The following is a 144179-nucleotide window of genomic DNA, read 5'->3' as shown; positions in this document are numbered from 1 at the left end:
CTTAGAAAGTGAGTGTGAGCAGGGTTTTGAGGAGAGGAAAGAAATACATTATATAAATATTATTAAACAATATTTCATAGAGGACATTGTTTAAAATATGCAGCTACTTCACCCAATAGCATGCATGACTTGCTTTTGAGAGTCAGCCCAAGTGTGGTGTGTGGGCAAATGTGCCTCGTTTCAAGCACTGAGGAGTGGAATGAGTCCTCACTGCTTTTTGTTCAACTCTTAATTTCTGAGATCTGGATAGGCTCTCCTGAAGACAGCCAGGTCTGAGGGATTCCCACTGAAGTGCCTCATGGCACATAAAAGGGATGATGCTTGCCATGGAGCGTGGAACAACATTCCAGGAAGGATTAAGAAGAAAACCCACCTCTCCAGTTGAAAGCCAGGGGCAAGGGAGTGGGAGCCCAGCCCTAGTGCTAAGAAACAGAAACAGGGAATTTCTGGCAATGGTTATTAGCGATTAAACTAATGATCCCAGCAATTAAACTAATGACTGAAGACAGTTGAATGGCCAGAAAAAGAAAAGGAAAAAACTAAAAAACCAAAAACAGGCCTAGAGAAGAAGACCCCACCATTCCTCTGTTCCCGAAACTGTCCCAAGGCCCAAGTATTTGTACTAACAGAAAGTGAACTGCTTTGAACGCACTGCACATCATCCACTGCTCCCCTCTGATGGTCCTAAAAGGCACTGGACGAGGGCAGTCCACCAGTGAGAACCCAAGGCAGCCAGATGGGCTAACCAAGGAATTCATTCCACTGCCACCAAGGACATCACGGATGGATGCACGTGAGAACCCGGGGTCCCGTAATTTACCAACAACAGAAAGCATGAGCTCTGGACTGATCACCAATGACGGCTCTTCTTTTATTTTTGAGTGGGAGGTTTCTACTGTGGCCGTTCCACTTGTACTGCCACCATTCTGTACTAGATATGTAAGCAGTGTTTGTCTTTAAACAGTCCAGAGGTTGCAAGATGGTGAGAGATCAAAGGTAGACAAGAGCAAGGCTGAACTGGAAGAGGCATGGAATTCACCCTGAAGTCATGTGCTCTGATCCTGAATCATAATCTTCATTAAAAACTCTTCGGGATGCAGAACATGACTTTAGGGTCCCCTGTGTAGGAAAGGGGCGTATACCACATAGAAATGATACCTACATGGTTTAGGTAGGTTATCTGAGGTAGGGGATCTTTAAATGTATGAGAGAGAGAGGAAAAAAAAAAAGGTGTCTGTGTATGGCAGGGAGAGGGTCTCATAGTTTGCCCAGCACAGACACATTGCCCCAGCACTGGGAATTGCCCTATCTGCACACTAATCCCACTGGCATCCATGAGGCTGGAGCAACAGGGCTCCTGAAAGCCATACTTGGACAAGATGACCACTCCCTCAAACCATACCCGATGGGACCCAGCATATACACCTGTTTCAAATTGAGCCAAAGAAGTTGGAAATGCATTCGAAAGATCCCAACTTCCATGTGGGTTCCTCCTGAATGGAGGAAACAAAGCCTCAGGATTTGACTGTGGCCATGCTTTCCAATGTGACGAATGAGAAGTGGTGGAAACCATTCTACAGAGAGGAGTGTTCAAGCATGAAAGAGCAGCAGAGGCCAGCAAAGAGAGACATGAGACAGGCTTCTAAATTCAAGCCACAGGTTATATCCCTGCCCTTGGATTTCAGGAGACAGTCCCTTACTTTTAAAACAAAGCCCCCCTCTTGGTGGAAGCTAGCTCAAATCAGTTTCTGTAATTTGCAACCAGTGGAGTCCTAAGGAATTAAGAGATTCATCCCAGGATTTGAGACATTCCCTTTTTTGGGGGGTATGGAAAACCTTTGTTTCGAGACTTTTCTGTGTACAGGAGCAATCTAGTGATTGTAAACACAGTCTACATGAAGAGATCAAATGAACCATTAATTAGATCCTCCCATTCCAATCATCTTTATCCAATCTATTTCCATCCTGCAATTAGAATTTCCTCATATAGTTACCCGCTGTAGAAGCAGGTCTTAGTTTTCCCTCCACCTGTCTCTGATGTGGGACTCACATCAGGAGAGGGTGGGATTCAAGTGGCCAGGAGTAGACAGCCCCAATCCCAAGCGGCCCTGCGCTTAGTTCAGGTCTTGATCAGTGTCCTGAACAAGTCCAAGTTCACTGGCTTCTGAGTCAGATCACCGGAGTGGCACTTCTCACAGGAAGCAGCCCCAGGGAAGGCGGGCAGGCTCCCATCCACAGGAAGGATTCAGTCTCTCGGAGGCTTATCCCAAGCAGTATTTGGAGGGAAATACGTTCAAGAGTGTTAAGGTGCGATTCTTCCCCGACCCCCTCCCCATCCTTAGAGTTCAGAGACCAATTCAAACAAGAAAAATGTGCAGAATTCCTGTACCTTGTCTGATGAGGTCCTCGTTCCCTTTATTGCTCCGCGTGGCAGAAAACCTGCTTGGCTTTCCTCAAGTGATGGGATGAACCTTTGTCCACAATCTGTTTGTTCCTTTTAAAAAATCATCTTAAGGGGCGCCTGGGTGGCTCAGTCAGTTGAGTGTCTGCCTTCGGCTCAGGTCATGATCTCCAGGTCCTGGGATGGAGCCCCATGTGTGTGTGGGGTGGGGGGGGGGGGGGAGGGGTGTCCCTGCTCAGCAAGGAGTCTGCTTCTCTTTCTCTCTCTCTCTCTCCCTCTCTGCCCCTCTCCCCACACGTTTTCTCTCTCTCTCAAATAAATAAAATCTTTTAAAATAAATAAAAATCATCTTGATTTAGTAATTGTGCACTTAAGGAATTAGTGAAGTTTAATTGCTGAAGAAGAGAGAATTTTCTCCCCAATCGTTTTGATTTGGTTATCATGAATTTGAGGAATTGATGGGAGTATCAATGCTGACATGGTAAGGAATGACCTTCCCTTGGTCCAAAGTAGAGATGAGTTAAATATGAGTCAAAATTAATCTAGGGAATAAATATGAGATATTTTTAAACATTGCCTATAAATATTATGATGTGGAGATTTAAGTACAAATGTGTACGAACCTTCAAAATTATTTCCATCTATTTACTTGATAAATACTGACTCAAGAAATTGCTGTGCTGAATTCAATCAATTATCTCTAGGTCATCTGGTGACAGTTTAATTATCCTTGTGTGGCTTTGGCTTTTAAGTGCAAACATTATAGTCCTTCTCCCATACCTGGTCTGCTACTCCAAGCATATGGTACAATGTATGATTTACTAGAAAGCTGCTCGCAAGGAGGTTTGTAGAACGAAAATCTCTTCTGCTCCTGCTGCTAAAACATATTTTGTAGATTTAAAATATATTCATGGAACCAAGTCTTCTGAGTTTTCGTCTTCTATGATGGGATTTCGCAATGTGCCAGGGATTTTTTTTTATGTTGCTCATTTTAGTCAACCTTTTTATGTCTCCTAAGTTCTCAATGGAATGACACCCTGCCCATCTGTTCTTCTGTCTAGCTCCTCTGTAAGTCCCCTGCTATGTTGCCAAGGCAACACTACCTGCTATGACATCAATCATAACAAATGGTTTTCCCTTCACAAGACTTCAGATATCAAATGTAACACTTGGCTTTCTAAACCATGGCTTCTTATCCATAGGGTTAAGGTTTCTTTGTTAGGGGATACCAAGAGTCATCTTCCCAGAATTTCCTTAGCCAGGAGCTTCCTTCCATAGTTAGGAAAACCATAGCTCTAAGCCTGTACTCTTCGTTCGCCCTGGCTGACTCAGTCTCTCACAGAAGCATCTAGAATTGCTGCAGGTAGGAAACCCCACTGACTTATACCAGTGGTTTTCAAACTTCACTGTGACTCAGAATGCCCCAGGCAGCATGAGAACAATGCCATGGCTGGACTCTACCTTTCCTTGATTCTGATTCAATAACTATGGAGTGGAATCTAGGCTTCTTTTCCACAAGCCTCTGGGTAGATGTACAACAGAGTTGAAGTAACAATGACCTACATTTTCTTATTTAGGCACCCCAAGAACAGCCAGTTCGTGTTTTTAGACTCATGGGACTTGGGTTACCTATGTCAGGATTAATGGGATATTTTAAAATTCAGATTCCCGGGCCCCACTTCCTAAATCCGAATCTGAGCATGGGAGCAGATATCCGTATACCAAGCATGACAGGGCAATCGTAATGACACTGGAGAGACCAGCCAGACCTGGATCCCAATCCCAACTCCGCCCCCTAAGTGACCATTTTTTTTTTAAGATTTTATTTACTTATCTGACAGAGATCACAGGTAGACAGAGAGGCAAGCAGAGAGAGAGGAGGAAACAGGCTCCCTGCTGAGCAGAGAGCCCGATGCGGGGCTCGATCCCAGGACCCTGGGATCATGACCTGAGCCGAAGGCAGAGGCTTTAACCCACTGAGCCACCCAGGCACCCCCCTAAGTGACCATTTTTAAAGAACGTCTCCGTATCTGTTTCATCTGTGAAAATGAGGTTGATAATATCTCCCTCATAATGGACAACCAGGGGTTTATTCTTCCCATCAAAAAAGTCAGGCTGCAAAATTCCAACACAGTTCGAGAGACAGAAACAACATAGAGAGCCACAGAAGTGAAAATGTAATTTCGATCATTTCAAGAATCTATTGGCCCCAAAAGCATTTCTGTATCTCATTAAAATCTAGATGCCGGAGAATGTGTTGCACCTGTATAATTCCAGAAGGGAAAGAGGTAAAGAACTTCTGCCTTGGAGAAAAGTGCTTGGACAAATTTTCTTCCTCTCTGGGTCACTCCACCAGCAGGGTGTTTTCTCTGACTTGAGAGGAAGAACAGTTTCTACCAGACTCATGTTGTTTGAGCTTAGGTAAGTTAGAATCTTTCTCCAGCTGTCACAGAGCTTCCAGGTTTCCAAGACCCTTTCAAAATGGTATTGTAACGATGCATCCATAATCAAGAATGACACTTACTCCTTGGAGATTTGCGCTGACCATCCCAAAGATCTGGAATACAAAAGTCAAGGCTATGGCCCAGTTTCTCTGGAGTGAGGGTAGAAGCGAAGCATAATATTCTGAGTCCCCTATAAGTTTCCTATTTCAGCCTGGTAGAAGGCTGCTGTTCATTTCTAAATGACCCTCTGAAAATAACAACTCGGAGGAAAAAAAGACTCTTCCAAAGCGGCAGGGGTGACCTTAACACCCACAACCCTCACACAGATCCACTTCCTCGACTTGAGGTGTATGAGGAACAGAGAGCCTGGTGTTGAGAGTAACACTAGGAAGACAATTAAATAATTGGAAAATAAAACCTTTGGGGAAGGGCTAAAGGAAATAAGATATTTAGCCTGGAGAAGAGAAGGCTGAGGAATGACCTAATTATAGGCTTCAAGTACATGAAGAATTAATCTACAGCAGATGGTGACCAGCTGTTTTCAATTCCCATTGAATACAGTACAACAGAAAATTGGCTTAGAGGGTAATATAAAGGATTTAGGGTAGATAAAAGAAGGAATTTACTGGTTTTCGAGGGTCATGGAGGTTAAGAGGAGATAGGCTCTGTTACTTAGGGAGATGACAGCCACTCCTTCTCTGAGGTTTCCTGGTTTGGATTGGTTTGTTGCAGTGCACTGAGGGGGAAGGAAAGCTTTCTTCTGTGGTGCTGAGGGCCAGCCCTGTGCAATGGCTGTTCATCGCACCTGTACGCTCTATTCATACAGCTTCTCACGGCTGTCTTGGTGTTTTCCAGAAGTCATCGTGATCACACCCAGCGGCATTCCTCAAGTACCATGTGTTTGCCAGGCATGGTGGAAGGAAACGACACAGTTTCCCCTTTGTCCTCTTCCAAGCTTTCTTTGCCATTTGACGAGTCTCAATTTATTGAGGACCATCTGAGGGCCAGGCCCTGTCTCAGACATGGGGGGAATATCCAGACGAACACGACAGGGTGGTTCTCAGCAATGGGGGGGACTGCGTGTGTCCGTGTGCGTGTGAGTGGGGTGGGGAGGAGCAAGGGTGGTGTGTCATAATCAGTTGAGGAACTTAGAAAACTTAGAAAACACACCTGCCCCCTTCCTCCAGAGACTCTGGTATGTCTTTGGTGGCATATCATTCTGACACATTCTGCCAAATCATAACGATCACCTGCAAGTTAAGAACTCCTGTTTATTTTACCTCAAAATGTAATATGAAATATATTTTTATTTAAAAAATTTTAATTCCAGTATCGTTAACATACAGTGTTATATTACTTGCAGGGGTACAACATAGTGATTCAGCAGTTTTATTTTTTAAGGTTTTATTTATTTGAGACAGAGAGAGAGTGAGCGAGAGAGCATGAGCAGGGGGAGGGGCAGAGGGGGAGGGAGAAGCAGGCTCTCCACTGAGCAGGGAGCCTGATGCAGGGCTCGATCCCAGGACCTGGAGATAATGACCTTAGCTAAAGGCAGGCGTTTAACCCACTGAGCCACCAAAGTGGGTCATGATTTTAAAGCAAAGGCTCCCCAGGTAGTAGGAGAGTGTCATTGCTGCAGGTCAGGTGAGTGCTCAGTGCTCACTCATCATGATAAATGTAATCTGAATCCCCTTCACCTGTGTTACCATCCCCCCCCCCCCCCGGCAACTAGCAGTTTCTTTTCTATAACTATGAGTCTGTTTTTTAATTTGTCTCTCTCTCTTTTTTAAAAAGATTTTATTTATTTATTTGACAGACAGAGATTACAAGTAGACAGGCAGGCAGAAAGAGAGAGGAAGGGAAGCAGACAGCCCGATGCGGGGCTCGATCCCAGGACCCTGGAATCATGACCTGAGCTGAAGGCAGAGGCTTTAACCCACTGAGCCACCCAGGCGCCCCTGTCTCTCTTTTTGTCTTTATTCATTTTGGTTCTTAAATTTCACATAGGAGTGACATCACACAGTGTTTGCCTTTCTCTAACTCATTTCACTTAGCGTTATAGTCTCTGGATCCATCCATGTTGTTGAAAATGGCAAGATTGCCTTCTTTTCTATGGCTGAGTAATATTCCATTGTGTATATAGGCCACATCTTCTTCATCCGTCTATTGATGGACATTTAGGCTGCTTCCCTAGGCTATTGTAATTAGTGCTGCAATAAACAGGGGTGCATGTATCCTTTCTAATTAGGAAGGAAATACATTTGAAACTGATCTGGGGTACACTTACATACACACACACTCACACAATGTATTCATACACATGGACATCATTGAAAAAGGATTTCATGGAACAGTAATTTACTACTACAACTCTGTTCTATTCTATTCTATTCTTTTTTTAAAAAATATTGGTCAACTCCAACAAATTGATTTTACAACTTCCTAATAGGTCATGATCCAAAGTTTGAAAAACACTGCTGTGGGGAAAGAGGGTAGCTCTGCTCCAGGGCTGAGAGATAAGAATTCATATTTTTATGCTTCAATCAGAGGACAAAAAATAGCGTGTGGGTCTAGGCTAGGAGAAATAGGCCAAGGGTCCCTCAATTTCTCTAAGCCTTAAATAAAAAGAGTTCATATGTGTTCTAGCCCAAATCACCAAAGTAGAAGAGTGTGGGGACAAAAGTCCCAATGTGCAGTAAAGCACCCCAGGAAAAAGTTTGCAGGGATTGTCTTCTGTGCTCCATGGATCCTTTTGGGGCACTTGACTAACAAAGGTTATGAAGACTTGAGGTCCTACAGATAGGGCTATTTGACGTCAAGAAGACACCAATGTAGCAGAACCTTAGTGGCCGGAAGAAGGGAATATTTGGTTCTGGTACCAGCTGGGTCTCTAATCATCAGTTCAGTTGGTCCCAGAAGGTCACTTAATGTCTCATGAGGCAAAGCAGCAGAGTCCGTGGTAATGATCGCGGGCACAGTCAGCACGGCTGGCTGCTGCTCCTCACGGGGCATCTCCCTCATTGTGGAGGAGGGGGCCACTGCGGGTCCAGCAGTCATCTGACCTGCAGCAATGACACTGTCCTACTACCTGGGGAGTCTTCGCTTTAAAATCATAACCCACCTTGGTGGCTCAGTGGGCTAAGTATCTACCTTCAACTCAGCTCATGATCCCAGGGTCCTGGGCTCGAGCCGGGTGTCCAGCTCCCTGCTCAGTGGAGAGCCTGCTTCTCCTTCTCCCTTTGCCTCTCCCCAGCTCATGCTCTCTCATTCACTCTCTCTCTATCTCAAATAAATAAAAAAAATCTTAAAAAAATAAAATAAAATCACGACCTAAGTCTGAGCATAGAGCTTTTTGAGATGGTTATTGATTGGTTATCAATCAATGAGTTACAAATGAAGAATAAGAGCTTCAATTTCTTTATTTATACAATGGAGATAATCTTACCTATAGTAACAGGAGAAGATTCTGGATCAGGGCTGGGCCAGGCAGTCACACAATGGTCAGCATGTGTGATGTCGAGAGTCCCAGCTTTGGCTCACTCTACCTGCCTGGGTGACACCAAGTGGGTCAGAGGTGGGTAGGTCAGAAAAGAATATGGCTGTGGAGGCTGGGCAGTACAATAGGGGAAAGATATAAATATAAAGACACACACATACATACATGTTCATGTATTCAGATGGGCTCATACATTTGGACAAATCTCTTCAGAGAGCTCACAGGTTAGTAAAGGGAGACCGAGGTGGAATGAACAGCTGAAACACAGCATCTTGCAGGCCATGATGGAAATATGACCATCTGACTCTCTACTTACCTCCCTCCCATATGCTCTCCCACTTCCTCTAGTGCTGATCCTCAATCCGGGGCCACAGTGCATCTTCCCTCCACAGGGACATAGAAATGTATTGCATAATTTTGGTTGTCAGATGTCTTAGCCTATTAGGGCTGCTATAACAAAATATCACAGATTTGGTAATAGAAAATGGTAACAATGGAAATTCTTCTCTCACAGTTCTGGAAATGGGAAGTCCGGGATTTGGGTGCCAGCATGGTCCATTCCTCTCTCGGTTGCAGAATTCTTTCTGCATCCCCAAATGGTGAAAGGAGCTGGGGAGCTCTGTAGCGTTACATTCTGGTGGAGGAGGTAGAAAACAGACCAATAAACAAATAGGTAAACAAGGTAACAGCAGATGGTGGGAAGTGCCACAAGAAAAATAGAGAGAGGGGTGACTATTTTAGATGGGAAGGTCAGAGGAAACGTCTCTGCAAACATTTAAATAAAGACATATTAAGTAAGAGGGTGAACCATGTACAAATCCGTGCAGGCAAAAGGAATGACAGGTGCAAAGTCGCTGAGTGTAGAGTGTGCTTGGCAACTTGCAGGAACAAGGAGGAGGCTGGAACAGGAGGCATAAGGAGAAGAGGGACAGGCAGTGAACATGGAATGTTAGCCAGTGGTTGATGATGTAGGACCTTGTAGGTCACAATAAAGACCTTGAGTTTTATATTAAATATGATGGAAAGTCATTAGAAGACTTTGAGCTGAGAATGATATGACATGACTTTTTTTTTTAAGCTTTTATTTATTTATTTGACAGACAGAGATCACAAGGAGGCAGAGAGGCAGGCAGAGAGAGAGGAGGAAGCAGACTCCCCACGGAGCAGTGAGCCCGACGCGTGGCTCGATCCCAGGACCCCGGGATCACAACCTGAGCCGAAGGCAGAGGCTTTAACCCACTGAGCCACCCAGGCACCCCTGACCTGACATATTTTTAAAGGATAAGTTTATGGAAAAGAAACTGAGACACAAGAGTGAAATGAGAAACCAGATTTGAAATGCCAAAGAACATCTAGTTGGCAGAGTGCATACCACGTGCCTGCACCACACAGCTTCCAGGGTTGGAGAGAGCAAGAACATGGCTTCCAAAGTGGCGGGCCCAGTTTTTGACTCTACCAAATCTCCAATGATGGCAGAATCCCCTGCAAACAGGAATGGGAGTCAGAGGCTGGAATGACAGGTGTCCACAACACAGAGGACTCAAAAGACTTGGTGAGGAGATGGGGCAGGAGAGAGAGAGTAGGGGGACAGCCAGGACTCTGGCATAGGGAGCTGGGTAGATGATGCCATTGTATGTCTTCATCAAGGTAAGAAACACAGAAGGGATAATGTTTTGAGGGGAAAGGCATGACGTTCCATTTCACTCATGTGACGTGTGTCCTGAAGGAAGTAGATGATCTCCATCTAGAGCTCAGAAGTACAGCCTAATTGAGAGATAACAGATGTGGTAGAATCACTGATATGTAGGTGATTGTTACAGCTATAACAGTGAAGGAGACCTGTTTCAAAAGGGCAGAGAAGAAGGAGAGAAGAGTTTGGAGCTCAGATGCTAGAAAACACCAAGATTTAAGGGCAAAGAAAGAGGAGCAGGCAAAGGCAATGAAAAGAAACAGAAAAATAGGAGAAGACCTAGGAGAAGAAAAAGAACCACGGCCTGGTCGATAGTATCAAATGTTATAGGGAGACCCAGGAAGTCACTACTGCTCCCTGCATTTCCTGTAATGGACAATTTGTGTGCTGTGTTCATGATACACGTCAAACATGGAACTTGAGCTGTCCTCTTCCCATTGAGGCATGGGCAGGTTGCACTGCCAGCGCACATGTGAGCGTGTGCAGAGTACCACCCCCCAGTGAAGCTCACCCAAGCCATTGGTGTCCAGTTTTCGGGGGGGCTCCCTCACATACTGCCCACGTGGTTGACCTTTAGTCCAGTGCTTCTTAGTGGTCAAGCTATTAACTTTAGTCCCCAGTCCTCTCTAGAGACAAAACTGATAAGACATGGCCTGACACCCCAACTAAATCATACTATTGACCCTCTGGTGGCCTAAGCCCCCAGGAAAACAAAGACACTCCAATCAAGTAGGACCATCTTAGGGTCTAGAGATCGTCTTCCAGTAGCTGAGGGTAAAGGCCCAAACTCTCTTTGGGTAAAGCCAATTCTTCATGATACACCAGGTACTATGTTGATAAAGCATGGAAGAAAAAGAAGGACAGGAGCTTATGCAGAAGAAAGTTTTGAATAATTGTCATAGGGAATAAAAAGAGAGTCAAAGTCAAAGATTACCGTGTACTAATGGGCCGTTGCTAGTAGAGATCACTTGGCTTGGGTAGGAACAGGTAATTCAGACTAGGTATTTCTCAGAATACAGCCAACAGGGACACCTGGGTGGCTCAATGGGTTAAACCTCTGCCTTCAGCTCGGGTCATGTTCTCAGGGTCCGGGGATCGAGCCCCACATCAGGTTCTCTGCTCAGCGGGGAGCCTGCTTCCCCCACTCTCTTTGCCTGCCTCTCTACCTACTTGTGATCTCTCTCTCTCTCTGTCAAATAAATAAATAAAATCTTAAAAAGAAAAAAGAATACAGCCAACAAATTGTGTATTGCATTTGCATAAACGATGACATAAGTGACATCCCATGGAGAAGACACAGCAGTGCTGGTGCCTCTAGGTGACTCATATAACAGGAAACCCCCTAAGCCATAAGCCGTTGGTGCACCTGTTTCATAAGAAACATTTTGCCTGCTGTCACCGTCAGGTGTAGCCAATTTAGGTGACCCTCCTAAATCATACCAACAGAGATTGAGTCACGTCAACAAACAAACAAACTTACCATGAACACCACATGTTCTAGACTCTGCTTACAAAGATGAAAACTATAGGATACCTACCCTCAAATTGTTCACAGTCTGGCTAGGAAAATAATACCTGGGCAATTTGGGGTTTCTAAAGAAAGGTCTAACTACGAAAAGTGGAAAAATTCCCTATGAATGAAGCATATCTATGATAAGGTTCACGAAGACCTTCCCAAGACTATCTTATCCACCACCATATAGCCAGCAGCTAGCAAAAACTGGCACATACCAGGCGTGAGACCTGCCATTCGTGAAGTGGCTAAATGAGTGTGTGAAACACTATTAAACAGTTAAATATACACACACAGGGAAAATGCAAGTGACAAAGAGGTATAATTTCTTTACCCTGAGTGGTTACACAAGAGTCTGTTCTAATATGGGGTCAGATCGCTTTCCTTCCCAGCCCAATGTTTCACCCTCTGATTTACACCTGAGTTCCACATTAGTCTATTTCGGCTCTATTATCATTGCACAAGTTTGTTCCAGGCAACAGATGCTGAACCCGAAACTTCACTGGAGTAAGAGCATCTGAATAAAGCCCCTCGATCTATAAATCTCATTTGCAAACACTTTATGTAGCTGATGTGAGAGAGGCTCTAAGATACCCTACTCTTTAAGGAAGTAAAGGATTTTTTCAGATTGCAGATAGCCCAAGTCTGTTCTGAGTGTGCAGAAATCCTTTCCTCTACGAAACAGAGGATCACAGGGGAAGAGAGGGAAAAATAAAACAAGATGAAACCAGAGAGGGAGACAAACCATGAAAGACTCTTAATCGTAGGAAACAAACTGAGGGTTGCTGGAGGGGACGGGGATGGGGTTACTGGGCGATGGACATTAAGGAGGATGTGCGATGTAGTGATTACTGGGTATTATATAAGACTAATGAATCACAGACCTGTACCTCTGAAACTAATAGCACTTTAAAAGTTAATTAATTAAATTAAAATTTAAAAAATTAAGAAAAAAAGATCCTTTCTTTTATGGGTGCAGCATACTTCAACATTGATTTGTAATCAGACAGATTTGGTCCAAGTCTTAAATCTGCCACTAAAATAAGAAAGACTCTGGAGATGTTGTTAGTATTTAAAAAAACAAAAAAAATATCAAATAGGGGAGCCTGGATGGCTCAGGAGTTAAGCAGCTGCCTTTGGCTCAGGTCTTGACCCTAGCTAGGGTCCTGGGATGGTGCCCTACATTGGGCTCCTTGCTCAGCCAGGAGCCTGTTTCTCCCTCTCCCTCTACTTGCTGTTCCACCTGCTTGTGCTCTTTCTCTCTGCCAAAGAAATAAATAAGTTATTTTTTAAAAGACATTTGTTAAAAAAAAAAAAAAAGTTTAGATGTTAAGATTTCATGTCCAAGCAAGCTTCTCTAAAAAGTAAGTGGTCCAGGGGTGCCTGGGTGGCTCGGTCATTAAGCGTCTGCCTTCGGCTCAGGTCAGGATCCCAGCGTCCTGAGATCAAGTCCCACATCAGGCTCCCTGCTCGGCGGGAAGCCTGCTTCTCCCTCTCCCATTCCCCCTGCTTGTGTTCCCTCTCTCTCTGTCAAATAAATAAATAAAATCTTTAAAAATATATAAAAATAAAAATATATGAAATAATAATATGGTATCTATCTTAGGCTTACATCCTGCCTCCAGTTAAAGCTAGAAGAAAAGTGGGGAAAGGCCACCAGGCCCACTAAAACAAAGAGGAGATTTTTTTTTTTAAGCCAAAAACCTGACGTATTTGTTTCATTAAAACTACTGAAGAGCTGTGCATGCAACAAGGTATAAAATAATCCCATTCCAGAGTAGGGCGAGCATTTCTAGGTGAGCAGCGATGAGCTGCTTTTATTCTTGGGGGTGTTCGTCTGGTCCACATGCAGATGAACCTGCGAGGGACAGTGGGGGGTGCTGCTGGGACAGGGAGACCCTAGCTAAACTTCGATAATCTCACGTGAAGCTGTGTTGGATTAGAATCTGGAAAAACCTCAAACTAAGATAGTCTTTTTCACTTTTTATTAATGTGAAAAGACAGCCTCCCGCATGGGAGAAAATATTTGCAAATTATATATCCCATCAGAGACTAGTATCAGGTTTGTATACAGAACTCTTATAGCTTGACAATAAAAAAGACAAACAATCTGACTAAAATATGAGCAAATGATCTAAACAGACATTTCTCCAGAGAAGATATACAGAGGCTCACAAACATACTAAAAGATGTTCAACATCATTAGTTATTAGGGAAATGTAAATCAAAACCACAATGAGATACTACTTAACTCCCATTAGGATGTCTATTAATCAAGATGACAGATAACTAGATAATTACAAGTGTTGCAAAGCACGTGGAGAAATTGCTGGTGAGAATTTAAGATGGTGCAGCTATTTTGGAAATTCCTCAAAAAGTTAAACATGGGGGCGCCTGGGTGGCTCAGTGGGTTAAAGCCTCTGCCTTTGGCTCAGGTCATGATCCCAGGGTCCTGGGATCGAGCCCCGCGTCGGGCTCTCTGCTCTGTGGGGAGTCTGCTTCCTTATCTCTCTTTCTGCCTGCCTCTCTGCCTACTTGTGATTTCTCTCTCTCTGTCAAATAGATAAAATCTTAAAAAAAAAAAAAAAGTTAAACATGAAGTCAGCAATATGACCCAGCAGTTCCATTCCTAGATATATACCCAAGATAACTGACAACATGTGTTTGCACAAAAACTAATACACGACTGTTCCTAGCAGCATTACTCATTGTGGCCCCAAAGCAGAAGCAATCCAACTGTCCATCATCCAGTGAATCAGTAAATAAAATGTGCTACAGTCATACAATGAACGTATTATGCAGCCAGAAGAAAGGATGAAGTTCTGCTTTGGATTTCAACAAAATTTAAAACGTCTTATCAAGAGACGCCATGAAGAAAATGAAATGATAAGCCACTTAGGGGAAAAAAATATTTTATATATACACACATGTAGAGACTCATATCTAGAAAATATGCTATATAAAGAACTCCTGCAAATCCAATAAAAATAAATCAACCAGTAAGATCATGCACAAAAAAGTCTACGATAGACCTTGACAAAAGAAGATATCTGAATGACCAATAAACATAGACAAAGGTGCTCAACAACATTAGTCATAGGGAAATGCAAATTAAAGCTGCCATCAGAAATTATTATGCACTTACCTGAAAGGCTGAAATTAAAAAGACTGATAATGCCAAGGGTTAGCTAGGATGCCGAGGAATTGGAACTATCACACATTGTTGATGAGACTATAAAATCATATGACCACTTTGGAAAATTCAAAGTTTCAAATAAAGTCAAAAAGTCAACATCCTATCTCAGGAGCTTATTGGTAAAGCTGAGTGAGATGATGATGTAAACACTTGGTTCCTAGTACATTTTCTTTTTTTTTTTTTTTTTAATATTTTATTTACTTTTTTGACAGAGAGAGATCACAAGTAAGCAGAGAGGCAGGCAGAGAGAGAGAGAAGCAGGCTCCCCGCTGAGCAGAGAGCCCCATTCGGGGCGGATCCCGGGACCCTGAGATCATGACCTGAGCTGAAGGCAGTGGCTTAACCCACTGAGCCACCCAGGCACCCCCCTAGTACATTTTCAATAACATTTACAGTGGTAGTAACACTATCTTACATTTGTAAATATCTCCTCCAATGAAAATTGAAACTCAACCGACCACCCACTGTGTTGTTTAACTACTTCCTGACCACCCGGGCTAGGTTACACCTGCAGAGTGGGAAATCGAAGGTACTAAGTCTACCTAAGCTTGGGCAGGTGATTATGGAAACTAGAACATCTAAATAAACAGAACCCATACAGTGCCTAAAGCCCGTGAGTCAATTCCATGTATAAAGAAGAATACACAGTTTTCTGTGAATTTTGATGCGGTTGTTGTGGTAGATATCAAGCTCTAACTTCTAGAGTGTCTTTATTGCCAAGAATTGTACCTAACGGATATCTGCTCCCTGGAGGTGGAATGAGAGCGTGAAAGTCAGTGATATTTGTTCCAAATGTTACTTGCTTTAAAAAAAAAGTCATACTCACATTTTGATGCATACAGATGTTCCCCCATTTCAAAACTTCTGCATTAAAATGTTCATGTTTTCATTCTGATCTCCTACTCTTGAGGTGCTGATGAGTTCTAATGGATTCTTTTTTTTTTTTTTTTTTTTTTTGACAAAGAAAGAGAGATCACAAGTAGGCAGAGAGAGAGGGGGAAGCAGGCTCCCTGCTGAGCAGAGAGCCTGCAGGGCTCAATCCCAGGATTGATCCTGAGATCATGACCTGAGTGGAAGGCAGACGCTTAACCCACTGAGACACCCAGGCGCCCTGATCTCTAATCGATTCTATAAAGATAAGCAAGCTCGGTCCCTGCCACCAAGATGCCTAAGCAAGAATGTATAGGCGGATACATAATTATTCTCCCTGAGAATGAAACTCAGAGGACCAATTACCACATACGATCCCAGAGAGCCCCATCAGCTCAATACATCTCAAGTTCACCATGCACACATGCAAGTTTCCTGGGACCACTGCAAAGGGGAAAAGTCACTATCCTGCCTTGTCCCAGAAGTCTTTGATGTCACCAAGAAGGAGAATAGTGCAATTTCTAAAAGATTCTTTCAAAAACCCCAGAGGTTTCAAAGAATCTATGAGCTCCCTGAAGCTGTATGGAAAAGAATTTTTTATATCTTTAGGTGCACTTTGCAGGGAAGGAAATCTAGAACTTTCATTAGACTGTCATATGGCTCTGGGACTTGAAACAGATTTCCTGTAAATTTGTTCTAATTATAATTTCAGTTTATCTATGACCTCCCATTACTGACTTAATTGAGAGTTGCCTGTAACATTAAAGGCAAAAATTGTTAAAATCACAGAGATGAACAAGCTACGTTAAGCAGCTGACACGGCTCCATCGGCTGCAACTATGGCTTCAGGATTCCTTGAAGTCTCCGAGTGCCTCGACAGAGTCTTGACGGATCAGTTTGAAATTGAGCTGGCAATGCCAAGTTTAATTGGCTTTACTCCTAATTAAGCATCTTAACAGTCATAATTAGATTTTACCTTACTTAGTAAATGGCCTAAACTGTTTCTTAACTATGTGCTTTGAGCTATTCAACTCTGTGCCTCAATTTCCTCACTTATAGAATAGGAATAGTAATCAAATCCACCACCAAAGTTAATTGAATGAATTTATATTCATACAACACTTAAGACTCACGCCTGGCACAAAGGATGTGACGTAGAAGTCGTGAATAAATAAGTACTTTGGCTTTATTTTTGAGGCCTGTGGATTTATTCTAGTCTGCATTGTTAAATATGTGTTGTTGAGGGCGCCTGAGTGGCTCAGTTGGTTGAGTAACTGCCTTCGGCTCAGGTCATGATCCCGTACTTCCAGGATCAAGTCCCGCATCGGGCTCCCAGATCCTTGGGGAGTCTGCTTCTCCCTCTGACCTTCTCCTCTTCCATGCTCTCTCTCACTCATTCTCTCTCAAATAAATAAATAAAATCTTTAAAAAAAAATATGTGTTGTTGAAGTTCTGGACAAACCCTCAGCAGCTGACTTCATATTAAAGCTTAGATGTGGGGTACCTGGGTGGCTCAGTTGGTTAAGCGACTGCCTTGGGCTCGGATCATGATCCCAGGGTCCTAGGATCGAGCCCCATGTCGGGATCCTTGCTCAGTGGGGAGCCTGCTTCTCCCTCTCCCTCTACCTGTTATTTTACCTGCTTGTGCTCTCTCTCTCTGTGTCAAATAAATAAAAATTATTTTAAAAAAGACTTTTGTTTAAAAAAAAAAAAAAGCTTAGATGTTAAAGATTTCGTGTCCAAGGAATCTTCTCTAAAAAGTAAGTGGTCCAGGGGCACCTGAGTGGCTGGGTCGTTAAGCGTCTGCCTTCAGTTCAGGTCACGGTCCCAGGGTCCTGGAATCGAGTCCTGCATCCGGATTCCTGCTCAGTGGGAAGCCTGCTTCTCCCTCTCCCACTCCCCCTGCTTGTGTTCCCTCTCTCACTGTCTCTCTCTCTGTCCAATAAATAAATAAAAGCTTAAAAAAAAAAAGTAAGCAGTCTATCCACTTCTCAGATAGTCTAAATTATGTCCCTGAGCCAGATTCAGCTTCCACTGAGATTTACACTTTGTCACGCTGTCTTGACACTTAATAGAAGTTCTTTTACTGAATTCTGCTTGTCCTATGTTCCTACCTCACCTCGCCAGGGACCCTTTAAGAAACAGTTATTCAGATTCTCCCTATGTGTTGATTAGGGACATTAGTGGGTTGTTGTTTGTCCTTGGAGACAGTGTTGGCAACCACCACCACCACACACACAGTCCCCCACCAGCCCTTCACCAGCCTGGTACGTCTCCCAGTGCCTTCCATCCCCAGCTGCTGTGCTTGGCCACACCCTTCTCCAGAAAACTGCTCGCAGCTAAGAGGAGCCTTTTAGGGGTCTGTCTGGGAGCTGGCCCTTGGGGACCACGGAGAGGTATGGAATCAATGTGGCCCTTCAGAGTAGTCTCAAGGAGGGCTGAGAAAGCGTGCCCTCATGCCCTGCCATCCAGCAGTCACCAGATCCATACCGCCGTGGCAGGGAGCAAGCTATTAGGGAAGGCAGTTCTCCTCAGCTGGGGAGGTTCCTGAAGGGGCTGACAGCACAGGGCTGGCCGAGGACAGCACAAAATCCCTTCTTCCTGAAAGGGGACTAGAGCAGCAAGCACAGGGACACACAAGCAGTTGGCGGGGCAGGGTGGGGGGTGCAGTGTGGAGGGGGAGCGTGTGTGTGACACAGCTTTGTCCCAGGCCCCACAAATTGAATCATCATTTCATTAACGTTAGCATCTATCAGTAAGAATGCCTAGTTAAAATTACAAAGTTGACTGGAAGAAAGTTTTATCCTCTTGGCTCCAAGTATCCTCTTGGCTCCAAGTGTTAGCTGGGCTCTGCTTGGGGACGATTTTTGTGGTTGTATTCTGTGCAAATTCTGAGTTAGTCAGGGATGGCAGCAGTCCGGAACGTGGCTAGCAATTTCAAGGAGATCAAGATGAGTCAAGAGTGTCTGCCACTTGGAGGTAAGAGCTGGCCCTTAGGGTGTGCGCGTCCCACCAAGTCCTTTTAGCTGCAATGTCTCTACCTCAACCAATGCAGTGTTTCCACAGAAAATGAGCTCAATATTTTTCTGTAACTCACAGACCTTATGATTTCAAGGGAAGACGATCAGATAGCCTCACAGTATGGGGGTGAAGGTGGGAGGGATGATACCATAAGTCAGTGATGGAACAGCCACACCAAGGTAAAAAATAAGAATGTCTTTCCTTCACCTTCCAGACTTGTCATTACCTATGAATCACAACAGTGAGCAGTGAAAGATTATTAATCACAAGAAAAATTTTTAATAGAGGCAGCTGGTAGGAGACAGGACTCAGAAAAATTGAACTTGTATGAGTAGGGAATGAACAACATTATCACTGGAAATATAATATATTTGAAGCAGGGAATGGTCAGAACCATAAGTGGGAAAAGTATTTGGTTGACGAGCAGGCAAAGACATATAGTGGATAATTATGAAGACTTTCGGAGTTCATGCATGAATCTCTAACTGAGGACGTGTTTGGGAATGGATTGCACATTAGAGGGAAGAAATGATTCACTACGTGACTTACAAATCTATAAACCTGTGACTTTGCCAATATTCAGAATGCATTTTTGTTTAAGACAAAGTTTCTAATATCAGAAGTTTTTTGCTTGATTGGTTGGTTTGGTTTTTGTTCTTCTTTTTCTTTAATCAGAAAAAACCTAGGATCAGGCATCTGGGTGGCTCCGTCGGTTAAGCATCTGCCTTGGGCTCAGGTCATGGTCCTAGGGTCCTGGGATCGAGTCTCACGCTGAGCAAGGAGCCTGCTTCTCCTCTCCCTCTGCTGCTCCCCCTGCGTGTGCTCTCTCCCTGTCAAATAAAATAATAAAAAGAAAGAAAGAGAAAAGAAAAATCCTAAGATCTTTATTTTCAAGTTGTCCTAAGTTCTCTTCTAATTGTCCGTGACTATGCATATAACTTTGCCCAATCAATTGAGAGGTATAAATTCAAGGAATGGAAAATCCTTAATATCAATTTTTGAGTGTATGCTGTAGAATCAGGATAGTTCAGAAGTAGAGAAGACTCTGTAGTTCAGAGGAATTTGGAGTCAGACAGACCTACAGTCAATTCTCAGTTCTGCCACTTACCAGTTGTGTGGCTTTAGATGTTTCCTTAATCTGAGGTTATTTACCCATTGGTAAAGTGGATATAACAAGAGTACCTACCACATAGGGTTATCACGGATATTCAGTGAGGCAATGTGGGCCAAATGGCTAGCACAGAGCCCGGAAAACAGTATCCATCCACCAAAGAGGGACTGCCACTACCATTCTGCTGTCATCATTGCTGTTACGTTGGTGTTATTCTGGTACTAAGTCTACAATTGGTGACCTCCTGAAGAAAAGGAGCATTCTGACCCATGCTTCAAGAAGAACATGTGTTTTAACCTTTCAGAGAAATCGTACCATCAAGGAAAAGGAATTAAAACAAGATTAGTTAAGAATCCTCCTTTTCCTGGGGAGCCTTCGTGGCACAGTTGGCTAATCATCCAACTCGTGGTTTCAGCGCGGGTCCTGATCTCGGGACTGTGGGATCGAACCCTTTGCGGGGCTCCTCGCTCAGCATGGAGTCTGCTTGAGATTCCCTCTCCCTCTGACCCTCCCGCTTGTGCTCATGTTCTCTCTCTCCCTCTCAAAATAAATGATCTCTTAAAAAAAAAGAACCCTGCTTTTTCTTTTCTTGACTTTTTTACATTAGTAAAAGGCGACTTGAGTGCAGGATTCTTCCTTAAAGCCCAGGATAGGTTCAAAAAGTGCAACTGCCACCCAGGGTTTCTGATTAAATGTCAGTAATGGGACAGCCTGGTTCTCACATAGCATGTGTGGGAGGCAAAGGGAGTCCATTCTGTCTCAGTTGCCGAATCTTGTGGTGTGGAGGCACACGGTGGCGTCACCACCAGCTGGACACTACCCCCTGACTCCTGTTAACCACGGTTTCTCCTTTCATGCTGTATGGATTAATGAAGGAGATCTGTGTTACTTTTGCAGGTTGAGATGCTCTTCCCCTCCATTCTTTTAGGACTTCAAACCTTTTGACATCAGCACAAGATGGATTATTGGTACTAAAATGAGAGTATGGGGAACGCCTGGGTGACTCAGTTGGTTAAGCATCTGCCTTTGGCTCAGGTGATGATCACAAGGTCCTGGAATCAAGTCCCGAGTCAGGCTCCCTGCTCAGCAGGGACCCTGCTTCCTCCTCTGTCTGCTGCTCCCCCTGCTTGTAGTCTCTCTCTCTCTCTCTCTGTCTGATAAATAAATAAATAAATAACAATAGATAAATGACAATAAACAAATAAAATCTTAAAATAAATAAATAAAATGTGTATTGGTAGCAAATGATTTTTAGAGGGGCTCATGACAGTCCCAGTATAATCTGCATGCCAATCTGTCATCAGTTGTTATTTTTACCATTTCTTTTCAGCAAATCCCGAAGCTGCCTGTACTCCAAGATGGTTAATGTGACTTGTCCAAGGTAAATTAATAAGTAAGTGGTTGAGCCAGTAGACTCATGTAATTGAACTCCTCAAACAATGTTCTTTTTTCCCTCCAGCTTTTTTTTTTTAAAGATTTTATTTATTTATTTGACAGACAGAGATCACAAGTAGGCAGAAAGGCAGGCAGAGAGAGAGGAGGAAACAGGCTCCCTGCTGAGTGGAGAGCCCAATGCGGGGCTCGATCCCAGGACCCTGGGATCATGACCTGAGCCGAAGGCAGAGGCTTTAACCCACTGAACCACCCAGGTGCCCCTCCCTCCAGCTTTATTGAGGCATAAATCACAAATAAAATTGTAAGATATTTAAAGTGTATATCATGATGATTTGATGTAGTATCCATTGTGAAAAGATTCTGCCCATCTAGTTAATATATCCATCACAATATATCTGGATATATATATATATATATATATATATATACATATATATATATATATATATATTTGTGTGTGTAAGAACATTTGAGTTCTACTTTCTTAGCAAATTCCAATTAAACAATATGGTGCTATCAATTGCAGCCACCATGTTGTACAACAGATCCTCAGACCGTATGTAGAGCAATGTTCTCTTTACCATAATTAATGCATTTGTTTATTTATTCAACAAGCACAAACACACCTCCATACTATACTCCAGGCTCCAGGCTGGGTACTCAGAATATAAAAGTGAAAAATTAGTTCCCAATATAGTAAGAAATTATTTGCCATTTATTTACATGTGCTGCACATGTAAATAAATGAAATAAAATATTTCAGGTGCTAGGATCAAAGTAAGACTGGGAAAAAATTTCTTTTACCTGGGAATATATTAGTTAAACATACCACAAATACTAAAAAAAACAAAAACAAAAACCCAACCCAATGTACCTAAGTAGCTACAAAGAGCTGAGTAACACTAAAGCCTATCTTCAAAGGGAAGTATTGCATTAAAGTAGAGTGGCAATACACAGGGAGGGCTTTTATATTATCCTGGGAATTTAGCCTTTACTTTGTAGGGGTAGTAGGAGAAATTAAAGAGATTAATCATCATCAGCTTTGCATTTCAGAAAATGGATCTGGAAGTAGTGGAGGTTGGATCGGTTGGGTGGGGCGTGGGTGGGTGGTGGTGGGGGAGAGACAATGGGTGGAATTGATTCCAACTACTGAGGCTCCAGAGGATGTGGTGGTTGAGATCATGGAGCTGGCAGTCGGGTGGAAGGTAGAGAAGATGTGAAAGATAGTAAGGTAGTGGAGAAGTGGGAGGAAGGGGATCAGTAAGGCGCCCAACTCTCTTCTTTGAAGGAATGGATAGATGTTGTTATCTTTCGCTGAAAGAAAAACTGAAGATATTAGAGGAGAAATGGTGAGATCAGTTGCCCAAGGAACAAGCAAGGTGAAACGTTTCGCATTAACCTTCACAGGTGGGATGGGAAGGAAAGGACAGGGAAGGGAGTCAGGGAAAGAACCCTCATGGGCAACAACACAAAGAGCCAGGAAGAGCAATTAAGATCCAAGGCAGAGAAGGATGAGACAGCTGGCCACAGAGATGCCAGGAGAACTGTAGGAATGGTGCCACAGAAGACTAAAAAAAAAAAAAAAAATGCTGAAATGGTCAACAATGTTAAATGACACAGAGAAATCAAGAAGATACAAGGAAATAAAAAGTGAAAAGAACTTGCTAGATTTGAGAAACAAGATCCTTGCTGACATAACATTTTTGGTGATACAGAGGAGGCAGAAACTTGATCACAGTTAAATGGGGAAGGAATCATTAAAAAGCAAAAGCAAAGATTCCAACCAGAATTGGTGATGCTAGAGGGGGTGTTCATATAATTAGAAGTATAAATAAGATCAATTTTTATGTCAAAAGTTTTCAGTATGATCACACCATTTCATCAAGCTATTCTACTTCTTTGAAATTATACAGAGGAGACAACCTATGAAAGGGGAGAAGATATTTTCAAATGACATATCAGATAATGGGTTAGTATCCAAAATCTATAAAGAACTTATCAAACTCAACACCCAAAAACCAAGAAATCCAGTCAAGAAATGGGCAGAATGAACAGACATTTCTCCAAAGAGTACATACAAATGGTCAAGAGACACATGAAAAAATGCTCCACATCACTTGGTATCAGAGAATTATAAATTAAAACCACAGTGAGATATCACCTCACACCAGTCAGAATGACTAAAATTAATAAATCAGGCAATAACAGAAATTGGTGAGAATGTGGAGAAAGAGGAATGCAAGCTGGAGCAGCTACTCTGGAAAACAATATGGAAATTTCTCAAAAAGTTAAAAATAGAACTACCCTATGACCCAGCAATTACACTACTAGGTATTTGTCCAAAGGATACAAATATAGTGATTCAAAGGGGTACATGCATCCCAATGTTTATAGCAGAAATGTCCACAACAGCCAAACTGTAGAAAGAGTCCAGATGTCTGCTGACAGATGAATGGATAAAGAAGATGTGGTGTATAGTATATATATAAAATGGAATATTACTCAGCCATCAAAAAGAATGAAATCTTGCCATTTGCAACAACATGGATGGAATTAAGGGTATTATGCTAAGCAAAATAAGTCATTCAGAGAAAGATAAATATCATGATTTCACTCATATATGGAATTTAAGAAACAAAGCAGATGAACAGAGAGGAAAGAAAAATAAAATAAGTTGAAAACAGAGTGGGAGGCAAACCATAAAAGACTTTTAACTCTAGGAAGCAAACTGAGGGTTAATGGAGAGGAGGTGGATGAAGGATGAGGTAAATGGGTGATGGACATTAAGGAGGGCACTTGATGTAATGAGCATTGGGGATTATATGCAACTGATAAATCACTAAATTCTACCCCTGAGGGGTGTCTGGGTGGCTCAGTTGTTAAGCATCTGCCTTTGGCTCAGGTCATGATCCCAAGGTCCTGGGATGGAGCGCCATATCAGGCTGCCTGCTCAGGAGGAAGCCTGCTTCTACCTTTCCCTCTTCTGCTCCCCCTGCTTGTGTTCCCTCTCTTCCTGTCTCTCTCCGTCAAATAAATAAAATCTTTTAAAATAACAAATAAAATAATAAATAAATAAATTCTATCCCTGAAACTAATAATACAGTATTTAAATTGAACTTAAATTAAAAAAATTTAATTATATGGAAGAAATGAAAATTTATCTATGTTAAGATTCAACTGTAAGGTATTATTCATCTGAATGTGGTTTTCAATGTTTTTTTTTAAAGAATTTGAATGTATAATAATAGGGTATTGAGTAATGTATGTCCTATCTAGATCAAATTTACAGTGAAGATAATGATAGTGAAGCTTTAGGACCCTCAAATAATGAATATTTGAATAATTTTATAGTCTCTTCTTTAAATAGGGCTCTCCAAATTGTATGCTTTAAGCTCTTCCAAACCCAAATCTCCTCTGGGTATATTCATATAGTTATAAAAATAAATTTGCATTCAATAAGACAAACAATTACCCACCCCCCCCAAAATGGACAAATGATTTGAATGGACATTCCATCACAGAGGAAATATTGGTAGTCAAGGAAATGCAAAATACAACCACAATAAGATAACACTGTCACCTACTAGAATGGATGAAAATTCTTTTTAATGCTGATGAGGATGCAGAGGAAATAGATCCCTCCAACCTTCCTGGTGGGATGCAAAATGGTAGCACTACTTTGTAAAAACGATTTGACAACTTCTTACACAATTAAATATATACTTACCATACGACTCAGTAACTTCAGTCCTCAGAATTTATCTAAAATGAGTGAAGATGTGGGTTCACACAAAGACCTGTACGAGAATGTTTATAGATAGAAGTTTTAGGAACGATCACCTAGAACTAGAAACAACTCAAATGTCCATTACCTGGTGAACAGATAAATAATCTGTCCTCTACCCATGCAATGGAATACTACTCAACAATAAATAGGAACTAGTGATGCATTCAACAGCGTAAATGAATCTCAAAGGCCTAATTGTAAGTGAAAGAAGCCATGTACATAAAAGGCAATGTACTGTATGACTCCATTCCAGAAGACATTTTGGAAAAGATCAAACTATAGGAATAGAAATCAGATCTATAGTTGTCAGGGACTGGGGCTGGGAAAGAAAATTTGGGGATGACAGAAATGTTCTGTTTCTTGGTTTTGTGGGGCTTACATGACTGTATATAATTTTCAAAATCATCAAAATAAGCACTTAAAAAGGGTAAGTTCTACTGCATGTAAATGATACCTCAATAAATCTGACCTAAAAGATTGAAGTTATAGGAAAATATTTAATGACATGAAATGGTGGTCATGTAGTGTTAATAAGCAAAGAAACCAGATTATAAAATAAGCTGTGTAAATTTTTATAAATCAAACATTTTATGCATAGAGATAATACATAATACATTGAACAGAAGAACATGTACCAACATTTCAACTATAGTTGCTTTTGAGGTATTGACTAATGGGTGAATTTTAATTTTACATTTTTAGTCACATGTATTTTCTAAATTTCCTTTAATAAGTACATAACTCGTGTAATTTTTTAAAAAGTGGATTTTTGTTGATGGTGATAGGTTAAGGTTTTTAAGAAAAATATTAGGAGGGGGCATTCAGACACCTATTTAGGGAGAAAGTTATCAGAAAGGACCGTAGTTCAAGGATAGGATTTTTTGTTTTGTTTTGCTTTTTCTTTTAAGGTGAGTCTTTTCCTATCAGGGAAGAGTGAGAACAAGTCTAGACACCTTGTGCCATCAAGCACTGACGTGAGTCTCCCTAAGAGACACGGTCATGGAATAGTGTTGGGAGCAAAGCCCGATTATGCTCAAAAGCCTTGATGACTCACCTCTTTTTCTGAATAAAACCACCTTAGTATTTCATTCAGTCTTTTTCCCTGGTACCCATCTGTACATACCTTGTGCCCTAGCAAAGGGCTAACCCACCATTCCCAGCCACAGCCTGAAGTTTCCTGATCCATGCTTCTGTCTGGAATGCTTACTCCTTTCTTCCCTCCAGTGGAAAGCAATAGTTAATTGCCTGCTCACTACAACAAGCCTATTCCTCATTGACACTCTCCCCTATGTATACTAACTATCTTGTCAATTGTCTGTGATTCCTGTCTCCCTCATTGATCTTAACTCCTCAGGCTCTATATCCTCCACAGCATGGAACACAGTGCCTTATGTATTTTTTTAAAATATTTTATTTAGGGGCACCTGGGTGGCTCAGTGGTTTAAGGCTCTGCCTTGGGCTCAGGTCATGGTCTCAGGATCCTGGGACTGAGCCCCACATCAAGGGTGGGGGGGTGTCTCTGCTCAGCAGGGAGCCTGCTTCCCCCTCTCTCTCTGCCTGCCTCTCTGCCTACTTGTGAGCTCTGTCAAATAAATAAATAACATCTTTAAAAAATATTTTTTATTTACTTATTTGAGAGAAAGAGAGAGATCACAAACAGAGGGGAGGGGTAGAGGGATAAGCAGACTCCCCATTGACTGCTGAGCAGGGAGCCACGTTGATGACCCATATCAGAGCAAAAGTCCTTACACCTTGAATCTAATAAGTGATATGATACAGAAAAGTTTTTCTAACATAAAACTCAAGTATTAATATAACAAAGTTAACAAAAATTGTTATGCAAATAAAACAAAATTAGGATTTATTGAAACAATGTATGTAGTCAATTCCTTTTTCTTTTTTAAACAAACAGATCTCTTAGATCTTTATCTATTTTCAAGTATGTTTTTCAGGGACAATTACGAGCTTATTTTTATGATGGAGTCATGTCCACATGGTCTGCAAAAGAGGATCCAGCTGGACATTGTTTTTATAGGAGTGGGTGCTATAGATCATGAATTGGTCAATTAGGTGGTTCATTTCTTAACTGTAAAAGTGAAATTATGACAAAATGCAGTTAATAAAAATATGCCAATCATATCTATACTTCTTATAGTTGAATGAGTGACCTGGAAGTCACTGAATTCATATTCTACTCATGGAAACCATTCTTGTTCATACACCTAGTCAGCCTTCCCCTATCTTTTGGACATTTGGGGGTTCGAATACCTGGGTCATTCTGGAAATGTAGAAGTTGCCATAAATGTGTTACAGTTGGCTAGAAGCAGGAGACTCTCTCAGGAAAACAAAACAAGGAAGGCCCAACTAGCTTTAGGATAAAACCCATGGTTCTGCCCATGGGTGGGTAGGAGCCCTACTAAGGTCACAAAGCCTGTTCAGACCACAGGTGTTGTAAAGGTTTCTTACAATATGAATCAGAGTATTTATAGATTTGGGGGATCACCAGTCTGAAGGTGGTGATTGAAGTCATAAGAGTAGATATGATCATCAACGGTAAATGAGTAGAGAAAGGAAGGGGAACAGGATGTTCAAGTGATAGAAGGGGAAAGAAGATTGCATTGGAAAAGGTCAGAGAAAACTAGTCAGAGATCTAAGAAAAACCAGGGGGCATGTCATATCTTTCTAAACCCATGAAGGATAGTTGGAAGAAAGGTAGGCAGGGAAATGGGGCCTGGCCCAAAGAGGAAACCACCCTTAAAAGAATTTTACACCATGGAAGGAGCCCCACCCACCCTTTCCCATGTGGTAGATAGATGACAAAAACCTGATTGGATGATGGGCACCTGGAGGGTTAATCATATAAAAACAACCCACCAACAAGCCCATAAAAACCCCTAGACATAGAAACTCTGGTGGCAAACCTCTTGGGTCCCCTCACTCCTTGGGAACTTTGTACTATCGCTCAATAAACTTGGCTTTGCTGCCCATCACTCTTCATCTGGTCTACCTCTTTATTCTTTGAAGTGGTGTGACCAAGAACCAGAGGCACCCAAAGAAAAGAAATCCTGTAACAGAACCAAGATGCAAGAAGTCTGACTTTCCTGAGATCACCACACTGTGAGAAAGCCCAAGCTAGCTAAAGAGAAAAATGCCCAGCCAGCCTCAACTGCTTCAGCCAGCTCCGTCCAGGCCCCATCTGCCCAAGCCACAGCTGCCTTCTCACTGCACCTGCATGGGAGATCTTGGGTGAGAACTAATCAGCTGAGCTCAGTCAACTTGCAAAACTCAAGATTATGATTTTTATTTTGTTTTTAAAGATGTATTTGTTGATTTGGGAGAGAGAAAGAGAGAGAGAGCACACGAGGGAGAGGGAGAAGCAGACTCCTGGCTGAGCAAGGATCCCGATGTGGGGCTTGATTCCAGGACCCTGGGATCGTGACCCGACCCAAAGGCAGATGCTTAACTGACTGAGACCCCCAGGTGCCTCAATTTTCAAATTATTTTAAATAACGGGATAGTATGATGGTTCATTATACAGTGTTTCATTTCAACTCCATCTGGGTGTACTGCAATTCAACTCCAATACCATCCGTCCAGAGGTAGCACAGATCCCACAGGTTGAGGACAAAGTCCTCGACAAGACAGCCCTCACTTTAGATGCCAGTTGCAAAGCTTAAGAGGTCCCCAGGCCACGATCACTTCTGACTAACCGTATACAAATTCACAGGTTCTCATGACCCCCTCAGGTCCACTAGTCCACAAGAGTGACTCACAGCGCTCAGGAAAGTGCTCTATTCATTATTACAGTTTTATTAACATGGAGATACATAGGACAAGGTCTGGGAGGGCCCCAAATGCACAGTTTGTATGCCCTGGCCCCATGGGATGAAGGTCCATCACCCTCCTGGTACATCAATATGTCTGCCAACCAGCAAACCCCTCCAAACCTCTGTGTGCAGAGGTTTTTGGGGGGTTTCATTACATAGGTATGGTTGATTAAATCATTGGCCACGTGCCTGAACTCAATCTCCAGCCCCCCTCCCTAGAGGTGACTAAAGGTCCTAACCCTCTAATCCTTTGGTTGCCTTTCTGGTGACAAGCCTCTCCATCCAGAAGCTCTCTAGGACACCCACCAGGACTCATTTCTTTAGCAGAACAAAGACACTCCTGTCACACAGGAAATTCCAAGGATTTGTGAAGCCCTACATCTGGTACCTGAGACAAGACCCACATTGGTTATTATACGACACACAGCCAGAGATCACTAGAGCTGAAGTCAAGCAAATTAAGAACTGAAACATAGCCACTGGATTTGGCAATGTCCACCCACATTAAATAGAATTACGGGCTAAAGGGATGGAGCCGATAGAGAGGCAAGACCTAGCTATTAGTTACCTGCAGGCCAAGCTGTCCTAACACAATGTAGTGATGAGACCTGTATGTATAACCAAATCATACACATGTGTGTATATATGAACCAAGAATATTTTAGAAGCTACAGAATGGGAAAACACAGGGACACAAGAAAAAATTGCCAGGAGAGTCAGAGTATTTACATTTTATCTTGAAGGCTCAGGAGGATTTCATCAGATAGAGAAGTCAGGGAAGCATGATGTGGATAATCTGGGAAGTGCAAAAATACTGAGTAGTTATAGAAGATGGAATATTCTGGAATCAGTGAGAAGTTCAGTGTTGTTGAAGCATTGTCCAGAAGCAAGGGAGTCAGAGATGGGAGGCTGAGAGTGGGAGAGGAGTGACCAATAGCAGAAGCTTGTAAATGTAGTTTAAGGCCTGATTCTGACAGGTTTAGTAGACCATGATAAGGGATTTAGACTCTCACACAGGTAACACATAGCAGTCATAGACTTTTTTTATTGTGATAAAATGTACCCACCATAAAATTTCCCATTTTTAACCTGGTGTCAGATTTTAAACACAGGAGTCACATACTCAAATCTGGTAAGCTATCAAATGTATCTCAAGATAATAATATTATTAAAACAAATAATAATAGAGTATTTTTTTTAATAAATACACTGAAGGAAAACTTAAAATGAACAGCTCAGAGGTGTGTGTGGTAGACGTGGGAGGGTATACTGACAAGAGCCCCTCAAGGAAGGATGGGCTGCCCAGCCTTGGGTTGTAGAGACATCAGACAGCCTCCAGTTGGCAGCCATTTTGGGGCTGGCCTCAGCTGCCCAGAGCCACAGTGCCCGGGAACATGCCCTTCCTGGGTATGTTATTCTTCAGAGAAAAACAACCAATAGAAGAGCTATATATCCCTCTTTTTTGTTCTGAGGGATGATGCCCACTCACACTGAGGAGGGCAGTCTGCTTCACTCCCTCTACCAATTCAAATACTAATCTCATTCGGAAACACTCCCACAGATACACCCAGAAATAATGTTTAGACAAACACCTGGGCACGCCATGTCCCAGTCAAGTTAACACAAAATTATCCATCACACCAGGGCTGGCTGCTTCCCGTGCCTGTGTGAGGCAGAATGCAAGGCCCTGCCTTCTGCCTAAAGGTGACCTGTTATGGAGGTTTGTTCCAGGGCTCCTGTGGGGGACCCTGGAAGCCCGCAATCCAGCACAACCTCTCTATTTGCGTAATACCGCTTCCCCCCTTCCTTTCATGAGCATTGATCCCTAGTAAATATCTTGTACTCCAAACAAGGTCTCTGTGTCTTCCCCCAAATACATATCTTCTCCACGTCTGCCTGACCTGTGGCAGTAGGGCTCTGGTGAAAACACAAGGAGTTTTCTTTAAATATGTTACTTATTTGATAGATAGAGCACACAAGCAGGGGGAGGGGCAGAGGGAGAGGGAGAAGCAGACTCCTGACTGAGCAGGGACTCCAATGAGGGGCTCGATTCTAGGACCCTGGGGTCATTACCTGAGCTGAAGGCAGACGCTTAACCAACTGAGCCACCCAGGCATCCCTGAAAACGTATGAATTTTGGCAACAGACCCACCTGGGTTCAAAGACAGCTCTCCTACATATTAGCTGTGTGATTTTGGAAAGGTGATTCAACCTCAGTGTTCCCATCTGGAAATGTGGATGAAACCTACCCACCTTGCAGGGTTGTCATACAGATTAGAAATCACCTATGTGATGTCTGTGGTACATGGAAGGAACTCAGTAAAGGGAGCTCATGTTGTTTAGCAGAGGACGTCATTGGGTGTCTATCAGGGACATGTAGGGATTTCCCTTGGAGCCATTCTTCCCTTCAGAGGGAAAATCCAGCAAGAGGTTCCTGAGATAATCCCCCAGCAGAATCCAATGCCCAGGAACAAGGCTGGTGCCTGCCAACAATGAGATGTTAGCAGGGACAGTGCATCAGAATCCAAGGATCCCATATTAAGTTCTCCAGATAGCTTTTAAAATCCCTCCCACTGGACTAGAGGTGAGAGAGGAGCACTCCTGTCCTCTCAGCCATGATGGGGAAGGAGCACAAGGACACCTGCCTCTCTCCAGAATGGTATGGAGGTGGGTGATCAACTAGCAATGGTCAGGTTGCTTTTGGACCAGTCTCCTTGGCAAGTCCTGCATGGTGACACTATGGTTAAGTTCTCAGTCACCTGAGCTTTTTCAAAACCTTTCAAGTGCAAAAATAGAACATAAAATTAAATTAAGAGATAAAAATTAAAGTACTTTTAAGGGTCTGTTTCATGATGATTAGCAAAAATAAAATAAAATAAAATAAATCCCTGTTTTCCTGGTCTTGGAGTTTGTTGAGAGAGAGAAAACGAGAACACATACAAATATATCATCATAAACAATGATGAGTGCTATGAAGGAGAGATTCACTGGATGGGGTAGCCCCTGAGGAATCATGCCTCCTGGTATTTTTCCCGTGAGCAGTATCCCCTTCCATGCTGACATGATTTGGCCTTGTGACTGACTTTGACTGTTGGGAAATTACAGATTTTATTTATTTATTTGTCAGAGAGAGAGAGAGAGACAGCGCACAAAGCAGGGGAAGCAGAGGTAGAGGGAGAAGCAGGCTCCCCACTGAGCAGGGAGCCCAATGCAGGACCCGATCCGAGGACCCTGGGATCATGACCTGAGCTGAAGGCAGACGCTTAACCCATTGACTGTGCAGGCGTCCCAGACTACTGGGACATTACAAACACAGAGCCAGCAGAGGCTTGATGTGTCTGCACAATGGGACTAGATCCCTTGGAATGCACTTTCTTAGAGGCCAGTTGCCATTCTGTGAAGAAGCTCTCGAACTAGTCACTTTCTCCACCTGGGGCATCCCCCAAGGTCCCGGCCGACAACCCAGCGGAACTCTCAGTCAGTGGCCAACATGATGTGCCTATCTCCTGACCATTCAGCTGTCTCGTCACCTCAGTCAAGACCACGTGAATCAGAAGACCCACCTGAACCCAAGAATCATGGGAAAGAATACTGTTAGTAATTACACCATTGAATTTCGGGGTGGTCGGTAACCCAACAGTCGACAACAAAAACAAAGGTTCTGAAAACAAAAACAAAAGGTCCTATCTAGTCTGCAAAATTGGGAGGCCTTCCAGAAAAATTGATGCTTTACATGGACTCTGAAAGAGAAGTATTATCCACCAGACAGAGAGAACAGAATGTACCAAGTCCTGTGTTTGAAAGGCAAGAAGATGCGCTAGAATGAGGGGCATTACGCATCTTTACCTAATTATGGAACATATAGAAAGGCAAACATATGTGTGCATACATATTTTATTTATTATATATAGCAATAGTATATTTAAGAGGGAAATGAAAGCCCAAAGCTAAAACTGATATGTCTATTCTAGCTTATTAATACAGATTTGCTATTATGAACCATCTGTGACATGAGTACATCGTACAGGGACCATCTGTAATGTTCCTGATCTAATGGTTTCAATGACAGCTCATGCTTTCATTAGCAGATATTAGTGCCTCAAAAAACATTTGTTGGAAACAGCAAAGTGCTGATCCCTTCAGATACTATCAAGTGGGTATACTATAAACTAATGCACGAAAGTCCAGGAAGAAAGGAAACACGTGTTGAATCCCTTCTGTGGCCCAGGACATTTGAGACTCTTTGCATCCATTCTCACATTAATCCACTCAGTAATCTATGGGGTAGTTATTATTCTATTTTTTTTCTTATTCAAGAAAATAAGGCTTTTTTTTTTTTTAAAGATTTTATTTATTTGACAGACAGAGATCACAAGTAGGCAGAGAGGCAGGCAGAGAGAGAGGAGGAAGCAGGTTCCCTGCCGAGCAGAGAGCCCGATGCGGGGCTCGATCCCAGGACCCCGGGACCATGACCCAAGCCGAAGGCAGAGGCTTTAACCCACTGAGCCACCCAGGCGCCCCCAAAATAAGGCTTTTAAAGACTCATTAACTTGCCCAAGATCTTACAGCCACAAAGAGGTAGAGTCAGGATTTGAACCCCAGGCCCTCTGCTTCTGAGATCTGTGATACTTAGAGTAGTTTTCTTGGTTGACCACGTTGCACCTGCTTATCCCCTCCTTCCAGATTCTTGTTCAGATAGCCATTTCCTTTTGGGGTGTTTTCCAGCCCCACCAAGCTGTTCTGCAATACCCAGCAGACATCAACGGGATGTCCTAAAAATTTCACTTGATTTGGTCACTATCTACTCAGAGATACCATCAGATCTTACAGTTTGAGGACTCAGACCCACCATACTGCCCCCACTTTAGATGCTAATTGCAAGATCCAGGGTGACCTTCCTCCAGGAACTCTACTGCCTCCAGGTTAATGCTAGAAGCAAAAGGCAACCTTAGCTTGACATTAGCCCAAACTCCAGGATCCTGTAAGTCTCCTTTAACATATAAAAATCCCTTTGAGGGGCACCTGGGTGGCTCAGTGGGTTAAAGCCTCTGCCTTTGGCTCAGGTCATAATCCCAGGGTCCTGGGATCGAGCCCCGCATTGGGCTCTCTGCTCAACGGGGAGCCTGCTTCCTCCTCTCTCTCTGCCTGCCTCTCTGCCTACTTGTGATCTCTGTCAAATAAATAAATAAAATCTTAAAAAAATTTTTTAAATGCCTTTGGAAACTTCCTTTATCTCTATCCTTCCCCACCCCCTGCAAGATACATGTTAGCAATCCTCCTCCAAACACATGGTCCACTGATAAACATCTGAAGGGTCTCCTAAGTTTTTTGTTTGTTTTGTTTTTCCTAAGTTTTTACTAGACAGTAGTAAATGACCCCTCAAGGTCCTAGAAACCTTGCTTCCAAATTCCTTAGAGACTTATGCTATCCGTAACCCCCTCCCAACTTGAAAATATATACTCAGTCACTCCTGACAACCCCAGTGCATCTCTTTCTGCCCGTGGGTCCTGCCCTGTGCTTTAACAAAACCACCTTTTTTGCACCAAAGATGTCCCAAGAATTCTTTCTTTTTTTTTTTTTTTAAAGATTTTATTTATTTATTTGACAGAGAGAAATCACAAGTAGGCAGAGAGGCAGGCAGAGAAAGAGGAGGAAGCAGGCTCCCCGCTAAGCAGAAAGCCCGACGCGGGGCTCGAACCCAGGACCTGGGATCATGACCCAAGCCGAAGGCAGCGGCTCAACCCACTGAGCCACCCAGGCGCCCCCCAAGAATTCTTTCTTGACCATTAGCTCCTGGATCCCAACCTTTCACATCAGTTAGCATCATCGGGTGTGATAAAAGGGGCTCCTTATTTAAAAAAAAAAAAAAAAAAAGACACTCCTACTGCTCAGGAACTTCCAAGGGTTTTAGGAGTTCTAGGTCAGGAAGCAGGCACAAGACCAAATACATGTTTTATTGTACTGCACCTACTTGTGAAGCCAGTGAAATTCAAGGGTGGACCCCTTTGTTTACAGCAGTATTTCTTAGCCCCGGCCACAAGTGGTATTTCAGGCTGATCAGTTCTTTACTCCGCAGGACTTTGCCATTCATCTTAACATGTTTTTCATCTCGGCTTCCACTGGAAATCATTCTAACAACTCAAAATAACTAACACGCACCTGCATGTCAGTGTTCTTACTTGAGAATGTCTGTGTCATGGTGAGTGCAGTGCCTTCTGCCGGTGACGGTTCAGGAACTTACTTACCCTGCAGTTGGTAAACCAAGCATGGGACAGAATTTCCCCCCACAGGGAAATGTCCAGGAATGGGAATGCAATTTGGGCCAGTGGGATGCAGGGGAGGTTTGCTAGCGAGTCCTCAGAAAAGAGCCCACCCGGAGGAAACAGCTTGTTTGCCTGGGAACCTTCCAGGTACGGTAGTGCACCCCAGCCTTCCTCAGCCACCGTGCCACCAGCCTGCAGATGAAGCCAAATCCTGGAGGCGAGCGGAGCTGAAAAGCTCTTAGAAAGTCAGCGGGGCTACAACTGATCACTCACTCATCTCCCGACTTTAAGTCACCTTGATTCCTGAAGCTAAGGAAGTTAAATAATAAATCCCAAATGCTGGGCTTTCTGTTGTTTACAGAGGTCAACCTCCTGCCTGATAAATCCTTTTGAGGCTTTGAGTTCCTACTCTTCTACCTAAAGTAGAGAACATGTCCCTGCAGGCTAGCGGCAGCAAAGGTCAGGACAAAGGTGTAGATTTCAGTTTGGAATCTTTCCTTTCTGGTCGCTACTCCAGCTTTCTTTCTGCTCTGTCTTCCCCGTCGCTCCATCCTCCATAGAAGCAGTGTTCCAGTTTCAGTCCAGGGTGGATTCCTCTGCTTGCCTTCTGGGTCTCCATGCCTCCTGCTTCTTCACATGTATGTCTCCATCATGTGATTTCCCTCTCTTGACTGTCCAGCTTCTCCCTTTCTACGGCTCTTTGCGCAAAGCACACTCTCTGTGCCCAGACCTCTTTCCTAGTAACCCAGCCCTCCCTCAGACTAGCATTAGTCTTTTTACACCCTCGGACTAGCATTAGTCTTTTTACACGCTGCCTCATATTTGCACTCCCGCCCCCCACTCACCCTTAAACTACTGTTATCTGATTTATGCCCCCAACTGCTCTAATGAAACTGCACTGTTTGCTGATGATCTCCTAAATGATAAACCCAATAAACATTTCCATCTTTATAATTTCTAACCTTTCCGCAAAGGGTATTAATCAGTTTCTCCTTCAAAAATTCTGTCTTCTTTTGGTGTCTGTCCTACCATCCTCTGATACATAGTTTCCTAATATGGGGTCCATGAGCCATGTGGATATGGAGAAACTGCATCTTTATTTGTATTAACTCTAGTTGAAATATACCTTTCTTCCATTATGATTGTTGTTAACAAACCATGGTGGTCTCGGTAGCCCTTGCAGCTTTTCACTAATAGAAATAGAGATGTTTTCATTATACAATATAATAGGCACAAATGTCTTGTTATATTATTTATGCTCATCCCCGCTGCCACACTATGGGCATTATTAGACCATAAAAAGATGTTAGATCTTTTCAATTAATGTATTAATAAGGAAGCTCAAAGATTCTCTAACACAAGTTTAGGGACTATTTGGTAATAATTCCAGTATCATTTAATTTTTTATAATCCACTTTATTTTGTACCTCTTTATTTTTTAAGATTTATTTCTTTTAGAGAGAGAGAGAGAAAGAGAGAGAGTGAGTGGCGGAGAGGCTGAGAGAGGGAGAGAGAGAGAAGCAGACTTCCCACTGAATGTGAAGCCCCACGCAGAGTTCAGTCTCACAATCCTGAGAATCATGACCTGAGCTGAAATCAAGAGTCAGATGCTCAACGTACTGAGCCACCCAGGGGCCCCTATTTTGTACCTTTAAAACCATTATTTTGAAACAGCATCCATGAAATTTACCAAACTGCTAAAAGGGGGCAATTACAAAAATGAGGAAGGAGGAGAAGTAGGAGGAGGAAAAAGAAAGAGAAGAAGGAGGAGGAGGAGGAGGAAGAAGGAGAAGAAGAAGAGGGAGAAGGAGTAGGAAGGAGGAGGAGCAGGAGTAGAAGAAGGAGGAGGAGGAAGAGGGAAGAAGAAGGAGGAGGAGAAGAGGAAGAAGAAAAGGAAGAAGAAAAAGAAGAAGATAAAGAAGGGGAAAGGGAAGAAGAGGAAAGAAAACACTGTATGTTTCCTGCCTAATTTTAAAACATTTCTTTAACTGTTTCTCTATTCAATTTTGAAGCTCATGTACAAAGCCACTATCCCATTTTTTTTTTAGGCTCAAAACCATCTGGGACTGCCATCATAGTCAATGGATTTTAAGAAACGGAAGTGTAGATGGAATCGAAGACTTGGCTATATCACATGGTTGGTAATTAATGAGGCTGAGGGCTTAATATACTGCAAAATAAAGTTATGGGAGTGACCTAAAAATCCAGATTGGATCCCAGGGCCATGGCCTGATTATAATTTGATTGACTCTGTTAAAGTGTCTGAAGTGACTATATCAGAAGGGAGGTGGTCAGCCTCTAAGGCTCAAAAAGGAAGATCTTAGAGATAAAAATTGGCCTTCTTTATTGAAATACTACTCAGAGGAGTTTTCACTCATCAGAGTGTTTGATACTTGGTTAAGGCCATTGGGCCAAGGTTATAAATGCCATCAAAGGCCAAACAGATACGTCATGCAGGTCCAAGGGAGACACAATCAGAAGATGAAATGAGAGAGCGAATGAACTGATAAGCCAGATGTTCTTCAGTGGAAAGCTGATCCCAAAAGTGAGATGGATATCTCATATCCTCCTAGTTTAAAGTTATTAAATATTTCCATACACTTTATTCATTGTCCAGGATAAGCAAAAACTAATTGCATGGATTTTACATAGTTGTGTTTCTGGGACAGTGATTTCTCATTGCAATTTGACTTTCTGCATTTAAAAACCAGACCCATAAACTAGGTTAATGGGAGTCCATTCCTGAAAGATGGATTCACTCTTGGTATGCAGAGAAATCAGGCTTCTAATCCTGATTTACTATATATACCATCCTGTAAGTTCTCTTGGGAGACCCAATATATCCCTTCTTCGTGAGCAGAAAGCGTCCATCACCTCCTTGTGGAGGACAAATCTGTTTCTCTTAGGTGTTACGTGCTGATGACTTCTAAATTTGTGTGTGGAGGTCAGAACTCTCCTTAGACCCATATATCCAGCTTCTGGCCCTGCCACTTATAAGCTGCCATGACATGAGAAATTACTTAATCTCTTTAAGCCTCCACCTCTTTCTCTTTAAAATAACAATTTAAAAAAAAAACTGTATCAGATTTGTTGTGAAGATTGGGTGACTTGGCATGGTTTATCACACATTTTCAATGGTATTAAGCTGATAGGGAATTTTTAACAATAATTGTCAGAGACTTGGTAGATAAATAAGTAGATGATACAAATACATAATCTGCAATAGAGGAATTCCAAATGTCTGTCGAGCACTTGAACAAATATTTGTCCCCAACGATAATACCAGCTCTTTGGTATTTCTCTCTCTGGCTCAGACCACGCCTCACAAGCTCCAGGCTCAGATGTCCAGTTGCTTGTCAGACAAGTCTACTTGGATGCCTGTTGGTATTTCAATTCTATATGCCCAAAACAGATGTCTGATTCTGTCCCCTCTTTCCCACACACCAGGTCTTCTACCTCAATTCATTGTATTACCCTGTTCATTGGGCAAGATACCTAGGAACTGTGCTTAATTTTTCTCCTGCCCTGTCCTTCCATATACACTGTGTCAGCAAGCTGGGGCTAGCTAGACTTGGCCTCTTTGGTGGTGCCCGGGCCTACCTGGATGCCAGAGAAGAGTCACCTGGTCAAGTTCCTCAGGGAGCTAGGATGGGCATCCGTCTTTTCTCTTTCCTCACAAAAATCCATTCCCTTCAGAAGTTCACCTCTCAAAGCTACACCACCTGAGCAGAAGAGAGGGGAAAAAGAGCAAGTTCTAGGGACACTGATCTGCCTGGAAACCCACCTAGTAACTTGGGATGACCAACTGGAAGCAGGCCCCCTTTCACGGGCTGGGTTGCAGCTTTCCTCCTAATCCAAACCCTCTCTTCTGCTCTCAGTCACTCTACTCTGGCCTTGGGAACAGGCTTCTTACACATCTTCTTGTCATAGTGTCTGGTCCTCTGCTGGTTAGCAAACTTTCCTATGAGGTCAAAAAGAACATTCTTTTTGATGATCTCTGCACTTCAGTATTTGGGATTTTGTTTGTTGGTTGTGTTTTTTTTTTTTTTTTTAAAGTTTTTTTTTTTTTTTTTGTGAGAGAGAGAGAGAGAGAGAGAGAGAGAGAGAAGGGTGGGGGGAGGGGCAGAGGGAGAAGCAGACACCCTGCTGAACAGGGCTCCATCCCAGGACCCTGGGATCCTGGCCTGAGCTGCAGGCAGACTTTAACCAACTGAGCCATCCAAGGGTCCCTGTGCTTCAGGATTTGTAATGTGCAAGGTGTTCTCAGGTAGAGGGATCAGGGCAGGGCCCCTCTCCTCTGAATCCAAGACAGGTACTGAGACTACTTATTACCTCTTTTCCAAAATTTACTTCTTCTTTGTAATAAACAACTGGTGTGTTCTATAAGACTCTTTCTTATAATTTAATTCTCCATGACAGGATACTTTTGATCAATTCTATCATTCATCTTTATTACTTTTATTGTACAATCTGTTAATTTTTTATGAATGCTTTGTTTTTAATAAATAAAAACCTGTAGGTTTCTAATAAATAAATTAGGAGTCTGTAATTTTGTATTAGTTGTAGTCAAAACATTGCAGTTAAAATTGTATATCAGAGCTGTGTCAAATTTTTTAATAAATTTTCATTTTATTTATGCCGGAATTTTTCTTTTAGGTCTTTTTTTTTTTTTTTTTTTTTTTTTTTTTATTTTGACAGAGATCACAAGTAGGCAGAGAGGCAGGCAGAGAGAGAGAGGAGGAAGCAGGCTCCCTGCGGAGCAGAGAGCCCTATGCGGGGCCCGATCCCAGAACCCTGGGATCATGACCTGAGCCGAAGGCAGAGGCTTTAACCCACTGAGCCACCCAGGCGCCCCTCTTTTAGGTCTTTGAAGAGATATATTCTGAGTTGAAAATGTGGGATGTCTGGACTCTTGATCTCAGGGATGTGAATTCAAGCCTACTTTGAATACATTGGGTGTGAAGCCTACTTTAATTAATTTAATCAATTAATTAATTTTTTAAAAAAGCTTTATAAGATATGTACCTTCCACTATCCCACATATGTCCAGTACTAGGCATAGTAAGTGTGGTAGGCAGAAATAAGATAGCCCCCAAGGCCTCCACTCCATTCTATACACAAACCTTCTCCCAGTTCTTCATTAGAATATATTTTTTTAAAGATTTTATTTATTTATTTGACAGACAGAGATCACAAGCAGGCAGAGAGGCATGCAGAGAGAGAGGAAGGGAAGCAGTCTCCCTGCTGAGCAGAGAGCCCAATGCAGGGCTCCATCCCAGGACCCTGGTATCATGACCTGAGCCGAAGGCAGAGGCTTTAACCCACTGAGCCACCCAGGCACCCCTCTTCATTAATGTCCCAAGTCAGTTGCCTTCAAGATAGGACAATTATCCTGGGTGGGCCAGACCCAATCATTTGAGTCCTTAAAAGGAACTTGCCCTTCCTGACAAAAATAAATTCAAAACAGGAGGAACTAAAAATGAAAAGCAGGGACGCTTGGGTAGCTCAGTTGGCTAAGTGTCTGCTTTCAGCTCAGGTCACAATCTCAGAGTCCTGGGATTGAGCCCATATTGAGCACAGACCACATAGGGCTCCCTGCTCAGCGGGGAGTCTGCTTCTCCCTCTCCCTCTGCTCCTCCCCTCTACTTGTGCTCTTTCTCTCTATTAAATAAATAAATAATCTTTAAAAAGAAACAAAAAAAAAAAAAAAGAAAGAAAGAAAGAAAGAAAGAAAAGCAGATTCTCTATTATTGGCTTGGACGATGGAGTCAGCCTTGTGGCAAGGGATGTAGGCAGCCTCTAGGTATTAAGAGCAGTGCCTGGATAAGAGCCAGCAAGGAAATAGGGATGTCAATCCTACAACAGTAAGAAACTTAATTCTGCCCTACCATGTAATCTGGGAAAGGGACACCAGATGAGAATGCAACTAAGCTGACATATTGATTTTAGCCTTATGAGACCTTGAGTAGAGAACACATCCACACCATGTTTAGACTTCTGCCCTGCACAACTATAACATAATTAATAGGTATATTTTTTTGCCATTAAGATTTATCTGTTTGTTTGCTTATTACTCAGTAATAGAAAACGAATCCAGTAGAACTTGTTTATACTGAGGTCTGACCTCCACACCATTTGATGTGGTATGAATCAGCCCAGTAGGGATAGCAATGTTCCTGGAAACCATTTTTACAATGGATATCTTACAATAATTCAGCTATACACACAAGTGATTGAATAAGTATATCCCATGAGGCCAAATGTGTCCCATTTCAACTCTCCCTTAATCGGAGCCAAAAAATAATAATAATTGTAGATACTCTAGTGCCCCCCCAACACAAAGGCAAATGTGATAAATAGGAACTGAGTGGAGAGCTGACAACCTCATTTACAGAATAAGGTTTAAATGTCTTACTTTTGCTAATTTTACTCCTCCCCCCCACAAAAGAAATTTAACCCTGTGGACATATTTGCCTTGGAAGGTTTTCACACAAGTAAGGGACCCTGAATTTCAGTTTTATCAGCTTCATGGTAAATCTCTTTCTCTTTCTTAGTACCTGGCATAAGAATGGCAGGTCTCAAATAATTCAAATAGCCATATTAAATTAATCATTAAATAGTTGCCTACTTCAGTGACTTCACAATTTTTAAGTGACTAAATGTTAATTGAGTTATGTCTGTCTATGGAGTCCACTTCCTATTTCTTGTATCCTGGCTCACTCATAATGAGACATATTATATATATTGACTTCCTCATCTCTGCTTGTTTCCAAGAAAGAAAAGGTAAGTAATTCAGTTTGGGAGTTTCAATTAGTAATTAGTTATCAGCCTGTTCTATAGGTAAACAGAATGGCTTATCTCTGGGTTCTGACGAGACAATCTTGTACTTCATGTTGGGATTTAATGTCCTTGGGGTGGGGGGGAAGTGAAAGGATAACCTTCCAGAATTGCAGTCACTTGATTCATGGAGAGGACCCCTCTAGTTACAAAGAGAGTTCTGATTATAATCAATTTTTCAAAGGAAAAAGTTAAAGAAAGTATAGTATAACAATGCCAAATAATCTGCTCTTGCTAGAAGACACTTTTGTGTAATTTGTGTCAAATGTAGTTTCAAGAAAGTGTAAATACTAATTTACAAGGAGTAAAAAAATGCTCTCCATTAAGTTTAGTAAACTTCAAAATATGATTTCAAAATTGATGGAAGCTTGCAGTTCTTCTAATGAAGATTACTAACCTATAGTATCAGAAAAGACTACTTTCAGGGAATAAGATGATGGTCAAATTTCTACTTGTCTGTATCTGAAACTTGCTAAACTAAAGGCCTTCCCTACCCCCACTTAATCTAGATTTTTTAAAACCTGAAACTTAAAATGCATAATCAACTGCTAATATTTGGATACAAGAGGTTTTGTAGGTAAAAAATATTGAGCTCCCATAAAATTATTCAAAGAAGTTAATGAGAAGATGAAAATAATTTATCCTGTTGAAACACATTAATCATTAAGGATTTGGGATAGGAAGCAAAGAGCAACTTTAAAAAATCCTATTTGGGAACTACTTTGTCATCATATTGTGTCCTCAAAACAACTGCTCTGAAATGCAATTTTTTACTTTTTTTAAAAGATTTTATTTATGTATTTGAGAGAGAGCGCATGAGGCAGGGAGGGTCAGAGGGAGAAGCAGACTCCCCATTCAGCAGGGAGCCCAATGTGGGACTCAATCTCTGAACTCTGGGATCATGACTTGACCGGAAGGCAGACACTTAATGACTGAGCCAGCCAGGCACCCCCTCATCTCAATTTTGAAGAACATATCTATTCTTTGAATCACTTTTATTTTGAAAAATTAGAAAGTATGGAAAATATACTTATGTGTTCTCCAGATTACAAGTGAAATAATGATTCTGTGGTGGTCATTTTCCCCTCTTTCACTCTGTATGTTAAAAATTCTGATAGTGAGATTATTCAAAGCAGAGATAAAGAGTGCATTGGAGGGAAGAGGGATAACCAAGGGGTGAAATGTGATCTCACAATGCCCTGTACCACTTATTTTCTAAGATCTCTTCTCATTCAAAAGACATTCATTCTCTGGGGTGCCTGGGTGGCTCGGTGGATTAAGCCTCTGCCTTCGGCTCAGGTCATGGTCTCAGGGTCCTGGGATCGAGCCCCGCATCGGGCTCCCTGCTCAGTGGGGAGCCTGCTTCCCTCCTCTCTCTCTGCCTGCCTCTCTGCCTACTTGTGATCTCTCTCTCTCTCTGTCAAATAAATGAATAAAATCTTAAAAAAAAAAAGAAAAGAAAACACCAAAGCGGGGTGCCTGGCTGGCTCAGTGGGTTAAGGCTTCTGCCTTTAGCTCAGGTCATGAGCTGAGGGTCCTGGGATTGAGCCCCATATCGGGCTCTCTGCTCAGCAGGGAGCCTGCCCCGCCCCCCAGCCTGCCTCTCTGCCTACTGGTGATCTCTGTCTGTCAAATAAATAAAAAAAAAAAAAAGAAAAAAAAAAGAAAGAAAGAAAGAAATAAAGAAAGAAAACAACAAAGAAAAAAAAAAAAGACATTCATTCTCATTCAAAAGACAGAAGGTTTTCTGTGTCTCTATCTCCCACTGGGACACAGCCTGCTTATTATTTCCTCAAAAATGGAGAGAAAATGGATTTCTCTTTATCAAAATTTGAAGACCTTCAGGGATCGAGATTAAAATAAATTGAGGCACTCTTGGGACAGAAAGTGGTTTTGTCTTCAGCCATTGTGAGATATACGTCTCATGCATCACCATTCTCTTTCCAGCTCCAACTTGGCCAAAACAAGGAATGCCTACCAGTTAACACAAGGCCTATAACACATTAGAGATAAATGGATAGTAGGGTCAGAAGCAATTGCACGTTCCAGTTTCCGCTGACAAAAAAAAAACTAATGCTGCAGATAATAAAATACTGCTGATGTTCTACTATGCTACAGGAGTTAGTCTTTTATTTACTTAGATACATTTGCAAAAAAATCATTCACCTGCAATTTGGCATCCACGCTTGCTCCTGGTAATGACATGCTTTTCAGAGTGCTCTCACGTCCACCTCCCAGGAATTTTATTATGTAAGCAACCAGAATTATTATCTCTATAGAACAGATGGGACAAAAAGTTTCAAAAGGATTTTCTTGAAATCAGCTAGATAGTGGCAGGGAAGACTGTAATGCGGGCCTCCTGGAATTCAACACCAGGCCTTTCTCTAGACCACTTCCCCTGATGAAAACACTAGGCAAATGTAAAGGACTTAGAAAAGTAGTTAATTAGAGGTCCTGGGTGGCTCAGTCCGTTAAGCGTCTGCCTTTGCCTCAGGTCATGATCCTGTGGTCTTGGGATAGAGCCCTGCTCAGCGAGGAGTCGGCTTCTCTCTCCTTTTGCCCCTCCCCCTGCTTGGGATCTCTCTTGCTCGCTTGCTCTCTCTCAAATAAATAAAATCTTAAAAAAAATAAAAAGGAAAAGTAGTTAATTAAGACCACTATCCTGGGTTTTAAGTCACTTTAAAGGTGTTTAAAATTAATTATTAATTCAAGGTATTTTATGTAATTACAATTTTTAATCTATTATTTTATAACATGAGCTTATTGTTCCAATATTCACTGTTTCATCTTTGCACTTATGTAGGTCTCTTATACAGATCATCAGTCCATTGGTAAAAAGAATAGCCTACATATAAAGGAAAGTTTCTTCAGACACCTACATGCACATTGACTAAGGTTATGAATTTGTAATCATTAAATTTATACTCTTTAAGTAAGCTTTGGAAGGATAAGCAGAATGAAGTGGAAAAGAGAAAACAGTCATTTCTGGCTTTGACAAGTGGTCAAAAATGGGCCACAAACAGAAAATAAAATGGAATATTAAGTGTGTTACCCAGCCAGAATATACATGGCCGATGAGGTGGATAAGGTGAGCAAAAGAACAAATGGGAGGGCTGTTGGAATGCCTGAAAGGAATTGGTTAAAGCAATAACTATGAAAGATGATGCCCTTTAAGGCTCAACTTAAATGGCTCTCCCTCTGTAAAAATCTACTCTCATTTTCCAGAACAAAATTCTGTCCTTTAAAATGACACATAACTTCTTCTGCGGACTTCATCAGACCAAAGCTACCCATGACTGAGCATAAAGAGACTCTACTTTAAGACACCTGGGTGGCTCCATGGGTTAAGCCTCTGCCTTCGGCTCAGGTCATGATCCCAGAGTTCTGGGATCGAGCCCTGAGCCTCGCATTGGGCTCTCTGCTCGGCGGGGAGCCTGCTTCCCCCCCTCTCTCTCTGCCTGCCTCTCTGCCTATTTGTGATCTCTGTCTGTTAAATAAATAAAATCTTTAAAAAAAAAAAAAGAGACACCGTCTCTCTTGGGCTCATTCTTAGTGGCAGGTTGGAGGTGGAGAACAGGGAAAGGATGAAAGGAAGGAGGAAATAATTCTGATGTTTATGTAATGTCTACTATGAGATTAACATTTTGCTGGACACTTTGTGTCATCTCCTGAGACAACTAAGGTTTAGAGCGTTTAGTAATTTATCCATCAATTTATCAACTGATAAGTACTAGAGTCAAGATTTGAACCCAGCTTTTTCTTTCTCTAACACTGGTACTGAGCTGATTAAGTATTTGCTGGAAAATTAGTTTCATTGTGGCATTTACAAATGCCTGAAAGAAAACATTTCACAGTGGTTCTTAATGATTTCTGGGTCACAGCCCTGTGCAAGAATCTCTCCCATAAAATTACATATATGCAAACACACACAACATTTTCCATACTATTTCTGGAGGATCCCAGAGCCCCCAGAGCGCATTCAAGGACTAGCTAAGGAACCACGGAAACTAAAAATCCTGTGGGTTACACTATTTCCCTCTCCCACCCCATCCACCTCACTGCTTCCCTCTTTCCACAGTCTGAGAGCAGTCAAAACCAGAGAAAATGTAAACACATGAAACGTCTGATTGGGAACAGTAAATGCAAAACTCCAGTTTAATGCTGTATTTTAAAATGTCGTGGGGAACTTCAATGTGGAGACCTTAGAGAATGTATTCTAACAATCTTTAAACTTCACAGTTTTGACCTTCAGACCAAATATGATGTAAGACTGAGAGATGAGGTTATCAGAATTCATCCCCAAGGGAATGAAATAGCTGAAAATCAAACTGAATGGAAAATCCCAGGAAGTATACTACCATTTAGGGGAAAAGAGGTTTATTTCCGTCATTTTGCCCGAGGAGTTTTTCTTAAAAAAATGTTCTTGGATTTGGGGGACTAAATCAAATGCTTGAAATGAAGTTTGTATGATTTTTATTTATGCACTGAATTGTTTCAAAGAGGGTTTGAGATAGCATATAGGCATAGAAAAAAATAGCAAATATTATGAATTAAATGTAGGAAGAAAGTAAAGGTAGAGACATAAAATAAACCCAGGAATGGAGCTGATTTTAAAACATGAACTCTTGGGGAGCCTGGGTGGCTCAGTGGGTTAAGCATCCGCCTTTGGCTCAGGTCATGATCCCGGAGTTCTAGGATGGAGCCCCATGTCAGGCTCCCTCTCAGCAGGGAGTCTGCTTTTCCCTTTGCCCCTCCCCTGCTTGTGCTCTCTTTCTCAAATAAGTAAATAAAATATTTAAAAAAAAAATAGGAACTCAAAGTAATTTTAAATAATTATTCAGTACTAAGAGTTATATTATTAAGTATATGTTTTCCATAAGTTATAAAATGTCTTCACATACAATATCTTAATTGATCCTAAATTGACTTTGTCACAGAGGCAGTTATTATCTACACTTTCCAGACGAGGAAAATGAGGCTCAAATGATGTAACATGGAGTCTTTGCTCTTTTCATTAGATTACACTGGTAGGTAGCAAGCGATCATTACAACACCTCTGCATCTCAGGAATGGAGGGATGCCACACAGTTCTGTGCAAGAACAACAAACATTTGACTCCTGGGAACCGGTATCGTTGTGAGAAGATTACTGATACTTTACGGGTAGCTTCAGATCTGGAGGTTGGAGACACATAGAATTACACTTCAGACTTGGGAATAGCCCTTTAAGGTAACACTTAACTCCCTTCAGGTTACAGAGGAGTACACTGAAGCTCTGAGAAGCCAAATGATCTAGCACAATCGATCAGTTAATGGTAGTGCCACAACTGGGGGCCAGCCCTCCTAAGGTTTTGTTTTGTTTTACTCTATAGTTCTACATCCATTTCTATGATTTTTTTTTTTTTTTACATGCCCAATTCTGATTTTCTTTCTCTTCAGTTTCCCCTGTATCCACCCGGCTAAGTACTATATGCATACAGACATGGCTACAAGACCCTGCAGGACCTGGCACTAGTGACTTCTCCAGCGACTCACCCCCTCTAACAGTCTGGGAACACTCCTGACTCAAAAGGGTGCTCAGCTTGTGTGTGTCACCCTGAGAGAGCTCTCCTGCTGAGACTATGAGCAAAGGCCATACCTCTGAGAGTAGAAAACGACTGAGGGGACGCTGTAGATGTCCATCACTCACGAAAGACCTGAGTGAAGGCACTTGGATGGGAATGACAAAATGGCCTCTGGAACCTGGAGGCCATGGGCAGGGACCTCCCTTCGCCCAAAGTAAAGATGAGTGAATGCAATTCCAGGTAACTTCTCACGTCAAATCCCTGTGTGCTATCCCTGAAACCTCAGTAGAATCCCACCCCCCCCAACACACACATACAAAATACTCCAGAAACAACCAGTGAGTTCATACTTGGCAAGGCCATTCAAACTATGTACTAACCAACAGTAGCCATCTTGGCATCAAGGTGTCAGTATAATTACATAATGAGAGACATCAAAAGGGAAAGAATATTGGGCCAGAGGAACCAGGGTCACTAAATCCCGGTGACTCTTCCCCAGCAAAGACTGTCCTTCCATTGCCAACACTAAAGGATATGGGTTAGTAAATGAGCTTCCTCAAGCAACTTTAAATTCCATCAGCAGAGCCACGAACTTTGCACACCCTGCTCCCTTGCCTGAACTTCATTTCCCATTCCCAAACTTTTGTCCTTTCGACAAACTCTTACTCATCATTCATATTCCTGGTTCAAACATCATTTTTCTCCAGATAACCTATCCTAAAACTTTAACAAACTCTACTACCTCCTCTTCCAAAACTGTGCTCCTTTAGAACAGGTTCTGCCTTCGGTTGCAACGTCTAGCAATGCAGAAACATAATAGGTACTTAATAAATGTTAGTAGAATGAAAAAAAGAGTTACTTCGTTTTTCCTTTAAACATATTTTTTCAATAGGTAATTCATGAACACTGCAAAAAAAAAAAGTTCAAACTGCACATGAAAAATTCTGGGAGAAGTAGATCTTTCCTCCATTCCCATCCACTCTCCCCTTGGTTCCAGTCGTGTTTCCTTCCAGGCTGACTACACACATAAGGGTATTTCGGTGCACCCCTGTCATTTTTTGAAAATAAAATTATAAAATATACATATTACCTATATAACAATAAAATACGATTTACAAATACATGAACATGTTTAGCATAATATAATTAATTACAGTAGTATATTGAGCATAACAACATAATTGTTATATATCTATATATAAGTAATACATGTGATATAAATATGTATGTCTGCATCGATTTCTGTGCCTTGTTTTTGCTTGTCAGGCTTTTTTTAAAAGAGCCGTGTAATATTCCACCATAGGGCATACCATAATTTACTTCACACTGTCTGATTTACGGCTTGCAATTTACAAGTAAATCCATTTTCCCTCTCAAAACCCGGTCCCCAAACACAGAAATACCACCGCCCTTCAACCCACCGCCGAGCGGCTCCCGCATTTTCAAACACCTTTTCATAAGCCCAGGGCTGGGCCTTGCACCGAACGCGACGTCCGCCTTCCCACACGTGTCCCGCGTCCCCACTGCAAGGCGGAAAAACGCGGCGCCCATGCGCGTCGCGGCGACGGAACCGAACCTTCCACTTCCCTCCCCTCCCCCAGCGTCTCCCGGCCGCCGGCGTCGCCCGCTCAAACGTGCCGGAACAACCGGCGCCCGGCCTCGGCCGGCTCAGGGTGGACGGGGCGCGGCCGGGGCGCGGCCGGCTCGGCGCTGGGCGGAGCTCCGGCGGGGCGGGGCGGGGCTCTGGCTGGGCGGGGCTCCGGCCAGCGTGCGGAGCTCCTCCCCTTTCCTCCGGAGGCGCCGGCGGCCGCAGCACTTCCGGGTCGGCGCGGAGGCGGGGCGGAGGCGCCGCGGCGGCTGTTATTGTTCGACTGAGCTCGGCCGGGAGCTGTCTCCATCGGCTCTGCGGGTGTCAGTTTGTCCGGCTTCCTCTCGGCCCGTCACTCCCGGCGGCTGACGGCGACGGCTGCGGCGGGCGGGGCCTGGCGTTTCGAGGCCGAGCGGCGCCGGGGTGAGGGGCGCGGAGGAGGAGGAGGAGCAGTAGCAGGAGGAGGAGCCGTGTGCCCTGGCACCGAGCGGCCGCGGCCATGGCGTACGCCTATCTCTTCAAGTACATCATCATCGGCGACACAGGTGAGGGCCCGGGGTGCGGCCAAGCGGGCGTCGGCGGCCTCCCGGCCCGGGCTGAGCGGCAAACGGCGTCTGGCAGGGGCGCGGGCGCCAACGCCGCCCGGCGCCTCCCTCCCTGCCGCGCCGCTCCATTTCCGCAGTGCTGGAGCTGGTGACGTGGGCACTGCGAGCGGCCGCGGCCTGGCCAGGCCCTGTCCGCGGCCCCCGCCCCGGGCAGCCCTGCAGCTGGGGGCCGCGGCAGCCGTTTGCGACTTAAGATCTAGGAACTGTGTGACAGGAGGGGCGGCCCAGCCGAGGGCCGTCAGGGTCTGACTTAGATGATTGCACCCCCTCGCCGGTCCCCTCACCTTGGGCCTCTTCGCAGCCCTCGAGAAAGAAAAAGGCAGGCAGAGGAGAGCAGAAGGTGATGGGAGAAGGGTTTTGCGTTTCCTGATCAGTCACTGCCACCTTTTCCATCCTACACGCATCTGTCAGAAGCTGGGCAAGGTGCTCCTGGTGTGGGACGGCCAGTTGAGGAGGAGAGAAGGGAACCTTTAAAAAAAGATGTTTTTTTAACACCCTCAAATCCCGAGTCACAATAAGTCCTGTCCTGTCGCTCGGCGGCTGGGGAGTCCCTTTCGAGGTCATTAAGGCGTGAAAGGTCTGTCGATTTTGCCACGTGTAAACTGGGGTTATTTGGTAGTAATGGGAGGCCGTTCAGTGCTCTGGGTGTGTGCTTGCGTATGTGTGCCTGTGCGTGTTGGAGGCACTGTGATTTCCTGGATATATCAGAGTCAGGGTCGCAACTGCCCATTTTCAGGTGACCTCATGTACTTTTGAAGCAGAAAGAAATTCAGCTGTTCTCGCTTGAAGTAACATCTGAGTGTATTTCGCCGATAAGTAAACAAACTTGTAAAATATACTTAATACCTGTGATTTTGGCATTATTTTGAATCTAATAATAAAACTAAGGCTCGTTCAGGTGTTACAACTATTTATATACCAGAGTCTGATTTCAGTGAGGACTCTTGCACAACTTTGGGCCCTTTTCACAACTTTGGAAACATAAGCAGCAGCTTGTGGTTGCACTAGTGATGTAGCAAATTCAGTAAGTAACACAAGAAGCATGTTGATTGCAGCCTAAAAAACTTGCTGTCCCAAACCTGTCTTTTTAGCAAGGTTTTTTTTTGATGTGTGTCTGTGCAGAGTCTGAATGGTTTTCTGTGTAGTGTCTTGGGTAGAGGAATGCTTTGCAAATGTTTAGTAGCAAATTTTTATACTTTTTACAGAAAGCTGCGGCATGTTTTGAAGGAGAAAGAATTGGATTGAAAGCCTATTGGAAAATTTTTATTTAGGCTGTAAACCTGAGCTGGAGAGGAAATTTATGTTAATTATGATATGAATGTGTTTGAGAAGTAAAAAGAGGAGTGAATATAGACATATAGAAGTGGTGAAGGTGCAAATTATCCTTTGCAGGTTGCATTCTTTCAGCTTACTAATTGAGCATCTACTGTGGGTAGAGTAGTGGAGCTACAAATAGTAGAAAGCTGGTGCTGGTGCTTTTGGAACTTGCCCTCATTCAAAAACAACTCCCAGGCAGTTTAAAGGGAACACTCTCCCCACTCTAGCCAACCTAGTTTTGCTGTCAGATTAGTCTTCCTGAAACCTGGCTGTTAGGAGACTGTTCCTTTGCTCACATTCTTTGGTTTGACCTTCCAGGAACTCCAGTATTTTAGCCTCTGTTTTCTTTGGTAGCCTTCTTTCCCACTACTCCCTGCCTTCTGGCAGTGAGGCCTGGTGGCTGATTTCTGTGCTTTTTCCTGGTTCCTACAGTTCCCTCTGCCTCAAGTGCCTTCTCAGTGGAAAGTCTACCAATCCTTCAAAGTCTAACCCAGGTCTTCCATAATGCTCTCAGAGTCAACATATATTAAGCTCTTTTGATGTGTCAGGCTTTTTCTGGTATCCTGGCTGGCAGTGACTACTACTCCTTTATCTGGGTGCATCACACTTTGTATTTTTCTGTTATTAATGCCAGACTGTTTTATAGGTACTTGTGTAGGCATCTGTATTTGATTATGTGCCTCTGGAGGGCAGAAAAGCTGTTTAGTATAGCTTTGTATTTCAGGAAGAGCCTAGTAGAAGGTCTTGTATATTTAGTTAAATTATTGAAAGAATAGCCAAACAAGCCACTATGTTCATGTTAATATACATTAATAACTGTAGGAGGTTTTTAGCCTGCTTCTGCCACTTTTTTTTTTTAAGATTTTATTTATTTATTTGACAGAGAGAGACACAGAGAGAGAGGGAACACAAGCAGGAGGAGTGGGAGAGGAAGAAGCAGGCTTCCTGCCGAGCAGGGAGCCCAGTGTGGGCCTCGATCCCAGGACGCTGAGATCATGACCTGAGCTGACGGCAGACGCTTAACGACTGAGCCACCCAGGCGCCCTGGATTCTGCCACTTTTTTAACTAACTTTGGCCAAAATCATTTACCATGTCTCCTTAGTTCAAAATATATGCACAGTTGTAAGTTACACTTAATGTGGCCCTCCCCACAAAAAGATATTAAATCAGTAATGTGATATCTATCCTGATGTCTTCAAAATTCATAGTATGAAAAACATATATCTTAGAATGAAGGAAATTGCTACTTTTCCTGTTTCTCACTTTCCCTATTTTATAATAAGTTTTCATTTTTAATTTTTACTTTTCTCTCAATAATGAGATAAAATGGAGACAAATGTGAAAGTACCATGCACACCTTGTTTTTTGGAGTTTCCACTTCATAGAAGAGATTTTTTAAAACTTTTTCCATGATCATGATGATACCGTTGAAATGCTTGTTTTCTTAACTCTGGAGCCAGGTGCAGTTAAAATGTAGCTTTAATATTTTTCATTGGTAGTGTCTTGTTCCTGAAAAATCATTTAGGTAAATGTGTCATTTAAATCTAGATATAGATGGAAATTGGTTTTTAACTAGCCTGGCCTAATAGCATAACCAGATAATTATCAAATAGGGAAAGAGAAAAATTATAATAAGCCTATAATTGTTGCTTCTAAAATTCTAGCAACTGCCTACCATTTTAACCTGATCACTAACCGTCCTTGCCCTTTTTGCCACTCAGGTAGGCAAACAGATGCTCAAACCCAGTTGTATTCTATCTGAAGTGACCCTCTTGCTTTGCCCCCCACCCAAAAAAGATGAAAAGAAAGGTTAGGTCAAAACTTTTTCACCTGACCAACTCTTGCTTATCCATTCTTTTAAGATTGTTCATAAACCCCACTACTCCCTATTGCATCGTTCTCATCCCCTCCACTCTTCCTTCATTCTTTGTTCGCCCTTCTCCCCACTCGCACATGCTTTTTTTTTTTTTTCTTCTTTTTCTTAAAATCTTTTGAGGACAAGTGCTACATAAGAAAATAAAAAATAATAAAATAATAAAAAAATAATAGCTAAGTAGCTGGGCCCTTGGAAGACGTGCTGCAAGACTTTATTTGGAAGGTGATAGTTGAGCTGAAATTAGAAGGATGCATAGGGATTTGCCAGGTGGGCATGGGGGAAATGTCTGGTAGGTAGTTGGAAGTACATGTTTGCTGCTTGATCAATCTCACATATACTTCTTACTGGTGATTTTAGAAAATTAAAAATAGAGCCATAGTGTGAGCCATTTTATTGAAGACTGTGAAAGAGAGGGAAAGAGTGAGAAGTAAAGAGCTGACTGCAAGATCAGGTTGGCAGGAATATGAGGGGCTGGAGTGTGTATGTGTGTGAAGGTAGGGCAGACTTGAAGTTGAAAGGTCAAAAACATGCGGCATAGAGGCAAAATCCTAAAGGCCTTGGGGAATGGTGGCATTAGATTTTGTAGAGCTTTAGAGCTGTGACAGAAGGAAGACCTATCCTGTGGGAGACTCAAACTTGAGTTTCTTTAGATTCTCATGAGTCACCTAGAGTGGTTTTTCTTTTTTGTAAATAAAGATTCAGTGGTCCAAACCCCAGAGATTTTGATTTGCTAGGTCTGAGGTGGAGCTCCTTGTCGCAAAACCTGAGGCCAGAAACACCATTGTATTTCATTATATGAACAAGTTTGTTAGATTATCTTCAGAAAACAAACAGGGGAAAAACAAACTAAGAAATTTGAAGGTAGAAGAATGCCACTTATTTTATGATGAAATATAACATGCATATAAAAAGCATATGTATGTATATATTGTGTATGTACAGTTTAATAGTTTTAAAGAACAGTAATGAATTATTATACACCCATGCTAAAGGAACATGGATCCTCATCACCTACGTCTTCGTTTCCCAGGCTTCCACCAGCATGAATTCTGTATTAATCCTTCCATTGCTTTTCTTTGTAGTTGTGGAACTTTTTCATCTTTGTATTGTTTTATTTTGTCTGTTTTTATATGTGTTAGTTTTATTCAGTGAGAGAGCTAAAACATGTCTGAAACATACCTTTTAACATCATCTAGAATTTAGACAGTTTATTCTTTTTCTATTTTTAAAGATTGTATTTATTTATTTATTTATTTATTAGAGAGGGAGAGAGAGAGAGAGAGAAAATGAATATCTTATGCTCAGTCCCAGGACCCTGAGATCATGACCTGAGCCAAAATCAAGAGTCAAGACGCTTAACCAGCTGTGTCACCCAGGTGCCCTTAGACAGTTATTCTGGTCTACTTAAATTGTTGCTTTCAAGATTTTTGAGTATCCCTTTCCTTTTTTCTTTCCCTCGTAACCAGTTTGTTTGCTGCTTGCTTCCCCTAACATTTATAATGCTACTGGGACTTCCGTTGAATCCTAGAGGTCATGGTGCTGTTTTTCTCGTCCTTTTTCCTTTCATCTCCTGGTGATCTTGCCTCCTCCTTATCTCAAATAATGCCCCTCTCTTCTTCCTCAGTGCTCTTGTCCCTTTTGTTCTCATTCTGTTCCTGCTCCACCATGAAATGAATTTTCTCTTCTCTCTGATCCTTCTCCCCCACTCTATCTCTACAGCTCACTGCCTTTTGCAGTAGCCAGTAATTTTGCTGGTTTTTTGAGCAGATTCTAATTTTGCCAGCTTAGCTGTTTTTCCCTCTCATTTTGGCCCAGCTGTGCTTGCTCCATTTTGTTATTCTTTGCTTATCCTGAACTGCTAGGCTGTGTCCTTTGCTATAAAAGATACAGCCGAATACTGACCTACCTTGTCCTCTTTTCTAACTTTGCTTTCTATGTGAAAATTTCCCATTTGGTTCATCAACCTCATTTCTTTGCAAGTTTTAGAATACATTCTAGCTGCTGTTCTTCACTTGAAAATAAAAGACACCTGGCAAAAAGATACTAGATTCCCTTTGCTATCATTCACTTGTAGTCACCTCCCTTTTAATTCCTACTGAACTTCTCAATGCAAGCAACTTGGGTCTTATCCTGAAGATGCTGTTTAAGAAGACCTGCAGTGAGTCCTGGACATCTATATTTTTAAAAAGCACTATTATTTACTTATTTATTTATTTATTTTTGAAGATTTTATTTATTAGAGAGAACACAAGCAGGAGGAGAGGCAGAGGGAGAGGGAGAAGCAGGCTTCCCACTGAGCAGGGAACCCAATGTCCGGCTCTGTCCTAGGACCCTGGGATCATGACCTAAGGCAGATGCTTAACCGACTGAGCCACCCAGGGCCCTTAAAAGCACTATTTTTTAGTGGTAGTACTGTGGCATTCCTCTGCAGGTCTGTCATGGGCCTTTTGTGTATATTTTTCTAGAATTTATCTTTTTTTTTCCTATTGTCAGATTTTCTGCTTTCTGAAATTTTAAGTTAATCCATAAAGTATATCCAGGCTGAATTTATGTGGAACTCTTCATCACATGAGTTTTTGGTACCATCTGTGTAGTAGATTCTTAGGAACCATTCTTCACACTTCTTATAGTTTGTATACAATATCAAAAGGTTTTCTTTTTTTATTGCTTCAAAAGATATGTGAGGTTACCATTTTATAGATAAACAGCGTCATTTGGGGCGTTACTTTTCTAAGTTTTTACTCTTCACAGCTATGATGTAGCTCTCTAAATTGCTCCTAGTTTGCTCTTCAGAATGTACCTATTTTCAGGTGTAGCCGACAGTGTGTGTGTGTGTCTGGTCAAATCTGAGGGAGAAAGGAAGGACATGAGTATTGATGGATGCATGCCACAGTGAAACTCTTGGAGCAGGAGAGAGCCTGGTGCAGAGTTTGTGCTTCAGAACATGGGAATGTGTGCTAAGTAGCCTCCACTGGGTGGGCTACATGCATTGGCCAGTTTGGTTCTTTTTGTTTCAAAAAGGATTTAAGGACATTTATATAAAATTTTGTGATCGTTTTATTAATTCAGATGGGAGAAAGAAGGTACATTAGTTTTGTGTTGCTGTCATAACAAACCACTGTACTCTAAAGCAGCTAAGAGAACACAAATTTAATATCTTACAGTGTGAAAGAAAGTTCTGTATAAGTTGGTAGTACATAACAGCATATTTCGGAAGTCTGCCATGTTTCTTAGTGGGCTAACATCCAGGTTTCAGCGGGACCAGGTTCCCTTTTTGAGGGATTCAGGTTGCTTTTTCAGGTTGTTGGTAGAATATACTTTCTTGCAACTGTGCGGCTAAGCTCTTCATTTTCTTGCTGTCATCTGAGGGCTGCTCTCAGCTTCTAGAGCCCACCACATACCCAGTTCCTTGGCTTCTGGTCTCCTTCCTCCATTTTCAAGGACAGCAGCAGCCAGCCAGCCAAGTCCTCTTCCTGGGTCATCCCATCTCTCTGACCAAAGTTGGAAATGTTCTCTGTGTATAAAGACTTGTGTGATTAAATTGGACTTATCTGGATAATCTAGGATAATCTCATCTCAAAGTCTGTAATTTTAATCACATCTGCAAAGTGCCTTTTGCCGTGTAGAGTAACATAGTCACAGGTTCTAGGGAATAGGGTATAATTTCTTGAGTGGCATCCTTCTGCCTACCACTGAGGGTAAAGGAGAAACAGTAAGTTGAAGTCAGAAGCAGCATTAATACTTGATTTTTTGTGTGCACGTTTTTGAAGTGGGCATTGTATTAAGCTATGCAAAGAGAGAACCCTGCTTATTTACTTTAATTATAGTATGCATTATTTTTTTAAAAGCATGTATGCGTATACTTAATTATTCCTGATTATGGGTCTTGAAAGGCATTTTTCCTCTGATTTCCTCTTTAAAAGACTACAGTGTGGTGTAGTGAAGAATGTAAATATACAGCTAGTATATTTATATATTTATAGGGCCTTTTCTACTGGTACAGGTCATCCAATCTGAACAGTAATATCCATGATGAAGGCTCCATTTTACAGGTGAGGAAAGAGAAGCTGTCACATCCCAGAGCTAGTAACTGACTAAACTGGAGTTTGGAATTTGAACCCACGTCTTTCTGACTCCAAAGTCCATACTCTCCCATATCATAGGTATTTCTGGATTCCCACAAATTCCATTCAGACCTCTTTTGTTGGCTTACCAACAACTGCTTGGTTTGTTGAGTTGTGGGAGTACATAGTCCCTCAGTCCCCTTTACTAAAAGATACCACATCCACTTATACAAAATGGGGATAAAGGATAAAATAACAGTGAAGTCCTCTATAAAACAAGAATAAAGTCCTTTCTCTGCTCCTTACCAGCTGTATGAGCTTAGGCAGCATCTTTCCTCTGCCTTGGTGTCCTCATCTATAAAATGGAATGAATAAATGAGATAAGATAAGTAATAGTGACTTGAGTGAGAAATGGTTACTGTTTCATCTTAACTTTATATGCTGCTTCTTGAAATGTTACCATAATTTCCTGAGGTCCATTGAAAGACTAACACAAACTTGACCAGTGCTGTGTAGGTTTGAGTAATGCTGTTCATAGCAAAAATAGTCTTTTGTCCCCTGTGAATCCTAACATGTTGATCTTCCCCGCCACCATCCCTGGTTAGCTTGCTAGTTGGTGGCCAGCTGATACTTTGAGACATCTACTATCCTTGATCTAATTGTTTCTTTCTAACTGTATTGTGTTTTCTTGCACTTACTATATTTTTCCTGTATTTGTTTGCATGTAGCAGAAACTTTTTATGGAAGGCTCCTTATCTTCTCAACATTGTTTTAACAGGATCCAAAGTTGTTCAAGATTCATTCTATTCCAGGTGTATTTACATATATTTAGCACCTTTGCTTAATCTAGTCTACATGATCATTCAGGTCCACTCATGATTCAGAAAGACTGTCCTTAGGGTTTTGTTCTAGAAGGACCTGTTTGATAATAAAAGAACAGAAACCTACTCCTACTAATCTACTAGCTCAGGAAAAGAAGTTTTGATAATGATTTAAAGAGTGCCCATAGGAAACTAAGAAAAATTGTAAACAAGTGTTAGGGAACTGGTTACTCTGAAATGTTTTCCTCTCATGGCTTCTCTTTCAATCCTTGAGATAATTAGGGATATGTGTTTTTTTGCTTTTTTGTTTTTGTTTACAAAGATTTTATTTATTTTAGAGAGAAAGCATGTGCATGCGTGCGTGCACTTGCACGCAGGAGAGCACAAGCAGGGGAGAGGGGGAGAAGATGAAGGAGAAGCCGACTCCTGTGGCGCTCTATTCCAGGGGCCTGGGATCATGACCTGAGCTGAAGGCAGACGCTTAACTGACAGAGCCACCCAGGTGCTTCATGTGTTTTTTGTTTGTTTGTTTTTTAAGATTTTATTTTAAATAATCTTTGTACCCACTGTGGGTCTCAAACTCACAAGCCTGAGATCAGAAGTTATATGCTCTACCAACTGGGCCTGCCAGGCACCCCTTGTGTTTTTTGTTTTAAACATGGTTTTTTTTTTTCCTTTTGAACAATGTTTTTATTATTGATTTCTGACTTTATTCACATAGGTAAGAGCATGTAGACTATGTTGATTATTTAGTTTTTTAAGCTAATTTTGTAGCCAGTTACTTGGTCAGCGAGTGTACATATTCCGTGTGTGCTTGAAAGGTGTACTGTTGGTTCAGGGTTGGTTCGGGTTTCCATACATGTTCATGAGATGAGATTTACTATCTGTATATTCTTGATAGTCCCTTGAGTTTTGGGGTAGGATGTTAGTATCTATTATGACATGGTTTTGTTTTGTTTTTAGTTTTGTCAGAGTGGTTTTTTTTCCCTCCAGTAAATTTGAGGGCTGATTTGTAAGGTATTTCTGGGGCTCAGGTCTTCACAGCTTACTGAAGAGTTACTCTTTGTCATTAAGTTACGCTCCACTTTTTACATACTGTGGAGTTGTTTGTGTTTTACATATTATTTTTTTTGGTAGTGCAGTTTTGGGTACTGAAGTGTTTGATATTAATTTTGAGTCTTATATTTTGGTTTATATTTGCCTAGTATAGACTTTTTCATCATTCTCTTTTCTTTGGAAAAGAAAGAAGGGTTTATTTTGTTGTGCTTTGTTTAGGAAACAAATATTACAGATACAGTTGAAGCCCTTTGTAAACTCTTCACTGTTCTTTGTCGCTAGAGGTAACCACTCTCCTGAATTTGGTGTTTATTATTTCTATGAAAGTTTCCAAATGATTACTACATATGTTTGTGTGTATTTGTAAACAGTGTATAATCGTTTATGTATTTTTTCAACTTTATATTAATGAAATTTTACTGTACATGCTCTCAAACTTTTTTGTTCATTATTATTTTGGGAAATTTATTGGTATTAATATATTTTGTTCTATTTTATTGGTATTAATTGCTAGGTTAGTTTAATTTTAACTACATTCTGTTGGTTTAATTTAATTATATCCTATTGTTTGACTATACCACACAATTTTCCCACTCTTTCCCCTAAGGAAATTTTAGGCTGAGTTGTGTGTCATCTTATAAAAGACAGTATGGGGCACCTGGGTGGCTCAGCAGCTATCTTCGGCTCAGGTCATGATCCCAGGGTCCTGGGGTGGAGCCCTGCATCTGCTTCCTGCTCAGCGGGGAGCCTGCTTCTCCCTCTGGGGTTCACCCCACTTGTATTCTCTCTCTGTCAAATAAATAAAATTAAAAAAAAAAAAGAAAAAAATAGTATACTATGTGGATTTTTTGGTGTGCGCCTCCTTGAACATATATGCTGAGTTCTGGAGCCACACTTTGAAGTGGAATTGTGGGTGTAAGGTGTGCACATCTTTTGTTTTATCTGTGAATCTGTGAATTGAAAACATTCTTTAGAGTAATCAGTTAAATCTCACTCTTATTCTTTCAGCCCTACTGTCATCTTTTTTTTTTTAAAGCTTGTGTTTTTGTAAAGCCCATTGCTGTATTATTAAAAGATTCAGTCTGAGAGGCTTTTACTAGGAAAATTGAATCATTGATGTATGTATGTATGTATGTATGTTTTTTTAAGTGGAGCCCATCGCAGGACCCTAAGATCAAGAGCTAAGCCAAAGATCAGGAGTTGGACACTTAACTTCCTGAGCCACCTAGGCACCCCAATCCTTGATGAATTTGAATTAATTTATACTATCAGGTCCCACACTTGTTCAGTCACATGGGCAGGGATCAAGACACAGATCATAAGCATGTCCATTTGCCATGATCTTTTGGATAAGGCAGGCACTGTGTCCTGTTATGTCCTAACTATGTCCTACATAGGAAGCAATATGGTGGTCAGATTTCCCAAGCATGTATAATGTCACCTATTATATTCCTATATATGTAATGTCACCTATATATTCTTTTTAGGACGATGTAGAAAGAGTCTGATGGAAAGAGGATACCTGTCACTAATTCCTATTTGTGCAAATGAACAATTAACTAAAATTTCTGAGTTTCCTGTTTGTGAAATGAATAAAGTACCTGCCAGGTGTACCCTGTAGGCTTGTTCACAAGTGCTGTGGGGTTTTGTTTTTTTGTTTTGTTTTTTTCCCCCAAACTTTATAGCTGTCTTTGAAATTCAAGTGTCAGTAATTTGTTTCCCTTCATTTATTTACAGTTGATATGTCAGTGTAAGTGGTGTATTCACGCTTGTTCTGCGGCCCCCAGTGTTGTTAATGCCGATAAATGATTCCTTTAGCATTTGTCCCCCTTAGCAATAATTACTGTGCATCTAGGAGGGAAATAGAGTTGATCCTTGAATAGTGTGGAGACTAGGGGCACCAACCTCCACACAGTCAAATCCACATAATCCACTCCTCAAAAATGTAACTACTTATTTGTACTGTTGATCAGAAGCCTTACCAATAATATAAACAGCCAATTTACAAATATTTTTTATGTTGTATGTGTGATATACTGTATTCTTTTTTTATTTTTTAAAGATTTTATTTATTTATTTATTTATTTGTCAGAGAGAGAGAGAGAGCACACAAGCAGGCAGAGTGGCAGGCAGAGGTAGAGAGAGAAGTAGGCTCCCTGCGGAGCAAGGAGCCCAATGCGGGACTTGATCCCAGGACCCTGGGATCATGACCTGGGCTCAAGGCAGTGGCTTAACCAACTGAGCCACCCAGGTGTCCCTATATACTGTATTCTTAAGATCAAGTAAGCTAAAAATAAAATGTTATTAAGAAAACCATAGGAAAGAGAAAATACATTTACAGTACTCTTTATTGAAAAAAATCCACATATGGACTTAAGCAGTTCAAACCCATTTTGTTCAAAGGTAGACTGTAATATGTTATTCTAAGTCCTCTCTGGTCATTTTAGCCTAGACAGCACTCTTGAAAATTTTCCAAGAGCCTAGTATTTGTAATTACAATATCTTGATTAGTTCACGGGCTCCTCTGCTTGTTACCTTGGTGAAGTTCAAATGTCTTCAGCTTCAGTTTTCTCATCTAGAAAAAGACAGCAGGAATGCCTGGCTTGTATCTACCCTACAGGATTTTTGTTATTTGAAGTAAAAAAAAGTGTGCAGGTGCCTTTTAAGCTGCAAAGTGCTTTATTAATAGTAATATCTTAGAGATAATTTTTCTAATTGGTTGAGCATCCTAAAATTAAGTTAGTGGGGGAGGTCTTGTCTATAGAAAAAGTGATTCATTGTGCTGACTTCAAACTGTAATTACTTGAGTTGAAGGAAATAAGATCACGTGTTAATATGCAAAATGGTGATTCTTTGATCCTGAAATTTTCTTTGGACTCCCTAAAGGAAAGTCATTTCCTATCTCAGATATCCTCACAGGCCTCTTGAGATTAAGAATAATATCAAGTAGGAGGTGCTCTTTTTCAGTAGTCTTCAAGAAAGGGATGTTAAGATCAATAGTTATTTCCTTGATTTCTTCCGTACCCACTCTTGGTACCTTGAGATACCTTAGATGAGTTCTCTTGATTTTGAACTCCTTTGGAAAGAGGCAGTTTTTTTTAGGTTTACAGAAGTCTTCAGTGTAATGAATCGATTGATCAAAGGCTATCTTTTTATCTCCTTGCATAAAGTATTATTAGTTCAGTTTAGTCTTAACTATTTCAAAGGTCAAAGTAAAAGTACACATTTCCAAAATTACTTATACTCAAAGCTTTACTTAACTGGATATAAAAATTAATAAATACGGAAATGAGTTATTAATTATAAATTAAAGCAGTAATCGTATATGTGGTGAATTGATTCACCTGTCTTTATTTATTTATTTTTTTTTAAAGATTTTATTTATTTATTTGACAGAGAGAGATCACAAGTAGACAGAGAGGCAGGCAGAGAGAGAGAGAGAGAGGGAAGCAGGCTCCCTGCTGAGCAGAGAGCCCGATGCGGGACTCGATCCCAGGACCCTGAGATCATGACCTGAGCCGAAGGCAGCGGCTTAACCCACTGAGCCACCCAGGCGCCCCATGATTCACCTGTCTTTAAAGTAAAAGTATGTGTTACACTTTTTCAATAATATAACCTTTGGTATAAGGTGAAGAAATTCTACTGGTTTCACTGCTAGGTGGATTTTTAAGTGGCTGAATAACTGGATCCATGAAGGGCTGCCCTTGTAGGCAAGCTGGAAGGAGCATGCTGCTGCATTCAGTCCTGGTTTTTTTACGTTTTATATTTGTAACAACTTGGATAAAATCCAGTTTGGTTGAAAGAGCTAATGTGTGGATTAGAATCCAAAATGACCTTGACAGGCAGAACGATTGACTAAAGTTAGCAAAATGGAAATTAATGAAATTAAAGCCTTATATTTACTGAAAAAACAACCATACAGGGGCACCTGAGTGTCTCAGTCAGTTGAGCATGTGACTCTTGATTTTTGGCCCAGGTCACGATCTCATGGTCATGGAATCGGGGCCTGCATTGGGCTAAGTGTGAATTCTGCTTGGGATGCTCTCTCTCTCCTGAAATAAATATATAAAATCTTTAAAAAAATAAAAATAAAAACAACCATACAAATACAAGATGGAGGTCAGCTGGTAAATAGCACTTGTCTAAACACTTAAACTTTTACATGACTTGGTTCGGTATGAGTCACAGGATTGATAGCCAACAAAGGAATAAATGTGATGCTGGATTAGTAAAAGTATAATGTACAGACAAGGCAGATGATAATTCTACTCTATAACTCAATTATGGAAATTTGTTTTAGAGGGATACCTACACATTGGAGTCTGCTCAGAAGACCAGTCAAGATAGTATGAAAGCTGTATCAACCACGATATTGTAGGAACAACTAACGGAAACATTTTTTTAAAGATTTTTATTTATTTGAGAGAGCAGGGGTTGGGGAGGAGAAGGTGCACAGGAGCAGGAGGGAGGGACAGAGGGAGAGGGAGAAGTGAACTCTCCACTGACCAGGGAGCCCCATTCAAGACTCTGTCCCAGGACCCTGGGATCATGACCTGAGCCAAAGGCAGATACTTAAGCAACTTAGTCACCCAGGCTTGGGAAACATTTTTGTTTGTAACTGCCCCCCCACACACAAATAATGGAAACATTTTAATCTAAAAAAAGAGAAGATCTAAAGGAGCATGTAATAATGACTTTTAATACTTGGGTATTTAAATAAAAGAGACTTAAGCCTACCCTTTGTGGCTTTTCATGGGCAGAACCAGGACCGTGAGTAAAGGAGATAGATTTGGACTCCCTATGAAATGGAAAGAGGTGGGGAGCACCTGGCTGGCTCAGCTGGAAGAGCATGCAACTCTTGGTCTCAGAGTTGTGAGTTCAAGGCCCACACTGGATATAGAGATTACTTAAAAATAAAAACAAAAAAGTTTTTTAAAAAAAGATGAAAAGAGCTTGTTAAATGGTGAGTTGGTTTGTTACTGGAATTGTTCAGATAGAGGTTTGATTGATACATATTAGGGCTTGGAGGATGGAATTTATGTGAAGATTAGAGGATTGGATTCATTTTCATTTTTTTGGTTTTGTTTTTTGGGTTTTTTAGAGAGAGTGTGGTTGCACACACATGTGTTAGGGGATGAGGAGGAGAGGGAGAGAGAAAACCCCAAGTAGGCTCTTTGCCCAGTGTGAGGCATGGTACAGGGCTCAATCCCACAATCCTAAGATCACTACCTGAGCTGAAATCAAGAGTTGGACACTCAGCCGAGCCATCCGGTGCCTCTCATTTGTTTTTATTTATTTTTTAAAATTAATTAATTAATTTATTTGACGGAGATCACAAGTAGGCAGAGAGGCAGGCAGAGAGAGAGGAAGGGAAGCAGGCTCCCTGCTGAGCAGAGAGCCAGATGCAGGGGCGATCCCAGGACCCTGGGATCATGACTTGAGCCAAAGGCAGAGGCTTTAACCCACTGAGCCACCCAGGCGCCCCTGTTTTTATTTATTTTTTATTAAATTTGAGAAAGAGAGCGAGAGCACAGAAGGAGGGGGAAAGAGAATCCCAAGCACACCCCATGCTGAGCACAGAGCCCCCACTCAAGGCTCGATCCCATGACTCTGAGATCAAGCCAAAACCCAAGAGTCAGACAGTGAACCACCTGTGCCACCCAGGCCTCCCCAACCTCGTTTTTGTTTTTAAGGACATTTAAGATACTATGTGGGCAGTCCTTGTGCTAGAGTTAGAAAAATGAATAGAACTATCTTATCCTACTGGGAAGACAAATTTGCCACAGTAGTTATAAGATAATGTAATGCACTAGGCACAAAGTACTGAAGGAACATGGAGAGGATTCATTCTAATTGCAGTGAATGGCTCATAACATACTCAGATTTTCAGCAAACATTTATTGAGCACCAATGTGTGCTGAGTGCTGTGCTTTGGCTTTCATATATGTTCTCACAGTAATCTTCGGTACCTACTGGCTCCATTTTACAAATTATACATCAGGTATGATACCATCAGACATGGTCTCGTTTGTTTGAATAATTCCCTCACCTAACAACCCTCTAGAATCAGTTTTTACTTTTGCCCCTACTTTTTATATTTGTTATGTGGAGAACAGAGAATTGAACTGAGCTCCTTGCAGTCAGGTTGTACAGGGTGTAGCAGGATAGGGTTTTTGTCAGCATTCTGTGGCAATTTAAGACTAAAGGAGATCTGGGGACCGTACTGTGAAGAGCACTGTGTGGCACTGTGTTGGTTTGCTTATCCTCTGGATAGCTTCACAGAAGCCTTGTTCCCCATCTCTCAGTGGTATAAATTTCTACCCTTCACTCAGATTTCTGGCAGGAATTAGTGATCCCTTTCCACTTTTTAATCTTGTTTTCTTTTTTGGCCTTTTCCCCCCCCATTCTTTCCAGCTTCAGGTTTCCTTTCTTGGAGAATTTACCTTAGAAATGGAAAAACCATGTTGGATTTGAGCGTGGATATGTGAATTTTTGGCCTTAGCTATGAGTAAATCTTGTTCAAAAGTACTACTGATTAGTATTCTTGAGCGGCTTTTAGGAGTTTTAAAAAAAGGAAATCAAAATCTTCTCATAGCACATTGTTTTACTCACAGGCTCTCATAATTTTCTCCGCAGACCGACATTTAATATAACTATTTTTGGTTACACAAGAAGTTTTGCTAATTATTTAAAAGCCACTTCAATATGGAGGTTGTTAGACAAGGCCCATTAAAATATTGCTTATGTAGTGTTTGATGCAAAAATAGATCCTTTGAAAAACTTCTCTGTGTATTTTTTTTTTAATTTTATTTTTTATAAACATATAATATATTTTTTTCCCCAGGGGTACAGGTCTGTGAATCGCCAGGTTTACACACTTCACAGCACTCATCATAGCACATACCCTCCCCAATGTCCATAATCCCACCCCCACCAACCCCCCTCCCCCCATTAACCCTCAGTTTGTTTTGTGAGATTAAGAGTCACTTATGGTTTGTCTCCCTCCCAATCCCATCTTGTTTCATTTACTCTTCTCCTACCCCCTTAACCCCCCATGTTGCATCTCCTCTCCCTCATATCAGGGAGATCATATGATAGTTGTCTTTCTCCGATTGACTTATTTCGCTAAGCATGATACCCTCTAGTTCCATCCACGTCGTCGCAAATGGCAAGATTTCATTTCTTTTGATGGCTGCATAGTATTCCATTGTGCTCTGTGTATTTTTTAATTGTCTATCCATTAAATTCTATCCATCTGTAAGCTTGTGTGTATGGGTGTGTCCCAGTTTTACCAGTAGGATTATTTTTTGTTGGTCTATCCATTAAATTCTATCCATCTGTAAGCTTGTGTGTATGGGTTTGTCCCAGTTTTACCAGTAGGATTATACATTCAGTACTGTTCTACACCTTTTTTTTTTTTTTTTCTCCTGAGGGTACATCTTAGGTGTCTTAACATATCACATATATAAATCTATCATTCTTTCTAAACACCTGCATAGCTCAACCATAATTTATTCAGTTCCTGATTCTGTTATTCCTGCTCTGTGGTAGGTAGCAAACAGCAGAAACCTATTCTCTAATGAAATAATAACCACTACTGTGGTTAATTTAAGCAGATTTCATTAGAAAGATTGAATGTTCATAGATTGATAGGAAAGCAATATAATCCGGCCTGAAAATAGCAAAACCAAGGAAGGCAAGGCATAGTCAGATTCCTGCTGTCAGTATATCCTGCTGAAGAAGATACTGGGGACATATCAGTGGTCTCTCATCTCCACTGTAGCCGCCATGGATTCTCTGTGGTCCCTGATATTGGAGCATTCTTTCAAGATTCCAGATTCTGGACAAGAGCATCTGATTGGCTGAGTCTAGATTACATGTTTATACAGCTGCCGGGGAGTTCAAAGAAAAGTGCTCTGATGCTAGGTTGCCAGAAATAACAAATGTTCATCTAGACCTGTTGATGAATATTGTTATACACAGTATAACACAATTCTTGCGGGCTTGTGTAAGAAGTAAAATCTGTGGCCGACTAGGATTTATATTCGTATTTTGATAGATACTGCCAAATCACCTTTTATTAAAAATAGTGGACTTAGAAAGAATATCTGATTTTGAGTGTGGTATATATTTTGTGTACTTAATTCAACAGGCTAATCTCAACATTGTCTGTGTTGACTGATGCCTAGTCTGTGTTTAGGAATTTAGCAGTTCTGTTTAGTTGCTATTACCATGTGCTTTCATGTGCTCTTGCTGGTTTCATGTAGCAACTGCATGAAATAGTTCCTTTTGCTTCTAGTCTTTAACTTTGATATCATTTATATCATGGCATACTACTTAGAGATCATGTACAGTAAATTTATTTTATAAGTATCATGTACATTCACATCACAAAGCACCTTCTTCCTTCCAGAACATCATGGAAAAGTATCCTCTACAAGCTCCTTCATTGAAATATGATTTTGAGATGCTGCAGTTCTTATTTGGAATCTTTGCTTATGAAAGGATTAGGAAAATGGTCAGATTGAAGTGTAATATACCTGATCTATTAACTGAAACTTGTTGGGATAAAGTTAGTGTCAAGGAAATTATGTTTATTTTTTTAAACCTTTTTCCCTTATTACATTTCTGTCCTGTCAGTCATTTAGTTACAGAGTTTTCCCTTCTTTCTCTTAGTATTACTACTAGTAATACCTGAAAAGTGAGATAACATTATTTTTAGTTAGGAAAGATATTGGTTGCAGTCTGTCGAAAAGAATAAATTAAGGAGGTTGGGTGGTAGAGTGGAAAAATACGATTTACGGGGCACCTGGGTGGCTCAGTCAGTTGGGCATCAGACTCTTGATTTTGGCTTAGGGTATCATCTGAGGGTTGTGAAATTGAGCCTCATATTGGTCTCTGTGCTTAGCACAGCTCTTCCCCTGTTCCCCTCTTCCCCTCTGCTCCTCCCCTCACATTTTTTCTCTCTCTCTCAAATAAATAAATATTATTTATTTATCATTCCTGCTTTACTAACTTCACAGGCTTAGTATCATGGTTGGATAAGATTGCATGCAAGGAAGGAGCATAGTCAGACCTGCAGACTGTCAAAAGCCATGCAGATATTTTAAATAAGACAAAAGTATATTAGCATAACTTGATTACAGGAGTCCTTCGATGCAACAAGAAAGAAAGGAAGACTATCGGTATTGAAGTGAGTCCTTTGGGTATTTGGCAGGTGGCATGTAGCCCAGCTGTTCCAAGCCAGGTAATTGCCAAAGGTGCTAAGTGGAAACCAGGATAACTATGTTTTGGACTTTACTGTGGGGCACCTATCTTCAGTATTTTCAGTTATTTATGTTATACCAACTGTGCAGGGGCTTCACATTAGTTATAATTGAAAAAGTAAACTGAAGAGGATTGGCCACTGAAACCGTCATTTTTGTTGGCTGTATGTAAGGGCACTGGTTATTGAACTTCAGCACCCGTCAGCAACACCTGGACAGCTTGGTAACACAGATTGCAGGGCTTCACCCCGGTTTCTGATTCAGTAAGATGGGGCTGATCATTTGCATTCTAATAAGTTTCCAGGTAATGCGTAAGCTTCTGGTGTGAGAACCATATTTTGAGAATCTGTGCTTTAGGGAAACCATGTAATTTATCATATTAGCTGATCCATTATTTATTAGGGAAACACGAGTTACTGAGCCTTCCCTGGCAAACCAGGGTGTAGGGTTTATCCCAGTTTCACCTAATGGGAGAATCTTTTTACAGAGAGGTTTCTGGAATAGAATTATCACCTGCTGGTTGACTCATGATACCTAAGTTGTATTTATTTATTTGTGTAGGTATGTACATTAAATTCCCAAAAGATGATTCAGTCAGATTTTCCCCTTGATCTCTGTCCTTTTAAATGTTAATTAAAAGAGAATGTAAGTATTCTGGATTCTTCAGCTGACTTATTTTGCCACGAATGATAGCAAAAGTATTGTAGATGAGTTCTTTCAGTGGATGTGTGGTTGGATTAGACACTAGAGAGTAATTTCCAAGTTTGTTTTTGTCAGTCATGGTAAGAGGTATTTGATTGCTCAGGGTTCAGATATGTGTGTAAGTGCATATATCTCTTTAAAATAGAAGTTTCCAAATAGTACTTATGCTTGTATAGTATATACAGTCTCATATTTGCCATTTTCTAGGTCTTTTTTTATGCTGGTTGTGATCCACTAAATTGATTTCATGACATAACTGGTTACAGTCTACTGGTTAAAGAACAGCACAGAGGACCTTATGGTTCAGCAAATTGTGGTACTCTTAAAATTCTGAGAGGTAGTTGTACTTCAGTGTTCTTCATTCTGATGCTTCTCAAACACTCCAGCCATTTACCAACATTAAAACAGGTAGAGGGGGGAAGCCCCATGAGTTGGGAAGAAGAAAGGAAAGGTGTGTTATTTTTAGCACATGGTGCTATCTTACTTCCTGTTAGATTTAGTATTTGATCATTTATTCCCTATGGAAAGTAGCAAATGCTTCATTTTATTTTACAATTTTTTAAAATTTAAATTGTATCTGGCTTTGTAGTTTTTGAAAATACTGCACTAAAAAGCAAAAACAAACAAAAAAACACCTAGTAGGCCTTCTCTGAGAAAATCTATACTTGGCTCATATTCAGAAGCCCTCCACTTTACCAACTTAAATTTGGTTTGTCTTAGTGAAGGATCTGTTAACCATACTGGTTGGATCAGTCAGAGTTGAGCTAGGAGACTGAAACCACACGGGAATTTGCACAGGGAAAGTCTAATGTAAAGAATCATTAACTATATCATGGGATTAGAGTAACAGGGAATTGGCTCAGAGGTAAGGAGAACTCTAAAGAGTACAATAACAGCAGATAGAAGACCCAGGCAGAGCATGGAAGGAAGGAGCCAATCTGGCATCCAGGCCTTCTTGGAGGGGCACGGCTGAGGCCCACTGAGGGGCTGTGATGGGTTGGAAAGCTGCTGTCTGTGTGCTGTGGGAAGCCTTCCATGGGGAGGAGCTGTGTAGGGACCTTCATGGGAAGCAGCCTGAAGGAGTGCTGGGGGAAGTTGGCTGCGGAGAGGTGCGGAGTGCTGCCTTCTGCTGATGACACGTGCTGTCACGCCAGCTGGCTGGGAGAAATGTTCTAGTGTCTCCAGCAGGGCAATGAAGGTTTGGAGCTGGGAGGTGCTTGATTGATAACTCATGTACACACTAAGAAGCTGAACTTTTCAGAGGAAAATTACACTTAAGTTAGGGGCTGATGATAGAGATGGAATTCTGATTCAGCACAGTCAGGTTTTCATTCTCCAAACATCTGAAAAATTCACTGTTGAGGGGCGCCTGGGTGGCTCAGTGGGTTGGGCCGCTGCCTTCGGCTCAGGTCATGATCTCAGGGTCCTGGGATCGAGTCCCGCATCGGGCTCTCTGCTCGGCAGGGAGCCTGCTTCCTCCTCTCTCTCTGCCTGCCTCTCTCCCTACTTGTGATCTCTCTGTCAAATAAATAAATAAAATCTTTAAAAAAAAAAAAAAGAAAAATTCACTGTTGAGTAAAAAATTTTGACTTATTATTTTTTGAGAAATTGATTTTTTTAAATGTAGATTAGAGTTTGTCGCATCATGGAAATGACTAGTCTCACTTTGTGACCTTTTCAGTGAGCATGCGGTATATTAATCTAGTATTCACTGAGCATCTGTCTTCTAAACTGGGCCACAGTGCAAGGTAGTTTTCAAAATACAAAAAGGTGAATGTTACTGCCCCTGAAGGAGGAAGGTGGATGTGTAAACTGATAATGAAAGTATAACGTGATAAGTGGTTAATAAAGTATGTATAGAGTACTGTGGCCTTAGCATGGGATAAAGTGTCAGCCTGCCTTTCAGCGCTGGGGAAGGAAAAAGAAGCACAGTCATGTGATCTGCGCGCTAGCTCCTGTATTCCTCAAAATAGCCTTATGAATAAAGTGGGTGGTATGATTACCATTATACAAAGAAGCAAACAAGGGCTGGAGACCTGAAACAGCTGTTCCTTCCAGTGTCACACACAGGATCCTAATCTAGTCCAGAAAATTTGTTATCTCTTAAATTAGTGGTGTACTTTGAAATTCAGAAGGCTTCACAATTTAAGTTTTTAAATGTAAAGCACGGGACTACTACTGTGAAGGATTTAAAAAGTGAAGTAAATATGCCCCTGCCTTTAAGGGGTGTATACTCCAGCAGTGCTGATTGAATGTGATAAAGGCTCTGATGGAGGTACTAGAGAAAGCTTGGAATTTCATGAGAAGTTGCAGAATGCAGAATGCCTGTCCTCCTCCATGGAAACCTTAGGTAGGGTAAGATGACATTTGAAAGAAAAAAATTTGAGCATTGAAAGAAAAGAGAAAAAAAAAAGATGGCATTTGAGCTGGTCCTTTAAAAATGGGTAGAGTTTAGACAAGTAGAAATGGTAAATAAACAAAATGTAAAAATAGGAGGGGAAAAGTTGTCATTTATCATGTATCTTTCAAGTGCCACACCTTGTAGTTCCTCAGTATAAACCATCCAATTTATAGTATAGTTTCCTATTAGACAATTACTAGATATAAGACTGGAAAGATAAATTCATTAAACATATTGGACTTAGGTTGTGATACAGTGTGGTTGAATTTGAACTTTAATCTGTAGGCAGTAGAAAAGGTAGACTTTTTTAAAAGAAAAGAGTACCAGACTGGAGTTATGATTACAGTAGGAACTAAATATACATGTGTATATATTCAGATTATAATATAGTGGCAGAGACATTCTGGACGTTACATGCAATCCTTTCTTTCTGTCTTTTCTCATCCATCCATGGTGCAGCCATATGTAGGACAGATTCGGAAGCTGGAGCATATATAGTTAGGTGGTTATTACAGCGGTCCAAGTGGGAGGTAATAAAGGTCTTATGTAGGGCAGTGGTAGTGAAAATGAAGAAGTGGTTACTGGTGAGAATTGGAATTAACAGGGATTAGAGAAGGACATTGTAGGGAGTGAAAAAATTAAAGATGAAGGTAATTTTTCCATTTCAGAAGACTACTTCAGATACAGGATATTTTTCATTTATTTTTAAATATAAAGTAGTAAGTACACATAATAATGTTAAAGCACTTTGAAAGGGCAGAAGATTGGCTATGGGCAACAGGACATGGTGGTGAAAGATGACGACATAGAAAAAAGAAACAGATCAGTGGTTAAAATTTTGGTAAGGTCCACTTGGCAAAGCAGTGGGCTATGCATAGTGGTGTCCTTTGGAAGAGTGTAGTGTGGAAAGAGAAGGAGACGGTTACTTTGCAGTGGAGAAACCTATCAAACTACCTCAGGCAAGTGACCAAGGTTAATGTCAACAGTAATCAGTCATGTGGATGGTATGTACTCTTGTAATGATAGTGAGTACCTTTGTAGAGGTAGAGATAATATATCTCTGTGGTCTTCCTGGCAAACATCAGTAACTCTAGTCAGTCATGGGGGAAAAGTGTGACAGATCCCAATTTGAGGGTATACTCTGCAATGCCTTCACCATACTCCTCAAAGCTGTTACGGTTTTCAAAACAGGGAGAATCTTGAGAAACTATCATAGCATAGAGGAGCTTAAGGAGACAGTATCACCAGATGTTGTATGAGTCTTCTATGGGATCCTGGGACAGAAAAAGGACAGTAGGTGAAAAACAAGGGAAAAAACTCAAAACTTGGGGAGAGGTAAAAGCAAAGAGTTTTCATAGAGTGCAGGGCAAAGATTGGCTATGAAGATAAGGCTTCTTCACTCACTATTATGTGTCCATCATAGGTCCTCAGGAAATAGTGGCTGCATAAATAGTAGGGTTGGAGCTCTTCCTCAGCCTGGTTTTTTAAAATGAATTGTGCTCCTCAGTTAAGCCTCACTTCATCTTCTGGCCTTGAGCTCAGCCATACCCAGGGCAAGTGAGGTCGTCATAGGTCATCAGTGTTCTTCCTCCCCAGCCTTTACGGCAGAGGATATTGTTTTTTCCCCTGAAACCTGGCAGTTATATTGTTTATTTTATACACACAGCAAGAAAGTCTTCATATTTTAAAATCAGAAGAATACCTAACTCACTTTGTGAAGGTAGGTATGTATTACGGAAGCTTCCTAGTGGTTATGGCACTTGAGTTAGGTTGCAAAGATAAGTAGCTGTTAGCTAAGTGGAACAAAGTCACCGAGTATTGGGGAAAGAACATTTAAAGTATGCTAGACAAATGTGTGCAAACTGCCAGATATGTAAGAAATACTGGCATTATCTGCTTTAGTCATTTTCATTTTTGGTATAATCCCAGAAGTGTTTAAAGTATTTAGGGTACTTTAATATTGTAAAACCAAAGATACAGAAATGGGAGTAGATGATTTGCTTCAAGGGAAGTATGGCTGTATCCCAACAACTTCCTATTTCCTTTCACTTTATCAATTCTTTTCTTTCTTTAAAGCTTTGTTTATTTATTTATTTGAGAGAGAGAAAGCGCACGCCAGCGTGAGCCATAAGCACAGGCGAGCATGTGTGTGCATGCTAGTGGAGGGAGGGGCAGAGGGGAAGGAGAGATGCAGACTCCCTGCTGAGCACGGATTTCCCCATGCCGGACTTGATCCAGCCACCCTAAGATCATGATGTGAGCTGAAATCAAGAGTCTGACACTCAGCCAACTGAGCCATCCAGGTGTCTCTCACTTTATTGATTCTTTAGCAACTCTTTCAGCCTTGTCAGCGTAATTGTTTCCATACCTTCCATTTTCAGGGAAAAGATATCTTGCGTTTTGAAAGGTACATCTTCTTGGAAACTTTCTTTAATTTCTTTGTTTTTATTACTAATTTATTTATACTAGTGTCTGGACTATAGGAAGTACTCCATAAATTTTTTTTAATTTTTTTTTTTTTTTAAGATTTCACCTATTCATTTGACAGAGATCACAAGTAGGCAGAGAGGCAGGCAGAGAGAGAGGGGGAAGCAGGCTCCCCGCTGAGCAGAGAGCCCGATGTGGGGCTCGATCTCAGGACCCTGAGATCATCACCTGAGCCGAAGGCAGACGCTTAACCCACTGAGCCACCCAGGTGCCCCTCCATAAATATTTTTTTGAGTGACTGTCTCTTAACCTTTCCTCCTAGCCTTCACTGACAGATTTCTCAAATAAATGTTCTATATCCCCTGTTTTCTCTTCCCTTACTGCTCTTAATATTTCTGGTGTTTGAGGCACTTACAGATTATAGTAGGAATTATTACAGATGATGTCAACAAGCCTGGAAGACTAACAACAGAAAAGTCCCAGGGGGAGGAATGAACGATGACTCTTGATACGTGTATTGGTTTCCTAGGGCTGCTGTAACAGATTATCACAAACTTGTTTTAGGGCTTAAAACAACGGAAATCTCTTCTCTTGTAGCTCTGGAGGCCAGAAGTCCAGAATCTGGGTATCTGCAGGGCTGCTGTCCCTCTGAAGCTTCCAGGGAAAATCCTTCCTTGCCTCTTGTAGCTTTTGGTGGCGGCCTAACTCAGTCTCTGCCTCTGTCTTTGCATAGCCTGTCACCTGTATCTGTCTTTGTCTCCCCCTGCCTTTCTCTTATGAGTACATTTGTCATGGGATTTAGGCCCCAGACAAAATCCAGACTGAAATTATCTCAGAATATATATCTTAATTATATCTGCAAAGATCCTTTTCCTATATAAGATCCCTGATTCTAGGGGTTAGTACTTGGACATACCTCTTCAGGGGCCACTCTTCTGCCTACTACAATAAGGAACCAGATCAGTATCTAATTGAATTAGTTGAGAGGATTGCTGTCTTAGGGAGGACAATGTATGGAGAGCCAATAGGATAAGAACAACTCTGAAATCATTTTATTTGAAAGAATATCATAGATTTGTGAATATTTTCTTCAGTTAATTTTAGAAGATAATGTGTTTAAAATTTTGAACTCAAGATTGGATGGGTTCGGTGGGAGATTTGCTCCTTAGCTGTATTTATCTTGAAGAATCCTCAACATTTTTATTAAAACTTTTGAATTTGTAAGACTTGAAAATTTTACATTTGAGCCTTATGATAGAACTTTGAAGTAGGAATACTATATTTTCTTTTTCCCATTTTACACATGGAGAAATGGAGCATAGTTTCTATATCTAATTTGTCCAAGTTCACAGGTTATGAAATGATACAGATGGACTTGAACACTGGTGTTTCAACTGTAAAGCTTGTATTCTAATATACCATGCTGAGTTTATTAATTTCCTGTTTAAAAAGAGCAGACTTTATTGTTTTTTCTTTACGTGTCTTTCAATTTGGAATGTTAGTGCAAAGAAGAGTAAGATTTTCTATTTGACTAAATAAGCTACTGATATTTCAGCCAGCTCACCACATCTCTGAATGATTTGTGTTGGAGGTCTTGTCATTTTTTTGGTATGAGTTTAAAACATACAGTTCTAAAAAAAAAAACCCAACAACAAAAACAAAAAATAGTAGGCAGATCGGTAAAACAAGCTAGTTCTTTGAAAAGATCAGCAAAATCGATAAACCTTTGCCAGACTCCTCAGAAGAAAGGCCTTGAATAAACAAAATCATAAAAATAAAATACACAGGGGTGCCTGGGTGGCTCAGCGGTTGAAGCCTCTGCCTTCAGCTCGGGTTATGATCTCGGGGTCCTGGGATCGAGCCCCGCATCGGGCTCTCTGCTCTGCGGGGAGCCTGCTTCCTCCTCTCTCTCTACCTGCCTCTCTGCCTACTTGTGATCTCTGTCTGTTAAATGAATGAATAAATAAATAAATAAATCTTTAAAAAAAAATAAAATAAAATACACAGTTCTTCAGCGGGTTACTTTTAGTCATGAGATAGGCCATTCATTCATGGAACTTTTGTTACATTTTGTTTTTGAGAGCCAAGTGTGGTAGATGAAAATATGCAGCCATGATTTCAGAATGGTAGTTGGACAAAACTTATCTTCAGTGGTTAGGAATTGGCTCTGGTACTTTTCATACCTTTGCTTTTTTTAATTTTAAATCCATGTGTGTTAATGATTTTTAAAAATAGAGCCATTACCAGTTTTTAAAAATGACGTTGAAATTGGTGGAAGTCAGTTTAGGCGTAAGCAAATGAACCTCCGTAGAATACTTGGCACTAGGCTATTGTTTCTTATGGAGAAGGACACACTGCCTAAAAATCACTGGAGGTCTTATTAATTTAATTTTTGTGTCCAAGCAAAGAGTTCCTGAATTAGAAGCTCTGGGGTAGGCTGTAGGAATTCAGTTTAATGAATATTACTTGTAATTGTTTGGCACTCACATGGTACTTAGGTACTCACTTCTCACCACAGTACAGTCCTACTGAGTGGATGGCAATGTGGACCCAAAGTAAAAGAAAAAGTTAAGGTGACATCATCGTAGGAACTCTAACGGTGGTATTATTAAGTATATTAATTTGTATTGAAGAATTAATAGCCAAAGCAGTCTTGAGAAAGAAAAAAGCTGGAGGTTTCACCATGCTTCCCTATTTCAAATTATATTACAAAGCCATAGTAATCTAAACAGTATAGTATTGGCATAAAAACAGAGACAAGGATCAATAGAACAGAATAGAGAGCCCAGATAAACCGTGCATACATGTTAAATTCACTTATAGCAAAGGAGCCAAGCATATTCAGTGGGGAAAGGGCAGTCTCTTTAATAAATGTCGTTAGGAAAACTAGACAGCCACATACAAAAGCATGAAACTGGACCACTAACTTACATCATACATAAAAATTAACTCAGAATGTATTAAAGACCTCATTGTAAGACCCGAAACCATAAAACTTACAGAAGGAAACACGGGCAATAAGTTCCTGGACATTGGTCTTGGTGATGATTTTTGAATCTGACACCAAAAGCAAAGCAGTGAAAGCAAAAATAAATGAGTGGGACTGCATCAAACTCAAAAGCTTCTACATAGCAGGGGCGCCTGGGTGGCTCAGTGGGTTAAGGCCTCTGCCTTCAGCTCAGGTCATGATCCCAGGATCCTGGGATCGGCCCCTGCATTGGGCTCTCTGCTTGGCAGCAAGCCTGCTTCCCTCCCTCACTCTCTGCCTGCCTCTCTGCCTACTTGTGATCTCTGTCTGTCAAATAAATAATAAGTAAAACCTTTAAAAAACAAAACAAAACAAAAAAACCCACAAAAGCTTCTACATAGCAGAAAACCCATGGAGGTCAGTGTTTCATCCAAGCCCACCCAGGTAGTGCTTTTAACAACTACATAATGCTGACAATTCAGTTAGAACCTCTGGGGTTGAGACCTGATACAGATTTGGTAATTTTTTTGGTAAAGATCAAAAACTTCTAGTGGGTAGAAAGTGGGAGCTACTTTACACAGAATGGTCAGGGAAGGAAGGCATCTGTGGTGGTGAGAAACCAGCCATGGGAGTCTGTCTGCATGGAAAGAGGGAAGAGAGGATGCTTGAAGGCCTTGCAGGTTCCAGATATAGAATGAAAACCAGTGATAGAAGGATTGGGAGAGGCCACTTTTGTTTTTTGTTTTTTTCTGTTTAATTCTGCTATTATATAAAACAAATGTGTTTTTTAAAACAAACCTTTCTTTTTTGCTGGTTCCTCTCTTTCTGTGGCTCTAAGTATTATCTTATGCTGACAGTTCTAAGTTACATCTCCAACCCCAGTATCTTTCCTGAAGTCTAAACTCATATATTCTGTTGCCTACCCAGCCTTACCACTGGGATGTCTAATAAACATCTCAAAATAACTAAACTGGAATTGATAGTCCTTCCTACTCCACTTATAATTTTCCCCCGTCTTCATTGATTCTGTCATTTGATCTGGCAGAAATATTGGAGCCATTCTTAATGCAGTTCTCCTTCTCTCAAAACCCACATCCACACTATCAACAAATTCTCTTGGCTGTGCTTCAGAATGTATATAGAAATCAGTCACTTCAAACCCCCTCCATTGCTCCTGCCCTTGTCCAAGACACCATTTCTTGCCTCATTGAGAAAGCCTCCTTAACCAGTCCCTGCTTTTCTCATCTGCTTATACTTAACAGGTCGTTCTCAGTGTTGCAGCCACAATGATTGTTTTAGAATTTAGGTGAAATTATATGACTCTTCTGATCAAAACCCTGCAGTGAATTGCCCATTTTATCGCAAGTAAATTTTAAAATTCCCATGGAGTCAGCGTGATCAGACCCTATGATGCCTGCCACCTCACCTCTTAGGGGCAGGGCCATTCCTTGGTTTCTGAGCTGTAGCCATATTTGGCTTCACGACAGTTTCTCCAACACATCCCATTTACAGCTTTTCCTCTAGCCATTTCCTTAGCCCAAAGTGCTCTTCTCTCAGTAAGCCACTTGTCTGTTTCCTCACCTCCTCAAGTCTTGACTTAAATCTCACCTTCCGAGTGAGAGACCACCTCATTTAAGCACCACTCTCTTTCCTTCCCTCCAGTATTCCAGGGCTCATGTATTAGCTCAGCTTTTTCTCTGGGCCATAACACATAACGCTCTGCACTGCCACGTCCTCTTCATCCCTCCATCCGTCCACATTCCCCACCTCCCCAGTATATACACATACATACAGACATGCTCACAGACATTTAAAAAAAAAAAAAAAAAAAAAGTTTTTTTCATAGTCTCTTCTCACTCCAGAAGGACAGAGGCCTTTATCTTATTGTTTACTGATATTCCAGTTGTTTAGCCTTAGAACACAGTACATGCTCAAATATTTCTAGAAAGTTTGAATTTTGGCATGCATTAGAAGTACATGTGATTAAACTAAAAATGAATAAAATGTGCTTCCTGCCTTTAGGGAGCCTGAATTATATATAGACATAGTAATAAGTGATAGTAGTATCCATAGTAGTAACAAACATTTGTTGAATTCTCTACTGAATTTTATTATGTGCCAGATACTGTTTTAAGCACTTAATGTGTGAACTCATTTAATAATCCCAATAACATCTGAGGTAGGTATTATTAGCCTACTTTTTACAGATTAGGAAGATGAGGCCCTGAGAAGATAACTAATTTGAGGTTCTGTTGATAGTGATTGGCAAGGCTGGGATTGGAACTCAAGGAGTATGGTGTGGCTTTGGAGTCAGAAATTATAACCACTGTGTTATGCTGTTCTTAAGCATTAAATGAGCTGACATGTAAATCGCTTAGAACAATATCTGGCATGAGAGAAGCTTTATATAAGTTTATCTGTTGGGAATCATAAATTTTAAATATTTCAAGGTTCTTGACTGTATAATACAGTTACAAAAACATGAAAATATTCATTGGCCACTTTAAGTATTCTTCATTCAATTATCTTTTCTAAGTGTCTCCCCTCAGGTGACTATCATTCTCTATGAAAATGAAGGATGAATCCATTCCCAGTCCCACAAAATATAGAGGGTTTCATCAACTATGTAAAAATGTTGGAGTACTGCTTGAATTCCATATAATGCCATTGATGAATGGGGATCTGATATTTACACTAATAAATAGCTGAAGAAGAGGAAAGATATGGAGCATGCTTTTAAAGAACTATCTGAATATTAAGAATTAAGAGAGGTTCTTGGGAAAATTGTGAAAAAAACCTTGGAGATTTTTGCAAAGTTTATACTTTAAAAAGGACAAGTATTAAATTAAAGATGTCTGCAAAGGATGCAAATTACCCAGAACCTCTAACTTGAAAGATACTTTGATTACCTGAAGGAAGAATATGGAGTCTTTAAAATGAAGAACCAAACAGCACGCCTTTTCTATACTCAACTAGCAGAATAAATGGTATTAATTTATCAGACTAAATGGTATTAATATCACTAAAGCAATACATATTCTGTTGTGAGGTAAGGAAGTTTTTTAGGCTCTTATATCACTTACATGATTGCCAGTCTGTTAGATGATTCTTGAGGTTTCTCAGTAATAAAAATCTGTGATTTCTAATTAACCATAATTTTTTCTATATCCCATGGGGAAATTTTTTATGTTAAAAATAAAAATGAAGAAAAGACACAGAGAAATCTTAAATGCATGTTACTGAGCGAAAGAACTCAATCTGAAAAGGCTACATACTGTTGATTCCAGCTAAATGATGTTCTGGAAAAGGCAAAACTATGGAGACAGTAAAAAGATTAGCATTTGCCAGGGACTGAGGGTGAGAGAGGGACTAATAAGCAGAGCATTGGGAATTTTTAGATCAGTGGAACTATTCTATAAGATACCATAGTAGTAAATACATTATACATGTGTCAAAACCCATAGAATAGACAACACCAAGAGTGAGCCCTTATGTAAACTATGGACTTTGAGAGTGATAATTATGTGTAGGTTCATGAATTATAGCGAGTCTTATGGCTCTGGTGTAGATAGTGATGGTGGAAGAGGCTGTGTTCCCGTGGGGCAGGGCGTCTATGGGAACTTGTACTTTCTGCTCATGCTCAGTTTTGCTGTGAACCTGAAACTGCTCTTGAAAATAGAAAGGGGTGGGGGGGATGTACTGCCTGGGTGGCTCAGTCAGTTAAGTGTCTGCCTCTTGATTTCAGGTCAGGTCATGATCTCAGGGTTGGGGAGCCTGCTGAAGGCTGTCTCTCCCTCTCCTTCGGCCCTCCCCTCTCCCCCTGCCCCAACTCTGGAAAAAACAACAACAACAAACCCTTGGGGCTGGCTGTCTGTAGAGCCTGTGGCTCTTGATCTTGGGGTCATGAGTTCATACCCCACATTGAGGGGTAGACTGTATTTTAAAAACATTTTTTTAATCTTATAAAAATACCTAAAGGTTCATATCTCAGATGTTTGCTAATTTTTACTTTCACACTTAAAAAATAATAATTTTCCTTTCTAGCCTACATCTGAAAGGCAATTCAGAGGAGCTAGAAATCTGATAAAATGAGTTTGGCTTTACACCTTTTGTAATGTAAAAAAAGAAATCATGGATAAAAGAAAAGAGAAGAAAACTAAGGTCAGATGTTTTGAAATTCCAGTTTATTTTTAGTTAAAACATTTAGAAAACTTTGAACAAATAAAGTATTTCCCAAAGCATAACCATATACACACATATTTCTTTGATTTGTTTACTGGGCATTTTGACAGTCTTTGTAACATTTGACACTAGGGCCAGTCATTCAGCGAAATCATTAATTGCCGTATCTCTGCCATAAGACAGCAAGATAGTCATCATCTTCTCTCATGGAGGTTATAATCTAGTAGAAGACCTTGAACAGCTTAGTTTAAGTGTCACTTCAGAAAGACCTTCTCCAGCCCTTCAGTCTAAATTAATCTTGTCACTCGTCCTCATAGTACTCTCTTCTTTCAAATGGCAGTTATTATAATTATTTCAAATTACAGTTCATATGGATTGTCACTGGTAATGTTTAATTTTTCTACCTATACCCGACTATAAGGAAGGAAGCACTCCACGTGATTGTATAGCATTCAGTAAAGACTGATAGCATTCAGTAAAGCCTTTTGAGTGCAAGAGTAGACAAAGTGCAGGATGCTCTTGAGTAAGCAGACTTGGTCTAGTGTGAAGATAAGGGCCTAAGAATGAGTAGGAAGATGATAATCGAGTTCAATAACCAGTTCTCACATGGTGAGTAGGGTGAGTACAGAAAAATCTATCTTTAATTAGGACTGTGGAAGTTATTCATGACCTTAATGAAGTGAAATTTGGTGGTAGAGTGAAGGGATGCAGTTCAGATTAGAGTTGATCCTGGGGACGCCTGGGTGGCTCAGTGGGTTAAGCATCTGCCTTTGGCTCTGGTCATGATTCCGGGGTCCTGGGATCAGGCTTCCTGCTCAGTGGGAAGTGTGCTTCTCCCTCTGCCCCTCCCCTTTCCCCTCCGTCTGCTCAAGCTCTCTCTCTCAAATAAATAAATAAACCTTAAGTTAAAAAGAAAAAAAAAGATCAGAGTTGATCCTGAAATGAATTAGCCAGAAGATAGAGCAAAGTAGATCACACACATTTAACTGCCAGTTTGTAGGAAAAGTAAGATGAATTACAAAAAGAGATAACTTTGTTTTTAATATTTTCACTACTACACAAAAACAAAGTGCATGAACTTAACCTTAATTGCTAGAGTACTATGGTAGTAGGGGCTACTAAGGGGACCTGCTTGGTTGTCTCCTAAGAGTACCTGCTAGTTTTGTCTTTCAGATTAAAATGTCAAATGACTAACAAAGGATGAAAAGCTGTTTTGGATTGGTTAACACCTTCCACTTAAATCATCAATCCCATAATTTCCCATGAAATCAGAGCTCTGAGAATTTGTGGTAGATTGTTTATAGAGCACCAAAAACCCCAGCTGCATCTTTTCTGTGTGCTTTTGTAAAGTGTTTCTTAATTTTGGGGAGTTTTGTCTCATAATTTTTTTTTTTTAACTTTCAGGTGTTGGTAAATCATGCTTATTGCTACAGTTTACAGACAAGAGGTTTCAGCCAGTGCATGACCTGACTATCGGTAAGTTTTATGCAAGAGATGAGAAACATTCAGAAGTTTTGGGCAGTAGAAATAGAATGTGCTAAAGGGAGTCCATTCTATTAATGATGAATCAAAAAGAATCTGTGAAACTAGATCTGTTGCTGCACAGTTTCATCCCATCACTTTTTGAAAATGTATAAGTATGGTAAAAATATTATCCAACTTTGTAAAAGTTGTCAGAAGACAACAGGAAGATATAAATATTTAAGATTGTGGTTGTATTTAATAATGAAACAAATGATTGCAGGACAGTATAGAATACGGGTATGATCAGAGACTGGACCAGCTTGCCAGAGTTCAAATCAAGGCTGTGCCACTGACTAGCTGGATGAAGCCACATTACCACTCCATGCGTCAGTTTCTTTTATCTCTAAAATGAGAATAATAGCGGTACCAATCTCACAAAGTTATTGTGAGCAATCAGTGAGTTAATAAATATGAAGCATTAGAACAGTGCATGGCAACATGGTGAATGCTGTATGTTTACCTATAATTATTAATTGAGAAAAACTGCCAGCAGTCATTTTTAGTGTCCTAAGTTGCAAAGAATAAATGAGACAGTTACCAGTAACTGTTAGACTGAAATCTACTTTAATTTTATAACTGATAGTTGGGTGTATCTTCTCAGCTGGTGACTGCTTATTTTCTACAGCTCTCTTTAAATTATCCTTAAAAGCAAGTTGGTTCTTGTGTCCTGTGTATTTTTAGAATACCAAATCAAACACAGAGTTTGTTAATCAAATTATTTAGATGACTTAATAGTTTTCAGCCAAGCCACATGTACTTTGTGGATGTATGGAAATCTTTTTCCAAGTGGCTGCTATCCCTGAGAATATTCAGATTCCATTTTAATTTTGGTAGTTGTAAGGATATACAATAACGAAGGGTAAAACAGGTACTATTGTTTCATGCTGGCCCTTATTTCATTTCATAGTTTACCCTCAGTGAGCCCAGTTTTGTGTAGGATCTGCTCTTTGCCCAGATGGTCTAAACCTGGGTAGCTCTCTCTTAAGCCTGACTCAGTCCTGACTAGCCACACAGTTGCTTTTAGTATAGGGGACTAACCAAAAGTATGTCCCCTTCCGTGAAGCTTTCATATACATTTCTGAGGGTTGTGGTACACCTGATGGAGAGGATGGCCCTAAGCCTGCTGTCAGAAATCGGCAAGGCCTGTGGCTGTGGAGAGAGAGAAGGAGATGGACCAAAGGGAGTTGTTTGCAACTCTAACTCCCGCAGGTGTACCAGCTGGCTCCCCTCTGGGTTTACTGGTGTGTGGTTGTGGGAGGTCGGAGGCTAAAAGCAAAGGGAAGCCAAGTATCTTCTTTCCTCTGTCTGCTTGGGTTAACTGTGTGTCCTCCAAGACTCTAGCCCCAGCCTCTGGTCGTGACAGGCCCACTGATGATGTGGCTCATAAGGTCTGCCAACCCCAGTTTCTCTGTTCCCCCAGCTTTGGGATGGTAGCACTTCCCAGCAGGTGCTAATCTCTCGGCTTCTTCACCATCCCTTCTTTGAGCTTCTTAGCTCTTTCTTTCCTGTAACTAACTCCCTACATTAAATTCCCTTGATTTTAAAACTTTAATATGGTTTGTGTTTTTCTGGTTGGACCTTGGCTGCTACACCTTATGACACCATCACAGCAATTTATTTTTCAGGTTATTAACGTGTATTTATTTTAAACGAACATTGGAAAGTTTGCCAAAATAGGTGTAAGACATTATCTCGATTCCGCTGCATACTTTAACTTTGCCTGAGGAGTAGAAGAGGGTGAAAAAGCTAAGGTCAGGTCATGACTAAGAAGTATTAAACAGTCAAACAGAGGAAGTAAAAGACAAGGATGAGTCGATGAAATACTCCTCACCCTTTGACTACTGTCTCAGTGAGAATTGTTAATGTAGGAATCAAAGAAGCAGTGAAGCAGTTTACAGAGAGCTTCCTGGATCCAGTTACACTGAAGCTCAGGACTAGAGCCTTGCTACTCAGGTGTGTTCACGCACTATTACACTGACCAGCAGCATCAGTATTCTCTGTGAGCTTGTTCAAGAGTTTACTGAGTCAGAGGGGCGCCTGGGTGGTTCAGTGGGTTAAGCCTCTGCCTTCGGCTCAGGTCATGGTCTCAGGGTCCTGGGATCGAGCCCCACCTCGGGCTCTCTGCTCAGCAGAGAGCCTGCTTCCCCTTCCTCTCTCTCTCTGCCTGCCTCTCTGCCTACTTGTGATCTGTCTGTCAAATAACTAAATAAAATCTTTAAAAAAAAAAAAAAAAAGAGTTTACTGAGTCAGATTCTGCATTTGAACAGGATCTCCAAGTGATTCATCTGAAAATTTGGAGAAGCATTGGAGCAGTGGCTTTTAGATACTGATTACCCATCTAGGAATTTGTTTTGTATTGTTGACTTATGTATGCATATATGTGAGCTCACCCTCCCTCCCGCACACGTCCTGGCCTCTCAGTTGCTTTACTTCCTCTCCTCCTGGGATCTTACTTCCCCCTCTTCCTCAGCTACTCACTCCCATAGTCACACCCAGGACCTGGTTGTTACCAATGCCTGGAAGCACTCCAGAATCTCAGTTTCGTGCATCTGGCCTTTTGACTGTTCTCCTTTCCTTCTAACTTACACCCTCTAGTTGCTCTCCCTAATGATTTATTTGCCCCATCGGTCCTATAATCCATTGATCCTGCTATCTTTCTACTCTGACCCCTCTGGTAGTCCTGCTTCCTTCCTTACCCAGCTTTAATTCTAGCCATTGTAATTATGTCATTATAATCACTCCCACATGTACCCTCAATCTCCCACCCACTCCTTTGCTCCATCACACGCTTATGGCTAACCCATAGGTTAAATCTGGCTACTTATTCTATCCTGCTTGGAGAAAAACACAGAGCCATGCTAACTAATCTTACAGTAATTTCTTGGACACTAACTTCTAACTGCTTGACAGTTACACCTTATTTCCAGTCCACTCATTTTCCACTGTGCTGTACAACTGTGTTATACCGTCTTGCTCTTTAAGCATGCACCACCTTCCCTATCTTCACTCTCAGATAATAACCTTCGTCTATTTCAGAAAATAGAGGCAAGCAGAAGAGCCATTTTTACAGGTCTCCATCACCACATAGACTCACCAACCCTCACCACCACCTACCATGAACTCATAAACTCCTCCTTTTCCTTGCTACCTGGATGAACCAGGAGTCGCTAGCCAAGGCCTGTGCAAGAACACGGCTTCAGCAGTTTTTTGTTCTCCCGGGTGTCATTCATTTATCCCTTTTTGATTGTCATTTTTCATGACTGTTATCTTTTTCAGCTTTCAGTCCTTTTGTTTGCTTTTAGCAAAAGTCCTCAGAAAGAATTGTTTGTATTTTCTGTCTCTGGTTTTTCTCCTCCCCTCATTCTTTTTTGAATTTACTCCAGCTAATCTCTCTCCTCCCCATGTGCACATCTCCAGCTGCTTCTTCAACATCTCCTTTCTCTTAGATGCCTGATAGGCATCTCAAACTTAATGTGATCCAAATTGCTCCTGATTTTTTTCCTCCTAATCTTCACAAGTGTACCTGTATGCACACACAGACACCCTCATACCCATCCTCTTGCCTAGATTTTTCTCCTTAACTTTTTATACAAGTGATTATAAATGAATATTGTCTGCCACTACTATAAAAGTAAAGTTCATGATAGCAGATCTGTTTTGTTCATTGCTGTATCTCCAGGGCCTGGTACATATAAAGACTATAAATGTTTTCTAAATTTAGAATATACTATCTGGGGAGAAAGCTTCAGAAAGTAACATTTAACATTACAGTGCTTGATACATGCATTTGTCTAATGCTGTTTAATTACATTGTGTAGAAATAATGCTAATTACAACCCACTAATTCCCATTGTATTTATTTGGCTACCTAGTAATGGACAACTTGACAAACACTGATCTGGGGGCCAGACCATTTATATGTTGATGCCACCTTCCTGCCTATCTCCCCCAAGTCTTTAAACTAGTCATCCTATAAGAAATGACTGCGAGGAGTCATTGGGGGAAGAGGTGGTAGAATCAAAGCATTATTTCTTGTACCTGACTTCCCATAAATCAGTTGAAAACACACCTCTTTTATTTGGGGTTCAGTTTTCAGAGATCATTCGAGTTACCTAAAATAACATTGCCAAGAACTAGGAAGGTAGCTTAGAGGACCTGTGAACATCTAATTTAGAGCTCACAAAGTCTGTGTTATCTGAATAATAAATGTAAATGTATTTTCTTGACAGGGTGTGGTTATTATGAAAACATTGTTAAAAATCCAGAGAAAGTTAAATTCCCTTTATGACTTGTCTTTGGCCTTCATCATCCACTGTTGTGTATGTCACCTTCTAGAGTTTTAAAATATCCATAAACACACGGAGCTGTTCTGATTTGTACTCTCTCTGTGGCAGTACTGAACAGAGTACCTGGTTCTGCTCATCCTTGCCCTTCACTGCTGCTTCTGAGTTTTTACTCTTTGTGAAATAGAGAAAAGAGGTTTTTTTTTACTTTCCAGTTCCTGAATTTTTCGTGAGGCTGAGCATTTTTCTGTATGTTTTAGAACTGCTTCTATATCTTTTCTCTTTGAATTAACCTGTTTTTATCTTTGCCTCTTCTAATATTAGTTTGTTTTTTGTTTTATCAGTCAGATCCTTTGATGTTTTTCTTATGACTTTCAGGCCTCACTAAGGAAGACTCCCCAATACAAAAGTTACATAATATTCTCTTAATTATTCTTCGAATACTATAAATTTGTACCCTATCTGGTATATGGCCATGTATATGATTTTCTTTAATCTGTGTGTGGCATGTGTCCCCACACCATTAATTGAATAAGCCGTCTTTCTTTCCTGTTTGAACAGGAACCTTTACCATGTGCTAAGTCTCCATATGTAAGCAAGCCCATTCAGGGCCTCTCAGATCTATTATGTTTATGTTTGGGGGGTTTTTGTTTGGGGTTTTTTTCCTCCTCTATTTCATGAGAAAATATCACATGGGTATTTATAGTAATTGTAGCCTACTTAATATGTGATTGGCATTTTTTCCTATTCTAAGTTTTCTTAATCATTCTTGTGAATTCATTCTTCCAAATGAAATGTAGTCTCAGTTTGCCAAATGCAAAATATTTAGTGAAGCTTTTAAAGTTTGAGAAGAATTTTATTAAATTTATTGGTTAACTTGGAGACAATTTATGTTTTTAGTATATTAAAATCACCTATTTATATACACATGTGTTTGCATTTTTTCCAACCTTTTAAGTGCCCTTCAGTAAAGTTTAACGAATTTCTTCATACAGACCTTGTGCTTTCTTTAAGTTTATTTTGGCATATTATAGATTTTGTTACTGTTGTGGATAAGGTTTTTTTTTTTTTTTCACCATTATTTTTGTTTACTTAGTTTGCATGCTCTGGATAGACTGGTCTTATCTGTAAGTCATAATTTTTTCTTTGGCTACAATTTGTACCTTTTAGTTTTGTTTTTGTAATTTGTGACCTAAATCTCTAGAATAATTTACAAGTTGAGGACGTTATAATCATTTTCTCTGTAATTTGAATTCCTCTGGTGGTTTACCTTTGAGTATGGCATATGCTGCTGTTCACTTTTCGTAGAAAATTAGGGAAATCACTCTTTAATATCTAGTTTTCCCCTTGTTTCTAGAATTAGGGGAATAGAGCCTTCTTCCCACAAGTCTCTGTTTTGAACATCCGTAACATCTACATCCCAGAACATGTCCCTGTGTTCTGTTGGTCTACCTCTGCTCTCTGCTTTGGCACCCCGTGATCACCTGGCCCTAATAAGTGGCCCTTTCTCGACAGGCTGTCATCAGTAGTTTATATGTGAATGGTGGTTTAGAAATTTTGGTGTATAGTATAGAATAATAATAATAATAGCTCATACATACTGAACACTTACAGTATGTCAAACACTGTTGTATTTTGTGTATAACCCCTTTAATCTTGAAAAAAATCTTAGGAGATGAGTATCATTAATACCATTTTACAGGTAAGAAAACTATGACACAGAAGCAATTTAACAGTTTGCCAAAGGTTGCACAGTTAGTAGGTGTCGATCACTGAATGCTCAATAAATTGTTATTCTGCAAAGTTTCAAGTTCTTACTATGTAAGGATGATAATGATCTAGAGAGAGTTAAAAAAGTATATGTATTTACATTCAGAGTATTTTGTTCTGGAAGGTTTCAAGTGAATAACCTATCTGAAAAAATCAGAATCTCTCCCTAACAATATCAGGTAAATGAGGCCTTCTTGCATTTGGCTCCACAGACAATTTCTCTGGCAGCCAAATTGGCTGTTAATTGAAAATGTATTGGGAAGAGAGCCTCAAGGGCATAGGGGATGATGGTTTATCCCTTGGAAAAAAGGGAAAATGGGATTTTCAAGCATATGTACATACTTAAGGAAAAAGATTTAAAAATTTTAATAATGCAGAAGAGAAATAGGTTTTCAGTTTTTTGTGTTACCGAGTCTTACAGGACTTTCAGGTTTCAGTACTTTCTTTTGCTGCATCGACTGGAAAGGTAAAACCCATGTTGAGCCCAGGTACAAGTAGGTAAATGAGAAAGAATTATGGTTCTGAAGCTGAAATCAGATTCTGTTTCTGTTTCATTTCAAACAACCTTTATTACTTTGAATAAAGAGATAAATGTACCGAAAATGCATTTGTGGCTAGTAAGTTAAACAAAAGGGCATCTATATTAGAATACCTGGGGTTTTATATAGAACCTGCAGAAGAGGGAAGTCTTGGACTTGGGCAGGAATGAAGCATCGGAGGGGCCAGGAAGCAGGGGCTGTAGCTGCTGTCTTGCAGCAGCAGAGCTGTCGGGAGCCTTTGATCTGCTGGGACAGAGTGCATGCTGGTCACTTGTCATATCTGCGTCCCTCTGCTCAAGATGTCAGTTCCCGAGAAGGAGCATCTGCTTGCCCTTGCTTGCCTTGCCTGTCCAATCTTGGTATCCATCCAAGGGTCTATTTCTAGTTTTTTGGGTTTTGTTGTTGTTGTTGATTGTCAAATTTGACATTATATATTGGGTTGAAGAAATCTTTAATCCCAGTGAACAGTGCAGCATTTTTAGATTATGGTTAAAAGCTCACCTCTGACAATGACAGGGAAAACAGGATTTCTATCTCTAGTTTATGGCTAGAGACAGTAGAGTCATGAAAAGGCTCCCAGTTAGTTAAATATCTAGCTGTGTAGAATTTTGTACATTAGTACATTCCTTTTAAATATTAACACCTCAAAGAACATTTGTGTGGTATTTAGCCACTGGTTTCCTCCCCTCAGGTCCTTTCATTTTCATGTCATTAATGGTAAGCTGGTGGATGGTTGTTTTGGGTGTCTCCCACCCTGTGGCACAGAATACATGTGAATATATGTATGTATATATTTATATGCATTTGTAATGAATCTATAGATTGGTAGATTAAAAAATGATTTTATATGGCATAATTTTGGAATTTTGCATTTTTAATTCTAGTACATCATGACTCCTGGGGCCTCTCTACCTCTTCTTTATTTCTGAGTCTGAGAAACAGACCATTAGTTTTTTAGTATTGACTCTGTCCCTCAGATGGAATCAGTATTAAAATGCAGACTGAAACCTTCAAGTTACATATCCTGAAAGAACAAATTACCTGTCTGTCCCATCCTCCTGATCGTGGTTGGGGGAATTACAGGAAATGCTGAAATGGAATTCTAACACTGGGCAGTGTGCCCTTCTCTGGGCAACTAGAAGCTGTTTTTCTGCCAGGATGACATCTGGTTTCTGAGGACCATGTGTGTCTTCCCTTCACCCTGACTCTGATCTAAATACTGATAGAGCACACTCCAAGCAGTAATGACTTGGTGTAATATAAGTGATAGACTTCTTTCAGCATCTCCTTCACAGCTGTGTGCTGTTTTGAAATTATCCCCCTTTTTTCCTCCTCCTCCTGTTTTGATGATTGCCTGAGTGCTTTCAAAAAGGATGACAAAGGAAGGAAAAGAGCCAAAGTAGTTAACTTACAAGTGTAAAGTCTGTACTCCCTTTGACCTGCAATTCTTTTTCCTATAATTTGTCTAAAATCATAATCATTGGCTGAAAAATGTATGCAGAAAATTCATTTCAGTTTTAACTACTTAGTGAAAATTTGGGAATGACCTGAACTTGTAGCAGTAGAATACCAACTCAGTAAAGCTGGCTTATTATGCAGCTATCAAAAATAATGACATAGTTTTATAGATTTACTGATTTGTAATGAGATTTGTGATATGGAATAATATTTATGTTATTGACTGAAAAGCATTTCTGTGCTCCCTTTTATATAAATTGTTCACTTCTGTGTATGTACACAGATTATGCTACCTATGGAGCAATGTCCGGAAGTATGTTTAAACAGTGGTTCTCTCTAGCGGGTAGATTTAGAGTTTTCTTTTCTAGTTGATAACCCACACTAGGAACCAAAACTGTGATGCTGAAATGCATTTATCCCTTTCAGTAATTTTTATACCACATTAATAGTTCTCAAGAAATTTTAGTATTTGTTAACTAATAATGATGGTTCTTGAATCTCATTTCTAGTTTTTATATTATTGATCCTCTGAAACAGGAAGACCACAGTTTGTTTTCTAACTATACTAGACTTGAATTTCTTAGTATTTTAATTGTGTCTTTAGCTTACGCCTTTTAGCACGTCTGCCTTAGATTATATGTTTTCTGAGGGTAGGAGTGGTATTTGATAAAGTTCATCTGTGTATCACCTGGCTTAGTATGTCCTAGAAATAGACATCCTTTTTAAAAAATCCTTAAATGTGAAATACAGTCCCTCTAGTTTGTGTAACAAATCATTTTTTGTCTGTTCAGGTGTAGAGTTTGGTGCTCGAATGATAACTATTGACGGGAAACAGATAAAACTTCAGATATGGGATACGGTAAGTATAGTAAATACCTTGTATGCCCTAAATAAAGTTGTTTTTTGAAAGTACAGTATATGTTTTGTTTTGTTTTATGTCCTTTTTATGCCTGTTATGGTTCGTTGGTACCAACACCTCTGCAACCGTGAGATCAAATGTGGTAAAAGATTAGGTTTTCTTATGCAGTGTTTTCAACAGGTGTACTGCAGATGTTGGGTGTTAGTGAACATATCTGAACATATCTGAACAAATGCTTGGGCTATGGGGTCTAAACGGAAATGCTCTGGAAACTGTGCTTTTAAGAAAATAAAGCGCCATCGCATGGAGCACCTGGGTGGCTCAGTGGGTTAAGCCTCTGCTTTCGGCTCAGGTCATGATCTCAGGGTCCTGGGATGGAAACCTGCATTGGACTCTCTGCTCAGCAAGGAGCCTTCTTCCCCCTCTCTCTCTGCCTGCCTCTCTGCCTATTTTTGATCTCTCTCTGTCAAATAAATAGATAAAATCTTAAAAAAAAAAATAAAGTGCCATAGCAAAGGACATGTATGAGATAAAATGTAAACACCATAGAGTCACTTGATCTGACAGTTTGTTAATTTTAAAAGTTTGATATAAAAGTTTGAGGGACTCCTGGGTGGCTCAGTTGGTTAAGCGTCTGCCTTCGGCTCAGGTCATGATCCCAGGGTCCTCGGATTGAGCCCCATATCAGGCTCTCTGCTTGGCCAGGATCCTGCTTCTCCAACTCTCTCTCTGCCACACTCTCTCACTCTCATTCTTTGTCAAATAAATTTTTTTAAAGAAAAAATAAAAAGTTTGATTTAGTCCCAACCGCTTGAAGCCACCTTGCTTCTCTTACTTAATATTTGTTGAGTGCCTGTTCTGTGTCATGCCATATAGCTTTTAGTAACAGTTTGTCATCTGACCACAGAACAGGATTTGAATGACTATTTTCTTTATCCTCCCAACTTAAATGCATAAAAGAGAAGTTACCTTACTATATACAATGGTTGCCGTAAGGTAGTGGTTCTCAAACTTTTTGGTCTCAGAATCCCTTTCTTTATCCTTTTAAAAATTAATGAGGACCCAAAGAGCCTTTGCTTATGTGCCTTATAGCTATCAGTATTTACCATGTTAGAACAAAACTGAGAAACTTATTTTAGAGAGGGGGAGGGGGGCAGGGGAAGAGGGAGAGTGAATCTCAAGTAGGCTCCTTTGCCCAGTGCAGATATTTAAAGATGAGTGTAATAGGGGAGCCTGGGTGGCTCATTAGTGAAGCATTTGCCTTTGGCTCAGATCATGCATGACCCCAGGGTCCTGGGATCCGGTCCCTTGTCGAGCTCCCTGCTCAGCAGAGAGTCTGCCTCCCCCTCCCCCCTTCTCGTGTGCGCACATGTTCGCCCGCTCTCTCTCTCTCTCTCTCTCTCAAATAAAATCTTTAAAAAAATAAGCATAATAAACTCATTATATGTTGGGATAAGCAAAGCAGTTTTTATGGGAATTGACTATGTTTTTCCAAAACAAAAAATTGACTGTGTTTCCAAAACAAAACTTTATTTTTCTAGTGAGAAGAATGTTGTTTTGTTACATTTTGAAAAAATCTCTTCATTGTCTGCTTGATAGAAAACAGCTTGGATTCTCATATCTGCTTCTGCATTGATTTTTTTTTTTTTAAAGATTTTATTTATTTATTTGACAGAGACACAGCAAGAGAGGGAACACAAGCTGGGGGAGTGGGAGAGGGAGAAGCAGGCTCCCTGCTTAGCAAGCAGGCCGATGTGAGCTGATCCCAGGACCCTGGGATCATGACCTGAGCCGAAGGCAGATGCTTAACGACTGAGCTACCCAGGTGTCCTGCAGAAATTCTACATTGAGTCTTACGTGTGTTGTTTAGTTGGAGTGTATGAAGAAAATACAATTCCACATAACTAGGTAGTTGGGAAACAGAGGACCTCATCTACCCTTAAGGAGACAGGGACCCCTGGGGGTCCTGGGAAATCACACTTTGAGAACCACTGCCATAGGTCAATAAGACTTAATTCTTCACAGATCCCCAGTTGAAAAGATCAAACAAGGGCACCTGTTATGACAAAGAGCATGTTCTCTAAACTAGTAAATGAAATATAAAATATGGGGAATTTTATCGTAATATACCCATGTTTTGTTTTGTTTTTTTCCTCTTGTCACTCAGTCTTGGTTTCTTACTTGTCACCTATAATAGTTACTTAGGGAAGAATCCTTGGAGAATCCAGTCTCACAGACTGGATTCTCAGGAAAACCAAGCAAGTTGCTTCACGCTGTCATGAGACTTAGGTTTCCTGATACGTATCCCATAACTGTCCCCAAAATGGAAAACCCTGAATCTCTATTTTGCGCTGTTCCAGAGTTATACAGTGTTCTTAGGTTCTTGTGGTTTCTTAGCTCTTTTGAAGTGGAGACTTAAGCTTTTACTGTTTCTTAGGCCCCTCCCACGCCCACCCCAAGCGTGTAGTGTCTCATTACCTTTTTTGATTTATATTCTCTTAGGCAATATGATTTCAGAACTGCATGGAAAAGAGAAAAATGAAATATGCAAAGTCCCTTCCTTCCTAGAGATTTAAAAATTAAAGCTCTCCAGCCAAAAAAAAGTATTTTCTACTTTTGTATTAAGAGTTTATTCCTTTTTCAGAACTGATTGTTATGCATAAGCTAGGTTGCTTTCTTAGCCAGGGAACTCATGCAGCACAGTGTGCTGTGAACCAGCCTACTTGCTATTCTCTAATAAACACGTTTTTCATACCTTATACTGTGCATGAATACTTGCTTTGCTTGAAGTACTTTACCCCCTTTTTGCATTGAAGACCAACTCAGATGTCACCTGACACCCATGGGATAGCGGATTGCCCCCATAGTATTTTATGCATATTTCTGTTAAGAGCTCTTATCCTGTTGTTACGTAAAGTAGTTGTTTACCCTTCTCCGAATAATCATGAGGGAAAGTACCATATGTATCCTACTCAGCTTTGTGCTTTAGATTAATAGATGATTGACTGATACAATGTTTGGTGAATTTTCTTGAATGAATGAGTAAAGCGTCTCATTCTAAGCAGCTTGTAGGATCATTGGATTTGTTCAGGAGATAGCATTACAAAAGTATATAGTTCCAAAGGGAAGGTTGATACTGTAATGAAAATTATGTGAAATTAGAGGCACAAACCATTTCATTGTAGTTTATTCTAGTGTATTTAGTCTTTCTTCTGTCCTTAAGGTATTTTCTTTAAATAATCCCCTGCCCTCCATTTTTTTTTTTTATTTCTTTTCAGAGTAACAGTATTCATTGTTTTTGCACCACACCCAGTGCTCCATGCAATACGTGCCCTCCCTAATACCCACCACCTGGTTTCCCCCCTGCCCTCCAATTTTTGAAACTTGAATGAGTCATTCATTACCCAGTTTAGTTTGTGGGTTAACTAGTCCTGCCTTTTTTTTCCCCTTAGCTTATGAGTTGATTATTTTGTACTGCAGTGATCTTTCAGAAGAGATCTGTAGTAATTACTTATTTTGGACTTGTATGAAAGAGAAATAGAAACAAACAAACAAAACCCTTGTTCATACTTCCTCTGTAGAGACAGAGGAACAGCTTCTCTGTATCTAAAACAGAGAGACTGGTACCTTTGAAGACATCATGACTCCCAAAAAAGAATTCCGTGGCTTCCACATGAAGGGTGCTAGGAACACAATAGCCTCTTTCAGATGAAAGAATGGAAAAGGAAAGAATGTTCAAACAACTCTGTTAACTTACTACTTTTGAAAGTTGCTTCTTGAGTCTCTGCCTTAGAGGTTTGCCTCTTATGGTCGTTGGTTTTCTTCTTCTTTCACCTAACTTCCAAAAGTCTTTAATAGACGTTATCACACACATAAAGGTTCATTCCACACTTAGTTTTATATCCGAATGGAACATTGTTTCCCATATCATCAAATGTCTACTTTTGGATAGGAAAGTACATTTTTAGTAGCACGGATCATGTCTGTTCCTGGCCCAGGACATTTACAAAACCATCCTAGTATCCTTTAGGCAAAAATTTGCCAAACATTACTATTTGTTTTGTCAGCCTTAAGAAATGATTTTTTCCCCCAGTGACTAAGTCCCAGTATCTTAGGATATTTGTCATCTGTTGCATATCCATTTCTGTTCACAAAAAATAAAAATAAGGAATTTTCCTTGCAAAATTTCCATATCCACCATCTAGCATCTTTGCTTTGAAAATAGTTGCCAGAGATCTCCCCCAGAGGCTTTGTTGCAAGCAGAGGTAACTGTATCCTTTGGCCCTCTATAACTTTCTTTCTTTTGTCAGAAGTCAGATGAGTGATATTCTTAGTCTCTGTGTGAGTCAAAGAAGAAAACAAATTGTACCCAGTTCTTACTCCTTGGCTAATGGAAGGAGGGTGTAAGAAGTCCATTCTCACTCTTAGACTCTCATCCAGCCTTTACCCACCATTTTTTAAATTCTTACTCCTCTTTTTGTTTTGTTTATTTGTTTGTTTTTGTCAAATTTTCAGTTACCTTCCCAATATATCCAAATAAATTTTACTCTCTCCCCCTATAGTTATAGTATGGATGTTCTAAGTCCCATGTTTCTGCCCAACTTCCCTCAAAATATTTTAGATTTACCAGTATTTTCCCCCTCAATTATGACATTGGAGCTGCATTAAAAAAACACTCATTTGCTTCCTACATGCTGAAAGTACCTTTTCAGCCAATCACCAGCATTTTTTGGTCCTTTATAAAATGTGTCCATTTATACCCAACTTCTTACCCCAAAGAATGGGTGTTTTTATATATCAGTGGGGTGGTAAGGATGGATGGCCAGAATTCAGTGGGACCAGGGAAAGGGCCTAGAACCAACCATCAGGCCACAGTTCTACCTCTGCCACTCCTCTCCGTTCCCATCCCCACAAGCCAAGGAGTGGAGAAGCTTTGTCTCCTGTGGCAGCTGTTCATCATCCCTCTCTTAAACAACTACAGGGACAGGAAACTCTCAAACATTCCATTCTACACTAATAATTACTTCCCACCTGTGTACAAGACGGAAAGTAAATATAAGCCATCTCTTACATGGCAGTGTTAAAAGAATCTGAAATCCTCCTTTTCATGGTAAATATGCTTAATTTTTTAAAAAAAATTTATATCACTGTTCTTTCTAGATATTTACAATCCTGTTTCTCTTCTCAGAAGGATCTACTTTTGTTTCTGTAGGAGACTCCCTTAGAAAGCCTAGACTTCAGTTGTACAGGTTGACTTTTTCTCTGTGCTTGCTGTGGTGGACACAGGCAGCCTAAAAATCGATCTGATTTTTAGTAATGTTCTTGTCCTCCAAACCAAAGTCTTGTTCATATGTGTAGATTTCAATATCTTTTTTCTGAATCTTTATATTGTGAGAACCGGGAAGAACAATCACAGGGATTTTTTTCAAGTTGAATCTTGAGTAAAGTACCTGAGATTTCATTCTTGGGTGCTGGACAACTTATTTGGCTACGTAGAAATCCTTTTCTCCTTTTGGTTCTTGGCTGGGTTCTTTATAGCTGGACTTGTTAGATAAATCATTAGCAGTGAAAGTAGAGGTATTACCATAATACTGATTCTCACAGATCTTAATTTTCTAACTTTATTGGCCCTTTGGGATCAGTCATGATAACATAATGTGAGTACCTACTGTGTATACTTCAGTGGCTGTTTAACAGTTTGTGTATAGTTAAAGAAGCCATAGTTCAAAACTGAACTGGGCAGGATTTGTTTCCAGACTATCAATACCATTAACAGAGAGACTAGGCCAGTGTGTGGGGTATCTTTCTTACCAGGCAGGTCTCAAGAATTCAGAAACTATTCTGAATATTGATCTTTGCTTATTATAAAGTAATCATAGATTTTAAGATGCATGGTTATGTTCATAGACCTCACTTGGAATGTTTGCATTTTTTTTAGCTTGAGTTTTTAATTTGTAATGGTAGGCAAAACCAGATTGAATGGATTCAGTATAAAGTGATCCATTATATACAGCATTTCCATATTATAACATGTTCCTGGTAAAACAATATAGGAGGAATGAGAATGGTGTGTAGGCATGTGCTATTCTCCTTTTTAAAAATCTGTTCTCCCGGGATGCCTCGGTAGCTCAGTCGGTTAAGCATCTGCCTTCAGCTCAGGTCATGATTCCAGGGTCCTGAAATTGAGTCCCACATCTGTCTCCTTGCTCAGCAGGGAGCCCACTTCTCCCTCTGTTTGCTGCTCCCTCTGCTTGTGCTCACTCGTTAATAATGTCTCTCTCTGACAAATAAAATAAATAAAATTAATTAATTAATTAATAATAAAAATCTGTTTTTCCTTTCACTGTTTTTTTATCTGAGCCATAAACACTGTAGTTTTAAATCTTACAGTCGTCTTCCTCTTGACAGTGTATTCATTTTAACTCCTCCCATAGAATGCCCCTGCAAGATTGTTTTAAAGGACTTTTGCCTTTTCTCAATATTTAGAGCAGTAAACCTGATTACAAACTAAAGAAAAAATTACCTTTTTTGTATTATTACCAAGACTCCTTCATTGGTATATATAATTCACAGTGAAATAAATCTCTTAAAAATGTAGTCCTACTTTGGAGGGGGTGTGCTATGATGAGTGCTGTGAAGTGTGTAAACCTGGCGATTCACAGGCCTGTACCCCTGGGGCTAAAAATACATTATATGTTTATTAAAAAATTTAAAAATTGAAAAAAAATGTAGTCCTAAGTTTTCCTGTGCTAAGCAGTTAAAAAAGAAATTCTCATAATGCGTAATGCTTGTGTTTTGAACTTCGATTTATTAAAAAACTTTTTTGGAAAGGTACATCTCAGTAAATTATGGTAAAATAATTTTAATGAAATTTCATGCTTCTAACTAGTATCATCTAATGTTTTAACCTCACACTATGAAATGAGTTGGTTATTTGTATAGTTCTTTTATGTGATGGCTTTCTCAGTATTCAGTTTAGCATTAGACACTATTTGAAGTGGCAGAATTGCTTGCAGGGTACCAAGAGAGGGCCTAATCTTTAGTTTCCACATCAGAAAAGTTATTTTTACTGACTCTTAGCATGTTAGAATCTATTGATATCCACTTATTTAGGTGGGATGGAGTAATGACCCATTTTGTGCACTTGATTAGGACATTAGGATTCATTCTTTTCTCTGGAAAGGCTTTCTCTGCATGCCTGCTGTGTGCCAGACCCAGTGCTAGGTGCTGGGGATGGGGGATATGGGAGGGAGGGAGTATATTGTGAGGGCCAGGAAGAACAAGAAGTTAGTGTGGAGTGTTAGAACAAGGTGGAACTTGAGTTGTCTTTGTGAATTCTGAGGGTTGGAAGGGCTTAGTAGTTAACTGGAAGATCAAAGCTCAGCATACAAACATGAATATTTTCCAGGTTAGTAGATTTTGAATGCAAAAATTGTGAAAACTGGATTTGTGTTTACTTAATTTACATACTTTTAAAAAAAATTTTATTTATTGGGGTGCCCAGGTGGCTCAGTTGTTAAGCATCTGCCTTCGGCTCAGGTTGTGATCCCAGAGACCTGGGATCGAGTCCCGCATCGGGCTCCCTGCTCAGTGGGAATCCTCCCTCTTCCACTCCCTCTGCTTGTATTCCCTCTCTCACTGTCTCCCTCTCTGTCAAATAAATAAATAAAATCTTTAAAAGAAAAAAAAAAAGATTTTATTTATCTGAGAGAGTAAGAGAAAAAGAAGGATTAGGGGGAGGGGCAGAAGCAGGACCCCTCCCCCCCACTGAACAGGGAACCTGATGTGGGACTGGATCCCAGGACCCTGAGATCATGACCTGAGCCGAAGGCAGACGCTTAACCTACTGAGCCACCCAGATGCCCCCCCCCATACTTATTTTTTCTCAAAAGTAGAAAAGTGAGTAAAAATGCAGAAGTATTTTTGGTAAGAACCGTCTCAATTTTAAACTCAGAGGCAATATGTATATCCTTCACCAGCCTTCTTAAAAACCAGAACATTAGTGCCACTAGTAAAAGAGAGAAATTAACTAATTTTGCATAATCTCTGAAGTCTCTTTTCACAAGTGGATATAAAGATGACTTCTACATCCTGTTGCCGTTTGACAAGCATTATATATCACATACAGAGGAAATTGATTAAGTGTGCAGAAAAAATTATATAAATTAAATTCAGAGCCATTTTCTGTTTTTCATAATAAAATGGTTGCTCAAAGAATTCCATCTGATGACTGTTGAAAGCTCACTGCAGTTTATGATATAACTGATAAAATCTGCATCCTTGGCCTTCCAACAACCTTTACACCAGCAGATGGTGGGCGTAAAGATGTCATTCATCATTTATTTACAATGGACTTTATTTATTCTAGTGTCAACAGCTGCCCCAGGGAGTGGGTTATTGAATTCAAATGTGAGGCTCTGGGTTATTTGCTTCCTTTCAAATTTGTCTTCAGAGCTTAGTTGCTAGGAGTCCATTCTGTGTTCTAATAATGACTCATGTATTGTGAAGCCATTCAGTAAATTGGGTTGTCAGGGATTGCCAAAAAAGGTTTAGAGGTCTTGTTGTTTGGGGGCGGGGGGGTGCGCATGTGTGTCTGGTTGACTTTGAGCAATAGTGGTATTTTGTGACTTTTTCCTAAGACTGGTGAAGTTAACTTTTCTTTTCTTTTACATGCTCATTCCCTACCTGCCCATATTCTGTATATGAATAAAAAGAAAATATAGATGACAGTTTATTAAAGAAAGCTCCCAACCTTTTCTTTCCTGACAGGCGGGGCAAGAGTCCTTTCGTTCCATCACAAGGTCATACTACAGAGGTGCCGCAGGGGCTTTGCTAGTGTATGATATTACAAGGTGAGAACTTGGAAATGTATCTGTTCATTTGGTCAGTGCAGAGACTTTCTCTAAATAAACATGATTGCCAGTTATAAAAGTATGGTTTTGCCTTTATTCCCTGGCTGTTTGACTTTAAAACTTGTGTCTTTAATTAAATTTAAATTTACTACAGAGATCTACAATGAAATTATTTTCTTATATAAATAAGCACCCCCAAGTTAATCAATTTGATAATATAGTTTATACATTGGAATTTTCCAAAGCGAAGTTACATTTAATTTCCAGATACTGTATTTGAGATCTGTTTCTCATTACATAAGTGGATATGGCTAAAAATAGTTACCTTTAATGGAATGTATACAGTTCATTGTACACTACTAGGGGAAACACTTTGAAAATAGTAATCAGATTTTCTTCTATATTTAGGAGAGATACATTCAACCACTTGACAACCTGGTTAGAGGATGCCCGCCAGCATTCCAATTCCAACATGGTCATTATGCTTATTGGAAATAAAAGGTAAAAAGACTAATTTAAATCTTCTTTGCATTAATGATGAAAACTGTGGATAGCTGTTTATGCAGTAACTGATTTTCTTACATGTTTGTCCAAATGTACATTATTGGTTTCTTAAATTACAAAATTTTGAAAATCCCAGGATGTTTCTTTTGGTTTTTAAAATACAGTTAATAAGCTTTGTTGGAAATCATTATCGTCATCATCATCATTATTATAAGAAATAGTTTGTGTTGGAAGGTAAACTTGAAAGAATAATTTGAAGGAAGTTCATCTGATTAGTAGTTGAAAGAAAACCCACTTATTTATTTGGGGGATGGGTCAGTGTTAAATATTATCCAAATTATTTTAAATACTTCACAGTAGAAATAGGTGTGCAGAACTCAAAGGAATATTTTTTCTCTTTTTTATGACTTAATGTGCATTACGAGTTTGTGCAGTACATCTCTTGGGTTTATTTACACTTAAAGTTCTGAAACACTTTTAATATTGTTCAGTAGATATCACATTAGTACTTTTAAGCTTATTTCTAAGGTGTTTTTTTTTTAAGATTTTTATTTATTTATCTGACAGAGAGAGATCACAAGTAGGCAGAGAGGCAGGTAGAGAGAGAGGGAAGCAGGCTCCTTGCAGAGCAGAGAGCCCTATGTGGGGCTCGATCCCAGGACCCTGAGATCATGACCTGAGCCGAAGGCAGAGGCTTTAACCCACTGAGCCACCCAGATGCCCCTATTTCTAAGGTTTTGTATTAGTGTCATCCTAATCTTATTTCATTTTATAACTCTAGGGAGCATTATTTGCAATGAATGCCCTTGTGCTCTACATTTAAAATAATAGTACATGGGAAAACAGTTTTTTGGCCATAGTTTCTCTAAAGTTTGAAGTAAGAAAGTTTTCACAATTCTATTTGAAAATTACAGTGGCAACAAATAAAATGTTCATACTTTTAAATGTTCATACTTACATCTTACCAGTGTCTTCTTTTTGTCTGAAAGATGGTGAGTAGGTTCTTGCTGATGACTTAAAATTGGTTGTTGCCCATGAGAAACTTCTAATCCCTATATGAAAAAGAAAAACATAGTATGTACAAAGGTGTTTCCTACTGCAGAATGAAATGATAATTACATGATGTGATGGAGGTGCTAGCCAAGGCCTGTGGTAGTAGTCATATTGTGTTATATAAATGTTTCATATCAACCCATTGTACACCTTAAACTTAAGTGTTATGTGTCAGTTATATCGCAATAAAAAATAATACCTGGGGCACTGGGTGGTTCATTCATTCGGTTAAGCTTCTACCTTCAGTTCAGGTCATGATCCCAGGGTCCTAGGATCGAGTGCTGCATTGGGTTCCCTGCTCCGTGGAGAACCCACTTCTCCCTCCCCTTCTCCTCCTCCCCCTAGCTCATGGTCGCTCACTTGTGCTCTCTCTCTCTTCCTCAAATACATAAATAAAATATTTAAAAATAAATAAATAATTCCTAAATAATTTTTAAGAAAGTATTTTTTTCACAGCTAGTTGATCCCCCAACTCTAAGCTGTAGTTACCATGGTCTTCCTAAACTTCCTATGTGAGATGACTCCTTTCTTAATTGTAGAGTCCTTTAGTGAAAAAAACAAAACCCTAAATAAATGGAGGGATATACTATATTCACTGATTGGAAAACTAAATATTTTTAAGATGGCATGTCTTCCCAAATTGACCTAAAGATTGATTGCGATCCCAGTCAAAATTCTTTAGGCTTTAAGAAGGTAAAAATTAACAAGCTATTTTAAAAATCTGTATTAAAATGCAAAGGTCATAGGATAGCCAAAGTTGGCAGATTTACTGGTTTCACTATACTGATTTCAAGATTTATTATAAGGTATTGTAATCAGTTTTGTCTGGTTTTGGCATAGATAGATGTAAATCACTGGAACAGAGTAAGATGCCCAGAAGTATATTCATACACACACACACACGTCAAGTTAATTTTTTGACAAAGGTGCCAGGGCAGTTCAGTTGGGAAAGGATATTTCATCAAATGGTGCTAGAACAATTGAGTAGCCATGTATCAAAAAATGAACCTTGACCCTTACCTCACACCATATACAAAAGTTAACTTGAAGTGTATCATAGACCTAAAAGTAAGAGATAAAAATGTTTTAAAATTCTAGAAGAAAACAGTTTTAGTGACTGTGGTTTTGTCAAACATTTTTTCTTTTTTTTCCTTCCTTTCAGATTTTATTTAAATTCAAGTTAGTTAACATACAGTGTAGTATTAGTTAAAGTGGTAGAATTTAGTGATTGCATATAACATGCAGTGCTCATTACAAGTGTTCTCCTTAATGCCCATCACCCATTTACCCCATCCCCCTTCCCACCTCCTGTCCCAACAACCCTCAGTTCCTTGTATTTAAGAGTCCCTTATGGCTTGCCTCCCTGTCTGTTTTTATCTTAACTTTATTTTTTCTTTCCTTCCTGTATGTTCATCTGTTTCGTTTTCTTAAATTCCACATGAGTGAAATCAGATGGTATTTGTCTTTGACTTATTTCACTTAGCATTATGCCCTCTAATTCCATCAAGGTTGTTGCAAATGGCAAGATTTCATTCTTTTTGATGGCTGAGAAATATTTTAATATATATTTTTATATATTTATAGAATTTTTATAGAATTTTAATATAATTTTTATTTTTCTATGATTTATATAGTTTTATATTATAAATTATAATATATAATTTTATATATATATATATCTTCTTTATCCATTCATCCATCAATGGACATCTGGGCTCTTTCCATATTTTGACTTATTGTGGACCTTGCTGCTATAAACATTTGGGTGCATGTGCCCCTTTGAATCACTGTTTGTATCCTTTGGATAAATATCTAGTAGTATAATTGCTGGGTCATAGGGTAGTTCTGTTTTTAACTTTTTGAGGAACCTCTGTACTATTTTCCAGAGTGACTGCACCACTTTGCATTCCCACCAACAGTGTGAGAGGGTTCCTCCTCCTCTGCATCCTCACCAATGTCCATTATTTCCTGAGTTGTTAATTTTAGCCATTCTGACCAGTGTGAAGTAGTATTTCATTGTGGGGTTTTGTTTTTCTTTTTTTTTTTTTTAGATTTTCTTTATTTATTTGAGATAGGACACGGGGAAGGGCAGAAGGAGAGGGAGAAGCAGACCCCCTGCTGAGCAGGGAGCTGGACTCAGGGCTTGATCCGAGGACCCTGAGACCATGACCTGAGCCAAAGGCAGACACTTAACTGACTGAGCCACTAGGCACCCCCTCGTTGTGATTTTAATTTGTATTTCCCTGACGATGAGTGATGTTGAGCATTATTTCATGTCTGTTAGCCATTTTTGTATGTCTTCCTTTCAGAAATGTCTGTTCATGTCTTTCCCCATTTTGTAACTGGATTATGTATTTTCTGAGTATTAAGTGGTTAAGTTCTTCATAGATTGTAGATACTAGCCCTTTATCTGATATGCCATTACAAATATCTCCTCTCATTCCATTGGTTGCCTTTTAGTTTTGTTGATTTGTCAAACATTTTTTAAATGGGACAGAAAAAAGGCATAAAAGGGAACAAACCAACTATATATTTGACTCTTAAATAACACACAGTCCAAAATTTGCATTTGATTACCAAAAATTTAACTGCTAATAGGCTACTGTTGACTAGAAGCCTAACTGAGAGCAAATAGTTGATTAACACATATTTTGTATTTATATGTCTTATATATTGTACTCTTACCATAAAGTAAGCTAGGGAAAAGAAAATGTTATTAAGAACATCATAAGGGAGAAAAATACATTTGCAGTACTATACAGTAATGGGGGCAAAGCAAAGTGAGAGAGTGAGTCTTAAGCAGGCTCTACACCCAGTAAGGAGCCTTATGCAGGGCTCAATCTCACAACCTGGAGATCATGACTTGAGCCGAAATCGAAGAGTCAGACACTTAACCAACTGAGCCATATAGGCACTCCCCTGTACAATACTGTATTTATTGAAAAAAATTCATATGTAAATGGACCCTTGCAGTTAAAATCCATGTTGTTTAAGGTTCAAATTCAACAAAATCAAAAACTTTTGCTTAAAAAAAAGTTTAAAAAATGAAAGGGAAGCTGCAGACTAGGAGAAAATATTACGACATAAAACCTATATCCAACAAAATATTTATTTCTAGAATATATGAAGAATTGTTACAATTCATTAATAAAAAGATAACCCAGTTTTTTTTAATGTGCAAAAGAACTGAACCAGCACTTTACTAAAGAAGATATGTATTGTTGGCAAGTAAACACATAAAAAATACTTAACACCACTAATCATGAAGGAAATGCAGATTAAAACCTCAATGATGGGGCTTCTGGGTGGCTCATTTGGTTACGCACCTGAGCCTTTGGCTCAGGTCATGATCCTGGAGTCCCTGGATGGAGCACCTCATCGGGCTCCCTGCTCAGCAGGGTGTCTGCTTCTCCCTCTCCTGCCCCTCCCTCGCTCATGTTTTTTCTCTCTCTCTTTCTCTCTCTCTCCCTCCCAAATAAATAAATAAAAATCTTCAAAAAAAAAAAAAATCCCTATGATGTACATACCATTATGTACTCCTTAAAATAGCTAAAATTAAAAAGATTAACATACTGAGTGTTGGCAAGGATGTAGAACTGAAACCCTTATACTGCTTTTGGGAATGTAAAATGATAACAACCACATTGCAAGATGTAAACATACATCTAACGTACTGCCTGCACATTCCGTTCCTAGATATTTATCCATAGGGCCACACAAAGAATTACACACACACACTCTACCAGCTTTATTTATAATAGCCCCAAAGTGGGAAACAACCCATATTTCAAATAATAAGCAAATGGGTAAGTTGTGATATAGTCATGCAGTGGAATACCACTCAGCAATAAAGAATGAGCTATTGGTATGTGCAACAAAGTGGATGAATCTCAAAATAATTATGGAGTGAAAAAACCCAGACAAAAATGAAGACATATCATGTGATTCCATTTATATAAAATCCTGGAAAATTCAGAAAGCAGATGGTTAGTTGCCTGGGGTAAAATAGGAAGAAAGGATGGATTATAGTGTGGGGTGTGAGGAAACCTATGGGAGGCAAATGGCTTCACAGGTAAACATGTCAAACTCATCATTTTATATTAAATGTGCAGTTTCTTTTATGTCAATTATACTACAGTAAAGCTGGAAAAATAGTAAGATAGCAAATAGCATTTTACTGTATAGATTTAATTTTAGAAAGTTATTTTAATAGAAATCAAGGTTTGCTGTTTAAGAGAAAATATTTACTTACATGATATTTCAATTGGAAAAGGCCAATTATTGATTACTTCTTTGTAACTGGAAATATCTATCATCTTGGCCTTTGCTCAAGGCTTTTCATGGTTATTCTTTCCTCATGTAAATTATTTCAACCTTTCAAGATTAAAGCTATTGTAGGGAAACTTTAGTCTTTGTGATATAGAAGTATTCAACTACCATTCAGTAGTGATGTGTGAAATAGTAAGAGGAGAATATTTGGAGAATAAAGAGAATTTTCATCCTTTTAATCTTAGCAGTGTTTTCTTTGAGTCTCAGACATGGTGTATGGCAACTTACTGATGGCTTAAAATTTTGCTCTTGCCCATGAGGAACTTACAGTCTAAATATAAAAGGGAAAGTCATATTATATACAAGAGGTGTTTCTAATGATTGTAGGTTGGTGACCCTTGTAATTAAGAGTATAGTAGCTATGGAAAGACATTTTAAGGAAAAACTAGGAGAAGGGAACAAAGAATGTATAACATGCTGAGAGTGAATGGGAATGAACAGAGATAAATGAGGTGATTATTATTAGATGAGGTGAATTGGGGTAGACATGGAAACAGGTAATAGGCGATTTTTGAATTAGAGGCATTAAGCAGTAGGGAGCCAGTGAAGGGATTTGAGGAGGGCAGTGACTAGTCAGAGTGACAGATGACACAGATTTTTCTTAACTATGGCATTTTAAATTGGTTATACAAGAAATAGGAAGCAGGGTCCACAAAGATGAAAAATTCTTAATAGTCAAGGGTTATACTACAAACCCTGAACAAAAAGGGTGTGAATTAAGAGAATGATTTAGGAAAGAAGGGTAATTAACTAATGAAAACAGTTTAAATGTTTTATGATTTTTATGCCTGGAAGACTGAGGAAACAACCAAAGTAAGGAAGGGTGTGATGAAAAAAAAAAGATCATGCATCCTAAATTGCCACTTTTTTTTTTTTTGAACAACCCCTCAAAAGTACATGTCTTTAACCCTCTTTGCTAAGATAACATTTGCAAATGCAAATGTAATCAGAAATAATGGTGTGGAAAACAGAGTAATTTTATCCCCAAATAAGGTATTGTTTAAATAAGATATGGCATACGCTTAAAATAGGATAAAAGGTCCTTAAGGGAAGAGGTGTTTTCTTGAAAATTTTGCACAGTTGAAAGCTAATTTTCCCTTAAGAATGACTGTCAGATAAGGGGGATGAATTCCAGGAGCCTGTTACCACATCACTCTTGCTAGGGTTTTCCCTCCATTTTTTATTCCTACTAGAATATAAGCTCCTTACGGCCTGTGGGCGTTTGGGATTTTTGTCTATTTTGCTGTAGTCTGTCCCCAGATATAGGAAAGTGCTTGGCACATAGGAGGCCCTCGGATTATAGTTGGGTGTATTACCCTGCCTGTGCTATAATATTTGTAAACTTAGTTTGCCCTCGTTTTTGTTCTCACCTTAAACCACTAAAATTTCATAGCATAGGCATCTAAACAGCATGTCACATTCTTGTGGTTCCCTTTGTAATATTTTATATCAAACTTTCTAACATTTCACATTGTTAGGAGTGTTTTTTGAGCACTTGCATCACTAAATGCTTAGATGACTTCTTATGAATTATAAATTATTTTTTAAATGTAACAACTGAAAGTTACAAAATCACTCAGAAGTTTCAATTACTTAAACAACAGTTACTGAAGGGTGCCTGGGTGGCTCAGTGGGTTAAAGCCTCTGCCTTCGGCTCAGGTCATGATCCCAGGGCCCTAGGATCGAGCGCTGCATCGGGCTCTCTGCTCAGCAGGGAGCTTGCTTCCCTTCCTCTCTCTTTGCCTGCCTCTCTGCCTACTTGTGATCTCTGTCTGTCAAATAAATAAAATCTTTAAAAAAAAAAAACAACAACAACTGTTACTGATAATGAGCTAAGTGACAACTTTGTAAACATAATTGACAGCTTATCTGGTCAGCCAGCTTTTTAAAAGATTGTATTTATGTATTTGACAGGCAGAGATCACAAGTAGGCAGAGAGAGAGAGAGAGAGGTGGAAGCAGGCTCCCCGCTGAGCGGGGAGCCTGATGCGGGGCTCGATCCCAGGACCCTGGGATCATGACCTGAGCCGAAAGCAGCGGCTTTAACCCACTGAGCCACCCAGGTGCCCCTGGTCAGCCAGCTTTTTAAAGGCATCCAATTCCTGGTGAATTTTTTAACATTGAAACAGTGATGTAACTTAATATTAGATGGATGAGACTTTAACATCTTTGTTTTGCTTTATCCCTAATTTGTGTGATATAAATTTGCATAAAATACCACCATTGTTTACCCTCAGTAAAAATAATACTGTAAAAGACTCCAAAGGGGAAAATGATAAAAAACACAAAATACAGTAGTGGGTATGAGCATCTTCCAGTAAGAAGAAAGAGACAAAGGAGCAGTATGGAATTGTGTTCAAGATGTTAATTACCTGTGGAAATTGAAATTATGGGACTTTTTTTTTTCTTTGTATTTTTCCATATTTGACAAAAACTTCTTTAATTTTTATCAGAAAAAGTAATCCCTATATGACACAGTCATCTGGGTGATGATTCCACCTCCTCCATCAGCTCTTCCTAGACTGTGAACTTGGTTGTTTTAACCTGCCTTCTTTGTTCCTCCATTTCCTCATCTGTCAGGTACATTAAATGAGATAATCCATGTAAAACAGTTCACAGTACTAGGTTTATACTGTGTTACTCATCATCCAAGGAAATGGTTAAATGAACTGTGATGGGATATTAATTAATCACTAAAAATTGTGTTTGTGAAAAAGATATAATGATATATAATGATTCTAATATTAAGTGAAGAAAATCAGGACATGGAGTTACAGATAGAACATGGTTATGCATATATGTGAAAAAGGTCACTTTTGGGTAGAAAAACAGGACCAAGAAGAATGATTAAGTCAATTTTAGAATGACTACACTATTTATAGAGTAACCTCCCTCCTCTCCCTGGTACTCCTGATTCTGCTTACTCTGCTTTTCCACATTTACCACTTTCTAACATACTATATTCTTTACTCAGTATTACGGTCTGTCCTCTACTGGAATGTACACTTTTTTGTGTGACTTCTTCATTAATACATCCCAAGGGCTTACCAAAATTCCTGGTTTATAAATATTTATAAGATATTTATAGATATTTATAGATATTTCTTGAATGAAGAAACAATTTCCTTTTCTTAGATTTTTCTGTATTTCTTATTTAATAATGATAATAATGGATATTTGTGAAACTAATAACCGAACTAAAGAAAAAGTAACATCAATGTGCAGAACCTTTCACAGTCATCAGAGTGACATATATTAACAAGTGTGATCTTACCACGTGTTGGTGAGGAGGTGATACAATGGGAACTTTCAAACATTGCTACTAAGAGTATAAATTATGCAGCTGTTTTGGAAGACACCTTTGTACCAAGTATATATTCAAGTGCAGTGGCTTTTGAGCTTTCTCATTTGTCTTAAATACATTTTCTATCATGTCTTAGTGCACAAATTATATGTATACCTACATAAAAAACAAAATTCCGTAAAACAGTGGGCGATACGGTCTGATACTTTCTCTTCTTTTCCATACTAATTCACTGAGTCATGGCACATGTATACCAAATACTGTACTTGGAAAATACAGTACTTTCTAACATTTTACTACCTTGGAAAAGTTTTGGCACATGTACACCAAAAAATGTATAACTTTTTATTGTAACACTGTTTATAATAATGAAAAATTATAAATAACTTTTTCAAATGGAAATTAAAAATAAATTGTGTTGCATTCATTCACTAGACTATATAATACGGCAATAAAACATTAAGAAACTAGATCTAAGTAGAGTATGTCAGTAATCCCAAAAAAATCATGTTGACCAAAACTAACAAGTTGGAGAATGATAGCTACATCTGAATTTTTCTTAATGTGCAAAAACCCTTTCTTGTATGGCTATAAACATGAGTATACATATAAAAAAAACATGCATGAGAGTGGAAACACTAAATACAGAGAAGTGGTTACCTTTGAGGTGAAAGGAAAGAATGAGATCAGGAGCAGACAGGTACAGAAGAGGTGAATCAATTATAACTTGATTTTGTTTCTCAGCAGTGAAGAAATCTGATATAAATGTGTTCGAATAATCAGGGCTAGATGGAAGTACATGGGTATTCTATTCTCCATCCTTTTCTGTGTGCTTTTTATAGTAATAAAAACTATAAGTTTTTACAATAAAACACACTTTTTTTTTTTTTAAAGATTTTATTTATTTATTTGACAGACAGATCACAAGTAGAGAGGCAGGTAGAGAGAGAGGAGGAAGCAGGCTCCCTGCTGAGCAGAGAGCCCGATCCGGGGCTCCATCCTAGGGCCCTGGGATCATGACCTGAGCTGAAGGCAGAGGCTTTAACCCACTGAGCCACCCAGGTGCCCCAATAAAACACACTTTAAAGAGACCACTGCTTCCCCCCACCTTGCTAATACAGTTCCTGTACAATAAAAATGAATACTGTTCTTTCCCCCCAAAACTTCTAGCTTAGACTTTTGTTTCTCTCTCCCTTTTTCTATTAACAGTTTTACTGGGAGTTAAACCAAGTAAGATTAATAATCTAATTAATGTGTCTTTAGTACTTTGGATTTTATTAAGCAATTTCCTAGAGCTTCTGGAAATTAAGTGATTTGTTTTTAAATCATGTTCATAGAAACTCAGTCTGGCTGAAAGTTGAGACTAGTGTTCTCTCTTGAATTGTTATTTTGAGTAAGAGATTTCTCTTCTTTGGGAACCCACTATACTCTAGAGCTGGGTGTTGATAGATGTTCCATTTAGGTTTCTCTTACTTACAGTGTTCTAGGACTCTAACTCCGGATCTTCTCCTATTGGATCATTTATTCCTTGAAACTAAGCACATTCTAGCCATATGACCTTCATAATACCCGGAATCAGTCAGTTGTATTATTATGTGTTAAAAATTAATCAAAAGAATAGTCAGCACAACTTTGAATCTTTTGTTACACTTTTCACAGACAGCTCTATTTATACTGTGCTGGTTAATAACATGGCCTTTTATTTCCTACATTTAGTGATTTAGAATCTAGAAGAGAAGTAAAAAAAGAAGAAGGTGAAGCTTTTGCACGAGAACATGGACTTATCTTCATGGAAACTTCTGCTAAGACTGCTTCCAATGTAGAAGAGGTAAATAAGAGACCCTTTTAAATGTTCATCATCTTTTCACTTAATTGAAATGTATTGTATACTTTAATATTACTTTATTGGTATATCTCCCATAAGCTTTTTAGTCTTTGAATATTGTAGAGTAGGAAAATTTCTTCTGTTTGAAATGCCTTACCTTGTACATTTATCTTAAACTCTTAAATCATATTCTGAGCCTTCTTTTGAAGCCGGAATGCTTTAACACATCTTTGCATGTATTTATCCTGAGAGAAAAAAGGAACACTAATGAAATTTGGAAATATATTGAGATACATTTATAGCTATTTGTATCTACTTTTGCTTCAATAGGGAAGGTATTATATTATTTCTCTGTAACATTATACAAAGCATAAAGTTTAAAGTATCTCAATTATTTCCATTGATCAGCCTGAACTGCTAGAAGCTTTCTGAACACATCGTGTTCTTTTTATGCTTTCTGTATTTGGATATGGTATTTATATACTATACGTAGATGAGTAGGTAGTTAATTCTCCCTAAGGATAAGAATCACCTCCCTAAGGTGAAAGTATTGCTACACTCTATTTTATAAAAGTCAGGAAAGAGGCTAAAAAAGTAAGTAGTTTGCCTAGAGTAATGCTGTACTTTCCTCCTCTGGGTAAGACTCTCAGCAGCAGTTACGACAACAGTTACGAAAGCGATTTGAGAAAATAAATGATTTTAAAATGTCATTTTTCTAAGGATAGCAGAGAATAAGATGCTAGGCAGCAGCTTAACACTCTGCCTTTAACATAATAAACAGTGAGTAAATATTTTTTAAGAATGTACTTGCGGCTCTTCTAATTAACTTCTGAACCCAGAAATTGACTATAGTAATTCAACAGCATTGGTATTTTCACTGAAAAATTCTTTCTAAAGTATGACATTATACCTATCTATACTTGATGAGGTGCTCTGTGACTGTTCTTTAATGCATTTCCTACAGCTACCAATTAATGCTTTACTTCTTGTTGCCAGTAATTACCATTTAATTACATACAAGAGTAATATTGCACTTTGCACAATGAACCCAGAGAGAAATTTGTTCTGCCCCTTTGTTCAGCTTAAAATAGACAGGTAAAGCTGCCCGTTTCAGAGAGGCACTCCTTTACTAGCGGTGTTGTATTTGGAAACAATAATAGCCAATGTATCGTGAGGGTTTCAGGACCTCTGAAACATATCCTATGGATTATTGTTGATTTTCTTACTGATTTTAAGAAACTCTAAGGCCAAAATTGAATATATTTTGGTTAAAAAAAACCTTATACTATGGGGCTCCTGGCCAGCTCAGTCAGAAGAGCATACAACTCTTGATCTCTGGGTTGTGAGTTTGAGGCCAAGGGTGTAGAGATTACTTAAATAAATGAAGTTTAAAAAGAAAAGAAAATACTATAAAGTCAGATGATAAAGCATCAAATACTAGAAAGTAATCCTAGATTTCTAGTTCTGTTTCTGATGCCTTTGTGTTCATTTTCTTTATTCTTAACTAGTAACAGTAGGTATATATTTGTAAGCAGCAAATTACTGTTGTCATTTGGCTGAACACTAAAGTAAATTCCATTAATGTTTTAGCAGCACTTATTACAGAAATTCTGTGTTAATAATAAAAATAATTGTTTAAATTTGATCTGGGCAGGAATTTCCTACACTCATGAGAGAACTTTACTTAGTCACGTAAATTAACTTGCTTCTCAGAAACCAAGGATATTAAGAAATAATCTTTTCTAATTCCATTTTTAAAAGATTTATAGACAAGCACTACTTAATATCATCATCCATCAGATTTTACCTGAAAGCTAAAAATATTTCATGATCAGGTATTTTGAGGAGGGTAGAGTACCATTCTGTGATCCACAAAGAGCAAAATCAAATCTGAATCTCTATAGGACTTAGGAACTAATTAAACATGAACGCAACAACCAAGGGGCTTCAGCATCTAGAAGAATGCTCTCCTGTCTGCCAAGTACATCTAAAACTTCGAATATTATATGTAAAACAATTACAAGAAGACTGAAAGTTAGAGTGAAGAAGGCTGACCAGCTTAGAAGCCTTGGGATCTGAGGAAAGTGACATATCAGTGATTTCCCTTGATTTTCTTCAGATTGGGTTCTAGAGAAACTGGCAATCCAGAAAGGCCAGCAGGTGCAGGGGGAAAAAAGAAGCCTACTTTCTAGCCAAAGGACCAGGAAAGCAAACCATTCTATTATACCCAAACATGGCAGAAGAATTATGGTTCTGCTTCTACCATTAGCTTACTTTAATGAGGTTTCCCATACTCATTTTTCTGTGGGATTGGTGTCAGGGGAAGCCAGCAAAAGTGTAGGTTTAAATTAGATCCAGAATCTCATAACACAGTGCCCCAAATGTCCAGATAGCATTAGAAAATCACTCTTCATACCCAGAACCAGGAAGATCTCAAACTGAATGGGGGAAAAAAAATCAATAGATACTAATAGCAAGATGACAGAGGTGTTAGAACTGATAAAAATTTTTTAAGCAACCGTCATAAAAATGCCTCAGCAAACAATTAGCATGCTTAAAACAAGTGAAAAAAAGTCTCAGCAAAGGTAGTATAAGTAAGAAGAACCTGATAGAAATTTTAGAATGAAAAATATAATTAACATAAAAAAGGCTCAGTGGATGGGGTCAACAGCAGAATGAAGGGACAGAGTAAAGAAATAGTGAACTGGATGATAGAAAAATAGAAATTACTCATTCTATACTAGAGAGAGAAAACAGACTGGAAAAAAAATGAGCAGTGCCTCCGGGACCTGTGAAACCGTAACACAAACTCTAACATTGTGTTATCAGATTCCTAGAAGGAAAGCAGAAGGAAGATGGCTCTGAAAGTACTCAAATAATGACCGAAAATTTGCCAAATGTGGCAGAAGACATAAACCTAGATTTAAGAGGCTGAGCTAACTCCAGACAGGATAAATCCAGACAAATCCACACCATGCCAAATTTCTGTGAACGGTCAAATCTCTGAAAGCCAAAGACAAAGAAAAATTACAACAGCAAGAAGCAATTTACTAATTCAAATGACAGCAGATTTCTCGTCAGAAACAGTGGAGGTCAAAGAAATACACAGTAGTTTCAGGAACTGAAAGAGAATAATTTTCAGGATGCTAGAACTAGCGAAAATACTTTCAGGAATGAAGAAAAATAAAAACATTATCAGGGTGAAAGAAAGCTAAGAACTTGTTAATAGCAGATCTACAAAACAGTGGCTAATGGAAGTTATCTAACAAATGAAATGATAAAAGAAAGAATCTTTGAAGGAACACTGGTAACAAAAAGTATGGATAATTACGATAGACTTCTCTTAAAACTTACAAGTCTCACAAATTATGTTTGACAAATGAAGCAGAACAATAATGTCTAGTGTGTTCTTGGTGTATATATAGGAAATACCATAAACCATGGTGAAGAAAGGGCCATCAGGGGAGGTAAGGGTACTATACTTCACCTGATTTGGTAAAATGACAACACTAGTAGACTGTGATAAGTTTATATATATATATATATATATATATATATATATATATATATGCAATACCTGGAATAACTACCAAAGAATATACAAAGAGATAGACTAATAAACAATAGGTAAATCAGTATGGGATTTTTTAAAAGGTTCAAATTAACCTGCAGAAAGGTAGGAAAAATAAAACCAAAATCAGCCACAGAAAACAAAATGGCAGACTTAAGCCCTCACATTGCAAAAATGACATGAAATGTACATGATCTAAATATATGAATAAAAAAAATGGCAGAGGGGCGCCTGGGTGGCTCAGTGGGTTAAAGCCTCTGCCTTCGGCTCAGGTCATGATCCCGGGGTCCTGGGATCGAGCCCCACATCTGGCTCTCTGCTCAGCAGGGAGCCTGCTTCCTACTCTCTCTCTCTCTCTGCCTGCCTCCCTGCCTACTTGTGGTCTCTGTCTGTCAAATAAATAAATAAAATCTTTAAAAAAAGAAAAAAGTAAGCTTTATGCCCAACACGGGGTTTGAACTCACAACCCTGAGTTCAAGAGTCACATGCTCTACCGACTGAGCACCATAAATATAAGAGATTTTTTATACATTTGTCTTGTATCCTGTAATTTTCTTGAACTCACTCATTAACTAGTTTGTGTGTGTATGTGTGTGTGGGTGTGTGTAAATTCCTTGGGTTTTCCTAGAGACAATCATGTCAGCCATGTCAGCCACAAATAAAAAGTTTTATTTCTTCCTTTCTGAGCTGTCTGCCTTTAATTCCCTTTCCTGCTTTATTGCACTAATTAGAACTTCCACCAATATCTTCAATAATAGTGAGAGCAGACATCCTTGCCTTGTTCCTGATCTAAGGGCTAAAAGATTTAGCCTTTCATCATATGTATAATGTTAGCTGTGGTTTTGTAGATGCTTTTTAACAAGCTGAGGAAGTATTCTTCAATTCCTTTTTTTTTTTAAGTTTTAAAACATATGGGTATTGAATTTTGTCAAATCCTTTTTCTGCACTGATCAATCTTGACAGAGGTCTGTCAGTCTTAATGACCTTGAAAAGTTGTTTTTCATTCATTTTCTCTATCATAATTTACCTGTTTTCAATTTCACTGATTTCTGCTCTTACCTTTATTATTTCCTTTCTTCTATTTGCTTTGGGTTCCTGAGGTGGAAGCTAAGATTCTTAACTTGAGACGAGACGACTTTTATTCTATTGTATGCCTTTAATGCTACACACTTCCCTATCTGTACTGAAGTACCCGTTACCTATAATTTCTGATATGTTATAGTTTCATTTTCATTCAGTTCAATGTATTTTTAAGTTTCCTTTATGATATCCACCAGACACAGATTATTTAGAAGTGTGTTGTTTAGTTTCCAAGTCTTTGTGGAGATTTTTTTCCAGTTATCACTTACTGATAACCAGATTAACAGAACTCAAAGGAGACATAGACAAATCCATTATCATGATTGGAGGCTATTACTGATTTCTAGTTTAATTCCATTGTTTAGTTTATTTCCAGTTTTCTACTGGTTTTTGCTTCACATATCTTGCATCTCTATTTTTTGATATATATGCATTTAGGATTGCCAGGTCTTCCCAGCAGACTCTTACATAATGTCCCACTCTGACTCTGGCAATTTTCTTTGCTTGTAGGTCTATTTTATTTTATATAATAAGTCACTCTTGCTTTCTTCTGATTGTTTATATGATGTATCTTTTCCAATAATTTTATTTTCAGCTTGCCTGTATCATTATATTTGAAGTGAATTTCTTACAGATACCCATATACTTGGGTCATGTTCTTTAATACTCTCTGCCATTTTTTTTTTTTAAAGATTTTATTTATTTAGTTGACAGAGAGAGATCACAAGCAGGCAGATCATGACCTGAGCCGAAGGCAGAGGCTTTAACCCACTGAGCCACCCAGGCGCCCCTACATAAAGCTTACTTTTTAAAAGAAAACTATTGTATTTCTATATATAGCAATGAACACCAAAATTTAAAATACAGTACCATCTATAATCACACAAAAAGAAAAATACCTAGGTTTAAATCTAAAAATAACATGTACAGAACAGGACATATATGCTAAAAACTGCAAAATGCTGATGAAAGAAAGAAAAATACAAATAAATGAGGAAACATACTATGTTCATTGTTTGGAGTACTTAGCCTAGTAAAGATGTCACTTCACAGATTGATCCAGAGGTTTAATCCAATACCTATCAAAGTTCCAGTAAGATTTTTTGATAGATATTTGACAATATTATTTTAAAATATAGAGGGACAAAGGACCTAGAACAACTAAAGCCATTTTGAAAAAGAATAAAGTAGGGGAATCGTTCTTTGATTTCAGGCTTTCACGTAGACTGCGTGATACTGGTAAAGGAATAGATACATACAGCAGTGGGACAGAATAAAGAAACAATAAATAGACCCATACAGATAAGCCCTAATGATTTAACAGAGGTACAGAAATAGCTCACAGAGGAAGATAGCCATTTCAGTAAATGCTCTAGCAATTGGATGTTCCTAGACAAGTAAATGAACCCGAGTCTCACACCTTATACAAAAACTAACCCAAAACAGATCCTGGAGTTAAAACTCAAACATTTAGCTATTTATATTTTAGTGGGGGAAAGGGAGAAAATCTTCAGGCTATCGTGATAAACATGCTTGTCAATAAAAGCATTTATGCTTATGGATCATGATTCATAAAAGGAAAAATTGTTTGCCTTTTAAAACTTGTGCTCTGTGAATGATCCTGGTAAAAAGATGAAAATGAAAGACTGCAGACTGGGAGAAAATACTTGTAAGCCAAATACCAACAAAGGACTAGTATCTAGAATAAAAAATTCTCAAAACTCAATAGTTTAAAGAAAAAATCAATCCATTTAGGAAATGGGCAAAAGACATGACCAGAGATTTCATCAAAAAGGATATATAAGCAAATAAGCACTTGAAAAGATACTCAACATCAACCAGCTGTTAGGGAAATACAACTTAAGACTTCCATGAATTATCACTATACATCCATCAGAGTGACCAGAATTTATTTTTTTTAATTTTTTTTTTAATTTTATTTTTTTAAACATATAATATATTTTTATCCCCAGGGGTACAGGTCTGTGAATCGCCAGGTTTACACACTTCACAGCACTCACCATAGCATATCCCTCCCCAATGTCCATAACCCCACCCCCCCCTCCCAACCCCCCTCCCCCCATCAACCCTCAGTTTGTTTTGTGAGATTAAGAGTCATTTATGGTTTGTCTCCCTCCCAATCCCATCTTGTTTCATTTACTCTTCTCCTACACCCTTAGCCCCCAATGTTGCATCTCCTCTCCCTCATATCAGGGAGATCATATGATAGTTGTCTTTCTCCGATTGACTTATTTCGCTAAGCATGATACCCTCTAGTTCCATCCACGTCATCGCAAATGGCAAGATTTCATTTCTTTTGATGGCTGCATAGTATTCCATTGTGTATATATACCACATCTTCTTTATCCATTCATCTGTTGATGGACATCTAGGTTCTTTCCATAGTTTGGCTATTGTAGACATTGCTGCTATAAACATTCGGGTGCACGTGTCCCTTCGGATCACTACGTTTGTATCTTTAGGGTAAATACCCAGCAGTGCAATTGCTGGGTCATAGGGTAGTTCTATTTTCAACATTTTGAGGAACCTCCATGCTGTTTTCCAGAGTGGTTGCACCAGCTTGCATTCCCACCAACAGTGTAGGAGGGTTCCTCTTTCTCCGCATCCTCGCCAGCATCTGTCATTTCCTGACTTGTTAATTTTAGCCATTCTGACTGGTGTGAGGTGATATCTCATTGTGGTTTTGATTTGTATTTCCCTGATGCCGAGTGATATGGAGCACTTTTTCATGTGTCTGTTGGCCATCTGGATGTCTTCTTTGCAGAAATGTCTGTTCATGTCCTCTGCCCATTTCTTGATTGGATTATTTGTTCTTTGGGTGTTGAGTTTGCTAAGTTCTTTATAGATTTTGGACACTAGCCCTTTATCCGATATGTCATTTGCAAATATCTTCTCCCATTCTGTCAGTTGTCTTTTGGTTTTGTTAACTGTTTCCTTTGCTGTGCAAAAGCTTTTGATCTTGATAAAATCCCAATAGTTCATTTTTGCCCTTGCTTCCCTTGCCTTTGGCGATGTTCCTAGGAAGATGTTGCTGCGGCTGAGGTCGAAGAGGTTGCTGCCTGTGTTCTCCTCAAGGATTTGGATGGATTCCTTTCTCACATTGAGATCCTTCATCCATTTTGAGTCTATTTTCGTGTGTGGTGTAAGGAAATGATCCAATTTCATTTTTCTGCATGTGGCTGTCCAATTTTCCCAACACCATTTATTGAAGAGGCTGTCTTTTTTCCATTGGACATTCTTTCCTGCTTTGTCAAAGATGAGTTGACCATAGAGTTGAGGGTCTATTTCTGGGCTCTCTATTCTGTTCCATTGATCTATGTGTCTGTTTTTGTGCCAGTACCATGCTGTCTTGATGATGACAGCTTTGTAATAGAGCTTGAAGTCCGGAATTGTGATGCCACCAACTTTGGCTTTCTTTTTCAATATTCCTTTGGCTATTCGAGGTCTTTTCTGGTTCCATATAAATTTTAGGATTATTTGTTCCATTTCTTTAAAAAAAATGGATGGTACTTTGATAGGAATTGCATTAAATGTGTAGATTGCTTTAGGTAGCATAGACATTTTCACAATATTTATTCTTCCAATCCAGGAGCATGGAACATTTTTCCATTTCTTTGTGTCTTCCTCAATTTCTTTCATGAGTACTTTATAGTTTTCTGTGTATAGATTCTTAGTCTCTTTGGTTAGGTTTATTCCTAGGTATCTTATAGTTTTGGGTGCAATTGTAAATGGGATTGACTCCTTAATTTCTCTTTCTTCTGTCTTGTTGTGAGACAACTGATTTCTGTTGCATTGATTTTATATCCTGACACTTTACTGAATTCCTGTACAAGTTCTAGCAGTTTTGGAGTGGAGTCTTTTGGGTTTTCCACATATAGTATCATATCATCTGCGAAGAGTGATAGTTTGACTTCTTCTTTGCCGATTTGGATGCCTTTAATTTCCTTTTGTTGTCTGATTGCTGAGGCTAGGACTTCTAGTACTATGTTGAATAGCAGTGGTGATAACGGACATCCCTGCCATGTTCCTGACCTTAGCGGAAAAGCTTTCAGTTTTTCTCCATTGAGAATGATATTTGCGGTGGGTTTTTCATAGATGGCTTTGATAATATTGAGGTATGTGCCCTCTATCCCTACACTTTGAAGAGTTTTGATCAGGAAGGGATGCTGTACTTTGTCAAATGCTTTTTCAGCATCTATGGAGAGTATCATATGGTTCTTGTTCTTTCTTTTATTAATGTGTTGTATCACATTGATTGATTTGCGGATGTTGAACCAACCTTGCAGCCCTGGAATAAATCCCACTTGGTCGTGGTGAATAATCCTTTTAATGTACTGTTGAATCCTATTGGCTAGTATTTTGGCGAGAATTTTTGCATCTGTGTTCATCAAGGATATTGGTCTGTAGTTCTCTTTTTTGATGGGATCCTTGTCTGGTTTTGGGATCAAGGTGATGCTGGCTCATAAAATGAGTTTGGAAGTTTTCCTTCTATTTCTATTTTTTGGAACAGTTTCAGGAGAATAGGAATTAGTTCTTCTTTAAATGTTTGGTAGAATTCCCCCGGGAGGCCATCTGGCCCTGGGCTTTTGTTTGTTTGGAGATTTTTGATGACTGTTTCAATCTCCTTACTGGTTATGGGTCTGTTCAGGCTTTCTCTTTCTTCCTGGTTCAGTTGTGGTAGTTTATATGTCTCTAGGAATGCATCCATTTCTTCCAGATTGTCAAATTTGTTGGCGTAGAGTTGCTCACAGTATGTTCTTATAATTGTCTGTATTTCTTTGGTGTTAGTTGTGATCTCTCCTCTTTCATTCATGATTTTATTTATTTGGGTCCTTTCTCTTTTCTTTTTGATAAGTCTGGCCAGGGGTTTATCAATCTTATTAATTCTTTCAAAGAACCAGCTCCTAGTTTCGTTGATTTGTTCTATTGTTTTTTTGGTTTCTATTTCACTGATTTCTGCTCTGATCTTTATGATTTCTCTTCTCCTGCTGGGTTTAGGGTTTCTTTCTTGTTCTTTCTCCAGCTCCTTTAGGTGTAGGGTTAGGTTGTGTACCTGAGACCTTTCTTGTTTCTTGAGAAAGGCTTGTACCGCTATATATTTTCCTCTCAGGACTGCCTTTGTTGTGTCCCACAGATTCTGAACCATTGTGTTTTCATTATCATTTGTTTCCACTAATTTTTTCAATTCTTCTTTAATTTCCTGGTTGACCCATTCATTCTTTAGAAGGATGCTGTTTAGTCTCCATGTATTTGGGTTCTTTCCAAATTTCCTCTTGTGATTGAGTTCTAGCTTCAGAGCATTGTGGTCTGAAAATATGCAGGGAATGATTCCAATCTTTTGATACTGGTTGAGACCTGATTTAGGACCAAGAATGTGATCTATTCTGGAGAATGTTCCATGTGCACTGGAGAAGAATGTGTATTCTGTTGCTTTGGGATGAAGTGTTCTGAATATATCTGTGATGTCCATCTGGTCCAGTGTGTCATTTAAGGCCTTTATTTCCTTGTTGATCTTTTGCTTGGATGATCTGTCCATTTCAGTGAGGGGAGTGTTAAAATCCCCTACTATTATTGTATTATTGTCAATGTGTTTCTTTGATTTTGTTATTAATTGGTTTAGAGTGACCAGAATTTAAAGTGACAACACCAAATGCTGACAAGGATATGGAGAAACTAGATCACTCACACATTGCTGGTGGGAATGTAAAATGAAAGGGCCACTCTAGAAAGTTTGACAGTTTCTTTAAAAACTGTACATTTCAGGGATGCCTGACTGGCTCAGTCAGTAGAGCATGCAACTCTTGACCTCAGGCCCATGAGTTCAAGCCCCACATTGGGAGTAGAGTTTACATAGTAAAAAATAAATAAAATGTGGAGGAGGAAAGCAAGGAAGTGAGGGAGGGAAAAGAAAGAGAAGAAAAGAAACTAGACATTCAACTACCATGCTATCTAGCAGTTGCTCCTCTGAGCATTTATCCCAAAAAAATGAAGATTTCCAGAAACCAGTACACAGATGTCCATTGCATCTTTATTCACAATATGGCCAAACACTGGAAACACCCTGGATGTCCTTCAACAGATGAATGATTAGACAAAGTAATAATAGTACATCCACATTACAGAATACTACTCAGCAGTAAAAAGGGATGAACTAGGGGACCCTGGGTGGCTCAGATGGTTAAGCATTTGCCATTGGCTCAGGTCATGATCCCAGGGTACTGGGATCAAGTCCCGCATTGGACACTCTGCTCAGCTGGGGGCCTGCTTCTGCCTCTCCCACTCCCCCTGCTTGTGCTTGCTCTGTCAGATAAATAAAATCTTAAAAAAAAAAAAGAAAAAAACAAAAAAAGATGAACTATTGATACATGCACAACCTAGATCAGTCTCCAGAAATCTATGCTTAGTGAATTAAGTTAATCCCAAAAGATTGCATACCGTATTGTTCTGTTTATATTACTTCCTTTAAATGACAAAATTAGAGAAATGGAGAACAGATTAGTCACGGCCAAGTTTAAGAGGGGGTGTCAGGGTGAAAGGAAAGAGGATATGTTTACAAAAAAGACCAACACGAAGGATTCTTATAATAATGGAAATGTTCTGTATCACTTATCAACATTTTGATTATATCAGTGTCCTAACAGTGTGCTATACGTTTCCAAGATTCTACCATTAGAGGAAACCAGGTAAAGGTTACACAAGATCTCTTTGTATTATCTCTTAAACATATGTTGCATGTAAATCTATGATTACTTCAGAAAGTTTTATCAAAACAATAATAACCACATACAAACAACTTTAATTAAAGTTAACCTGTTCTTAAAGATCACAGTGACAATTTTTTTTTTAAATAAAGATTAAGGGACACCTGGGTGGCTCAGTGGGTTAAAACCTCTGCCTTTGGCTCAGGTCATGATCCCAGGGTCCTGGGATCGAGCCCCGCATCAGGCTCTCTGCTCCACGGGGAGCCTGCTTCCTCCTCTCTCACTCTTTGCCTGCCTCTCTGCCTGCTTGCGATCTCTGTCTGTCAAATAAATAAATAAAAACTTTAAAAAAATAAAAAATAAAAAAAATAAAGATTAAGAAGCCTCATGATTGTATTACAAGAAAATACAAATGTGAGAATATGGAGGAGCGTAGTTACAAAAGCTTAAGTGATATTTTTTGAATTTATAAAGTACACAATTTCTTTTTCAAATTATTAAGTTATTAATTTCTTTTAAGGGGGCACCTGGGTGGTTCAGATGGTTAAGCATCTGCCTTGAGCTCAGGTCATGATCCCAGGGTCCTGAGATCGAGCCCTGCATTGGGCTCCCTGCCTGGTGGGAAGCATGCTATCCCTCTCCTACTCCCCCTGCTGTGTTCCTGCTCTCACTCTGTCTCTCACTCTGTCAAATAAATAAATAAAATCTTTATATATATATTTTTTAAGATTTTATTTATTTATTTGTCAGACAGAGTGATTACAGGCAGACAGAGTGGCAGGCAGAGGCAAAGGGAGAAGCAGGCTCCCTACTAAGCAAGGAGCCTGATGTGGGACTCATCCCAGGACGCTAGGATCATGACCTGAGCCGAAGGCAGCCGCTTAACTAACTGAGCCACCTAGGCGTCCCTAAATAAAATCTTTAAAAAAAAAAAAAAATCTTTTAAGTATGACTCTTTGGGAACTCTCTCACATTTTTGCACAGAGCAATTTTTTTTTACAAGTTCTTCTATGCTGTATATTATGTATTTTAGCTTATGCCTAACAATAAAGTTACTGTTCAGATTTTTATTCATACTGTTCAGATTTTTATTATGCATACATAGACTTTCTTCGTAAGATTGTTCAGAAGTAAGAAGAAATTATACTAGTATTCATGAAAGAGACCCCTGAGCTATATACAATAAGGAAGACCTGGTCAGAAGATAATAATGAGTTTTACATGGGGCGAAGTAACTGAGGGAAGAACTCCAAAATTGGGCTAAACATTAAGATGTCTTGCACTTTAATAAATAACCGAGTATTTTTAAAACAAAGTTCATTCATGACCCTTTGTGCATGTCAGACTTTAAAACCAATTAAGTACATCATTAAGTAATGAGTATTTCAATGACAGTATACATTTATCCATTAGTTTATTTTTCTACATCACCTGTATTAAAGCATTTTACTCAGCTCACAGTGAAGTTGATGGCACTATTTTAAATCAATTTAAACAGTTGTCACCACTTAAAAAAGGAAACCCATATACCCATCATCTGGCTTCAGAAGTTATCACCATTTTGACATTTTGATTTTTTTTTTATTATGTCCTCTGTTTTTTTAAGGAAATTCCAGAAATATTTTACCGATAAATATTTCAGTGACAATAATTTAAAAAACACATAACCATGATACCATTATATGTAGCAAACTTAGCAGTAATTCCTTTATAATATCTAATAATCAAGTATGAATGGCATCCTTTTTATTTCATTCAATTGATGTTGAAAAACAAGTACTTGTTTCTTTCTTTGAGGTCAGAAAAGACTATCAGGTGTTGTTTCTGCTTTGAGGAGAGGGAAGGAGGAGAGCTAAGCATTCATCAGGCATCTGTCTTGGGATAGGTACTCGGCACCAGTGCCTGTGGCAGGAGAGCCAATACCTCAGTGGGAAATTATACAGCTCATAAAATTGCAATATACGATCTCCAGGATTTCAGAAAGAATTAGCCTGCTAGAATTAAATCCAAAGAGGAATCATGATGAAACACGGGAGATAAATATGCTAGTTTTACAGGGTCTAGAGGTTCTTAGTGGCTTAGACTTGGCATTGGAGCACACAGGAATGAATTTCAGGGAAATTTGTTCTAAGTACTGTGTCTTATCATTGCCATCCTCTGTGGGAGAGGCAGTTCAGGACAGTGGATAGAACCTTAGGCTCTGAGCTCAGACAGGAAATTATTGTCAGCTTACCGCTTAACCTTGGAGGACCCATTTCTGGAAGAGTGGATCATATTAGGAGTTAAAAGAGTAAGATAGCTATCCTAATGACACATCCTACTCACCCAGTGAGAGTGGTAGTTGATTTTTGGGCAGCTCACAGAAGGTTATTATCTCCCCTCTTACTTTTTTAAAATTTATTTGAGAGAGAGAGTGCATGTGCGTATTTGCGCACACGCGTATGCTAGTAGGAGGAGCAGAAGGGGGAGGAGAGGGAATCTCAGGCGAACTCCACATGGAGCACAGAGCCCAGCATAGGGGTTGATCCCATGACCCTGAGATCATGACCTGAGCTGAAATGAAAACTTGGACACTCAACAGACTGAGCCACCCCCATTGTCCCCTTTTTGTAATCTATTGAGAGTTACTCAATTCCTAGCCAGTCTTGGACTGTAATACTAGAGAGGAACTTGGGAAACACCTGCATTGAAAGACCAGTCTCTTAAAGGCCATTTTTTAAAATATAAAATAAAAGAGAATTACAGTAGTTTCTCCTTACCTGTGGGGGGATATGTTCCAGGACCCACGGTGGATGTCTGAAACTGCAGGCGGCACCAAACCCTATGTGGAACTATATATAAAACACTATATATATATAACACATTTAACATATATGTGTTTCTACACACATATATAGGTGAAAGTTTAATTCCTAAATTAGGCACAGTAAGAGATTAATAACAATAACTTAATTGATAGAGCAATTATAACAATATACCACAATAAAAGTTTTGTGAATATGGTTTCTGAAAACGTCATCCTATACTATATTCACCTTGGTGATGATGCGAGCTGGTACATTGTCTGTGTTATAAGATGACTTGAGAGGCGTGACATAGGCATTGTGATGTAGCGTTAGGCTGCTCTTGACCTGATTGTACATCAAAAGGAGGATCATCTGTTTCTGGAACATGGTTGACTGAGGATAATAGAAACCATGGAAAGCAGAACCGCGGATAAGGGGGACTACTGTATGTTAAAAGATAGAAAGATTTATAGAGAGCCAGTGTCCTAATCATGGACCATTTGACTAAAAGTTCTTTTAGAAATTTAAACTTAGGGGTATCTGGGTGGCCAGATCAGTTAAGCGTTCGCATTCAGCTCAGGTCATGATCCCAGGATGCTGACATTGAGCCCCACATCAGGCTCCCTTTTCAGCGAGGAGCCTGCTTCTCCCTCTCCCACTCCCCCTGCTTATGTTCCCTGTCTCAACTGTGTGTGTCTGTCTCTCTGTCAAATAAATAAATAAAATCTTTTAGAAAAATTAAGAAGAAAAGTTTTTTTAAAAATTTAAAACTACATCGTTGTTTATTAAGGTTAAACGTGGTAGTATGATGATTCCTTTCTGTGTATAACCAGACCTGTTGCCTTTTGCTGTTATGCTGTAATCTATTTTTATATTTTAGTCAAGATCTAATTACTATCATGCAAGTAGAGACCATGACATTTTTAACTCTTGTACTTCCCTGGAAGAGATTGGTTGATTTGCAGCATAAGATGACAGCATTTTTCCAACCTTAGTTGAGTTGTTGCTGAAAGTAAGTTTACTATTAATCTGTGGATCTGTTGATTTACTATTCTGTTGAATGATTTCATCCGTGAGAGATCTTTTGAGGGGAAGAACAGCCAAACTGGTGTTAAAGAAAAATGCATAGGATGGCCCACAACAAAGAATTACATGGTATAAATATCAGTAGTATTGAGGCTGAAAAACACTGAGCCAGAGTAATAGGATACAGTTAAAATCAGTGAAGTGAAGCACCAACAGCTCTGTGTCATCCACGCGTCCTCTTTATTCATTTAGAAGTACGTGGGATGATGTATGATGATCTTAAAAATGCTTTATTTAGGGGCACCTGGGTGCCTCCGTCGGTTAAGCATCTGCCTTCAGCTCAGGTCATGATCCCAGGACCCTGGAATCAAGCCCCAAAGTGGGCTGCCGGCTTGGGGATTCTGCTTGTTCTTCTGCCCATCCCTCTCCCCAACACATGCTTTTTCTCCCTCGCTCGTGTTCTCTCTCTCTCTCTTTCTCTCTCAAATAAATAAAATTGTTTTTTAAAAATGCTTTATTTCAGAGCTGCCTGCATGGCTCAGTTGATTTGAGCATCTGACTCTTGATTTCAACTCAGGTCATGATCTCAGGGTGGTGAGATCAAGCCATCAGGCTTCAAGCTCAGTGCAGACTCTGCTTGAGATTCTCTCTCTCCCTTTCCTTCAACTCCCCATCCCCCCATGAACATGCTCACTCACTCTAAAATAAGTAAATAAATTCTTTTTTAAAAAGTGTTTTAGTCCAATGACAATCGGGGAGAAAGTGAGGACAGAGTGCTCTTAGGAAGTGACACCACTCCTGCTTCTGTTTGGTGGGCTGTCTCTGACCTGTGAGTTCTGCAGTGAGTATCCTCAGCTGTTTTCAGCATCTTCCTGATGATTTGATACCTGGATCCAGGTTCATTCTATCCCTAATCCCTCCTGACCTCCTTCCACGTCAGCCACTACTAATACCATCATTCAGCACTGCTCTACTTCAATACCTTGAACTTTTTATTTTCCTTAACTCTGCCCTCTCCTATTCCAGTTGTTTTGCTCTTGCCCAAATTTATGCTGCTGTTCTTCAACTGGGATCTTAAATCTAAAATGACACCAAGACTGTACTGTACTTTCCAATATTTTGGAGGGGGGTGCCTGGCTGACTCAGTCAGTTAAGCATCTGACTTGATTTCAGCTCTGGACATGATCTCAGGGTCGTGAGATTGAGTGTCACATCAGGCTCCATTCCGGGCATGAGCCTGCCTGGGGTTCTCTCTCCCTTTCTCTCTGCCCCTCCCCTGCTCAAAAAAAGATTATTTTTCAGATTATTTTTTAGAGAGCATAAAAATAAAATACCTTAGTCTGCCTAAACTAGAAATGACTTCAAAGGTAAGAATTCCTCAGACTAAGATCTACTGTTTATAAAGTCATATAAGATTAATACCACACACATATAAACATTAGCTATACACAAACATAGAATGCTTTTCTATGTAAAACCTCCTCTATTAGCAAACTGCTATAGTATACAAATATTATGTTTAAGTATATTGGTTTCTAAACTATAAGTTATAATTTCTGAGTTACAGATTATAATAAGGGAATTCACTCTTCCCGTGAAGTGGATTTTAGTCACTCTTACACAACTTGGAATAGTGCTAGATGTGCTATTATCATTTATCCTTTTTGTTATTCACTGAGGTAATACACCCCTATCTGTGATAGTAGAAATACACCCCAGAGTTCATCTCCTAAATGTCAATGAAATCAGAAAGCCAAATTCAACCAAAATAGTCTTGTCTATATGGTATTTTCCACAGTAATAGGAGACTAGAGCCTAACTCTGAATTTTCAGTTTCTAGTACTGATTTTTTTAAAATATGATATTTGGATACTAATACATTTGAGTTCCTAGCATTTGGAGGGGAAAACCCATTTAATTGCCTACCATTTATTCAAGTAATATTTATGCTGAGTATACAGAGCATTTATAGTGAAATGAGGAAAATGATATTTTTTAGGAAATTTTAGGAAATGGATTTTTAGGAAATCCATTGTAGGATTTTTTTTAGGAAAATGAGTTTAATCTCTATTTCTGACCAAAAAAAAAAAATCCCCTTGACTTCCATTTTACTAAAGATTTTGCTAATAAGAAAATAAGAATCAGCTATGTGACCAGCAGTAAATATTTTTGAATATTAGTTTTGGCTTCTCTTTTCAACCGAGACCTTGAAGGTCATTGAGGACACCCAAGATACCATGTGTACCTGGTAACTGTCTGGCTCCTCAGGGAAACACCTCGTCAGCTGCTACCGGCTGGCAGTTTATTCCAGAACCACAGCTTTGTTGAGTGTCCTACTCTGCAGTGTCCCAGGAAAATCTGGCCTCTGTCGTCTACCCTGTGACAAAACTGAGGAGTTGGTATGAAGATTATAGGAAATTCCTTCTGTCACTGGAATCCAGTGATGTTGGTTCCACACGTGTGGTGTCAGCATTTAGAAGAGTGTCTCATAAGTGGAAAATGTATTTCAGAAGAATTTTCAGGTGATTAAAACATGCCAAGTACCTGAAACAATGCAGTTGTATATTTGTATGGCATGTTGTCAGAGTTCTTTCACATACGTTATCCCCTTTCCGCTGCGCCACACAGTAGAGAGTAGCAGTAGTAAAGACTATTCGATCCTCTTTAAGGAGCATTAATTAAAATGATCACCTCTAGAGGTGCCTGGGTGGCTCAGTTGGTTAAGTGTCTGCCTTCAGCTGGGGTCTTGATCCCCAGGGTCCTGGGATCGGGTGCTTCGTTAGGCTCCCTGCTCAGCAGAGAGTCTGCTTCTCCTTCTCCCTCTGTCGCTCCCCCTGCTTGTGCTCTCTCTCTCTCTCAAATAAAATCTTTTTAAATCTTTTTAAAAAATTAAATAATAGAGGGGTTGCCTGGGTGGCTCAGTGGGTTGAGCCTCTGCCTTCAGCTCGGGTCATGATCCCAGGGTCCTGGGATCGAGCCCCGCATCAGGCTCTCTGCTCGGCAGGGAACCTGCTTCCCCCTCTCTCTCTGCCTGCCTCTCTGTCTACTTGTGATCTCTCTCTATCTGTCAAATAAATAAGTAAATCTTTAAAATAAAATAAAATAATAGAATAAAATTATCACCTCTGCATAAGGTTCCATGATCAAACGTGTTTAGGAGGAGCTGGTATGTATCCCCCTTGTAGAAAACCAAAATTCCCAGTAGTTTATTAGTTTCTGAGGAACCCCTGTTAAGAAGCTTGTTCACTTTTTATTTAACCCAGAGATTTCCCAGTGTGATTTAACCATTCTCCCCCCAAAAATGGAATTGGGGTAGGGGATATGTAATAGCTGAAAAATGAATGGACCTGGCTGGCTCTTTCAATGAAGAATATGACTTTTGATCTTGGGGTCATGAGTTCCAGCCCCACATTGGATGGAGAGCTTACTTTAAAAATAAATAGTATGAACAATTCCCCGCCCCCAAATCAGTTGTATTTAGAGCTGTGCTTCTCAAACATTAATGTTGCTCAGATCACCTAGGAATCCTGTTAAAAATGCAGATTCTGATTTCATAGGTCAGGGGTGTGGCCTGAAAGCCTGCACTTGGAACCTACTGTCTAGTGTTGTAGATGCTGCTGCTCCTAGGGCCAGGCTCTGAGGAGGGCAGAGACTGCTAGCTAACGGAAGAAACTGGAGGGCTACTCTCTTTTTCTGTTCCTTAGAAACATTCCTTCAAACGATTTCATCCTCTCCTTCTCTAGTGATTCTTGGCTCTCAGCATATAATTAAATAATCAGGTTTCAATCATTTTAAAAACAAAAAGCTGTCATTCCCAGTTCTGGATATGTTCTCTTCTATCTTCTTGTAAACTCCATCTCCATTTCCTCATTCTTTTTCACACCTCAGTTCACAGGTCGACTTCCTCTGCCATGGCCAAGGTTACCCTGCACCTCCTAATTGCCTGTTCTAACAAATACTTCTCTGTTCTTGCCTGAACCAGTTCCTTTGGGTATTTGAATCTTCAGTAGCCTATGTCTTAAAGTGTTTCTTTTTCCCTCACCCTACATATAGTCATTTATTCAGTGAATATATATTGCTTTCCACTTGTGTCTTGTTATTTCTATCTGTGAAATATCTTCCCAAGTTGCTCTCTTCTCTCATTGCTATTGGATTCCCTGTCTTAATTTTTCAATCCTCTACATTGTTGCCTCTGAGATGTTCAGAAAAATGAAAATTGAATGTCACTCCCCAGTTTTACTAAACCGATGTGTAGTGGGCTCCCCACAGCTTCAGAATCAAACTCATTAGCTTGGAAGACAAGTCCCTTTATTGGCCAGCTCCATACAGTGTGCTCTCTGTATTCTACTAAGAGCTCACCAGCTGGGTGGTACTCTCTCAGCCTGCTTCCACAGAAAGTGTTCTCTACCCTTGAGATGCCCTTCCTTCCTACCTGATCCTTCAAGGATATAACAAAGTCTCATACCTCCTCTTGGAATGCCGTGACACACAACACACCTTCCCTGCCCCCTCCGCCACCAGCCACCAGGCACATGCACACATAGTCAGCAATTATGTGCTCTTTTCTCTGTGTTCATTCCTGTATCTTCCTGAGCATGAATTTATCTTAGCACTCTATCATGATGGTTGTTTTTCATGTTGGTTCAACATAAGGGCAACATTCCTTGAAAACGCAGACTATCTTTTCATCTCTGCATTCCCAGCACCTAGCCCAGTTTCTCCCCTGTATAGTAGATAATAAATGTTTGGATGGTGAAGAATTTATTTAATTACTTCAATCTTGTCCTTTTTCCTTCAGTCTTAATCTTTTATGCTTTGGTCCCACTTGTTAATATGTAGATGGAATTCTGTCTTAAACCTTCTTTGCTCTAAGCATTCTAAAACCCATGAGATTTTTGAAATCCCAGAACAAATTGCCTTCTCCTTTGATAGGAACTTCTTTCAGTAGCTACCTGGGGTCTTGGTAGTTTGAAAAGATTTTTTTTTTAGACCCAGGAATAAATGTCAGAGAGATTACAGCAGGCTAGGAAAAATACCCCTTCCCAAAAGCCTCATGCTAACTTCATGAAGATTTCAAAATGCCTCAGAATTGATGTATTATTGTATTATAATTATATATGTAACTGTGTGTGTATAGTTTTATTTATATATATTTGTTTAATTTATATATAAATATATGTTTAATATATATTTACATATTTAATATATGTTTATATATAAATATATATATAAAGGAGGTGTGTGTGTGTGTGTCTGTGTCTTTCCCTGTCTTTCTTCCTGAGAAAATTTCGTTTTCTCAGAGTTGTATATTACCAAAACTCATAGTATTATATTCTCTCTAGGGACAAAAGATGATTGTGGTGTGAACCGCGATTAAACTTGCCATTTGTTTAACAGTTGTCTCCTTATCAGATATTCTCACTCTCTCAGCTATTTGATGGGTTATTTTTCTCTGTGTGCATCAATTTTACTTACGGGAAACCAGAAAAATATATAAACATCAAACAATGTTGAGGCAAAAGTCTAGTAATTTAAAATATCTTTTAAAAAGTCTTAAACTCTTGGGGTGCCTGGCTGGCTCAGTCAGTGGAGCACTCAACTCTTGAACTCGGGGTTGTGAATTTGAGCTCCACGCTGGGTGTAGAGATTGCTTAAAATCTTGAGGGGCACCTGGCTGGCTCAATTGGAAGAGCATGTGACTGAGTCTTCATCTTGGAGTCATGTGTTCGAGCCTCATGTTGGCTGTAGAGATGACTTGAATAAATAAAGAAACTTTAAAAAAATCTTTAAATAAAATATCTTTAACTATTGAAAAATCAAGTCTGACAGTTCCTGGCTTAGCTGCTAAAGTACTGAAAGATAGAACCAAGGGCGCCTGGTTGACTCAGTTAATCGTCTGCCTTCAGCTCAGCTCATGATTCTAGGGTCCTGGGATCACGTCCCGCATCGGGCTCCCTGCTTGGTGGGGAGTCTGTTTCTCCTTCCACCCGTCTCCCTTGTGTGCTCATGCGTGCACCTCTCTCTCATGCTCTCTCTGTCTCAAAATCTAAGCATAAATAAATAAATGATAGATACAGCCAAGATAATAGCTGAAAGCATAGTCAACTAGCTAGCCCTAAGACAGATTGCAGTAGCTTGCCAAGCCATCTGACAGGATAGGTGAATTTCTATGTCTAGGGAAAACACATGACTTGCGTAACCAAAAACACCCAATTTCAAGGCCCCTTGCTAATGTTTGTGTCCTGTCCCAGTACCTCCAAATTTAATTTGTGTTGAGAGGACATCTTACTTGCCTTGGGCTGTATTATAAGTGGTGGAACAGATATTTCTGTAAAGCCGGAATGTGGTATAAACTGAAGTGTTCTTGTCCCTTAACCCTGTTCTCAGTGTCAAGGGTACCACACGACTTTTTCACTGGAAATTTGACCTGTCTTTATCAGGTTTCCAGCATCTTTGGAGGAGTGTTTAATAAATACTTAGACCCTAATAGGAAGATTTTGCTGACCATCATCAGTTTCTCCACCCCTTACTTGGCCATCACCCAGCAGAACTTGGATCATCCAAGCCAAACTAACTTTGAAATTTGCATCCGCTTTCTCTACTGAACTAAGGGAGCTAAACATTCTTGGAGAAAGTCCTGCTGATATGTGCATATCACACACTGACGTACTCATGCACTTACAGTGCGTAGAAATGTAAGCACACAGTTATCTAGATCACCAGCTGCCAAGACTTTCCACCTGTATCTGACATAAGCATTAGAATTCCGTGTGTCTAAAATAAACTCTTCATTCTCTCCTTGAAACCTGATTTTTTTCCTTTTTATTTTTCTTATGGATTTATTGGTTTGTTTTAGAGAGCGAGTACTAGCAGAGGGAGGGGAAGAGGAAGAGAGAGAGTCATACTCCCCACTGACCATAGAACCCAACACAGGGCTCGATCTCACAACCCTGAGATCATGGCCTGAGCCGAAAGCAAAGAGTTGGACACTTAACTGACTGAGCCAACCAGGTGCCCCTCCTATTTTATTTATCTCAATTCATAGCATACCCTTCCATGTCAGGCATTTTAGCCAAAAGTGGAGTCACCCTTAAATACCTCACCATTCTTTCCCTGTTATTTACCAAGTCCTGTTAATTTCTCCAAAGTAGATATTAAGTTTGATCTTGCTTTCCATTCTTGTTGCCACAGTTAATTTGTCGGGCCTTCATTTCTTATCTGGATTATTGTTTTAGACTCTCTACTGGTCTCCGTGTTGCCAACCTTGCATCCTTATAAATTCATCATAAAATAAAATGAACACATAAAATAAAAGAAAATTCCTTTGAGTTGTGTTAAAGATAAGTGATCCTGATAAAGGGAAGGTAAATGTGGCAGAGTGTCAGTCCTGCTGCTCTTGCTTCTGCTGCAGTTGTGTGTGGTCTTGGACAGATCATTTCTCCTTCTGCAGCTCAGTCCTGTCTATAAAGTGAGAGTTACTATAGAAATCTGGTCCTCTTTCTTCTAATGAAACACAGGAAGCCGTATGAAAGAAAAGCAGAGTGGGATGCCATGAAGATGAGGGGGAAAGAGGAGTTTCATTCTCCTTTCACTGGGCTCTCCCTACTTCTCCCTCATCTCCTGCAAGATGTCCATGAAATACAATTTGAAAGCTATTTATTGTATTGGATGTTGTGTGTATCTTTAGTTTCTTACTGAAACTAAATCAGATAGACTCAGAACATTTTAAAGCCACAGAATTTGAAGGAGTTTGTGTTTAAACTGCCTAATCTTGAGTTCTAATCTGACTTTCCTTTCACATGACTTCCCTGTCTTTGCATAACATTTAAGCCTTATCTTACTGTATTTTATTTTCAGGGCTCACTGTACACGTTGTATGTTGTTAATTTATTTTTTTAATTTTCATTTTTTTTAATCAAGATGCTTTAATTCACTGAAGAATAGAGATAACCGTTTTTTTACCTTTTTTTTTTTTAAGATTTTATTTATTTGAGAGGGAGAGTGAGAGCACAAGCAGGATGAGGAGCAGAGGGAGAAATAGACTTCCCACTGAGCAGGGAGCCCAGTGTGGGGCTCTGTCCCGGGACTTAGGGATCATGACCTGAGCTGAAGGCAGACACTTAACCAGTTGAGCCACCCAGATGCCCCTTAATCCTGATCACCATTTCTCTCCTTTACTCTGCTGTGTTTCAGGACACATTCGCATTTCACATGTGTACCTTCTTCTCTGTTGCTCCCCACACATCATCGCACTCACACATTTATGATGCTGAAGGCTAACAAGCCATGAGTGCTTACTACTTGCCAAGCACCATTCTCAGTGCTCTACACGTTCATCCTCCCAACGATTCTGTGCAGTAGGCATTAATATCATCAGTATCCTCATGCTACAGAGACAGTAAGCAGTGCGTCCAAAGCAACACATCTAGTAAGAGGTGGTGCTAGAGTTAGAACCTAGACAGTCTGGTTCTAGAGCTCTACTCTTGGCCATTCTGCTAATATAGTATAGGGAGAATGTCATCCCACAGATCTTCTTGGAAGCAGATGAAAGTAAATTAAAGTTAATTTCCTTATTTTTACATGTATTTTGAATTTCTTTCAGAAATAATGAAAACCTGTGCAAATTACTTAGCATAGTGACCAACCCATTAGTGAGTACTTAGTAAATATTGGTTATTATTAGCATCATCACATGGACACCTGTAATGTTCATAGCATTGATTAGGGATTGAGAAGAAAATTAAACATTTTAGTTACCTCACATTCCCCAGTTCTAAGAAAAAAACTGAAGAATCAACTGATTGCACAGCATACTTGGCTGTCATCCAAGATGTTTATTTATTTAAAGACTTACTTTTATGCAGCCTCTGCACCCAGCATGGGGCTTGAACTCACAACCTTCTGATCAGGAGCCACGTGCTCTACCAACTGAGCCAGCAGGGCATACCCCTGTTCAAGATGTTTCAGTGAAACTAAGATACTTTGATTTGTTTTGAATTCTTACCTATCAGATGGTATAGTTTTTCTCTTGCCACCAGGTGGCAGCATGTGACATAAAGAAATAACTTAAATCTTTTACTTTATTGTAGACAGTCTTCAGTATTTTGCTTTAAAAACTGTTAAACCATAATAAAAACGAAACATTGTTCTGTGTTCGCCTCTGCCTCTGTTCTCTCTCATTGGCTGTGAAGGAAGGCCCTTTAAGCATATGATGTCCTTGGCCTACATCTAGACCTGCCGCAGTCCTGCCCTGCACACATTCTCCCTCTGTCAGTGCAGAAAGTGTCTTTTTCCTGCATCTTCAACAGAGATTTAAGCCCTTGTTCTTAGATTCTCCCAACTGAATTGTTTCAGTTCAGCAACGATAGGAACTCTATCCTCCTCTTCCCTGTATCTTCCATAGGACCTAGGGAAGTACTGAGTCTAAGGTAACAATTTAACAGATGCTGCTGGGTGAATGACACGTGGCAGGATATGCGTCAGCTAGTGTGTTGAATATTTCTTAGAATTATGATGCATTTTGTGGTTATGTTTATTTTAATTTTTGCTAGGGAAGTCACTGAAAATGGACTTAAATTTAGGTATTATTAGTGCCAGGGGCTGAAAGATTAGTGTCTGAGGTGGAAGGCAATTAATGGCTAATGAAGGTAAAGAACTGACCGTGACAGTTAATCAAAGTCGGGCAAAGGGGAGAGCTAATGGTAAAATGAAGAGGGAGTCAGGCCTCTCTGATCCTGGAGTGCAGTCCTGCATGGGGAAGCAAGAGGCTCGCAAATTAAGTTGGCTACACGGAAATCTATTTCTACTTCATAATTGTGGATCTGCCTAGATACTGATTGTTCCTCAGTGTGAATAATGAAATCTTCCGACATCGGTTTCTTAGCAAATGTTTTTTCCTATTCTGTAACCTATTAATATTCAGATTTGATTGTATTTGTGGAATATAGAAGTGTACAGTGTTCTTGCTTACAGTTCTGACTTATGTGGCAAAAAAGAGTGATCTTTAGGTTGTGCTTTGACAGTATTTAACTAATGCTAAACATTTTCTGTAGGTGTGCCATCAACTTGCTTCATTTTTCTGATAATAAATAAATGTTCCAGATAGATTAATTTACCGGGTTGCTGCCTCTCTCCTTAATGACGTGGACCATCGTCATTAGCACTTGTACTCTGCCATGAGCTGTGAGGTGTCCCCAAGTTTGTTGTCCCCACACCTGCCGCCGTATGCAGGCTCATTGCCTCTGCCCCTGATGCTTGGGTTCATCCCCGCCTACCACTCACAGACAACGCCCTCATGCATGCTTCCCTTTTCTTTTTTTTTTTTTCTGCTAAGATTTTATTTATTTATTTGTCAGAGAGAAAGAGCACCAGTGGGGGGATGGCAGGCAGAGGGAGAAGCAGGCTCCCCTGCTGAGCAGAGAGAGAGCTGGATGCAGGACTCAGTCTCAGGACTCTGGGATCATGACCTGAGCTGAAGGCAGATGCTTTAACCGTAAGAGCCACCCAGGTGTGCTTCCCCTTTTCTTTATCCTACCCCCTCCTCAAAAATTGTTTCTATGGCCTGGGAAATAGAAGAAGTGAAACTGGTTAAAATTACATTTAGAACTGGAAGGAATTTCAAGTTAAGACTGTCCTATGAAAACAGGAGAGCTTTAGTGTAAAGGCTTTATAGTATCTAGTTAAATTGTTGCTCATTTCTTCATTGTTGTCTGTGTTCTAGAGGTGTTTCAAATTGTTATATTGCAACCTTGAAAAATATATGTATGGATTGCTTTTTAGTGACTTGAGTGAAATGAGCAATTAAAATTCTAGCCAGTTGTTGTAAGAGGTATCTCTTATCCTTCTGAGTTCTTGAAATACTTGCAGCTCTGAGGGACAGATACTGTTTCTAACACCCAAGGCTCTTCTCTTAGAAGTTTCATTTTATCTCTAATAAGCCTTAACAGTATTTGTTTAATGTTCATTGTATTTGGGGATTCAGCAGTTTCAGTCGATAGCCACGGGCTTTTAAAACATGTGAACTAATGTCTGCATTTGTCACATTGGCCTTTAAACTAAGGCCTCATTAAGATTGATAATAAATCATTTAATAATACATTTTAAATATAATTTTGCCATCATGTAAACAAAACAACCTATTTATATGCTATTATCTTTTTAATACGCCCAGTGGAGTGGAAGATATTTTATTTCAGTATTTTCAGTATATAATCATGAGTTGGAAGGCAAGTAAATGTAGCATTGTCCAAAGACTATCTCATGGGGCGCCTGGGTGGCTCAATAGGTTGGGCCTCTGCCTTCAGCTCGGGTCATGATCTTGGGGTCCTGGGATCGAGCCCCATGTCAGGCTCCTTGCTCGGCGGGGAGCCTGCTTCTCCCTCTGCCTCTGCCTGCCTCTCTGCCTGCCTGTGTGCTCTCTCTCTCTCTCTGACAAATAAACAAATTAAAAAAAAGACTATTTCATTGAGATAATGAGAATTATGAAAGGAAATATAACTATTTGTATATATTTCAATTTGTAATGAAATTAATTGCATATCATCCTGATATAAAATACATCTTTTTTTTTTTTTTTTTGGTAAGATTTTTAAATTTATTTATATGACAGAGAGAGAGACAGCCAGAGAGGGAACACAAGCAGGGGGAGTGGGGAAAAGCAGGCTTCCCACGAAGCAGGGAGCCTGATATGGGCCTCGATCCCAGGACCCTGGGATCATGACCTGAGCCGAAGGCAGATGCTTAACGACTGAGCAACCCAGGCACCCCAGATATAAAATACATCTTAAGTCCTTTGAGTACAACTGTTCTTAAAGGTACTTAAATACTAAGTACTATTCAGTACTACAAAATTAGTAGTGACTTAAAAATCTTAATATCTCATAGCTTTCTTCAGCCAGTTTTTAAAATGATTCATCAACAGATTGGTAAAAATGTCCATTTTTGTACATAAATTGGCACATTTAGTGTCTTTTATAATATAAACTCTTATTTAGGGGCGCCTGGGTGGCTCAGTCATTAAGCGTCTGTCTTCAGCTCAGGTCATGATCCTGGAGTCCCTGGACTGAGCTCCACATCAGCTCCCTGCTCAGTGGGGAGCCTGCTTTTCCCTCTCTGCCTGCCTGCCGCTCCCCCTGCTTATGCTCTCTTTCTCACTGTCAAATAAATAAAATAAAAAAAAAAAAATGCTTGTTTATATGAAGTTGTAACTCCTTTATGGGATCTTGTAGTTTGTCTGATGTTCTAGGGAGATGTATACATGCAGGGGCCCCTTTAAGGATTTTGAGCCCTGTGAATTTATGAATCTGTTGGCTTCAATATTTAGTTAGCCCGGTTTCTGAGACCATCAACCGTAATTGACATATTATTGGACATAAAGTTAAGTTTTCCCTTATTTATAAGGGTAACTTCAATTTTGAGGAATGTGAATCAATTCAGAGTTGGCTGGAAGCCAGTAACTTCACTGTAACTCCAGTGCACACGAAAAGCGCACTCGCTTCCTGAGTGCCTTGTGAATCTGCAGTGATTAATTCTTCTCATTATTTTGCTGCAAATTCTCATGACCCTCTCTGATGATTCGATCAGCCACTTAGAGTTTATGCATATTCATATCTCCGCGCCCCTGCCGTAGTCACTCGCGTCTCCGCTGCCGACTGGTGTGTTCTTGGTGCAGTAATTGAGCTGCGGTAGATTGATTACTCTGGGGAGCTGTAAGGCCTTTAAAGGTGAAAACATATCAGTCCTGTTAATTAGGAAACAAAAGCTCCGGTGGCAAGTTCAGCCATGAAATGTTTCCAGTGTGGAAAAGATGAAAAGTAGGATTGGTTCCTTTCCATGAACCTGTTTACTTTTTAAATTTGGACTTAAATCTGTGGCCATGCTAGCGGAGAATCACCTTGTTTTATGAATTTTCAGAGAACGCTTGCTGAAGGGGACCTGACTTAGAAAATGAATGCTGTTATCTGTGCTCTCTCAGATGGGATAGTTTAGAGCGTGAATTTATGAACACCTTCGGTAACACTGGCACTATTCGTATAAAACATCTCAATATTTATTTGTATTTATTTGTGTTTTTAGTAATCTTTACCGTCACTGTGGGGCTAGACCTCACAAACCCAAGATCAAGAGTCACGTGTTCTCCTGACTGAGCCAGGTGCCCCCTAATAGCTTACTGTTTTACATAGAAAATCCTTGTGGATTCATTTGGTGTTTAGAGGCTTAATTTGGTTGGTGTTTTAACACTGATTTTTTTTTCGGGGGGGTCAATTTAGTAGTATGCTACATGGGAATAGGGTGAAACTTCATTCAGCACAGCATAAAAATTGAGCTGCTTTTTATCTCTTTATCTTAAGCATCCTTTGATTCTTTCCTTCTTAAACTGTATATTAAGTAATACATTGCCCTGGTGAAAAGGATCGTATATGGAACAGTGGTCTCTAGGAGTAACCTCGTTTCAGCATGGAAGTTCGTGCAGTGTATTGAACTGACATCTTTTTTCTTATCCAGTGATGAGTTTTTCTTTTGGGATATAGTTCATATGCCATAAAATTTACCCTTATTTTAAAGAATACACGTCAGTAGGTTTTAATATATTCACAGTGTTGTGCAACCATCACCAGTACCTGACTCGGGAACATTTTTATCACCCCAAAAGAAACCCCATACCGCATTATCAGTCACTCCCTGTTTCCCTAATCCTTGGCAACCAATAATCTCTTTCTTTCTATGGATTGACCTCTTCTGGACATTTCAATAAATGGAATCATGCTATGTGTGGTTTTTTTACATCTGGTTTCTTTTAGCATAATGTTTTCAAGATTCATCCACATTGTAGTATGAATGAGTACTTCATTTTTTTTTTTTTATGGCTGAGTAATATTGCATTGTAAGGTTATACCACCTTTTGCTTTTTACTCATCAGTAAATTAACATTTGTGTTGTTTCCACTTTTTGGCTATTGCTGCTGATAATGAACATTCGTATAGATCCTTGCCTTGTTCTTGATCTTTAAGAAAGCTTTCAGTCTTCACCAGTTGGTATGATGATAGCTGTAAGTTTTTCATAGATACTGTTGAGGAAGTCCCCTCCTAACCCAACTTGTTTATCATGAAAGGTTGTTGGATTTTGTTAAATGCTTCTTCTGCCTCTGTTGAAGTGATCATATGGTTTTTGTCCTTTATTAATTAACATGCTGTATTACATTGGTTGATTTTCTTACATGGAACATAATGAAATTCTACAGAGTTTTTACATAATGTTCTTTTACTGTTGTGATTTTAAATAATTTGAATCAATTTCTCTACTCTATATTTCAGGCATTTATTAATACAGCAAAAGAAATTTATGAGAAAATCCAAGAAGGAGTCTTTGACATTAATAACGAGGTATGTATACATATATATATGTATAAATAAATATTATTGGCTAATATTAATTTAGAGTTGAATTTTAATTACGACATGGATTTAGGAGTTTAGATTTTTTGAAATTCTTAAAAATGGGTCTGTGATGTCCGTTAACACATTGTTAGTTTATAATCCTCTAACTAAAGATTTGTTCTGTGTTCTATAGTATATAAATGTTTATGTTCTAGTAGGGCATCACTTTGTGAAAATGGAATAAAATAAGTGACCATTTATTTCACACACTGCAAAAAAAAGATAAACCCTCCAAAAAGAGAAGAAAATCCACTTTCATACATGCGTCCATATGGTGTCCTCTGCTTTGGGAAATAATTTTCTAGTGTGTAAATGCACGTACTATGTTACTAATGCACGAGGCTCTCTCTGTTGTCTAGCTTGAAAGAGGGAAGTACCCAATTTGGAAATGATTCCCAGTATAGCATAGCATGTTTTCAGGAGACTAATATATGTAATTGGCAGTTGGTATTGTTTTTGGTTTTGTCTTCTTTGTAAAATTATTTGATGAATATGATTAGGATGAAATGTAAAGTTTTGAAGCATATAATTCAGTGTTTACCAAAGTTATCCTTCTGACCTAACTCCCCACTGCACTTATTTATTTCAGGACGTTTATGTGGATATATGGTAGATTATTTACTTTGACATAAATATTTTTGCCATTCCATATTGAGACTTGGTGCTCCCAAGAGAAAAACCCTTATCCCTCCCACAGTTGCAATTAGGAAAGCACAGTGTTAGGAATCCTTTATTGCGTGTGTGGCTCCTGGCCTGTACATACATGAGGCTCTTCCCTATAGGTCTCAATATTCCTTGCTAAAACAGACAGCAGTCTACCTGAGGTTTCCAAAAAGTACTTGATTTTCTCGTTTCTTTTAATTTGGAGGTACTATATTTCCTAAATCCTATCTTCTAGGCTTCCGTGCGGCAGATTTGGAGTTACTTTAAAGACAGCAGTCAGAGACTAATGCCAGATAAGTGGAACAGTAATTGGGCCTCCGTTTAAAAGGGAACACTCACTGTTTCTGTCTGGTTTCATATAGTAGCTGACTGCTTTGCTGTGCGCGGGGCCTCTTCGAGTGTAATGTGCTGTCAGGAGCCAACAGGCCGTGCGATTTATTTGGCCCAGTGCCAAGTCTGACTCCTTGATTCCTCAAGAAGTTGCTACCAGCCCAGAGGGGGCAAAACCAATGAGCCATAGGGCATGCTTTTTATTAAAGAGGAGTCAAAAGAGCGAGAAGAAACCACATCAGCTGCTGTCAATACTGAGCAAGTGCCAGAAACCCCCAGGCTACTACCGGGGCAGAGCAACTGCCAAGCACTATAAAGCTGAGATTTACTGTGACGGAAAGTTTCCTTCAGAGCTTAATTTCTGAAGCTACTGTATTACTTTTCTCCAAGTGTTGTGTTTGTAGGTAAAAATCCACTTGAGGGAGTGAGGGCTGAGACAGAAGTGTGAGTTTGATGAATGAAAGAACTACTCTGTGTGTGGGTTCTTGGCGAGCTGCCATGTCTTTGGGGATCATAGAAATTATTGATGACACAGAACACTCATATGCCCTTAGCCCGCGCAGCTGATTCAACATGGGGCAGAAACGCCGTCTAGAGAAAAGCTTGGACGTCATTTTAGAGCAGTACAGGGCTGTGCGTATTTTTACCCTTTAAAGATGACTTGCAGTAATCGTTTTAAACGGCGTCTCCATTCTGGGAACACCCTGCCAAGCGGCACTTCGGGTTCTGTCTACTCACAAGTACCTGGGAGGATAAAGGATTCTTTTCAGAAGGATTTCCACAGTATTAGTTTCAAAAGGAAGGAACATCCCCCTCAGAGATACTGTTGTAATGGCGGCAAAAATCCGCTTAATGTCTTTTTTTCCCCCAGTCATTTGTGGAGAAATTATGTCATTAAGAATTCAATAGAGTTCTTTAAATTTAGTTAAACTCTACTATCTGGTTGGGGCCCGTTGACATTTTTATCCCTTTACCTTTCTCTTTCAGGCAAACGGCATTAAAATTGGCCCTCAGCACGCTGCTACTAACGCCACACACGCAGGCAATCAGGGAGGACAGCAGGCCGGGGGAGGCTGCTGTTGAGTCCGTTTTTACTGTCTCGCTGCCCAAATGCGGCTCCTCACTTCCTCTTTCACTCTCTCCTCCTGCTCAGCTGAGACATGAAGCTATTTGAAATGGCTTTATGTCACAGGAGACTTTAATCCTTCAAATTCTTGTATAACTTTGAATAAATTGTTAATGTTCACTTTAAAAAGACAGATTTTGGAGATTGTATTCATATCTATTTGCATTTGATTTCTAGGTCAATTGATGTGATTATTTTTGTTAAATGTTGTCTTGTGCCCTTACCTACGAACTGAACTGTATTAAACACTACAAAGTCATCTTGAGTATTTTAAATCAGTTTGTGTGGTTAGGTTTCACACCTGTGGTGACCTAATGTTTAATATTCTAGAACTGTCCTCAAAAAGTTTGTCAATTTTCAAGGCTGTAAAGAAAACCAGAAGGACTCTTTTAATTCTGTATTTATCATTTACTTTCTGTATATACAGTTTAACCTGCTTGGGTGTACTTTGCCAAGCTTGAATTCTTTAATGCATTTGCATAAATTCTATACCGTTTAGAGCTTAAAGCTACAGAAGCATTGTTAGGAATTGCTTGGACACTGAATTTTAAACTTTTTGACATTGTTAACAAGCATGTTCATCTTTTCTTGTCACTAGTCCAAGAAAATATGCTTAATGTACATTACTAAAGGCTATGTATATGTTAACCTGTTTTAATGCCAAAAGTTTGCTATATGTCCACAGTTTCTTTAAGACCTCTTCAGAAAAGGATTTGTTTGCCTTAATGAATACTGTTGGGTACAAACACAGTATAATGAGTGAAATGGGCAGAAGCAAGAACTCCCTACACCTAAGCGACTCCAAGAATGAATGTCCACATTTAGATGGCACATTATGAGGACTTTAATCTTTCCTTAAACACAATAATGTTTTCTTTTGCTTTTATTCACATGATTTCTAAGTATATTTTTCATGCAGGACAGTTTTTCAACCTTGATGTACAGTGACTGTGTAAAATTTTTCTTTCAGTGGCAACCTATAATCTTTAAAATATGGTAAGCATCTTGTCTGTTTTGAAGGGGATATGACAATAAATCTACCAGATGGAAAATCCTGTCAAAAGTAGAAAAGCTTTAGTAATTTACTCAGTGTGGTGGTTTTATCCTTTTTTTTTTTTTTTTTTCTCCCTTGGTCTATAATGAAATTGTTACAGCAGTGCAAAATAAAATCCTATGTATAAAAGTGTTCCTTTTTTTATTATGACCACATCATTTAAAAAAAAAATTTTTTTTAGTACATCCACATGTATTTATTTGAGCATATTTTTTAAGGGGTCAGCATGTTTTAACACCTTTTTAAAAAATTTTGCCTAAATGTGATCAGACTTAACAATATTGAAATCCTTTTTGTGACGGATGATGTAAGCAAGTATTCCCTACCTTTCAGCCAGCATAAAAGTGCATTCAGACTAGAAGAAGGGTTTATAAAGAAGTTCTAAGTATGAAACTACTT

General features: G+C 39.7%; 1 protein-coding gene across 1 annotated transcript; it reads left to right on the top strand.

Annotated features, from left to right (window-relative positions):
* The first annotated feature begins 49246 nt into the window (after positions 1–49246).
* Positions 49247–143850, top strand: LOC111155454 (RAB2A, member RAS oncogene family). Its single transcript, XM_022515619.1, has 8 exons — positions 49247–49547; positions 82093–82164; positions 91054–91121; positions 99891–99973; positions 100382–100474; positions 110879–110990; positions 140485–140553; positions 142588–143850. Exons 1-8 carry the CDS (start codon positions 49502–49504, stop codon positions 142681–142683), a joined length of 639 nt encoding a protein of 212 aa, XP_022371327.1. The 5' UTR covers positions 49247–49501; the 3' UTR covers positions 142684–143850.
* The last annotated feature ends 329 nt before the right edge of the window (positions 143851–144179 follow it).

Source organism: Enhydra lutris, unplaced genomic scaffold (assembly GCF_002288905.1).
Source record: "Enhydra lutris kenyoni isolate GAN:26980312 unplaced genomic scaffold, ASM228890v2 scaffoldscaffold41, whole genome shotgun sequence".
Taxonomy (NCBI): Eukaryota; Metazoa; Chordata; class Mammalia; order Carnivora; family Mustelidae; genus Enhydra; species Enhydra lutris.
This window is presented reverse-complemented; position numbering and strand designations above follow the sequence as displayed.

Bases quoted from the DNA above. Each gene is read 5' to 3' on its own strand.
- LOC111155454 (XM_022515619.1), top strand. From the start codon at position 49,502: ATGGCGTACGCCTATCTCTTCAAGTACATCATCATCGGCGACACAG. The intron at 91,122-99,890 runs GTAAGTATAGTA...CTTTCCTGACAG, and splicing joins AACTTCAGATATGGGATACG to GCGGGGCAAGAGTCCTTTCG. The intron at 99,974-100,381 runs GTGAGAACTTGG...TTCTATATTTAG, and splicing joins CTAGTGTATGATATTACAAG to GAGAGATACATTCAACCACT.